This window comes from Cyprinus carpio, chromosome A23 (genome assembly GCF_018340385.1).
Source record: "Cyprinus carpio isolate SPL01 chromosome A23, ASM1834038v1, whole genome shotgun sequence".
Classification (NCBI taxonomy): Eukaryota; Metazoa; Chordata; class Actinopteri; order Cypriniformes; family Cyprinidae; genus Cyprinus; species Cyprinus carpio.
This window is the reverse complement of record NC_056594.1, coordinates 2,234,375-2,378,553: the sequence shown is the minus strand read 5'-3', so window position 1 is coordinate 2,378,553 and position 144,179 is coordinate 2,234,375. Positions and strand designations below refer to the sequence as shown.

General features: G+C 37.5%; 3 protein-coding genes and 1 non-coding gene across 5 annotated transcripts; 2 read left to right on the top strand and 2 right to left on the bottom strand.

Annotated features, from left to right (window-relative positions):
* The first annotated feature begins 35,390 nt into the window (after positions 1–35,390).
* Positions 35,391–39,172, top strand: LOC109083374 (beta-1,3-galactosyltransferase 2-like). Its single transcript, XM_019098162.2, has 2 exons — positions 35,391–35,445; positions 36,867–39,172. The coding sequence occupies exons 1-2, from the start codon at positions 35,420–35,422 to the stop codon at positions 37,942–37,944; spliced, it is 1,104 nt and encodes a 367-aa protein (XP_018953707.1). The 5' UTR covers positions 35,391–35,419; the 3' UTR covers positions 37,945–39,172.
* Positions 39,173–43,738: 4,566 nt separating this feature from the next.
* Positions 43,739–43,821, bottom strand: trnal-uaa. The gene has a single exon. It is a non-coding gene; the product is annotated as a tRNA-Leu (tRNA).
* Positions 43,822–53,848: 10,027 nt separating this feature from the next.
* LOC109059420 (protein sel-1 homolog 3-like) lies at positions 53,849–73,816 on the top strand. Its single transcript, XM_042712590.1, has 23 exons — positions 53,849–54,224; positions 56,679–57,207; positions 57,689–57,815; positions 58,830–58,951; positions 59,263–59,378; positions 60,486–60,550; positions 61,210–61,333; positions 61,457–61,586; positions 61,907–62,044; positions 62,120–62,343; positions 63,395–63,574; positions 64,328–64,450; positions 65,343–65,483; positions 65,682–65,744; positions 65,828–66,004; positions 67,728–67,855; positions 68,043–68,126; positions 69,453–69,534; positions 69,621–69,696; positions 70,104–70,198; positions 70,386–70,513; positions 71,700–71,875; positions 72,050–73,816. The coding sequence occupies exons 1-23, from the start codon at positions 54,177–54,179 to the stop codon at positions 72,286–72,288; spliced, it is 3,315 nt and encodes a 1,104-aa protein (XP_042568524.1). The 5' UTR covers positions 53,849–54,176; the 3' UTR covers positions 72,289–73,816.
* Positions 73,817–86,572: 12,756 nt separating this feature from the next.
* Positions 86,573–99,398, bottom strand: slc34a2b (solute carrier family 34 member 2b). 2 transcript variants are annotated; one of them, XM_042712588.1, is made up of 13 exons: positions 99,301–99,398; positions 97,905–97,956; positions 97,678–97,800; positions 97,468–97,596; positions 93,915–94,058; positions 93,186–93,297; positions 92,759–92,954; positions 92,112–92,207; positions 91,440–91,560; positions 90,050–90,217; positions 89,381–89,497; positions 88,218–88,342; positions 86,573–88,133 (listed from the first exon to the last, which is right to left on the bottom strand). In XM_042712588.1, exons 2-13 carry the CDS (start codon positions 97,951–97,953, stop codon positions 87,594–87,596), a joined length of 1,920 nt encoding a protein of 639 aa, XP_042568522.1. In that variant the 5' UTR covers positions 97,954–97,956; positions 99,301–99,398; the 3' UTR covers positions 86,573–87,593. The 2 variants fall into 2 exon arrangements, with proteins under 2 accessions (XP_042568522.1, XP_042568523.1); XM_042712589.1 differs by having other exon boundaries at positions 97,905–97,961; positions 99,301–99,351.
* Positions 99,399–144,179: the final 44,781 nt, after the last annotated feature.

The following is a 144,179-nucleotide window of genomic DNA, read 5'->3' as shown; positions in this document are numbered from 1 at the left end:
AACCTCAGAAAATTCATTCAGTGTCCACAAACTAGCAAGAAAAATAGAGGAGGAGAAGTTTACATTACATTTTATATATATATACTCTTAATTGCTATATATATATATATTATAAAAAATTGTCTAAAATATATATATATACTCTTAATTGCTCTTTTTTATTATAATTAATACAAATATATAATATAATATGCTTATATAATATAATATGTACAATATAAGTATAGATATAACATCATTATAAAAAATTGTCTAAAATGAATTTGTGTACAAATCAGTTGTTACTTTTAACCTTAACAATTGGGCTCCTTGTATAGTTTATTTTAGGAAAATTGAGAAATAATAAAGAAAATTACCACTCAAAAGCTTTTGAACAGTAAGATTTATAATGTTTGTTTTAAGAATTATCTTTTGCTCACCAAGCCTGCATTTATTTGATCCAAAATACAACAAAATGTAGTAATATTGTGAAATATTTTTACTATTTAAAATAACTGCATTTTATCTGAATAATAAAATCCAATTTATTCCTGTGATCAAAGCTGAATTTTCAGCATTATTACTCCAGTCTTCAGTGTCACATGATCCTTCAGAAATCATAATATGCTGATCTGCTTCTCAAGATCTTTTGTTCCAAAACAGTGGTTAATGAGATGAAGAAAGAGAAATACATTTCAGTAGACTAACATTTGATGTTCCGGTATGTATAGCTAATGTGGGGTAATGTGAAGTAATCAGCAATCGTAGGATTTATTCAAGCTTTTTTTATGCCAAGTTGGAGTTATTCACTGATTGTCTGTCGTGGTCTATGGGCCCCCTGAATTAGCCTTGGCCACCCCCTGGCCACCCTATCTATACAACTCTAGCTCTGCCACTGCATTGCATTAGTTTGTCTAGACATTTCACTAGTCATCTTCAGAAAGATCTTTCTTCATCTGCATATTGCATGACAACTGTGACCTGCTTAGAGTAACTTCTTTAAGGTTTCTCTTTAACCATCTCTGAACTTGGCACTATATGGGCAAGATCTCTATAACTGGTTCTGTAGGGTTGATTTCTGCTTTCCTGTCACAAACCTGTCTTCAGAAACAAAAGGACATTTTGAAAGACCTGATGGCACAGAAGAGCTGATTGTGATAAAGGGCTGGAGGCCAAATCTGTGTTCAGGGGTCTGCTAATTGTCATTTTGTGTGGTGAAGGAATGTACAGTTTTATACCATCATGCTGATAAATGTTTCTTTGACCTTCGGAAATCCTACAACCTGAACCACTGTAGGGAGAAACCACCCTTACAGTGCTCCCTTCCTGGCCTTACAACTCAAACACTCAACAACTAGTTATGTTTCTAAGGATTTATTTGATATTTTTTCTACAAATAATGTAAATAAGCTGTCTCTTAATAAGCAGTGAAATTATTCACCAACAGACAGTGGGAACTACAGCTTGATGGTTAAGGATACTTAAATCCTATGATTACTGAATAGAAATGGAAGTTATAACATGTAACCATGAGTTTTTATGTTAGTTACATATGAGCAAAAGGATGTTGTGCAAATGCAATCTAAGAGCGCTACAGTGGTTCAGCTTGCAGGATTGCAGAATGACTAAACGAACCTTGAAAAAAAAAGCTTGAGAAAACATTTACTTTAAGTGTAAACTCTATTCTTTATAACACAAATGATCTGAACTCCAACATTTGAATTTTACCATTTATTGGGTCTTGAATGTGAAGATCATCCACATACAGTGAATTCTGAGGCTCTTTGCTTCTCTGTATGTACTTGAGAAAACTGAAGTATATGCTATGATATATACACTAGGCAGCATCTTCTCACATTCTCATGAAGCTCTCATGGACAGATAAAAGATCTCACCCTCTCTCTCTCTTTCTCTTTCTTTCTTTCTCTCTCTCTCGCTCAGGTACAGTGTGTTTTCTCATACAAGTAAACGTATGTTGTATCATTTTCTTCATCTATTTTGTAACCAGTTCAAGTCTAACTATGACCAAATACTTTTGGTTTCACAACATGATGCTGATAAGGTTTGTTTAGACATTCTGCAATCCTGCAATCCTGTAGTAAAAGTGCTCTTAGCTCACATTTGCACAACATCCTTTCGTTCATTTGTAACTAATATAAAAACTCATGGATACGTTATAACTTCTATTTCTATTCAGTAATCATAGGATTTAAGTAGCCTTGACCATCAAGCTGTAGTTCCGCCACTGTCTGTTGGTGAATAATTTTACTGCTTATTAAGGCACAGATTATTTACATAATTTGCAGGGAAAAAAATCAAACCAATCCCTAGAAACATTACTGATTTTTGAGTGTTTGAGTTGTAAGGCCAGGAAGGGAGCACTGTAAGGGTGGTTTCTCCCTACAGTGGTTCAGGTTGTAGGATTGCCGAAGGTCATAGAAACATTGATCAGCATGATGGTATAAAACTGTACATTCCTTCACCACACAAAATGACAATTAGCAGACCCCTGAACACAGATTTGGCCTCCAGGCCTTTATCACAATCAGCCCTTCTGTGCCATCAGGTCTTCCAAAATGTCCTTTTGTTTCTGAAGATAGGTTTGGGACAGGAAAGCAGAAGTCAACCCTACAGCACCAGTTATAGAGATCTTGCCCATATAGGCCAAGGTCAGAGATGGTTAAAGAGAAACCTTAAAGAAGTTACTCTAAGCAGGTCACAGTTGTCATGCAATATGCAGATAAAGAAAGATCTTTCTGAAGATGACTAGTGAAATGTCTAGACAAACTAATGCAATGCAGTGGCAGAGCTAGAGTTGTATAGATGGGGTGGCCAGGGGGTGGCCAAGGCTAATTTATAGACCACGACAGATAATCAGTGAATAACTCCAACCTGGCATAAAAAAGCTTGAATAAATCCTACGATTGCTGATTACTTCACATTACCCCACATTAGCTATACATACCGGAACATCAAATGTTAGTCTACTGAAACTGATTTCTCTTTCTTCATCTCATTAACCACTGTTTTGGAACAAAAGATCTTGAGAAGCAGATCAGCATATTATGATTTCTGAAGGATCATGTGACACTGAAGACTGGAGTAATAATGCTGAAAATTCAGCTTTGATCACAGAAATAAATTAGATTTTATTATTCAGATTAAAAGCAGTTATTTTAAATAGTAAAAATATTTCACAATATTACTGCTTTTGATGTATTTTGGATCAAATAAATGCAGGCTAGTTTAGCAGAAGATAATTCTTAAAACAAACATTATAAATCTCACTGCTCAAAAGTTTTTGACTGGTAATGTTATTTATTATTTCTCAATTTTCCTAAACTAAACTATACAAGGAGCCCAATTGTTAAGGTTAAAAATAACAACTGATTTGTACAAAAGTTCATTTTAGACCATTTTTTATAATTAAGTTATATCTATACTTATATTGTATATATTATATTATACTATTATTACACTGAACAAAATTATAAATGCAACATTTTTGTTTTTGTCCCCATTTTTCATGAGCTGAACTCAAAGTTCTAAGACTTTTCTATGTACACAAAAGGCCTATTTCTCTCAAATATTATTCACAAATCTGTCTAAATCTGTGTTAGTGAGCTCTTCTCCTTTGCCGAGAGAATCCATCCACCTCACAGGTGTGGCATATCAAGATGCTGATTAAACAGCATGATTATTGCACAGGTGTGCCTTAGGCTGGCCACAATAAAAGGCCAGTCTAAAATGTGCAGTTTTACTGTATTGGGGAGTCCGGGTGGTCCGAAAACCAGTCAGTATCTGGTGTAACCACCATTTGCCTCACGTAGTGCAACACATCTCCTTCACATAGAGTTGGTCAGGTTGTTGATTGTGGCCTGTGGGATGTTGGTCCACTCCTCTTCAATGGCTGTGTGAAGTTGCTGGATATTGGCAAGAACTGGAATACGCTGTTGTATACGCCGATCCAGAGCATCCCAAATGTGCTGCAACATGAGGTGATGGTCGTGGATGAATGGCACAACAATGGGCCTCAGGATCTTGTCACGGTATCTCTGTGCATTCAAAATGCCATCAATAAAAAGCACCTGTGTTTGTTGTCCATAACATACACCTGCCCATACCATAACCCCACCGCCACCATGGGCCACTCGATCCACAACGCTGACGTCAGCACACCGCTCACCCACACGACACCATACACGCTGTCTGCCATCTGCCCTGTACAGTGAAACCCGGGATTTATCCGTGAAGAGAACACCCCTCCAAAGTGCCAGATACCATCGAATGTGAGTATTTGCCCACTCAAGGCAGTTACAACGACGAACTGCAGTCAGGTCAAGACCCCAATGAGGACGACGAGTTTGTAAATGAGCTTCCCTGAGACGGTTTCTGACAATTTGTGCAGAAACTCTTTGGTTATGCAAACCGATTGTTGCAGCAGCTGTCCGGGTGGCTGGTCTCAGACGATCTTGGAGGTGAAGATGCTGGATGTAGAGGTCCTGGGCTGGTGTGGTTACATGTGGTCTGCGGTTGTGAGGCCGGTTGGACATACTGCCAAATTCTCTGAAATGCCTTTGGAGACGGCTTACGGTAGAGAAATGAACATTCAATTCACAGGCAACAGCTCTGGTGGACATTCCTGCAGGCAGCATGCCAATTGCACAGACCCTCAAAACTTGCAACATCTGTGGCATTGTGCTGTGTGATAAAACTACACATTTTAGAGTGGCCTTTTATTGTGGCCAGCCTAAGGCACACCTGTGCAATAATCATGCTGTCTAATCAGCATCTTGATATGCACGGGCGGACTTATCCATTAGGCAAAGGTAGGTGACTGCCTTGGGCCCCCAAAAGCCAAGAGCCCCCTAAATTGCTTTTCATATACGAGATATGAAAAATGTGAAATACGGGAACAGTTGTTGTTTACGATGTTTATTACCATGACAACTGTCTGCGTGACCGAGTTCAACGTGCTTCTTGTGTATCCTGCTTGTAGCAAATGAAAATATTATGCATCTGAAGCTGACTGCTGCACGAGCGCAAGGTCTCTCTTTCCCAGCGCCCGCGCACACTTCTCTCTCTGCGTCTGCTCTGTTCAGCAAGCGGCTGAAAGGATCTGCGCTTTCAGTTAAAACACAGATGTGTTGCTTCTCTAATTTTACATGCAAGTATAGCCGAAATCACAGCATAGCTATTGTCTTTATCGTATTTGTAGCCTATTTGATTTTATCAGATGACAGCACGATTATAAATCTGGATTTTTGTGCAGATTAACATCTTGGAAGGGAGAGCTTGTTAGTCTTAATGGGTCGCGTTCCAGTCACTATTTCATATTAATCCAATGTCTGACAACAGAAACAGTCAAATATATCAATGAAAACAGTTTTGAGAATTTAGCTGCATCAAAATACAGTATGTGGCACAGAAATGTAAACGAATGTAATAATAAATAATAAATGTAAATTTTGCATGTTCAGAAGAAGTGAGCTACCCTGTCATGCGAAAATACAAACAGGTTTGTGTAAGTAAATTGCTAAGTGCAAAGAAAGAGAAGTAACAGGAACCTTGTTTTTCTATATATTTTTTTTTTATGTGTCTAAAGGCGGGCGTACACGGTGCGATTTTTGCTGTCGTACGAGTTCGCATGAGATTTTTTTCCATCGTGTGGAAATCGTGTATGCTCATATGGTCACGGCTCGTATCATGTGCGAGGAATTACGAGCCGAGCAGAGTGCCTTACGAGCACTTCCTGACCTCCCGATCATTTTTAAACATGTCTAAAAAGTTCATGAGCTATTGGTTTGAATTCGTGACGTGTGTGGTTGAACGAGCCGATTTGTTGATCTATCTGAAGTTGACCAATCACGAACTAGGAAAACCACAGAAGAAAGCCGAAGACGGCAGCGCCACAGCGAATGTGGACTATTGACCAAGAGGATAAACTCGCTGAACTCTGGCAGGAACAGCGAGCGCTGTATGATGTTTCTAGCAGCGTGTACCATGCTTCTGTGTGAAAGCAGACACGTCCCGGGATTGATTCCGGGATTGAACCCAGGTCGGGGACCTAGTAACATTGCCGGGTTCAGTCCCGGAACGAGCGCTGTGTGAACAAAAGCCAGAACTAATGCCGTGTCGTAGTGATGACGCTCGTTATTGCATGACTCTTTTAGCGTGTTTTGAAGGCAGATTACCAGTTGCAACGAAACAAATATGTGCAAACTGTAACGAAGCAGAGATCAGTTAGATCCTCACTCTCCGCGCTGAAGCTGAGATCGTTCGCCAATTTAAGTGAAAGTTAATGTGCCTAGCGTTTTCGACTCGTACATTACACAACACACCCTGATATCACGTGTCTTCACGGGACCTTTACGGGTTGTGTGTGAACGCACGCACATATTCCGGGTAATCACTGGCAGTGTGAAAGTGCAAAATCTAGCGACCCGGGTACAAATGCCGGGACACATTACCCGTGTATTTGATGGAATCGCAGTGTGAAAGGGGCTTATGACATCAAAATACCGCGAGAGCGATTCGAATGCATTGGATCCTTGTGCTCTCTTATCGCTCTCGCGGTACTTTGATGTCATACAGTGATCATTCTGTGCAGCGCTGCTTCAAGTTGAACGCGCCTATCAACTTCGTGCAAAAGCTTCGGAAATTGGCAGGTCGTAAAATCGTGTCATATACCACCTCATCCGTACGATTTTTAGATAAACTCACTCGTGACGTGTGCGTGGACATACGATCTTCCGACCATCCGAATTCACACCGTGTACGCCCGCCTTAATAGACATGAACAAGTTCTTTGATGACCTATGAAACATGTCTACTCTTCATGCTCTGTTAACTAGGTTTCACTAATAATTAACATATGTTCCATAAAGCATCCATATTTGTTCATGCCCATGTTGATTAAATTAAAAACTTGAAGACCCGGTTTCACAAACAGGGCTTAGCTTAAGCCAGGCCAAGCCTTAGTTAAATTAAGATATTTAAGCAACTTTTACAAAAATGCCTTAGAAAAAAATGCTACGTGTGCATCTTGACAAAGAACAATGTATTTTTAAGATTTGTCAGAGCAAGATATTTTGAGACAGCTCAAACATGCATTTTAGTCTGAGACTAGCTTAAGCCTTGTCTGTGAAACCATGGGGAAAAGTATTAATGTAAGGTACATTTAGAACAAATAAAAATGTGTGATTAAGTTGCGATTATTCACGAGTTAACTCATGACAATCATGCAATTAATCGCGATCATATATTTTAATTGATTGACAGCCCTAAGTTAAAATGACTAAAATAAAATGTAGCCTTATGCTAGTAACTCATCATTGGACTTTCCTCGTCAATATAGGCTATATATTTTTCACAATTTTCTCATTCTCACTAATTCAAGTTTTTATATGAATGAACCTCTGAAGGGAACAGATTGTCTTCAGAGAAGTTTCAGTCGCATTTTCATTTTACCCGATAAAGTATCATTTATGAGCTGATCTGATTTGTTTACAGCTATTACTGGGGAAACCACTATATTTCTGATGTTCCAAAAGCACCTCCTACTGGCAGAGAATGAATGTGCATTTTCAATAATCCAGTCTGCAGTTTTTGTTCAGACCAATGCGAAAATTCACCCACAAAAATCCGTTTTAAATAATATAATAATTTATACTTCTGAATCATCCCTTTTCTTAAAAAAAAAGGTTTAAAGGTTCAATTGTGAGGTTTATCATTTTATAATTTATTTTGTTCTTTTGTTAAAACTTGTATCTCAGTGGTAAATTAATTGCTATTTTGTGGTCTACAACATGAAACAATAAAAATGTCTGCTAAAGGAATAAATTTAAATGTAAAAGAATCCCATTTTAACGTACATAAAAAATGTAGAAAAATTAGACACAACATGGCACCATTGTGCAGCAGCAAGCATCATGACAAAAAAGGAACCTCACGGTTGATCTAGGTAAATGTGTGCAAATGTATAGGGCCCCATTCCTATATTTGCCTGGGGCCCCGAATTCACTAAATCGGCCCCTGGTGATATGCCACACTTGTGAGGTGGATGGATTATCTTGGCAAAGAAGAAGTGCTCACTAACACAGATTTAGACAGATTTGTGAACAGTATTTGAGAGAAATAGGCCTTTTGTGTACATAGAAAAAGTCTTAGATCTTTGATTTCAGCTCATGAAAAATGGGGGCAAAAACAAAAGTGTTGTGTTTATAATTTTGTTCAGTGTATATATATATATACACATGTAATGTTGCAAAATTCTCCTCTAGTGTAAAATTTTCTTGCTAGTTTGTGGACACTGAATGAATTTTCTGAGGTTATGTGACAGCGCTTTCAAGCTGCTGTCTTTCCGCGGTTGAAACACTCACTGAGTGAATACATGAGACACTATACATTCAGTAAGTTGTAGTGTATCTTTCAACATGGATCGGGTGTTCATTGTTTAGGTTATTTCATGCTAAATATAAAATACACTCCTGCTTCGCTTGAACTGAGGAAAAGCTGGAGTGCGCATGAACCGTCACGCCACTGAACAGAATTTTTATATATATATATATATATATATATATATATATATATATATATATATATACACTCATAAATGCTCTTTTTTATTATAATTAATACAAATATAATATAATATACTTATAATATAATATAAACAATATAAGTATAGATATTACATCATTATAAAACATGGTTCATAAAATGAACTTGTGTACAAATCAGTTGTTACTTTTAACCTTAACAATTGGGCTCCTTGTATAGTTTAGTTTAGGGAAACTGAGAAATAATAAAGAACATTACCACTCAAAAGCTTTTGAACAGTAAGATTTATAATGTTTGTTTTAAGAATTATCTTCTGCTCACCAAGCCTGCATTTATTTGATCCAAAATACAACAAAAGCAGTAATATTGTGAAACATTTTACTATTTAAAATAACTGCTTTTAATCTAAATAATAAAAACTAATTTATTCCTGTGATCAAAGCTGAATTTTCAGCATTATTACTCCAGTCTTCAGTGTCACATGATCCTTCAGAAATCATAATATGCTGATCTGCTTCTCAAGATCTTTTGTTCCAAAACAGTGGTTAATGAGATGAAGAAAGAGAAATACGTTTCAGTAGACTAACATTTGATGTTCCGGTATGTATAGCTAATGTGGGGTAATGTGAAGTAATCAGCAATCGTAGGATTTATTCAAGCTTTTTTTATGCCAAGTTGGAGTTATTCACTGATTGTCTGTCGTGGTCTCTAAATTAGCCTTGCATTAGTTTGTCTAGACATTTCACTAGTCATCTTCAGAAAGATCTTTCTTCATCTGCATATTGCATGATAACTGTGACCTGTTTAGAGTAACTTCTTTAAGGTTTCTCTTTAACCATCTTCAACGATTACTAGCAGCCCCACACACCCCTCACACCAGCTCTTCACCCTCCTGCCATCCGGAAGAAGGTACAGAAGCATTCGGGCCCTCACGGTCAGATTGCGGGACAGTTTCTTCCCTCGAGTCATCAGACTCCTCAACTCCATTTGAACTGACAACTACACTCACACATATACACCCCTACTATAATACCTGAATCACAAACACTTGAAACCCAACTTGTATACTTTGCACGTCCGCAAATTTGCATAAATCTACCTCCATATTGTGCCTTGTCTATTAATATTGTGACCTGTTCTATGTATAAAAATATGTATGGGACTACACATTATGTAGTCTGTACTTTGTTTTATGTTCAACTTTTTACTTTGACTTTCTTCTTCTTCTTCTTATTCTTTCAGTTTTAGTATTATGTTAGATTATATAAGATATATTAATTATGTATAGTCTTTTGCACAGTACAATTTGAGTTTTGTAGTTAATGTTATCTTGTGTAGCACCATGGAAAAAGCCTCTCTGACTCTGACTCTGACACTGATCTCTGACCTTGGCACTATATGGGCAAGATCTTTATAATTGGTGCTGTAGGGTTGACTTCTGCTTTCCTGTCCCAAACCTATCTTCAGAAACAAAAGGGCCTTTTGGAAGACCTGATGGCACAGAAGAGCTGATTGTGATAAAGGCCTGGAGGCCAAATCTGTGTTCAAGGGTCTGCTAATTGTCATTTTGTGTGGTGAAGGAATGTACAGTTTTATACCATCATGCTGATAAATGGTTCTTTGACCTTCGGAAATCCTACAACCTGAACCACTGTAGGGAGAAACCACCCTTACAGTGCTCCCTTCCTGGCCTTACAACTCAAACACTCAACAACTAGTTATGTTTCTAAGGATTTATAAATAAAAATAAGCTGTCTCTTAATAAGCAGTGAAATTATTCACCAACAGACAGTGGCGGAACTACAGCTTGATGGTTAAGGATACTTAAATCCTATGATTACTGAATAGAAATGGAAGTTATAACATGTAACCATGAGTTTTTATGTTAGTTACAAATGAATGAAAGGATGTTGTGCAAATGCAATCTAAGAGCGCTACAGTGGTTCAGCTTGCAGGATTGCAGAATGACTAAACGAACCTTGAAAAAAAGCTTGAGAAAACATTTACTTTAAGTATAAACTCTATTATTTATAACACAAATGATCTAAACTCCAACATTTGCCTTTTACCGTTTATTGGGTCTTGAATGTGAAGATCATCCACATACAGTGAATTCTGAGGCTCTTTGCTTCTCTGTATGTACTTGAGAAAACTGAAGTAGATTCTATGATATAGACACTAGGCAGCATCTTTTCACATTCTCATGAAGCTCTAAAACTATTTTCATGGACAAACAAAGATCTCACCCTCGTTATCGACCAAATACTTTTGGTTTCACGACATGATGCTGATAAGGTTTGTTTAGTCATTCTGCAATCCTGCAATCCTGTAGTAAAAGTGCTCTTAGCTCACATTTGCACAACATCCTTTCGTTCATTTGTAACTAACATAAAAACTCATGGTTACATGTTATAACTTCTATTTCTATTCAGTAATCAATTTAAGTAGCCTTGACCATCAAGCTGTAGTTCCGCCAATGTCTGTTGGTAAATAATTTCACTGCTTATTAAGGCACAACTTATTTACATAATTTGCAGAAAAAATATAAAACCAATCCTTAGAAACATTACTGATTTTTGAGTGTTTGAGTTGTAAGGCCAGGAAGGGAGCACTGTAAGGGTGGTTTCTCCCTACAGTGGTTCAGGTTGTAGGATTTCCGAAGGTCAAAGAAACATTTATCAGCATGATGGTATAAAACTGTACATTCCTTCACCACACAAAATGACAATTAGCAGACCCCTGAACACAGATTTGGCCTCCAGGCCTTTATCACAATCAGCTCTTCTGTGCCATCAGGTCTTCCAAAAGGCCCTTTTGTTTCTGAAGATAGGTTTGGGACAGGAAAGCAGAAGTCAACCCTACAGCAATTATAGAGATCTTGCCCATATAGTGCCAAAGTCAGAGAGGGTTAAAGAGAAACCTTAAAGAAGTTACTCTAAGCAGGTCACAGTTGTCATGCAATATGCAGATGAAGAAAGATCTTTCTGAAGATGACTAGTGAAATGTCTAGACAAACTAATGCAATGAAGTGGCAGAGCTAGAGTTGTATAGATGGGGTACTTCTTACTAGAACCAGGAAGTATGATATTAGGCTGGTCCTGTCAACACTGCACTGGCTCCCTATCAAACATCGTATGGATTTTAAAATCTTGCTTATTACTTATAAAGCCCTGAATGGTTTAGCACCTCAGTATTTGAACAAGCTCTTGGTACATTATAGTCCTCCACGTCCGCTGCGTTCTCAAAACTCTGGCAATTTGATAATACCTAGAATATCAAAGTCAACTGCGGGCAGCAGATCCTTCTCCTATTTAGTGCCCAAACTCTGGAATAACCTACCTAACATTGTTCGAGAGGCAGACACACTCTTGCAGTTTAAATCTATATTAAAGACCCATCTCTTTAACCTGGCTTACACATAACACACTAATACACTTCAAATATTCAAATCCGTTAAAGGATATTTAGGCTGCATTAATTAGGTAAACCGGAACCGGGAACACTTCCCATAACACACAATGTACTTGCTGCATCATTAGAAGAATGGCATCTACGCTAATATTAGTCTGTTTCTCTCTTATCCCGAGGTCACCGTAGCCACCAGATCCAGTCTGTATCCAAGTCAGAGGGTCAATGCAGTCACCCGGATCCAGTATGTATCCAGCCCAGATGGTGGATCAGCACCTAGAAAGGACCTCTACAGCCACTTCTTCTTTGCCGAGATAATCCATCCACCTCACAGGTGTGGCATACAGTGTTGGGTAAGTTACTTTCAAAAAGTAATTAATTACTATTTCTAATTACATCATCAATATTGTATTTAAATTACTTTACTAATTACTCTCTCTGAAAAGTAACTTAGTTACTCAATAAGTAACTTAATTATTCAAATCGCTAATTAGGCTACATCTTAAAAACCCTATAAACCTTAATATAAATTAAACTCTTTATTCTTTCAGTCTGAGTCAAACATAGAATAGTTTAGCCTTTTATCTTTAAAACAACTGTAATACTTAAACATTTTTATTTAAAGAATTTAACCACATTTGGTTAACAAATAGAAATAACATATCTGAATAACAAAAAAAGCTTAAGAAAAGTTAAACAATACATTTCAGTTTGGCAAGATGTTCAGGAAAACTCCAACTAGTAAAATCTGTACAGGTTTATGTAAAAATAACATGTTAACTAATGTAGGTAAGTATAAATTACATAAATTATCTTCTCTGCTGAATAAAGCCGTGTCAGATCGCGCTGTTCTTCTGAAGTAAATTCCTCATTGCTGGACTTCTTTTTTAAAAACGATGAAAATTAGACGAAATTTGATTTTTTTTTGTATCTAGATGAGGGTGTTTGCGTGCAGGTGACTGCATATAATGAGCTCAGATACGGGAAAGACTGCATATTGCTTTAGTTTCATACCAATTACATAATCAGAGAATATTTGTTTTTGATTTTCATTCGTTCAATTTAAAAGTAGACACTTCATGCTTTCAGATATGGGAAAGACTGTGCCTCGCTTTAGTTTCATACGGATTACATAATCAGATAATATTCGTTTTCGATTTGAATTCGTTCATTTAAAAGTAGACACAAGCTTTCTATAGACATATTTCTCATGTCTCTGTGCCAAATATTCGCTGAGTTAGTGACGTGTAGAAAGTTGCTCATGGAGACATAGATGGCAGAAATTGCACCGTTTGTTTTGTTTATTTTGTAAAAGCACAATGATTTGTTGTTATTGTCAGTGTACACAAATAAAAGTAGGCCCTTTTTAGATTCAATTGATTTTAGTCTTATCTGTACTAGCTGAGTATTTAAGGTTTCTCTGTGAATCAGGAAAAACTGAAAGTGAACGCACTGGCCTGCAGAGAGTTAAAGACGCTGTATTCAATTTTATCTTTAGACAGTACATTTAGATTTCAAATTCAATATTGCTTTTAGAACTGTTGAAATTATTTAATGTATGTAACGCAAATACTTTACAAGTAACTGTAATTAAATTACCTAAAAATGAGCAGTAATCCCTTACTTTAGTTTTCAGTGGATAAGTAATTTAAATACAGTACATAGTAGCGCGTTACACCCAACACTGGTGGCATATCAAGATGCTGATTAGACAGCATAAGACAGCTAAGGTGTGCCTTAGGCTGGCCACAATAAAAGGCCAGTCTAAAATATGCAGTTTTACTGTATTGGGGGGTTCGGGGGGCCCGAAAACTGGTCAGTATCTGCATAGGCGGAGTTTAGGGGGGGCTAGGGGGGGCATTGCCCCCCCAGACGAGAGCCAGTAATGATTTTGTCTGAGCTATGAATAAAATATAAAAATTAAATAATTAACATTTTCTCATTTTATTTGTATTATTTTATTATTTTAGTGGTTAGAATAAGTACATTTTGGGTTAAATGAATTATTTAAGTCCCATATCATCCCGAGTCGCGGATGGTTCTTAACTTGAGAGGACATGAGAGGACTCTCTTTTCGTTATTTTCCAGCTTTAGCAAGTTAACAAATATTCGTTGTTTTCTTTATAAACTCGCAAAAAAAAATGTGGTGGACTGAGTCATTTCTGGCTGAATTGGACAGGCGATTTGGAGCGCTGGCCTTGAGTGTGGCGCGTGATTCAGTATTTAGTTAAAGCACATACACAAGGCTTATTCACCCTTGGCTAGTGACAGCTGAAGTGGATCTTGTGAAATGTGCGATTGCATCGTCGATTACTCTTTAGAAACTTAAAGATGACTGTGCATACCATAAGCGCTCAGACTGACCTGAGATTTGCCCCGCAAACATTTCAGCAGTTATTATAGGCCCGTGTGTCCCGCATTTCTGTCGACTGAACCAGCCATGCCATTAATTATGAATTTATCAGTCTTTTGCATGCCAAAGTAAATTTCTGCATATACATATTACGCCAAATAGAAGCAGAAAACCGTGCTATATTTCATCATGAGATCGGATTAGCCCGCAACAATTAATTTGTTGGCTATTTTACAAATGGGAATACAAATAATTCATGACAATATTTAAAATTCAAGCTGCCCATAAAATTTATAGTGAAAAGTAATTTAAAAGCATCTGGAATGCAATAAAGTGTTTTTAAAGCTGTTTTTAAAGCATTTGCTGAATGGATAATAATTTTTTTTTTAAATAGGATAATAAATAATTCACATATCAGACAAAATTGTGTTGCAGCAAGTCCTTTAAATTTTAAGGTATTCAGAACAGAGCAACATAAAAATCAGAAGAAAATTTTTTTTTTTTATAATTTTCTATACAATTACAGGACAAAGTTTTACATATGCCATATGTATGTTTTTTTTTTTTATTGTACAGAATTATAAAATAAAATGCAAATTATAATCGGGCCTGTTTTAGGCGTTTTCCTTATTTTTAGATTTTAGACATCCATCAATTATGGTTATGAAAAAAATTACTCGCCATCTCATTGGATGTGCCTTTAGAGAGAAATGCACGGATTACACAATGAAAGAGTTTCTATTTTCAATTTGAATTATTTCATTTTAAAGAAGTAATTTAAAGCTTTCTTTATATATTTTTTTTTCTCATTTCTGTGAGGCAATTCACTGAGTTTAGGTTCATCATTGAACCTAAGAAAAAAAAAATCATTGTGAAGTACTCCTGTTCAAGACCGAGACGGCAGAAAGCGTTTGTTTTCTTTATTTTATAAAAGCACAACGTTTTGTTGATATTGTGAGTGCACACAAATAAAACTAGACCCTTTATAGTTTTAAAATGATGTATTACTCTTACCTTTATGAGCAAAAATGACTGCGTATTTTAAGTTGTTTCCACTGCTAGAAAAAAATACTATTGATCGTGCTGGCGCCTCCATGTCCTGCGGCTTTCACTCTCCACACAAACGACTGGATAAGCGTCTAACAGCACACATTTATCTAGGTTAAACATTTAAACTAACATTGTAATATGCTTGAACTGTTATAAATAGATTTATATATATAGATGTGATGATTTGAGAAGGCTAAATTGATTAAACATATAGGCTATGATCAATTCACTGTCTGCCGCTGGCCGCTTACATTTTAAGGAACAAAAAAAAATGCTCCAAACGTTTATCTAAATTAAATTTATAAAAACAACTAAACAAAATATATCTCACTTGTCCATTACATACAAAACTGAACTACTTTAATAGCTGAAAGAGTAGTATAATGGGGAAAAAAACTGGCTAAGGCCTATATTTGAGGACCCTGCAGGGCTCTAATCCACTTCATCCAATGCTGTTTTGTTCTCTGTTTTCATCTGTGAGCATGCTCTTGATATATGTATTTTACCATTTAGTTGAGTTTGAAACGTGTGGCACATTCGTTCTGCTCTCACTGATCATTTGGTCCTCCATAAAAAAATAAATAAAAAAAAAACTCTGTGCGTACCCTCGGGAAAAAAATGTTTTTTTTTTTTAAATTTATTTATTTATTTATTTATTATGTATTTTACTGTCGAATATATATTATATAAATATATGAAATATAGAACAAATTAAAAAAAAAAGTGTTCGTGGCTCGTCTGCCAGTGGGTGCCCCCCCAAGCATAAAAGTGAAACTCCGCCTATGAGTATCTGGTGTGACCACCATTTGCCTCACGCAGTGCAACACATCTCCTTCACATAGAGTTGATCAGGTTGATTGTGGTTTGTGGAATGTTGGTCCACTCCTCTTCAATGGCTGTGCGAAGTTGCTGGATATTGGCAGGAACTGGAACACACTGTCGTATACACAGATCCTGAGCATCCCAAACATGCTCAATGGGTGACATGTCCGGTGAGTATGCTGGCCATGCAAGAACTGGGATGTTTTCAGCTTCCGGGAATTGTGTACAGATCCTTGCAACATGGGGCCATGCATTATCATGCTGCAACATGAGGTGATGGTCATGGATGAATGGCACAACAATGGGCCTCAGGATCTCATCATGGTATCTCTGTGCGATCAAAATGGTATCAAAAAAATGCACCTGTGTTCATTGTCCATAACATACACATGCCCATATCATAACCCCACCGCCACCATGGGCCACTCGTTCCACAACGTTGACATCAGCAATCCGCTCAACCACACGATGCCATACACACTGTCTGCCATCTGCCCTGTACAGTGAAAACCGTGATTAATCTGTAACCGGGATTAACCGGGAGAACACCTCTCCAAAGTGCCACACGCCATCGAATGTGAGCATTTGCCCACTCAAGGCGGTTATGACGACTAACTGCAGTCAGGTCTAGACCCTGATGAGGACGACGAGCATGCAGATGAGCTTCCCTGAGACAGTTTCTGACAGTTTGTGCAGAAATTCTTTTGTTATGCAAACCGTTTGATGCAGCAGCTGTCCGGGTGGCTGGTCTCAGATGATCTTGGTGGTGAAGAATGCTGGATGTGGAAGTCCTGGGCTGGTGTGGTTAAACGTGGTCTGTAGTTGTGAGGGCCAATTGCATGCTACCTCAAAACTTGTGACATCTGTGGCATTGTGCTGTGTGATAAAACTGCACATTTTAGAATGGCCTTTTATTGTGACCAGCCTAAGGCACACCTGTGCAATAATCATGCTGACTAATCAGCATCTTGATATGCCACACCTTTGAGGTGGATTGATTATCTCGGCAAAGGAGAAGTGCTTACTAACACAGATTTAGACAGATTTGTGAACAGTATTTGAGAGAAATAGGCCTTTTGTGTACATAGAAAATGTCTTAGATCTTTGAATTCAGCTCATGAAAAATGGGGGCAAAAACAAAAGTGTTGCATTTATAATTTTGTTCAGTGTATTTGTTCTGTATATATATAAATGTAATGTTGCAAAATTCTCCTCTAGTGTAAATTTTTCTCGTAAGTTTATGGAAACTCAATGAATTTTCGAAGGTTATGTGATAGCACTGTCAAGCTACTGTCTTTCCGCAGTTGAAACACTCACTGAGTGAATACATGAGACACTATACATTCAGTAAGTTGTAGTGTATCTTTCAAAATGGATCGGGTGTTCATTGTCTAAGCTATTTCATGTTAATTATAGAATACACTCCTGCTTTGCTTGAACTGAGGCAAAGCTGGAGTGCGCATGAACCGTCACGCCACTAAAGAGCTCTGAAACTGTATCGTTTGAAATTCTTAATAAAACTAACAGAATTTGAATGATGAGACTTTGTTTTCGGTTATCAGAAGTGACCTGCTTTGTGGTGTCTGTCATGTCATGTTGTAACACTCCTCAGTTCCTGTGGCAGAGTAGTAGAGCATTGCGCTAGCAGCGCAAAAGGGCGTGGGTTTAATCCCCAGAGAACACACATACTGGGGAAAAAAAAAAATAAAGATGTATAATCTGAATGCACTGTAAGTCGCTTTGGATAAAAGTGTCTGCTAAATGCATAAATGTAGATGTAACACACCAATAAAAGTCAAGGGAGTAAAGGAAGAGACCAACAGGTTCCTGACTGGACGAGAATTTATTTGGGCATCAATAACCAAGGAGACTCAAGCATACAACCTTAATAAATACAAATATGGCTTTTATTTTTATACAATAATACAATTCATCTTAAAACCTCAAAAGGGCAAAGCAGCAGGTTAAGATGGGTGTCGCATATAGTTAGTGTATTTGACCAATCACAAGTTACCTAGAATAAGTAAGCAATCAACGAGCACAAAGGTATTCAGCAGAGGGTTTCAACACCTTAAAATTAGTTCATGTGTCGCCAATTATACACAATTTCATTACACAGCAAACACCAAAAGTATCCAAATTCATATGTGCATCAGTTAAATCACACACTTCAATACACACCAAAAGGCCACTCAATACGTGCAAAAACCCCTCTGGTCAACTACTTAGCCATCATCAATATAAAACAATTAGTGCAGTCAAATGATTAATCGTGATTAATCGCATCCAAAATAAAAGTTTTTGTTTACATACTATATGTATGTGTACTGTGTATATTTATTATGTATATATAAATACATACACATACAGTATATATTTTGAAAATATTTACATGTATATACATTTATATATTTATATTCTTATATTTTATATTATATATAAATATATTTAATATATAAACATAACATATTTTTCTTAAATGTATACATGCATGTGTTTGTAATTATATATACATAATAAATATACACAGCATACACGCATATATTATGTAAACAAAGACTTTTATTTTGGATGTGATTAATCGTTATTAATCATTTGACAGCACTAAAAACAATATGAAAAATGGCACATGAAAGATAATAACCTGCCCTAATATCCCCTATACACACACTCACAATCACAAACACATACAAACGCCAGGGGATCGGTAATAATTAGTCAATCACATTAAACCAGGACTCCCCTGCGAATAGGACACTATATATATATATATATATATATATATATATATGCCTACACACAATTTAATAAACAATAAAGGCAGATAATGGGCTGCCGGCCCTCTTACCCGCTACCGTACATGGGGTACAGCATTCGGGAAAACAACCGGCAGCCGCCGAACTTTAGTTAAGGAAACCCAAAACTACAAACTATCCTTCCCAATCGCTTCACACGTATCGTAGAGAAACATCCAACACACGTCCAAGCATGGTAGCCTCGGCAAGAAGCACAGCAGCACACATGCCAAATCCTCCCAAATAACAACAGACCTCATACCTTTATTGATTCCATTAGAAATGCAGCACATACAATAATACACATCCACTAATTAACCCAACCTCAGATACCACAGACGCAAGTACTGTCGCCCCTCCTCTTGCCTAAAGTGAAGGGCTTGCATCCATCACCCCTACTAAAAATGTGTCCACACATTCCCAAATACCTCACATCCTATAACGTAGAAGCAACAGGCCCTTTGTGGCCTGTGTAGACCACCTCAAATACTCAGTCTGTGAAACAGGTGGGCTAGCGGGACCTTCCCTTGATGCAGTCTGTAATGTCTCTTCAATAATGTCCATATGAGAGGTCGCTCCTCCATCCCTCTGTATGGGTGCCGATGGCCCTGTAAGACAGCCACCCACTCAAGGATACATACAGCAATTACAATTCACAGGATTGACGTTAGAATCAGAAGGTGAAACCTCAAGACATTTTTCCCTTCTAAGGGCAAGGCTATATGAAATTTACATGGTCTTAACATATTGCGATGCAACACCCTCTTCTCACCATCAACCCCTACCTTCTTTACAACATAAACGGGTATATCGAGATTAGGTTGTGACATGCCAACATACACATTCCATTCCCATTTATCATCCAATTTACCCCGTCCCCTGGCCCTCTTATTCAGGGACATGACTCTCTGCCCCGTCAACAAAGGCTCCCCCTTAACTTTACAATCAAAACCTTTCTTTTGATGAATTGAGCCTTTTGAACTTGTTTTCGAGCTTGATTAGCCACTAATCTTTTATGATGGTGATGCACCCAGCTGTCAACTGTCCCCAAAAATCCATCTCCCCGGCCCAGCATAACGTCAATGGGCAATTTTGCATGACGGCCAAACATTAAAAAATACGGGGTATAGCCTGTAGAAGGGTGAGGGGTGTTAATCCTCTTTCTGATCATCCTTTAAAGTGCCCAGCATACTCAACAGTGTCCAATTAAAAACTTTCACATTGTCCATTTCCTGATGGGTGATAGGGAGTCATATGAGACTGATATTATACAATGGATATTATACAATAGCTCTTTAATATCCCTTCATTCATAATTTGGGCCCTGGTCAGAGTGCAACTGATCAAACCCCCCAAATGACTGTATAAAATGTTTCCACAACACCCTTGCAGTAGTCAACGCCGTCTGGTCCGTAGTGGGCACTGCAACTGTCATACACAAGTCACCACATGAAACATTATAACATCATATTACATCCTCCTTTCTTAACAATATAGGACCGTTATTTACATCACCATATTACAACCATTAATCAAAATAATCACCAATATGAATCAAAATATACCATCACAAATATTGTCAAATTCAATAATAAAAACAACAACAACAACAACAACAACAATCCTTTCTCAAAATGACAATGAATGAGTGAATGACAATGAATATCAAACAAGTTAAAAATATTAAATTAATGGCAGTTTAGAAAATTAAATTCATCAGTGACACTAAGGTCACTTTTAGGATGAAATCTACGGAGAGTTTTAGAAATGAGACCCCTGGTCCCTCTGCAACGAAAAAATCACCATTACTACATGGATTTGATTCAGCAGCTACAGCTCTGAATACCTCTGGGTGAATCCTTCTCAAATGACTTCTTTATTTCTTCTGAAGATATGACCACTTGGTGACTGCACACTGTAAGAACACGGCTCCTCTCTCTCAGAGAGTACGGTTGCTGGTTTCCATCCTTCTTGCATTCTCATATGTACAGTGTCACCAACTCTGAGTCCTGGCAGACTTTTAGATTTGAAATCATAGTACCTGCACAAAAGATCTTTTGACGATCTGCACAAAAGATCTTGGTAGCAACATCTTGGTGGAACACGATATACAGTAGTACTGCAAAGAATTCATCCCAATAACATTTGTGATGGAGATATAGTTAATCCTGTAACTGGTGTATTCCATAGTGACAACAAAGCCAAATGTATATCCTCTCCAGAGCGCAAGGCTCTTTTCAGAACATGTTTCACAGTTTGTACTGTTCGTTCAGCAAGTCCATTTGATTGTGGATATCCTGGACTAGAAAACACAAGCTCAATTCCCCACATATTAGCAACTTTCTCATTTCTTGACATGCAAATGGTACATGATCAGAAGAGGTTCTCCTTGATTTTTGAAGTTGGAACTTTTGACGTGCTACATTTGCTTACCATGCACCATACCAGGCCTAAAAATAACTTGTCTTGATTGTGTAACACAGCAAACTTTAATTTCTCTGGAATGATGATCCTATCTCCCATCATTAGCACATCATTCTGCATACTGATGTTATGTCACATCTGAATATTTGGGTCGAACTGTTCTGGAACAGTGCTGTAAAAAAAACTTAACCACTGATTTCTAGTCATGTCCTCTTTTGGAAGGCCAAACAAAGTAGTTTCGCTTTCACAACGAAACACAGTGTCACTCACAGCGGGCTTGAGTGAGTGTGATGACCGCGGGCTGGACTCCGCTTTGTCCACCGTGAAAGCCGATCCGGCGATCCACAGCACAAAGTTGATGTATTTCCTCAGCGACCAGCACGGATCAGCTCTAGGCATGATAAAGTGAATATTGTCATCTTTTGGAAAACCAAACAAAGTTTTGCTTACACAATGAAACACACAATATGGTGCTGGCGGAAACAACAATACTACAGCGAGAATCAAAGTTGTGCCTTCTTTCTTTGCGTGAACATTTGGACAGTGTTATGCAAATCTGCCCACATCGTGACGTAGACATGTGGGAGCGTGTTAGAACGAGCCATTTTAGGGGGGCTTTGGTTGACTCTTAAATTTTATAAAGAATATCTCTTTGGATTTGAGACTTTAGTCTTTGCAACTTTACAGATCTTCTTTATGCACCAAGAGCTTGTAACACTCCAAAGAGAAAGGAAAAATTTAAACCGCATCATATGACCCCTTCAAAACAATAGTTCACCCGAAAATTCAGTTTTCATTTACTCATCCTCATGTTGTTTCCAACCTGTATGAACTTCTGTGGAAGACAAATAAAATTGTTTTGATGAATATCAGGTTGCTTGAATCCAATATAATGGAATTATGAAATGGAAAAATATATATATTTTTTTTAATTACACCACCAAAGAGTGTAAGCAAAAGCAACCATGTGGCTAAACAGTGAAACAAGGAAAATAGTTTTTGGTGAGCAAAAAAAATAAAACAATGGTAACACTTTATTTCGATAGTCCACTTTAGACATTCTACTAACAGTAAGTAACTTTGCAACTACATGTCAGCTAGCAGTTAGTAGAGTATTAGTAGACTGTCTGCTTAATATCTTCTAACACTTTCTTTGTCAACTTATTGTCAACTCATACTAACCCTAAACCTACCACTAACACTAACCCTAAACCTACTCTAACAGTCTACTCTGAGAGTTAGTAGACATGTAGTTACAAATTAATGAGAATTAGTTGACATGTAGTGGACATATAGTTACAAAGTTTCTTATAGTTTCTTATAGCGGGGAAGAGAGATTGATTATAAGGCATTTTAACAGGAGTCGATAAGTATGGTTTAGTATTTTTATTACAGTAGAATGTCTAAAGTGGACTATCGAAATAAAGTGTCAGATCTGGGCAAACACTATAATGCTGTCTGGGTACATGAAAAATATATACAATCCTGTTACTTATAATTGAAACTAATTGTTTTGTGTTTAATAAAAAAATGCTAAATTCAAATTAGCTTTAGCAACACAGTTGCTGAAAATATTGTCACAACTTCATTGTTTTCAGTACACTTAAATATGTAAAAAATGTTGATTAATTTGGGTTGGGACTACATCAATCATTTTGTTACATTAACTGAAACTGCATGGGTGGATTCTGCACTGCTACGACAACAACAATATAAAAAATATTGTGCTTTGCAAACATACATACAATTTATCAACTGTTTGGGGTACTTGCACAGACAGAGCCCAAAACAACCTACGAGAACAAAAGCTAAAGTATACAGTGAAACTGGTGTAGCGTCTGGACCTATCAGACACACCATTTGTCATTTGATTTAACAAATCAATTATTCATTAGATTAACAAATAATCACAGATTATTAAGAATCTTTAGTAATTTTGCATTAACACTCAATAGAGTTCCATATGCCAATGACCATGCTTTCAGACAAAGGGCCGTAAAACTCTTCATTAACTCCAACCTCCTGCTTGGAATTTCAGTCTTTCTCATTGGACAAGCCCATCCTGAGAGGTGTGAATCTTCTCAGACCTTAAAAGGCTCACGCAAGTTCCGCTCATTCCTCTGTACTTTCTTCTTCTGCTAAATCTTCTGTCTTCCAGATGAGGATGTGAGCTAGAATGCTTATAAGGACACCCTAAGTCCGTGCCAGGCTTTGCCCTTGACTTTCTATTCGTCAAAGATCCTAGGATCTCAGCTGATGTCTCTCTTAGCTCTTTTTCACTTTTCACTGGGAAGAAACTCCCAATCACCATCGAGTCAGAACATCTTTGGAATTCATCACTTTTCAAACCTGGAAGAAGGTGATCACGACTTCTACACCACCGAATCTCCAAACCATCAAGACTTTCATCCGAACTGCATCCTGACACTCATTACAGGTTAAGGCAATGCAAATATTGTACATTTAACTAAACGAAACAGAGGTTTAGTCTAAGCTATATAACCCAATACAAACTGCGCTTATTTCACTACACACATAAAAAACCTACTACATTCATAGCTTCATTCTCTGGTTTTCCTTATGGAATCATCCATTAAATCCTGTATGAGTGATTGTATGTATGTTTGTGTGTTTGTTAGACTAGTTTGTGTTAGTGTTTAGTTAATAAAACTCTTGTGCACAAATTACATGAGTTTCTGATTCTGCCTTGCAAATTAATGTCCCTTATGATTTTGATCCTCGCTACATGCTCTGATGTATTAATACTGTATGAAAGTATTTTCTGTGGCCAATTAGTGTTTGGATCTGCTGTTGGGAAAGCCCTTTTTGAGCTGCTGTGGTGGCTGTGCCTATTCTGAAGGAATGGCTAGAGAAATCATCGGCTGGGATACCGGAAAGGAGTAGAATGGACTTAACGTGTTTTTGGAACCAAAAACGGGAGACAGGGCAGTTAGAGTCATCTGTAAAAAGAGGGTCGGAAAGGGATTTGGATTGTGATTTCCTGAGCTAAAGGAAGGCTAGGAGGGCTTGGTATGGGAGTATGGGTGATTGTAGGTTGAAATTATAAATAAAGTGGCCTTTCATTGCCTGGTCTGTCTTACTTTGCTTTATAAGAAATGATATAGCTTCGTCATCCAGGACAGTTAGATCAGAAATGGTGGGGTGGATATTCGGTTTAAAGTTGGAAGTGGTAGTGAGCTCGGAGCATCTGAGAAACCCAAAGAAACCTAGGATAGACATAGCATCTACACTGTAAAAAAAAGTCTGTAGTTTTTACAAAATAATTTTGGCAGCTGTGGTTGCCAGAATACTTTTGTAAAAAATACAGAAAAACTGTAAACACAATTACGGCCAAAAACTGTAAATTTTACAGTACACTGTAAAAAAAAGTCTGTAGTTTTTACAAAATAATTTTGGCAGCTGTGGTTGCCAGAATACTTTTGTAAAAAATACAGAAAAACTGTAAACACAATTACGGCCAAAAACTGTAAATTTTACAGTATAAAACTGTTATTTACAAACAAGAAAATTTGAATGTAAACCAGTAAATTCAACAACGCACACTGCTATTAAAATCTGTTTTGTACCTTTAACATACTGACAACCACCATAATAATGCAGGTGGTAAAAGAGAAAGCCACATGAAGAATCGAAGTTCATCACAAGTAGCTTCGCCACAAGCAGAAGTTTATATTAATATATAGAAGGTGCACAAAGTCATTCATGCAAACACAAAACACCATCATGGTGACACACGATACTTAAACAATTCAATAAACTTTCATTAAACAGCAGAAGATGTAACATAAAGCCCAAATGTACAACTGATAACAAAAAACTATTAAAAAACATGATTATTTAAACAAAATACTTTCAAATGTGGAGCGTCACACAGGGAATTCTGGGAATATAAGTTTACAGTTTTTGACTGTAAATTATACATTGATTTGTTCTTTTTTTATTTCTAAAAACTGTAAAATTAACAGCATTTTACTGTAAAATTACATGAAATGTCTGAATAGATCTTTTACAGTTTTTCCCTGTATATAGTACAGGAACTTACTGTTAACCTATTAACACTTTTTTTTTGTAGCGTTTTTACGAAATTGTACAGTTAAAATGACACTTATTTTTACAGTGTACAATATGCTACAAACAAATAGCCTAAATTATAAAAACAATATTATTATAATTGTAGCCATATTTTTATATATATAGATGGGCAACCTCTCAGGTTCACAATTATTTTTATTTTTTTGTGGAAAAAAAATGTATTACCTCAATTTGCATCGTTTCATCAATCATGCTAAAATTAGTCTACAGCATAAACTTGTAAAGTGACATACATACTTTATTTGTATTTTTAAAAACAACAGACTAAAACTTTAGTTTTTACAATATTTGCATGTCAAATTAACAAAATTGTTTTGTTATGAGTATTACAGTATTTCTCTGTTTTTGATACCAATAATTTGTAATTTTAACAAATAATTTTGATTACAATCACATATTGTTATTGTAAATATAACAAAATTATTATGTTTAATAGTTTACAAAATTCCACTGTGAATTAAACAAAAAAAATATGTTTTGGGGTTTACAATACTTTTCTGTATGGATTTTACATAGTTTTTCTGTAAATTTCACGGTCATTTTTTACAGTGTAGCGTATGAGCGGTGTGGATGGAATGGTAACATCTGCGGAGTGTGGAAATGCATTTGGTCAAAATTTTTAAGGTTATGGGCTGCCTGGTGTCTGGACGCGTGGGATGTGGTCTTTTAATGCTCTTGATGAGAAGGGAGGTCTGTGAATTGGCTATTTGAGGTGAGGGTGAATCATATATATAACCATATATTTATGGAAAAATTCTGCTTAGATAGCTTTTAATGGAGCCGACTTGGAGTTTTTTGTTTATATTAAGGTGTGATATAAATGAAGTGATAGAGAGCAGGGAAAAATCGGGGAACGGCAGGTTATAGGCGGAATGGAATGCTTTAAAGCATTTCCAAGCTGTTAAATAAGATTGCAGGGTTCTGGGGGAAATGGCTTGAAGAATGGAATCGAGGTTAGCTTCGCGGAGAGGTCTCAGAGGATGATTCAGTGGAATATCAGCTCTGAATAAGGAAATATTGGGGTTGGGAGTGGTTCCTGAATTTCTGAAAGGCAAAACGAGAGAGAGAGTCAGCTATTTAGTTTTTGGCCCCCGGGAATGTGTTTTGCAGTTATGATGAACTGGTCGCAAGCTGAGATCCAAATTAGACGTCTTAGCAAAGGCATCAAGGCAGGTGAATGAGGACCGCCATTATTAATGCAGTGCACGGTAGCCTTGTTATCGTAGTGAATAACGATGCTGGTGGTGGACCACTCTTTTCCCCACAGAAAGGCTACCACGACTATAGGATATAGCTCAAAAAGTGCTGAGGATATTAGTGGCTGGCGTAAATCTACAGCTGGGAGGGCCATGTAGAAGCGAATCAGTGGTTTTAGTAAAATCCTCCAAAACCAACAGAGGGGGCGGCGTCTGTAAATAATTGGATGTCGATAGGAGAAGTAACCAAATCGCTGTAAAATAATGATAATCCGTTCCATTGTTTAAGGAAGGATATCCACAAACTGAGCTTGCCTTGGCATGAATTGGTTTTATATATATATATATATATATATTTGGTCCTCTAGCTCGTGAATGGAGGACGCAAGAGAGAGAAGGTGAGAGACGAAAGGGCGGCCTTGCGGAATGATCCGCATCGCAAAATTTAGATGAACGAGCATGGATAGTAGCTCACGGGGCAGTTTGGGTTTGCTAAGAGAGTGGAAGCCACCAGAATCGTTCTGTCAATTTTTTCCTTGGGTATAGAAGCTTGGAACTTTTGTGAATCTAGGTTGATTCCCAAAAATTCATTGAAAGTGGTTGGGCCTGAAGTTTTTCCCCGAGCGAGGGGAATCCCAAACTCTGCGAAAAACTTGCGTTGTCATAAGGTTCGCTGCTGGGATGGAGTCAGGGGAGATATAATAACAATAATTGTCTAAGAGATGAATTAGGTAGGGTACGGCGTAATTGTTGGAGAGGATCCAGCTAATTGCTTCTGACAACATGTCAAAAAAATTTAGGGCTGCTTCTGCAGCTGAATGTGAGGCGGACAGAAAAAAAAAAAAATATTTTTTTTTTTTTTGCGCCAGCAGATGTCGAATAAGTGCCAAAAAACTGGATGGATGGGCATCACCTTAAAAGCAGAGGTGATGTCAACTTTGTCCATCCAACCGCCGCAACCTGCGTCTTTGATCATAGTAATGGCTTGGTCGATGTCATGGTAATGAAGAGAAAATTCTTCGAGCGGGATGATGCTGTTAATGCTCGGGAGCGGGGAATTATGCGGGGAAGAGAGATTGATTATAAGGCATTTTAACAGGAGTCGATAAGTATGGTTTAGTATTTTTATTAGCATTGTTTTGGACAGGTCAAATCAAGCGGGCATGAGCGCCGCCACAATAATTGCAAATATGCATGAATCGGAAGCGTTGTCTTGAGCATCTGCCTGCACTGGTGCAGACCTCCCTGCCAGAGAAGGATGGGGGGCGGAGGTTGGTGGAATTGGGGAGGGAAGGGTTGGTTGGGGTGTTTGAGAATTGTGGTACCTAGCTGGTGGACTTGGGTTGAAATGGTTCGGGGCAGGGACGAATGGATGTGGGTTGACAAAAGGGCACATTGTGGTGGCGTGGGAGATGGATTGGCATACTGCACATATGATGTTACAGCAGCCTAAAAATACCCTAATGTGAAGTTCAGTGTCAAAAGCCCCCCAATAAAGACACTGATTCCACTCTGTACATTAGAAAATATTCATAAATTACAGTAAAAAAAAAAGTACAGCAGCATATATACACCTTGGTGAAAAACAAAAAACATACTATTAAATGTATTAAAAATGCACTTGAAATATCTATGTATATAGTATATTTGTATTACCACAAACATACTCAAGTACATTTTAATACATTATACAAAAAACATTATAATAAATGAAAAAAGACTGAAATGCTATGGCAGAGATATCAATTTGTAGAATATTTTTGTTATACCTGTATTACTAAAAAGTACAGAATTTTACATCAATGAATAAATAAAAATTACAATGCAATTTTCTGAAGAAAAAATAAAAATTTACTGGAACACAAAGTGCAGGAGTGAATAGGAGTGTGTGCAAAGACTGAAGATGGTAAAGTTGGAAGGGGGTTTTGGAGGTGGACGAGGAGATGGTATAGGAATCGTGAGAGGCAAAAGTGTGGGGATGATGGCAGGATGACAATGATGCCCTGGCAGCTTAGATGGTGTTTGGCACATGGCACAGACCCAGAGCATCCCAGTGCTGACAACACACGGCGGAATCAAGGAGCCAAGATGTAGATGGTGTGACTGCCAACATCTAGGGACCGACCGATGGCGACAGAGCTGGTGGATCCGAGGGCACAGACGGAGGGCCGATGGAGCTGAATGTCGTCGCAGGTTCCGGAGACCTGGGTACAGCTGCAGCGACGAGCATCATTGGTGGAGCCAGAGTACCCGAGGACTGGAGTGATGCCGGTGTGACCAAGGATCACGGTGTAACTGACGGGAAAACCCACTGCAGCCAAAGAGGTGGATGGTTGGAGCGCAGCAGACGGCCTGCAAGTCTATGGCAGAAGTAGAGCGATTACTGAGCAAGGGACCTGGCATTTTCTGCAACTAAGGGCTTGCAATTTAGACACTGTAGTATTTGAAAACTGCTTTATCACAGGATCTGTGAAAGGGAAAAATAATTGATATATAATTAGGCAATAACAATTTTGCATCCATAATTAAATATATATGTATTATAAATTGTACTGATATTCATTAAAATTTGGTTGACATCTCAGTTTACTGTTTGACAATATCCTCATCAGGCTTGACATATAAGTGTCCGTTCTTATCCTCTTGTCTGTCGTCACTGTACAGCACTCTATGAGTTATATTGAACATAAGATTAGAAGAAGCCCAACAAAAGCATTTACAGTGAGCAGAGTTCAAGTACAAAATCACTGATATAATTTGATAAATTATTTCAATAAAGCAACCTGTGAATATTACACGGTATGTTGATAATTGTGGTTTATTGTAATCTAGGGTATTTCGCATGATGTCTGCGATGGTAATGCTAACAAGTTGTCCTAGTTGTCCAAAAAAAAAAAAAAGAATATATATATATATATATATATATATATATATATATATATATATATATATATATATATATATATATATATATATATATATATATATATATATATATATATATATATATACATACATACAGTACAGGTCAAAAGTTTGGAAACATTACTATTTTTAATTTTTTTTGAAAGAAGTCTCTTCTGCTCATCAAGCCTGCATTTATTTGATCAAAAATACAGAAAAAACTGTAATATTGTGAAATATTATTACAACTTAAAAATAACAGTTTTCTATTTGAATATACTTTTTAAAAAAAAATAATTTATTCCTGTGATGCAAAGCTGAATTTTCAGCATCATTACTCCAGCCTTCAGTGTCACATGTAACATCCAGTCTATCACATGATCATTTAGAAATCATTCTAATATTCTGATTTATTATGAGTGTTGGAAACAGTTCTGCTGTCTAATATATTTGATGAATAAAAGGTTAGAAAGAACTGCATTTATTCAAAATAAAAATAAAAAATCTAATAATATATATTCTAATAATATATTTTCTTTACTATCACTTTTTATCAATTTAACACATCCTTGCTGAATAAAAGTATTGATTTTATTTAAAAAAAGAAAGAAAAAAAAATTACTGACCCCAAATTTCTGACCAGTAGTGTATATTATTACACAATATTTATATTTTAAAAACATAGCTTCTTTTTTTTTTTTTTTTTTTTTTTTTAATTTTTTATTCATCAAAGTATCCTAAAAAAGTATCACATGTTCTGAAAAAAATATATTAAGCAGCAGAACTGTTTCCAACTTTGATAATGAATCATCATATTAGAATGATTTCTAAAGGATCATGTGATAATGATCCTAAAAATTCAGCTTTGCATCACAGAAATAAATGATAATTTAAAGTATAATAAATTTAAAAACAATTATTTTAAATTGTAATAAATATATCACAATATTACATTTTTTTTCTGTATTTTTGATCAAATAAATGCAGGCTTGATGAGCAGAAGAAACTTCTTTCAAAAACATTAAAAATAGTAATGTTTCGAAAACTTTTGACCTGTACACTATATATATATATATATATATATATATATATATATATATATATATATATATATATATATATATATATATATATATATACTAAATAACAGATTTTTACATGAAAGACTGAAAGGAAGCACAAAGTAGCCAGCTGGAATGGACACATTGCTAACATTTTTCTTCCAAGATTGACGGAATCATCCTCCATTAGGCCTGATTCAAAAATCTCTATAAAAGAGGTGAAACAACATTAAAATATATTTACTATTCTTTTGCTTGTCTATTGTATGTTCATAAACATGGTTTTTCAAAGATCATTAAAGGGTTAGTCCACCAAAATATGAACTTTTGGTCATTAATCCCTCCCCCTATGTCGTTTCAAACCCTTAAGACCTTCGTTCATCTTCAGAACACAAATGAAGATATTTTTGATGGAATCTGAGAGCTGTCTGACCCTGCATAGACAGCAACACAACTGAAATGTCCAGAAACGTAGCAAGAAGATCTTTTGATTAATCCATGTGACATCAGTGGTTCATCCGCAATTATATGACGCTACGAGAATACTTTTTGTGTGCAAAAGAAAAAAACAACAGCTTTATTTAACAATTTGTCTCCTCTGCATCACCCTGGTGCCATTTTGGAGAATATCTCAGTTGTGTCAAGCCGATACGCTGTTTCCATTCAGCTCAAATCACAACAACGTAGGAAACAGTTCCGGCATGACGCAGCTGAGATATTCTTCAAAATGACACCAGGGTGATGCAAAGGTCTTACAGCTTTGAAACGACATGAGGGTGAGTAATTAATGACAGAATTTTCATATTTGGGTGAACTAACCCTTTAACCTCATTACAATGAAGCCAAATTGTTCAGGAAATCAGAAATTAATAAACAACTTCATTTTGCAAATAAAAGAATGTTAATGTTGTACATGTTATGACTATTTTTTTATTTTTTTTCGCCAATGCATGTGTCAAAAACAGGACTTGCACAGACAAATAACATGAATTAAATACAAATCTTACCTAAAGTTACAGTGAGGTTCCAAAAGCCAGACGCCATGCACGCTTGCAGAAGCTGGTAAAAATAAGAACATACCGCTATATTTTCTAATTAATTTTATAGTTCCCCCAAAACAATTTGAATTCTGTCATCACTCACCCTTAAGATGCTCCAAACCTTGACTTTCGTTCACCTTCGAAAGAAAAGCTGAGATATTTTTGTCCCTCCGATGAAAGACCATTTATCAAAGATGTTCACGTTTCAAAAAGTTTATCGCAAAAAAACAAACAAAAAAAAACTGCCAAAGTAATCCATATGAATTGCATGGTTTCCCCCCAAGTGCTCTAACGATACACGATCGCTTTATATAATATAACTGTTTAAATGTAGACTTATATTCACATTCAAGGGACATTTGCACGCACATCATATTTGATAACTGAAACCGTCTAAGGTTACGTACGTAACCCTGGTTCCTCGAAGGAACGAGACGCTGCGTTGGAGACGCTTTGGGGAACGCCTCCAGCGTGATGTCTCTGAATTATGTGTGTAATCAGTCCAATGGATGGGCGAGACTTCATAGGCGGATGACGTCAGAGAACAGGAAACATAAAAGCACGAGCGGTGAAGCCGGTATCCAGCCTCAAAGAATGAAGCAAGCGCCGGCCAGAGATGCCGGAAGTGAGGCACTGCGACGCAGCGTCTCGTTCCTTCGAGGAACCAGGGTCACATACGTTACCTTAGACGTTCCTCTTCAGGAACTCGAGCTGCGTCTGAGACACTTTGGGGAACGAGAATGCCCACGCCGCCAGACTTACAAATCTCTGCCTAGTGTGGGAAACTGCACAGCTATGGTGAGAGAACAGAAGAGCCTGGAGTGGCTCGCATGTCAAGGCAGTAAAACCTCACAAAGGTCAAGGGCGTGGACCAACCCGCAGCAGTACAGATGTCCCGCATAGAGACGTTTCCGGGCGGTAACTGAGAGTGGTGCTCACGGGAGACCACTGCGCCCTGTAACTCCGGCAGGGTTGGCAGACCGATCTCCTGAGGGCACTGAGGCGAGACGGACACCGTGTAATGCGGTGTGACCCTTTGCACCACAGAGGGGACTGCCCTCATAACCCCCATGCCAGTGGCGTCAGGGCTTATTGGCCAAGGACCTCTTAGTCTTAAGTATGGTCCGCAGATCCGGCTTAGACTTAGAAGCCCCCGACCCAGAGCGCCATCTGGACCCACGGCTCCGCCTAGCTGGGGGAGCACGTGAGGCGACGCTCTGTTTCTGTGCCTCCCTGTATGAGGAGCTGGTACTTGGTGGAGGCTGCCCCCGCCCGGCAGCCTCCAGATTTAGAGAGCGACGCGGGAGGAACCGCTGGAACACCGCCGCATGCTTACGAGCCTCCTGGTACCTGTCGACGTCAGAATTAACAGCGTCGCCGAACAGGCCCGAGGATACAAGCGGGGCATCCATGAGACAGACCCTGTCCTTTTCTCTCATGTCGGACAGGGTGAGCCACAAATGTCTCTCTGCTGCCACCATTGCTGCCATAGACCGCCCAATAACACGAGCGGTCTCCTTGGTAACGCGGAGAGACAAATCAGCAGTCCTCCTGAGCTCCGTGATAACCTCAGATCTCACATGCTCTTGCTCATCTAAATCTTTCAGCAGATCAGCTTGGTACGCCTGTAACTCCACCATGGTGTGAAGACATGCACCAGCCTGACCTGCTGCCGAGTACCCCTTGCCCACCAGCGCTGATGTTGTGCGCAGCGGCTTGGAGGGCAGCGCCGGAGCCTTTAATGACGATACCGCACTGGGAGACAGATAGCTCGCCAGCGTCTGTTCAACCCGGGGCATCGCCTTATAACCGCGCTCATTCATCCCCGCTACGTTGCTGTAGTGATCAGAAATGGGGATGAAGAGGCGGGCCGAGAATGGTTTTCCACACGATTTACACACCTCGGCGTGTAAATCGGGAAAAAAAGGCAGGCTTCGGTGCGGAGGTGGTGGCTTAGATCGCAGAAAACGCTCATCCAGTTTGCTTTTCTGTGGTTCAGCCTTTTTTTCAGCGGGCCAATCGATGTTTAACTTGGCCACGGCACGAGTAACCACCTCCAAAAGCTCCTCATACTGGGGCGATTGAGGGGGCGAATCCTCAGCGACGTTCACCACATCAACCTCCTTGGAGGAAGATAGATGAAGCGTTGAGCCCGCTCCCCGGGGAGAAGTAGTGCCGGAGCGCGCTTCCGATCCCTGAGAGCGGGCGCTGGATCTGGCAGGTGAGGAAGAAGATAGGGACACGCCCGTCTCAATTCCCTCTGCCAAATCCAACTGCGAACCCCCACGAGCGAGATCGCCGCTCCGCCTCGGCGGAAGCGGGACCAGCGCCGCGGGGAACGCTATCGAAGACTCCCTCTGTGAAGAGAGCAGGGCCCCCTCGAGAGCCGCATGCAGGGCAAGCCGCTCGCAATGCGGGCAGTCGGCCCCATCGAGAGCCAACTCTGCATGCTCCGCTCCCAGGCAAAAAACGCACAAACTGTGTGTATCCTCGCCTGAGATGTAGCGAGGACAGGGAGGAACACACAGTCTGAAACGCTGCTTGCCTTCGCCTGTTTTGTGTTTGGTCTTGGAGGGTGCTTTTGACATACTTTCTTAGGAAGACAAACAACACTAAATAAGACTCACAAACATAAATGTTTTGACAGTACACACACACAGAGCGCTTGCTGAAGAGAGAAGGCTGGATACCGGCTTCGCGCGCTTGTGCTTTTATGCTTCCTGGTCTCTGACGTCACCCGCCTATGTCGTCTCGCCCATCCATTGGACTGATTACACACATGATTCAGAGACGTCACACTGGAGGCATTCCACAAAGCGTCTCCGACGCAGCTCGAGTTCCTGAAGAGGAATCTCCGATGCGAGCTCATTATCATACAAAACAATCAGAGCCATTCAGTGGCTCTGGAACAAATCAGGTTTAGTCAGTGTGTTGTTTGAATTTAAACACAAGTAAACGCAAGTTCACAAGTAACATAAGTGTGTTTTCTGTAAATACACTAAAACGTCACTAAAAGTATGCTTAAGTTTAGTATATTCCTTAAAAGGGAAACTAAGAATATATTTATTAACATAGTATTTCTACTATACTTTTTAGGAATACAGTAGTCAACATTTGAAGTGGATCAAAAAAGTTAATCAAAGTTGTCCTAAGACAACATCGCATTTTGGTTTTAGGACAACTTTGATGAAAGGTTTTGATCCACTTGACTACTGTATATTAAAAGTATATACTGTATATACAAATGTTGACTACGGTGTATTAAAAGTATGCTTGTGTTAAGCATATTCCTTAAAACTGTAGCTAAGCATATAATTATTACCAAAGTATTTCTAGTATACTTTTTAGAAATACATTAAAAGTTTGCTTTTGTTTAGCATATTTCTTAGAAGTATAACTAAGCATGTATTTAATACAAAAGTACTTCTAGTATACTTTTTAAAAATATATTAAAATGCAATTCAATATATTTTAATGCACTTCAAATAAACATGTTGGGAATACAAATGTATTGTAAACATACTACTTGAATGTCAGGTATATTTTTAATACGCTTAATACTACGTCTTTTCCACCTGGGCATCAAACAAAAACAAACAACAAAAAAAATTGGTTTCCAGCTCCACCCCTAGTTAATACTTGCTAGGTATATGAGACAGATTTTTCAGCAGGGAATATGTGAAGCAGCAAGATCATAGCTGAACTCCCCAGAATGGCCACTAAAAACATTTGGCAAAGGTAAGCAATTTCTTCCTTCATTATTTTTTTCTTTATGTTATTTGTGTTATTTATGTACAAAATCTTATTACAATCTTAATAACTTGATGTGCTTTGAAGGTAATCTGACTGAAATCAAATTAGAACAATTAGCTGTGTTAATACTGAACATATCTGCTTTAATTAGAATGTGATCAGATGTAAATATATATATATATATATATATATATATATATATATATATATATATATATATATATATATATATACACTTCAATTTGTATTGTTCAGTGTCTTTCAGTTTGTAATAGAAAAGGGAAACTGAAAGAAAATGTAAGATGATACAAAAGAAGAAAAAAATTATGATTAAAGCAGGGAACAAAGTTACACATTGGGACTTGAGACTTCATAACAAAACTGGCAGTCCTGGCAGTCAAATTGTAACTCATTTTAGATTTAAAAATTACAATAATTATTTTATTTATTTATTTATTTTTATTCAGAAATGTACATACAACAGTGTATGGTGTAAGTTGCACTTTTTATAATTGTAAGAAATGCATTTTAATTGTATATTAAATATATTTCAAGTTGGCTGGTTTTCCAGGAAATTAAAAATAAATTATAACTGCACACTCGCTTAAGTAAGGACTTTTCTTTTATTATCCAGGAAATTAAACACGTATGCAAGACACCTGCAAACATAGTCTAGATAACATCTTGATTCAAGTTCCCTTGTTAAACATTGTTCCACATTGTTCCACTTACAGAGAAATAGCACTTACAGTGTTCAAAATGTCTTTCTGTCAAAAAATGTACTGCATTTGATGAAGAACTTGTTTCCCGACCATAATTCATGTATGTAATGTAATTCATAAATGTAATATAATTTTGACATTTATAAATTTATAATAATAGACATTTTGACACACAGCCTACAAAGCCAAATGCTTTCTCCTGCCATTAACAAATATGACGACTAGCCTAGCGTCACCTAATAGCCTAACATGTTTATCAGATGCCTACTTCAGAATGGTGACAAAACAGGCCATATGGGAATTTGTAGACTAAAATCTACAGACAAACGACTCTTATCATCCATTTTTTTTTTATAACTTTTAAAAAGACTCAAGTGATACTTTTGCGTTTTCTCGACCGAATACTCGAACGAAAACTTCAGTAATTAACTCTCTGAATCAGTCAAAGCGCATACATCTGACTTACTGAACTGAGCTGTAAGCCATCTTTAATTGATGTCTATGAAAACTTAAGCACATGTAGGCCTAGCAAAATCACAAAAAACAAAAAAATAATAGTTTATAAAAAACAACACTACTAAAAAAAAAAACTACAACGTTTTTTTTTTTTTTTTTTCACTATGAAATTGAATTTTTTTTTTTTCACTATGAAATTTTTGATCCGTTTCTCTTTTTTCTCTGCAGATTGGCTCAAGATAGTGGTCTATTTATGCGTCACATTAAAAAGACATTTATTCTGCTGCTCACATTAGCATTTTTATTGTCTGCTGTTGCTTATGTCTCTGGTTTCTCTTTTGACACAATTGCATTCTCTCAAACCTGGTTGACTAAAATCATGAATCAGACTCATTATAAGGTAATTAAAAGCACTTCGGCTGATCGTACTCAAAAGGAGTTATTAGCACCTTTGCCCAATCAACAAATCCAACAAAGAGGTACAACTATCTATCATCATGTGGCTCATCCAAGCAACTATCATTTCATCTTGGATGAACCTGATAAATGTAAGGAGGATCCGTTCCTTGTCTTTATGGTCCCTGTGGCCCCCCATGAGCTGGAGGCCCGTAACGCCATCCGGAGCACATGGGGGAATGAGAGCTCAGTCCAGGGAAAAGCAGTGCTGACTCTGTTCTTGGTGGGTTTGACTGGAGGAGCTGAAGCTCAACAGCAGCTGGAGGAAGAGAGCCGACAACACAGAGATTTACTGCAGAGCAACTTTGTGGACTCCTACTTCAATCTGACCATAAAGACCATGGTGATCATGGACTGGCTGGCCACTCATTGCCCTCAAGCAAGTTTTAGTATGAAGGTTGATTCTGACATGTACATAAACGTGGAGAACCTGATGACCCTCCTGTTGTCACCCAACACACCCAGACAGAACTACATCACAGGGTATTTGATGTGGGACCGGCCTGTTATCAGAGACAAAAACTCTAAATGGTACGTGGCAGAGGAATTGTACCCTGAACCGAAATACCCCACGTACCTGTTGGGAATGGGATATGTTTTCTCCAATGACCTGCCAGAAAAATTAGTTGAGGTTTCCAAGGAAGTAAAGGCCTTTAACATAGAAGACGCATATGTGGGCACTTGTCTGAAACAGATGGGCGTGGCACCCTCATCTCCCCCAGACCCTGCACAGTTTACAGCATATCTGGACCAATATAATCGAGAAGATTTTCTCAGAGTTATCACGACAATCCTGGGATCCCCAAAGCAGCTAATAGACATTTGGAAGGACGTAAAGAGGCCCATATAAAAGTACTGGAGCACAAAAAAAAAAAGTTTTAAAAGAGAAGTCTATTTAAGGCCTCAGTCAATGAACATTTTTTAAATGTCTGAAGCTGAGACTGGTACTATGACATACGCATGTGGACATGCTGACTCTATTTAGAAGGGGGCAGGGGATCATCTGAGGAGCCACCCACGCAAAATGCACTCCTGTGGAAGAACTTCTTGAGACACATTTTTAAATTTTAACTTCTTTTAGTTTTTCCTAAATCAATGTTCAGTGAAAATTCAACTCAAATGTGCCTGCCCAGTCTTAAAAGAGTAGGCCTATTTAGTGAGCTTGCAGATTCGTAAAAAAAAAAAAAAAAAAAAATTATCTATTTTTGTTTGTGAACTGTGGGTTTCATTTTACTTTTAAGGTTCATATTCTTAAACAATGATCTCAGCCTTGCATTTGTTTTTGCTTTGGATAGAACTGTGCTAGATTTTTATAAGGAAATTTTGAGATGCACTATTCTCAATTGTAGCCTCTCACACAGGATATTATGCAAATCAGGATACACCCAGTTTTGACAATGCTACAACTTATATGAGTTAGATTACCTTTACAAGTTACCCAGCTGGTAATATGAACACATGGTTCTAGATTTCTAAGCAGTAACTAATAATTTTGGGCAGAAAAACTTCCTGTTTGAGTGGGCAGCAGGTCAACTCATCACCCTTTTTCCCTCCAAAAAAAAGCTAAAGCATTTCTCCATTGGCTTTGGGATTACTCCAGGAAATAAACTTTAAAGTTTATGATTCTTAGACATTTTATCAAAATAATATTTACAAATCAACACAACCTTTATGAATTTTGAAGCCTAAAATATAATCACTAGCCACTTTATTTGCATTCCTGCAGCACCTGAAGGCTTTCTAAGTAATGATCCCTTTCTGAAGATACATAGCTCCATCAAGTGGTCACACAGTAACACAACGTCCTATGGGCCTCTTTTATGACACACCAGCATAAATTAATTATGTTTTTTTGCATAGGGATGTGTCCTGCATACCCATGAAATGTATGAAAAAATGTTGATATCCTACAAGGAAACGATCACCGATGGTTAGAATTTTACTTTTTCGTTTTGTCAGAAAAAGCAATGTCTTTAGACATTTATGTTTAAATGCTGGTGACTGTTATGAATTACTGTTCGGTCAGTAAATCAAGACGAGCTGTTTACATAATAAATTAAATTATGAGCCACAATAAAGCACTGATCTTTTGAAGCTTTTAATAGGTTTAACTGAACCCAGATAGCACACGTATGTCTGCAAGATGTTTGTTAAAGATTACTTGATCTGGAAAGCATCTGCTGTGTACAAGCATCTGACAGACGTCTGTAAGATGTCAGTTTTGCATATATTCTAAACTATAAACATCTTAAAGACATCTAAACGTCTATTTGACTTTTGATAGGGACGTCCTATAGATGTATTGCAGATGAGCAAACACTCTAAAAATACGTCATGCAGACGTCAAATAAACATCTCAGTAATGTACATTCGCTATCAGGGATTTTTTTTTTTTTTTTTTTTTCATGTCAAGTTGGTGCATGTTGTATACAGTAGTTACTTGAATGGAAAAGACCAAAAACTCAGAAGCTGTATGTCAAGATTTAAATTACCAATAAAATCTATCATGTGCAAAAATAAATAAATTAAATAAATAAAAAAAATAAATAAATAAATAAATAAATTATGATTACTACAACCACCATAGTGATCATGGATCTTTTTTTTCACATTTCTGGGTTTCTCAGCAGCATTAGTCATCATAGTTGGGTTAACTTCGAGAGCAGTGAAATAGCAAAAGAAATACTCCATGATGGTGTTTTCGTTTTCACATACACACTTCATCAAAAACAAAAACAAATAATCGATGATCAAGAATCACAAAAAAACTAAAAAAAAAAGGAAAAAAAACCAGTCTTAAGTCACACGGTGATATTTGTAGCAATAGCCAACAATACATTTTCTTTTTATGCCAAAAATCATTAGGATATTAAGTAAACATCATGTTCCATGAAGATATTTTGTAAATTTCCCACTGTAAATATATCAAAAATTAACTTGTGATTAGTATTATGCATTGCTAAGAACTTCATTTGGACAACTTTAAAGGCAATTTTCTCAATATTTAGATTTTTCGAGATTTCTCGGCCAAATATTGATCTATCTTAAGAAACCATACATTAATGGAAAGCTAATTTATTCAGCTTTCAGATGATGTATAAATCTCAGTTTCAACAAACTGACCCTAACGACTTTTTTTTTTTTTTTTTGATTTACACTGCAACAAAAATACCCTCCACATCATTAACACATCAAAAATAAATACAATACAAATTATATCTGAATAAAAATATATAACAACACAAAGCATATGACAGCTGTTTGCATATCTTCTCAGTGAACTACGGCTCTGTGTAGTAAATGCTAGGGATGGCTCACGCGAAACAGACGTTCTGAAGCTTTGCGAGATCCCGAAGCGCAGATGTTTCAAACACTGATCCGAAGTGTGATTCAAGACACCCATGTGACTACGGCTAAATGAAGCCTCGAAGTGTTTCACAAGTGTTTCGACAGGTGGCATGGTCCGCCGAATCAGCGTTTGATTGACACGGTCGGGTACAGACCACACAATCACACATCTGTATAAAAGTGAAGTCAACACATCTTGACCTCGTGGGTTTTTGTGATAGGAGTTTGATTTTGAGATAGTGGATATTTGGTGATATAGTGACATTTATAGTGTGATTTGTTTAGTTATATTTAGGCTTACATTTAAACTTTACACACTGACTGATAGGCTAGAGACAGACAGAGTATACATATAGTGACACATTAATAGATGCATAGAAATATATATATAGACAGATAGATTAATAGATAGATACATATATAGATTAATAGATAGATAGATAGATACATATATAGATATATAGATAGATAGATTAAAATAGATAGATCAATAAAAATGGAGGGTCCTCAGAAGAGATGCCATACATCTGTGGTGTGGGAGCATTTCCATTTATTGTATTTTTTTCAATGTATTTGTCTGAAAGTATGTTTTCTCTTCTCTTTTAAAAGGCAGACAGAGGGAATTGGATGAGGCTCTTCTAAACATGGTGGTGAAGGATCTGCAGCCCGTCACCATCATGGAGGATGAGGGATTCAGGGCCTTTGTGAACAAGCTTGATCCAAGTAACTTGCCATTACATAACACCAGAGGCAAAAATGGCAACTGTTGTACTGGGTGTAAGGAGGTTTTACCAAACCCACACAGCCCAGCATCTCATGGAGGCTAAAGCCTTGCTAATGGCTGAGTGGGGAATAACCTCCAAAGCTCAGTGCTTGGTGACTGACATTGCATCCAACATGATCCTAAGCGCCCAGCTACTCCACCTTCGCCATGTCCCATGTTTTGCTCAACTTAAATTTGATTGTGAAAAAGGCCCTAGATCAAACCCCAGTCAATAAATGAAATACGCCAGAAGGCCAGAAAGATAGTGGGGTTGCTCAGATCCAGCTGCAAAGCAAAGGACAAGCTTGTGTAGATGCAGGGCTTGATGGGCAGAACCAACTCTGAAACTGATACAGGAGGTTGAGACGAGATGGAACAGCACATTCAACATGCTACAATGTTTGTATGACCAACTTGAGCCAGTTGGTGCTGCACTTTCCAATATAAACAATGATACTGCTCCCCTGACAAGTCTTGAGTAGACATTATTCAACAAACATTGTCACTACTGCAACCATTCAAACTCAACAACAGAGATGTCAGAGGAACAGAGAGTGTCTGCTTCAAAGCTTATACCACTGTACAGGATGTTGCAGCACAAGCTTGCACAGAAAAAAAGGAAATGCAATGCAGGAATCAACTGTACAGTTAGGTAGGCCACAATGACCATACTACCCATGTAATTGGCCATAACTGTCATATCATTGTCATTATTATAAATAATATGATTTTCTCCTGTTTTGGCTCATAGGCTCACATCGCAGTTTCAGTCTATGTTATGTTATGTAATCTGATTCATATAATATATACTTCATATATGCAGTCAGTGTAGGATTTGTTACTAATTGCTGTTTTCATTTTTATTCAGAGCCACAAATGTCAACATCAGGCCCATCATCATCATCATCATCAACATCAACACCAGTAGAAACACAGGACAGTTTATAGGAACTTTTTGATAATCATATCCATGAAACCCAGATGATACACAATGCTAGCTGATGCCACAATGGAAGTGAGAAAATACCTCCATGATGCGTTTTTGCCCAGAACTCATGCTCCCCTCATTTACTGGAAAGAGAGAACAGTAATCTTTCCTCATTTGTATGTCCTTGCTAAAAAAAATATCTTTGCATGCCAGCAACAAGTTTCCCCTGTGAGAGGATTTTTTTCAAAGGCTGGAGAAATTATCTGTAAAAAAAGAAGTAGGCTAAGTCCTTCCACAACAGAGAAATGAATATTTTTGGAATAAAAATCTCTCTCTAAAAAAAGTGAAACATTGTGGCTTGATTTCTTTTATTAATATTATTTTTTCATGACCAAAAAACATTATGCACAGTTAGAAGCCTACAGGTTACAAGCTTCACATATTAGAAAAATACAATAATAATAAAAACAACAATGGCTCGTTGTCAAGGTTGTTTCAGATCAACAACTGCAAGTGACCACTAGGTGTCACCAAAGTATTGGACTGTTTTAGTGCCTAAAACACAACTGAATACAATTATTTTCTACTTAACTGTAAATTAGATATTTGTGAATAAGGTCAAGTAATGCTGAGTGACTATAACAATTTGTGTATTATTCCCCACCTCTGGGTATTTTAATAAAGGGGCTCACTATAGCTTTACTACTTCTCCATCACTGCATACTCGTTGATGAGACATGCAGATAGTGATAAGGATTGGTTAAGAAAGAAAGAAAGAAAGAAAGAAAGAAAGAAAGAAAGAAAGAAAGAAAGAAAGAAAAAAGACCGTAAGTCAACGGCACATAAATGCCAGAATGTAAAAATGTAAAATGAGTTATTTTATGCAGTTAAATGGTTTCATTTTCGTACATATATATATATAAACTTATATTGTTTTCCAGTATAAGTGCACTGTGTTCATATTTGCTTGTGCGTTAAATAAAAAAAAAAAAAAACGAGAGACATTCTTTAATGTGATGCTATACATGAATCACTAATCGCCTTTTTGGTAATTTCATGACTTAACTGACGACAGAACTACATTGTATGCTCATAGTTTCTTGCACGCATTATTTATGAAGAAGCGTTAAAGAGCATGCGCCTTATATTCGCGTAAAGGTGAAGAGTGTGCGCCGTAAGCGCGCTAAAACAGCTGTCAGGACAGGAAAGTCTGTTTTACTGACATAGACTAACAACACATCACATGTTCCTTCCGCCTGGCGCCGAGGCTAAGTTGAAGTACGCTTCTGAAAAGTCTCCCGTTTGGTCATAAAGAGACACGGTGCTCCCGCTCATTAATAAATGCATTTCTGCAGTTTTGAGTGGGGTGGCCAGGACAGACCCCTGGCTCTGCCCCTGTCTGGTGGGAGGTGAAACTCAGATGAAATGAGCAAACAATTGGGCGAGTATGTTTTTGTTTAGCCTACTCTAAGTATTGCACGCAACGAGCAGCGTGCTAATCTCTCCGTGCATCTGTAGATTTTCTCATTTGACGTGATGTGCGCTGTGGTTGTACACGTTTATCTTCGACGCAATTATGATGCATCTAAAAATAAAAACATGTATTACCAGGAGTGGGGTTCGAACCCACGCGGACATATGTCCATTGGATCTTAAGTCCAACGCCTTAACCACTCGGCCATCCTGGTGAACATACGACTCGTAGCAGCCTGAAAACAATATATATCAACGACACGTTACAGTAAATATGACAGTATTGTTGACTAGTGTTGTTGTATTTCATCTCTGTAGATGTGTCTGTTTATGGTCGTTTGGGCCGCCTTCCGTAGTTTCATTTCATATTCAGAGCTGCACAGCACTCGGTGCAGCTGCAGAGACCCACTGTTAGCATGCTAGCTGACTCACTTCCGAAAACAAAAACTTATTATTTGGTTGATAACTATCTTAAAAGATGATCAAATTATAAGAATTGTAACGTTTGCATTACTGCTTGCAGTTTTATAAAGAATATTTTTTTTTTGCATTATCGTGATTATAGTAGTAGGATTGTTAGCCGTTTGGTTAACAGTTAGCAAGCTAAGAACCGGCTAGTGAACACACTCAAGCTCCTGGCCACTCCATCACAACAGTTTCAGTATTTGCGTTGAAGTTATAAACTATTTTTGAAAGTGAAAATATTTAAATTAAAACCTTTAATAATAATAATAATCACTTTGCTAACGTCGGTACCACATACTGTTGTCCAAATCTAATCCTAAAACTCCCGAGGATGAAACTGATTTCAGATATTGCAGTAGACTATTGCTCTGTCAGTGGGACAGTTTGCTTGTTGTTGGTAAATCAGCTTGATAGTGTAGCTATGTTGGGGACTAGGGAAAACCGGCATAAAAATCATTTAAAAAAAAAAAAAAAAATACACTACTGTATACTACATTATGTTAAACCTGCTGATGAAAACAGCTAAAACCAGCCTAAGCTGGTTGGCTGGTCTGAAAGTAGCTGGTTTTAACTGGTCTCCCAGTCTGACCAGCTAAGGAAGTGGCCAAAACCCCCTCTAAAACCAGCCTGCTGACCAGCTAAGACCAGCCAAACAGCTAAAATCAGCTAAAACCTTTTTTCAGCAGGGTTTTGAGCATTTTCAGAAAGAAGAAAAATACCGCTTTACAGCGGTCATTCAAACAAAGTCACCAGCTCAACCAGATTGGCTGGTCTAGGCTTTGTTCATCAAGAAAATCACTCTATACAATAACCTGAAAAGTGAAAACAAAACAAACTTATATTATAAGAATACACTGAAATAAACCATGAATCAATGTATTTCTAACTTTCTCCTATTCTCCATATTATTTCCAGCTGAAAATTGCAGGTTCTGTTCGAAACCTTTCAACATAAAATAAATAAATAAATAACTAGCATCTCTGTCATCTCATTCACATCATGTGATCGACATCTCAATTTCTCATGAAATTGGGTTAGCATTGTTATTATTCTTTAATGATTTGTAACAGTGTTCTGACATACAACACATTTTAATACTTTTTTTAAAATTGAATTATGCCACTAGACATTAAAAATACTGATTTACTCACCCATTGTAATACGGGTGCATTCCTCAGGATGGAAGCGTGTCGATGATTCTAGAACTCATTTAATTCTATAAACGTCATTTCACTCAAGATTACACTGATTGGCATCTTTATTAACACTGTGTAACAGCCCAGGTACATTTACATGAGCTACAAAAAATGCAAAAGCATTCCAGATGTTACCAGTGTAAGCTACATTACTTTGGGGAATTATTTTGAGAAGCAAACATGTACTGACCTGATCTTCTGGTTGTCTGAATTTCTCCTATTCACTGTTGTTTTCTATCAATTTTTCCTTGAGTTGTTGACTGTGGTGTGCAGTGCCAACACAGGTTTCATGTGAGTGTAAACGCCCTCCTACACTGCTATTATGACAGCAGATCTCTCGAGATACCACGCCTTCAAACACATGCTGTACATGTGTACATTCTGTCAGAACAGCAGATGCTAAAATAAATTGCTTTTAGTGAACCAACCATACAAGGACATTTCCAAACACTAATGTTATTAGTCAAAAACCACATTTGTAATGACTTTGCAAATTTACTATAAGTGCACACCTACCGATATAAGGTCAAACAACTGAAAATTCATATCAGTGAAAAAAAAAAAGAGAAAAAAACATTAGGCAGAGCTTGGAGAGGCACAGATCTGGTGGAAGACTTCACAAGAGTACTCCATAATTGGTCTCCTTAATTCTTAAATGGAAGAAGTTTGGAAAAACCAGGAACATATAGGAACATCTAGGATTCTGCCTGGACAACTAACTGAGCAACCGGAAGAATGGGGCCTTTTTTAGTGAGGTGACCAAGAAGCTGATAGTCACTCTGGTTGAGCTCCAGAAATCAATTGTAAAAATGGGAGAAGCTTACAAAAGGAAAAACGTCACTGCAACATTCCACCAATCTGAAGATACAAATTACCTAAATAAACAGTGCTTGTGTTACTGTGTTAAGAGGTAACGGTCTGTGTTTACTTGGATATTCATCAAGACAGCCATTCTGACATAATGTTGAATGTTTTTTTCTTAAGAAGACGTGAAATAACTTGTTACTTGTGTGCTGTTTTCTGTGTGCGTGTGTGCGGTACTGGGGAACACTATGAAAGTAATCCAGTCAAACAAAACAAAACAACAAAAATGCATCTTAATAGGTGTAAAAAGGGGCCTGGGAGTGACCCAACCAGAGAGCAGACTTGAATCCAATCAAACATCTCTGGAGCGACCTTAAACAGTCCCCGTCCAACCTGAACAGAGCTTGAGAAGATCTGCAGAGAAGAATGGTAGAAAATCCCAGAGTGCAAAGCTTGTTTCATCAAACCCAAAAGACCACAGGCTCAGGCTGTAAGCACTGTTAAAGGTGCTTCAACTAAGTACTGACTTAAGGGTCTGAATACTTATGTCAATGTGATCTTTCAGTTTTTCCTTTTTGAGAAATTTAATAAGTTATCAAATCTGGTTTTTGCTTTGTCATTATTGGGAAGGTATGGAGTGTAGATTGATGTGGGAAAAAACTGAAAACATTTTAGCATAAGGCTGTCTCTCTTCCACAGAAACATTTATTCACTTATGTATATAGGCTATTACAAATAACTCATGCATTCAAGCTGTATTCTATCAGTATGTATGTCTCTCATTAATCAGACCCATGAATCAGACATTGCTACTATGTTCTGCCAGTTGTGCTTCTAGAAACACAAGTTGATATATAGTATAAAAGAAGTGTCAATGATACTTTCGAGTGTTATGTATAAATGAAAGTCATACAGGTAAATCAGTTACAGACACACCTCTGCATCATGATGAGATAAATGTCCATGTTTACATGACATTACAGATGGAGGAATTGTAAGAATTACCAAGAAGCTTAATTATGTTGATAAATATCAGTTTTTACATTCCATTGTTGAACTAAGATTATCATTTAATAAGAAACTACACATATGAAACCCCTAATTTTTAGCTTACATGTATGATTTTGCCTTTTCCTAGGATGCAAAGTAATGAAGGAAATGAAATGTTAACTTTTAAAGCAAAATACTAGTTATTGGGGATTAATAAAACAATGCACAGATGAGTGTGGCACTGAGATTTTTCCTGCACACATTAAATACAGCAATCCCTTCTGTTTCCTGTAGGGGTCATTACAATGTTGTAAGAGCCTTTGACTGCTGGCACAAAGATCAAATACACACTTGATATTGCATGCTCTTTTTTAATACAGCACGTATTCCCATGATCAGATGTGGTGAAGAATACATTACAGCACAGGTTTTAAGTTATAGAAAGACAGAGGTTTTTTTTAATATATATTTTTTCTTTTATTACACATCAGTATCTGATTTAGTAACCTAAAAGTGCCACATCCGTATTGTTATCTGTTTTAAAATAATTTTTATTTGTTATTTTCTGACATTTAAGAGGGATATGTCTGAATTACCATGACTGTATACAAAAAAGAGAGGAATACACTGTAAAAAAAATGTCATCAATATGTTATCTATTACAATAATCAATCAGTTGTACTGATTTATAAATTAACTTTTTATTCTTCATTATTGATTTAATTAAAAGTGACCAGAAATGGGTCAATTGTAACTTATAAAGTATTGTATACTCAAAAATGAAAATTCTGAATAATTTATTTAATTCCAAACCCATGTGTGCGTGCGCGTTTTAGACATTCAGCAATGACAAAAAGCACTATAAACATATTCCATACAACTCATGCTAAACATCTCCCAATTTTCTTCCCCAGAAAAAGAAAAATGATTAAATTTATTTCTTGGCTGCACTATTTAAGAAATCTCATTAATTATTTTAATAAATTATTAGTGTTTCTCTTTGCATCTGTTTCTTTTTGTTTTCACTATTAAAAGATCCTTTCAAAATCGATGTATTTTTTAAAAATCCGCCTCTTATGTTTCTCCTTGAACTATTTCTCCGAGTGAACTATTTCTCCTTGAACTATGTTTCTCCTTGAACTATTTCTCTGTAGGTGGCGCGGTACACGGCCTCCCTGTACGCTCATTCCCCAGTAAACACTGCTGTCCAGGATCGCGTATTCATAGGGAGACCCCGAGCCCACAAAGAACAGCTCCCCCTGCAGACGCAGCCCGTCACTGCACACATAAATAACCATATTTATGGCCGCATATTCTCCAACGACTTCTGACGACTTGTTGAGTAGAAGCAGCTATGAATGCTTGAGACGCTGCGGCAACACTTGCTGCTGATTAGCTGCTTAAATCGCTGGCTGTGGTTTGATTGGTTGGAGTATTTGCATATTTCTCTGTAATTGGCTTCTCGACTTTTTCGTCGTCCCCATCCCACCCACACAGCGAGGCTGTGACGCACAGCTCCCGTACCTTTGAATAGGTGCAGCATGTGGGACAGCAGTTTGGCAGCGCCCCCTGTTGACAACCTGCGGTGGTGTCGAAGCTGGTACAACCTGAGCTCCTGAGCCAGGATGCGCTTCCAGAGCGCAGGTACAGTACCTCGATGTCCCAGAGGTGGTGCCGACCAGGTGAGAGTGGATGGGTAAGACCTTCGGGGTCCCGAGCAGCTGGAACGCGTGTCGGCTGCGGGGATCACTCCTCCATGGAACGCGTTTATATATACAATAAATTGTAACTGTCAGTTATTACAGTGTATGACATAAACTGCAAAAACATGTCATAAATGAGCTGTGAAATTTTTCAGGCCATTTTTTTTTTTTCACACATTTTTTTTTTCTTTCAACAGGCCTATAGCATTCCTACAGGTGGGTCAGTTTGTTGGTTAAGAAGTCCTGGATTACTTCAGAATTGGATTCCACTCGCATCCCTGGTGTTTATATCTTCTTGTGGTGGTGATTGGCTGTTGAAACCAAAATCAAACATACCAAGCCTCTTCTCCAGACCACCACTGTCTTGATCCAGACTTTACTCTTATAGAAAACCAAAAGCAATGAGTACCATAGATTAAAATATACAACTCTCCATCCACTTGATGTCTCAAAGTTCAGTCTTAAACCACTAGTATCAGAAGCTCAGTAGCTACAGCTGTAAAAGTTCAGGGGCCCCTTATATAAGCACCATTCCCTGATTGACTCCACCAGAAACACATGAAAATGGTGACCAAAGTAAGACTTACAACCCAAGCATGGCGATACAGGCCATGAAATTTCATTTTCAAAGCACAGCATGTTTTGTGTTGTTGTGCTGTATAATAACCAATTCCTTATACAAAAAATAAATAAATAAATAAATAAAAAAAATACCTTATATAATGATATGCTACAAATGGGGCTAAAGGGGTTTTAACATAATTGATTATAGTGAAAAAAATCAATTGTTAACTAATAATAATAATAATTATTATTATTATTTTTTAAAAAGCATAATGCACTATATTAAAAAATTTCACATAAAAAAGATCAAAAGTGTATAATGTTAAAAAAAAAAAAAAAAAAAATAATAAAAAAAAAAAAAAAAACAGTACAGACATTATAATTTTACATTAAACTATACAGTATTACTGTATCTTTCATCAAATAAATGCAGCCTTAATAAGTTAAGAAACTTATTTCAAAAACATCACAGAATATGTGTCAATTAAACAAACAACAATTCGAAAATATAATAATAATTAATACAGTAATAAAAAAAACATTACTAATGATGAAATACATTATTATTAATAGTAGTATCATTAGGGCCCGAGCCAATGGGCGCAGGGCCCTCTTGTTTTACTAAAAACTACTACTATTATTATTATTATTATTTTTTTTTTTTTTTTCTTTTAACCTTTCGGGGTGTTTTGGAGGCCTTAACATACTCAAAAACTCTTGAAAATTGGCCCACACATTGGAACCTGCGGCCATCAGGACGCCGCAGAGGCTGGGACCCGGGCGTGGCACAGGGGCTCTACGGCGCCCCCTGGAACACAGTCAGAAATCTTGAACCATAGCTCACACATACTTGCACGTATTCATATGAAACTCGGTACACTTATAGATCTCATTGAGCCGAACAACTTTCCTATGTCAAAGACTCCGCCCAACAGGAAGTCAGCTATTCAGGGCTGTTTATAAAAAGCATGCTCTGGAATTTGATATACTCCTCTGAGGACTTTCAACCGTTTGCCTCAAAACCCGGTGAACATGATCTCAAGACATTGGGGATGAAAAATTGCCAGGGGATTTTTGATATCTCGAACGGTTTGGCCGTGATGATGCGTTGAAATTAGGGCAAAAAATGAGAAACAGGAAATGTCTAATAACATCCACATACACTACCTGAGTTTGATCAAACTTCATTGGTTTGTTCGATGTATGATGCCGATCGCATAGATGTAACTATTTGGAGTGAAAGTTATAGCGCCACCAACTGGCAGCAGAAAGTGTGTCATTTTCAAAATGCTTTGAATTCAGCATCTTATTTTCACTCGATTTGCTTCAAACTTCATCAGAATAATGACAAAACACGGCCGATGTAAATCTCTTGTGGGGATATTGATATCTAATAAAGTGTTTCCATGGCAACGCTTCAAACTTGAATATTCTGTTCTGCTGATTTTGAGGCAGATAACATGCTCAGAATTACATGAAACGCAAAACACATATCAGTCCTAATGATATATAGACAATGGCAAAAGCTCATAAAAAGGCGTGGAGGAGGCACTCTATAGCGCCACCTTTTGTCAAAAGTGGGGGGTTAGTTTTAGCTACAGACACCAAACTCGGTACATAAATTATTCTTATCAAGACGGACAACTTTCTAATTTACAGTCATTAGCTACGACCAACAGGAAGTCGGCTATTTTGGTTTAAATGTGGATTTTTGGAAAAATATTGCTGTGAATTAATGCATACTACTCAGAGGAAAATTACACTATACTCACCAACCTTTGTCTACATGATGACAAAACATTGAGGAACCTAAATTGCGAATGGATTTTGGATAGCTTGAATGGTTTTGCCGTGGTGATTTTTTGAAATAACAGTAAAAAGGGAAACTTTTACTTGTCTTGTATTTTTAAATTGCAGCTTACAAACACTTCAAAACCATTTTTCATACAGAGTAGAAGTCATTCTGAGGAAATATGCATAGTTTCACGACTTTGAAACACTGTATGGATAACAGAAAATTAAAAAACTGTCAGACATCTGATCTCACTCTGAGGCCACTCTCTCTGTGTGAGGGAAGGGGGGGGGTTCTGGCTGACAGAGAGAGAGAGAGAGAGAGAGAGTTAACATCTCTTTAATCACCAGAAAAAAAGGAAAAATTGTGTGTTGTTGTTTTTTTTTTTTTTTAATCATTACAGCTTAAGAAATCTTTTAGGCCTTATCCTTTTCTGTCAGTTTTAGGGACAAAAAAAAAAACTAGTACAATTTGTAGGGCACAGACAACATGATTTTATATGATTTTAATAATTAGGTTAAGAATTATGTTAATTGCAACATAAAAAGATTTAAAAAAAAAAAAACGTAGACTTAGCTGTAATGCAGGCAAAAATATTTTACAAATGCTTATAGATCAATAAAATCATTAAAAATGCTTTTTCCTTGAGTGCATAATAATTAGTCACATTGATAGTCTGATTATATTTTTTTTCCAAGCACATTTTGCCAATTCCAAATCACATCAATCTTAATAAATACTATACATTTGTTATTTAATCATTTATGAGTGATATATAATTGTCATTGAAGGCTGGAAGTGAAAAACTCCTTATATTCAGGAGTGCTGAATTATTAGGCATGTTTTCTTGTCATGCATTGGTCATAGAGCTTATTGTAGCGGTGTCTCAGGTGTTGAAATAGATTTGTTATACATTATACAGGTTTACACGTACTCCGTTTGCAGTGCGTATACAGTATGTGTATGCGGTGCAGAAGCAGCAGCGAGAGCGCGTTATTGTAACGCGAAAGCACATTAAAATAATGCGCGAGCGCGAATCTATCGGCGCGCAAGCAGATTTCCTTTGCTTTGTCACAAAACCAGACACGCGTGCTCAGATAAATGCTGCTCTCGCTCGGAGAGAATGCGCACACTTAAAACGTGTCTCCTCTCGCTCAAACTGTGTCCTGCTCACTCACAACTCTCTCTATGCTCAGGCGCTAGATATTCATTCTTTTCGCATCTTTCTATTTCTAACCTTTTCTGTTCACATCTTTTACCGTGTGCAGTGTGAACGCTCTGAACCATTAACATGGGCTCGGAAAAAATACGCATTACAGATAGAGTGTGTGAATCTGGAGTTATGAAGGCATATGCCCAGTCTGTTCTTTTCTCGCGCTCCTTTTAGGCGCCCTTCATTCTGACTGGTTCAGACAGCTACACCAAACGTGCAGTGTGTAATACCAATCATGGTCACCAATAGATGGCGCTATAGGATTACTTTTAAATAATTGTTGTAGAAACGTGTATAGACCGTTTAAATTATTTATAAAAATCTTTCAAAGAAAAATATGTATTTTAAAAAGCTAATGAATTTTACTGTTAATATATTTTTATATAATAATTTAACAAATGTTTATAGAACTAAAAAAGGATTTTTAAAAATTGTTTATAGATCATGAAAAGTGTTGGCAACAATAAGCTCTTTTTGGTTTACATTAGTTAATGCTTTAACTAACATGAAGTAACAATGAACATTCTATTTTTCAGATAATTTATTAATCTTTTTTTATGTTAGTTAATCCTATCATTAAAAATATTAATGTTCATGTTATTTCACAGTACATAAACTATCTTAAAATAAAACTGTAAATAAAAAATGTATTAGTAAATAATGTATTAAAATATTTTAACTAAGCTTTAATTAACATTAATATATATATATATAAATAAACAAATATATAAAAATATAAAAATATATATATATATATATATATGTGTGTGTGTGTGTATGTTAAATAATATAGTTAAATAATGTAGTCTTTAACATTAGTACAAGCTAAGTATGAACAACATTTTTACTGCATTTGTGTTAGTAAAAAAATTAATATGTTAATTCATGGTAGAGTAACTGATGTACATTAACTATACATTTTAATTAATAATGTAGTAATCCATTTTGAACATAATATTAAAAAGAGACTCACATTAATAAATGTCATACAGTTGTTGTTAATGTAATTTAATATAATTAATGTTAATAACTGAAACATTATTGGAAGTGTTACTCAAGTTTTATATATTATGTTGTGTGTGTGTCTCTTGATGGTTTGGATTAACCCTTTCATTGCTGTATCCCTTAATTCCAAACTGCTAAATCAGGTGTGCCCAATCCTGTTCCTGGCGATTGACTGTCCTGCAAAGTTCAGCTCCAAATATATTCAGTTACACATACCTTTAATTTTCAAGTGATCCTGAAGACCTTAATTAGTTGCTTCAGGTGTGTTTGATTAGGGTTGGAGCTAAACTTTGCAGGACAGTTGATCGCCATTAACAGGGTTGGACACCCCTGTGCTAGAGGGTAACTGTTTATGTGCCCGCTGGGTACAGTTTTCCTGATGGCACCGGGGTGACGTTTGCGCTGACGGCTCGGGCCCGCCATCGCTGCTTGCAGCTATATTTATCATTATTATATTTTCGAATTGCTGTTTATTAGCGACGTTTCATTATACAAATAGCAGGGGTTCTTTGGACTTGAAATGGGAATGTTTCCTGGGATGGAAGAAGAACACTTGCTGAAGCTTAACCTTCTGTCACTCAACATTGCTTGAAGAAGGGAAAGCGATGACGCTCAGCGTTCTGAACTGTCAGTAGCGTTGTAGTCGCGTCGCGTCGCTGCTAGTGCAGATTGTGGCGTATTCAGTGACACACACACAAACACACCTGTCATTCTCACACGCGGAAGAGCAGAGAAACGTGTCGTGACAGTAAACACCTGGGGTTATCTTAATACAGACTGTCAATGGCGCGTCTGAAAGCTTCATGACATCGCGCGTCGCGTTCTTCAGACAGCGAAGATGAGAGTTGTGTGGAGTTTCATCTTCGCAGCTCTCATGCTCTCACCGGTAAGACACTTTCAACTTTATTTTCACTTCTAGGTAGCTTTCATAGTCGCTCAAGTTTAAATTTCAGCTTTCAAAAATTTTCACTTTAATAGCTATCATGAATCATTTCCAGCTGTATTTTTGCGTGTTATTGCTGTTATAAAGAAATAAGAGATTAACAGCCTATTTGTATGTACACTTACAGAAAGTATAGGCTATTTTGACGTGGATGCTAACAATTAATCGTCGATCAATTAATGGTCGATAAGAAATATAATCGATTTAAGCTAGCCTATTTATGGTAGATCAAGCTATAGTTTTGGGGTGCGTGCGGCTCATGCGCTAAACACACAAATAATTTTCACACAATTACGAATTCTGCCAACAATACCAAGCCAAGGGCCACTGATTACAAATGTTGCTTTTGTTAAAATAATCAAAAAAAAAAAAAAAAAATCAAAAAAAAAATTGGTCACAAGATAAATATTCAGATTTTCCCCCAGTAGTGTGTTTTATTCAAACAATCATGACATTTTTTGCATTTAGATACAGAAGAACTTTGCCTTTTAAATATAAAAACCAATGAACAAACAAAAAATCTGATCTCCATGTCTGCCATGCAAATCAACCTCACCTCCACACCTCAACACTGGACCCCCCCACTTTCCGTAATTGCAGATTCAATTATTAGATATGTCAGCATTAATATTTTTATACTTAGATTTTTTTGGGGGATCAAACTGTAACACTGTGTGTCCCAACCAGACGTGACGTGACGCGACGCGATAAAAAGTATCTTTTCCATGTAGTTTTTGTCCTAACCACCCGCGACAGCGACACGTCACAATAAGCGAAACGGAATTCTGTTTTAGAATCACTCACTGCGAACCAACATCCATAACAAAGATGGTATCACTCACTCACTCACTCACTCAAAACTGTTCAGTCCATTCACATTTGAATCATCTATTTTCAGGGTCCACTTTTCTTTACTTCACACTTGCCATGTTTTTGCTGTCACATGGTAGGATATCTACACTGGACGCTACAAAGCATTGCAAATCATTTGAACGTTGTTTCAGCACGCCATGAATGGTTTTCTGTCGGGGATGTTGTTGCGCCGCGCTGCTCCGCATCCAGTGTAGACAGCATCACTGATTATAAGTTCTGCTTTATTTTGTTGTGCCGCTCGAGTCCGGTATCTAAACAGTGTAAGTTAATGTCGCTTTCTGATGCTGCGTTTGAATTGTCATGCCACATTATTTGAAATTAGCAAGGGCCAAACATTTTCTCTCGCGGGCCCCTATTGATGAACCCTGCTTTAGCCTATATGTCATATATATGGATATTTATCTTGTGACCATCTTTTTTTTAACAAATGATACAATAATATTATCATTGTAGTAATAATAATAATAATAATAATAATAATAGGTCAGTGGCCCTTGGCTTGGTATTGTTGGCAGAGTTCGGCCTTTGGCGAAAACTAATTGAGGAACCCTGGGCTACAGCCTGTGCGTGACGGTGACGGCTGGATCTTTTGCACAAATAATTCACACAATGTAAGAATTACGCTTTTAATGTGATCCAAAATGTAAAAGTACATTAAAATAGAAACAATACAAAGGCCTTCAATATGAAAAGCAATATAAATTTGGCAGCTAAGTCAAGTTTATTGTGTCATCATATAGGCTATTGGTCTTGTCTTGTCATTATATACTGGGCTCTCATATCTTCATGTTTTCTCAATATTCCAAAGCAAATGACACTGTAAATGGTAAGAAAAGCAAATTATATCTTCAGCACAAGCGACACATTGGATGTAGAGCTGCCGGGAAAGCGAAAGTGAATACCGGTGCATGTGACCTGCTGAAAATAAATAAATTAATTAATAATAGAATAATTCATTCCTGCAACTTGCTAATTTGTTCCTATGACTTATTAATTTGTGGCCACAGTCAATGTTTCATAAATTTGTTCTGTAATTAACTCATGATTTAACTAAAACCAGGGAATTAATAAATAACTCATATAAAAACAAATTTTTAATTCTTGGCCACGAAATCTTTTACTGACATTCCTAAGTGGCATGGAAAATAGCGTGTTTTCTTGGATATATGTACCATGGTAATACTACGGTATTCTCTGAAGTACCCTGGAGTGTAAATAATATTATACATGAATGGTGCACATAAACTTGTAGCCAAATACAAAGACAATAAATAATTTTTTTGTTTAAAGATAATGATGGCTGTTTTAGTAACTACAAAGACTTTCTTCAATTGCATTATATACACTATATATATTATTAAGTTGGGAGTGAATGATTCCAGCTTTTGAATCAAGCATCAAGCCAATGTGTGATCTGGATTATTTCATATTTGTGGTCTAAATGTATAAAAAACACAACATTCAGCAATAGCATATTTTCTAATCTTTCATACTGGAGATTGAAGTGTGGGTCTATCTCTCTGGGTTTGGTGTGAGTCTCCTGATGCTGATAGGACTCCCCATGGAGACTTTGTGCGGTTTGGACATGTTCCTGACAGAGTGATGGACAAATGTAGTGTACAGGTGCAGTATAACTGCTCCACTGCCTGTCAAATCGGGGTCGAAATTGTCATTTCTACCCCAAGAAAGACAGGGGTGATAGTCTACAGAAGGACCTGGACTAACCATAAGAGATTTGGAAAACCCAGATCCAGAACGGTTCCTCTGGTGTTTCCTCCAGCTGTGCTGTACCGTAGACACTTTTTTGTCAAGCAGCCACTAGAGACATGTGATGTGGTGCTGAGGGCCTGGATGATTCATCTTGTGGAAGAGGAATTTGGTGTCAGCCGTGCTAAAGGATATGAACGATCTCTTGTGAGAACTTCTACGTCTTTGAGGACACTACCACTCTCTGAACGTACAGCATGTCCACAGACAAGATCGGTCTCATGGGGCGCATGGCTGATGTGGCAGTTGACCAAAGATACTGTGAGAAAGTGTCCACATGAGTCAGGTGGGTACCTACCTGACCGAAAGAAAATAGTTAACAAATAATATAATGATTTACTCACCCTCATGTCATATATGCTGTTTTTTTCCTTCACATGGAACACAAAAAGTCAAAACTCACTGAAAGTCTAATTCACAATCATGTTTAGATTCCAAAATGCCTCCTCACACCAGGTTTATCACCACTGATGCCAAATCACCATAGGTTCTCATGCATGTTGTAACCAAACATGATATACCAGTTTAAATAAACAAGATGAAGAACACGATTTGAGCAACAGTGGAGGGATATATATATATGTATATGTTTAATGTTTCACTAAAGAAAAAAAAACGGACAAACAAACATATGACATGATGTTGAGCATAAATTAGAAAACTGGTTTAGGTTGTTTGAAGATACTGTTCTGTCTTGATTTACCAGGTGTATCAATTTGCAGATTATACTTCTAAACTCTTTTATTTGGTCATTTGTGCCCTTCCAGACATTGTGGATATCCTGAATTTTCCATTTGCAAGCACCGGTGAGACGTTTGGTATCATACATAAGTTTTCTTCCTTCAGAAATAGAGATCTAGAGAGGAGACGCACCCTTGCTCTCAAACAGCCAAGGTCAGACTTGCTGTCAAGAAGCTTCATTCAAATTTCTCAGTGCTACTCTATAACAATAACAATGCTGTTTGAAAAAAGTTAAGTTATATATTCATTAAATACATATAAAGCACATACAAAGGGTGATCTAGATGGTTGCTATGGTATTTCTGAAACGTAACTTTAGAACATCTAGAAAAGTGCCTATTAACAGCCTTGCAACCACTCTGAAAACTCTCGTGGCCACTCAGAACATCTTGGCAACACCCTACTCATCACCCAAAATACATTAGCAACACTCTTGCAATGCTCCAGAAACCACTATGAACACCAAAACAAAACACCAACAACCAATAAGAAAACAAGAAAACAACACCAAAAGTCACTCAGAAAACCTAAGCACCAACATAGTTGTCACTCGCAATACATTAGCAACACCCTAGACGTCACTCAGAAAACATTAGCAACAACTTATTTGTCATTCACAATACATTAACAACACCCTAGTCATCACTCAGAATACATTAGCAACACCCTATTCATCACTCGCAATACATTAACATCACCTAGCTGTCACTCAGAATACATTAGCAACACCCTAACAATGCTATAGAAACAACTCTGGCAACACCCTTACAATCACACAGAATATCCAACTAACTCTTGTCAGGCTGTAGTTAAGAGTTAGTTGGATATTCTGTGTGATTGTAAGGGTGTTGCCAGAGTTGTTTCTATATCATTGTTAGGGTGTTGCTAATGTATTCTGAGTGACGACTACTGTGGGCCCTATCAACCATAATGCCTAGCAACACCCTAGAAACCTCTCAGAACACCTTAATAATACTGGGCTAGTTGTACAACCTCTACATTATATCTAACACTGTGTTTTATGGAAATGTCAGATGCAATATGAGATAACTAACATTACTGTGCTCACTATAAGCACTTCATTTGTGCTTGCTGTCCTGATGATGTGATGTGTAAAGAGGGTGTTGGCCCATCATGTTTGAAGCTCCCATTATCTGCTCTCTGCAGTGTGACCCTGTCAGTGTGGCTGTACTTGCTGAGCTGGTGCAGTCAGTCTGTGTGTGGAATAATCAGGCATGTCAATGAACACAGGAACTATGAAAGTCCTCTCATTATGCTGTCTGACACAGGTAAACCAGTCAGGGCGCATTCCATCATATGATCTCACTTCAAGAAAAAACTCGAGCATATATAAAAGAATAGTTCAGCCACGTCAAGAACATCCTAAAATAATAATAAAAACCTATGTTGCTCAAACCATTATCTTTTTGCTGTGGAACATAATTTTTTTTTTTTAGAAGAATGTTTGTGTCATGCAGTGAAAGTACATGTTATGAACTATATTTCAAGCCAGACAATAGCTATGTATGAGAAACAGACTGAAATATAATTTGTTAGTTACTAAAATATATATAACATGTCAATATGTCTTGGTCCTCAGGCGATATAGTGTTGCAGGTGCAATTGGTTGATGGAGAGGATCAGGCACTTACAGCATACGCAGCTTTACCCCTCCATACCTGGATCCGTCTGGACATCTTCTTTCAGGTTTCAGAGGTACGTCAGCTATATTTATATGCAGTCATGTGCACTTTTCATACTAGGGGTGTAACGGTACACAGAAGTCACGGTTCAATGCGTACCTCAGTTTTAGGGTCATGGTTCGGTTCAACAGGAAAAAGCAACAAAGACAGAAGTGCTACATAATGTAGCATGAGCGGTTGTTTTTGATTTGAATTAGATAATTATGTAATTTCAAGATTTAAAGCAAAAACAGAATGGTTTGACTTGATTTGTGAAATTATGGTACATAAGACACCTGCACTAAACAAAAACATCAGAGGGGCTGAATGAGACAGCAGCTGGCGCTAAAGGAATAGCAGATACAGCGTTTCCTTGGTTACCGCTGTAATCAAAGCAGTGCTGTGCTTATAAACACTACTTTAATATGCATTATATGCAGTTAAGTGGAAAGAAAATGTCTTCGAAAATTTTCTGAAGATGGTTCCCGTCAGAGATATATTCATATAACCCACCACCCCCAATTCAATATTTATGTTTTTCCTTCAATATTTTGCGCATCGAAAACAGTGAGCTTGATCTGCCTGGATCGGTATTGTGTCAGTATTAAGCATCTCTGTCTTCTGTTAGCATCCCGTTTGCAGACTTATAACAGTTCCACAAAAATTTTGGGAAATAATTGCTATGCAATCTGTGTGCAATTCTGGAATAGAGATCGGCCAAAATAAAGCTAGAAAACAAATTTTTCAGAATTATAGCTGGTCGACCAGTGCATCTCTGGAACCCCGAAAATTTCCCACACTTCTGATTTAAAACAAGCAGGCGGTTCTTCAAACTTTTGTGTGCCATCTGAACTCGTTCTTGTTTTCTGTTGGTGTGTTAGATCGTCTCTTCTTCTGCTCTATCCTGCTGTGATGGTTAGCGTTGCATCACCACATGTGCCCTCTTCTGAATTGATCGCCTATGACTGACTTTCTTAATCGTCTGACTGTATGAACCGAACCTTGAGGTCCGTACCGTGACCGTTTGAGACAAATACTTGTACCGTTACACCCCTAATACGTACAGAGGCACAACTGATGAAACAACATTTATGTGTGAGTGTAGAAGACACTGAACTCTTGGCTGTTTTTCTCATGTCAGGCAAAACTCACAATTACAGAGATCTTACCCGCAGGAAAGACTTTGGAGAGCCCTCATTTTTTTGAGTAAGTCTTAACATCTCACCTACACAAAAAGTAAATGAAATAAAATAAGTAAATAAATAAATAAATATTAACAATAATAATTATTATTATTAGGCTATTATTATAATTATTTCCAGTAGCTCGAACAGTATGTCGATAGCAACACCAAGCTCTTGGGTTTGATTCCCACGGAAAGCAAGAACTGATAAAATGTAAATATGTACCTTGAATGCAACATACTGTGAGTCACTTCAGATAAAAGCGTCTGCCAAATGCATTTTATCATTTTATGCAAATTATCATTTTGTAGGGTGAACTATTCCAAAGTCTTTGTATTGTTTCCAGTAAAATATAAATAAATAAAATATCTTTAAATTAATATTAATTTAACCAAGAAATAAATTGAATAAAATGTTTTTTTTTTCTAATTAATAATTCTAATTAATTTAAGTATATTGTCTTGTTCCAATGACCTTTTTTTCTTTAGTTTTAGGTAAACGTCCAACTAAATTTATGTACGTATTTAGTGTTAAAAAAAAAACTTTCTACAGCCATTTTTTATAGTGTAGTCCATGTTTAAACTTTCTTTCTTTCTTTCTTTCTTTCTTTCTTTCTTTCTTTCTTTCTTTCTTTCTTTCTTTCTTTCTTTCTTTCTTTCTTTCTTTCTTTCTTTCTTTCAGTTTTGATCAGCCAGTTCAATTCAATGACACATCAGGATATTTTGTGATTGGTGGATGCATCTACATGCAAGGGATTCATGGCTATATTGGACCAATCAAATACTATCGGTTAGGGTCAGAAAATGTGAGTCCTCTCTTATCAATAAATGAATGCATATAAAAAAATATTCCGCAAATAATAATCACATGAAGCAGCATACATTCAGACATTCTTATGCGATAATATCTTATATCATTTCTATTCAAGGTGACAAACCCCCTGTCCCCTGTTAGGACACTAAAAGAGCTGGACAGACTCCACAGACACTGTGAGGAAATGAGACAGGTTACTGAAGACTATCTGCAAGCACTGAGACAAAGCCGAGACATCTCTAGAGGTCAGTTACCATGAACGTGACCATAATATACCAAATGATTTGGTATAATCACCTACCATAACATGACAAATTTTGTTTTTGCGATTCATTTTCATCCGCTGAGGAGCATGAACTTTAGTATGTAGGAAAAAAAAGAGCTTTGTTATTAAGCTCTTATTAAAGAGTTTGTTATTAATGGCAACAAACCTGGTATGCTGGAGTACCAGCTTGAATGACATTTGAGAGTGTTGGCTCTTCAAAATGTAGAAATAATGTAAACAATGACAACATTTTCATTTTGGGTGAACAGTTCCTAAAGATTTTGTGGTTTTGGTCATCAGATGTTTGTGAGTCTTTTTATGGAGACCTTAAGAGGAAGTTTGATCGTAGGGAATGCACACAAACTTGGTCGTGGGACCAGCAAAGAAGATTCAACCTCACCCTGAGGCTTCTAGAAGAACATCAGGAGCTCATAACAGGTAGCAGTGGTTTAATGTGGTCATTTATAATGTGAACTATGATGATTTTGATGGAAAAGTTCCTTTGTTCCTCAGGTCTGGGCAACAGCAACAGACATTTGCTACGTGTCAGCCGAGTGGTTTACCAGGATGCGGTAAAGACAATAGCTAAAGCAGAAGAATCTGACAGCGGTCTGGATCTCCTGTCCACTGTAATTCAGCAGCTTCAGGTGTCCTCCTGCTGGGGTCACCAGCACTCCTCTCTTCTGCTGGCTACCCTGCACCTGTCCGGCCTGGGTGTCCCGGTGGACCTGGAGCAGGTGGGAACCACAACACCTGAGCATTCAACAGCCATTATAAAAGAGCCACACAGCGGAAGCGTAATTCATCTTGAAGTCAACCTGAAAAACTGAACCTATTTACTTTCTTAAAGGGATATTTGAATTCTGTCAGTATTGTTCATCTTCCGAACACGAATGAAGCTATTTTTAATGAAACCTGAGACATTTCTGTCACTTCACTGACAGTTCATGCAACTACAGCTTTGATGATTCAAAAAGTTCATAAAGTGATCATTAAACGAATCCATATGAATAGTGCTTTAGTCCAAATTTTCTGAAGAGACTCGATTGCTTTACATTGATTGACCATCAAATTTCATGTGTTTTGTTTAAATACTTTTGACCCCGTCCACCTTCCATAGTTTTTGCGTGTCAAGCAAGTATTATTGAGCTTCTGTTTGTTCACTGATCGATGTTTATATATTTAATTTTAAAAGATTAATTTTAAGATCTCTTTATGAATTTTTTAAAAGCTTCAGAATGGTAGTTGCATGAACTGTCAATGGAGTGACAGAAATCTCTCCGATTTCATTAAAAATATCTCTATTTGTGTTCTGAAGATGAACAAAAGTCTTACAGGTTTGGAACGACATGGAGGTATGTAAATGATGACAGAATTTTCATTGCTTTTTAATATATTCTTGGTCTTACTTTGACTCATACATCAGTGCACAATTTTTCTAACAGAAAAATGTTTTAACTAACTTACACAGGACTGCTTAACTAACTAATAACTGCCTCTAAAAACATATTTTTCTCACCTAGGCTTATCGATAGGCTAGCATTTTAATGGTAACCATTAGCCAAATAGCTATATTTTTAGGCTATTATTGTAGCTTTTCTTTTGTTTTATGTTGACTTGAGTAGTAATTTGATAAAAAGCTACAAATACAGAGACACTGTTGTAGAAGTGAGAACAAGAGCTAAAGGAGAAACACAGACACAGGGGCACCAGATACACATTTTGATTGATACAGCAATAACAGCGTCAAAGTTTGATCTTGAACTGTTGATAACATCTTTTTCTCAGGGTCATGTCTATAGTTTGATAGGCGGTGTCTCTGATGACCGTCTTGCTCTGATGCATTTGGGATACAAGCACATGCAGGGTCTGGACGGTTTCCCCAAAGACCAGAACACAGCTTACGGGTACTACTCCAACATTGGCACACAGACCAGCATCGACTGCAATAAAGTGCAAGACTCTTCGGTGAGTTACACATTTATGTACAGAGATTAGCAATGCATGTAAATGTTAATATAAATGATTTTATAGGTATAATACAGCAGTTATATTTAAACCAGCTCTGTTTGTTAGTGTTTATCTTGAGGATTCAATTGGGCAATATCTCAGCATTTGCAGAGAAATGAAGATAATTCAAACATATTACATTATTGTGGCAGACAAAAAAAAAAAAAAAAAAAAAAACACGTAACAAAAACGTTTTATTACATGGCAAGCTTAACTAATGTATGCCATATAGAAACATCTCAAGAAAAATTTTATTAGTTACAACATCTGACGATGAAATAAAAAATTATGTTATAAAATGTTTTTCAAAACATATAAAACAATTACATTTCTACCAGAAAGACCATATCAATTTAGAATGCTGTTTAGTGAAAAATACTAAATTCTTCATAATTCCATTAATTCAGTTTAACAAACATGCTTGTCTTAATTAGGCACTTAATTCAATTTGATTTTGGTCATGAAAACGCAATTAATTTGAACACAGAACGTAAAGGTTTTGAATTTGCAAATGCTCATTTGCTAATAAAATGGTGCTTTAGTATCAGGTGGATCTCTTGTTTATCAGTGAGCACAGTCAAATAGTTATATAAAGGACACTACTGAAGTGTGTTAAGTTGGTTGTTAATGAAATATTGGAACTGTGTGTTGATTAGCAGCAGATTGTTTTGATGTGAAGTAATCTTGTCTAAATGTGTCTCTTCTCTGCAGCAAACTCTCACAGAACATGTTCATTTAAACAATGACGACGAGCTCCACACTCAAACAGGCGAGCTGGGCGACATTGTGCAGTATTTGAAACACCAGGCTGACAGAGGAGATGTAGAAGCTCAGGTGTTCACTTTTTGTCCTCACTTTCTCACGATCTCTCTTTGTCTTTGGGTATCTCTCAAGTTAAACTTGAAATTTTGACTTCAGTTCTTCTGGTTTTGGAAATGTAGTGAGGGTTTGTTGAAGTGGATGAAGATCTGGGGCCAGATTCAAAAAAAGTCTTCTAAACTGTTGTCTTCTTATTTTCTAATTTCTAAAAATATTAAGAATATATTGTATTTACAAGAGAATTACAGTTTTAAGAATTACATTTTTTGAAAAGAATGTTCGGAAAAGTCATTGTACGTAAATAATTTCTTTAAGTTAGGATAAACTCCAATTTGTTTAAAATTCTCAAAGGTGACGTCTGTAATTTTATTATTGAGAAAAAAAGAAATAAATAAACATATAGGGCCTTAAATATTTGACAACTTTCAAAAAGTGCATGTAGGAGCTTTCTTAAGAATGTCATATAAATTATTTTAAATAACTTTCTTTTCTTATTTATTTATTTATTTATTTATTTGTCCTTTTTTAAATGAAAACCAGAACTGGGGCCCAGGGTCTAGGACAAATATTTAAATTTCTTTGGAAACTTTATTTCCAATTTATTTTCAGTTTAAGATGAATGAATGAATGAATAGATATATTTTCGTGACTTTGTGTCCCCACTTTGTGTTTGTGCAATAATTCTAAACAAAACTACAAAGGTTATGTAAAAATATGACAGGATGAAAAGCTACTCTTTATACTAATAATTTTCAAAACCGAAGATGACAACGACAACCTGGGTTTTCTGGAATATAGTAACACAATTTCCCCATAATGTTACAGATAATTGTCAGCAAAGGGACCTTTTGTTTCTTCATTTGAGATCCTCAGCTGTTGTAACTCAGTTGTGGCTGGTGTCTTGTAGAAAACTCTGGCCGGGATGCTTCTTTGGGGCAGTAATGGGGTTGAGAAAGACATTCCAGCAGCAGTCATGTGGTACACCAGAAGCGCCCTGCAGATGGTCGATCCCTCTGCTATGTACGACTATGCCATTCTCCTTCTGAAGGTGATCCACAGGTTACATGGAAATCTCTTGAGCCGTATCTTTTAGCCTTTGCATTGTAAAAAAGGCAGACATGCTTGTTTTGTATAAGTAGAAACTTCTGACACAAGATTAGGAAAATAAATGTAAAACATTGTATCTATAGATACTTTCAAGACTGCCCGGCATGTAGAAACAACTGCTTGCTTTGTGCTTGAACAGGGCACAGGAGTGAAAAAGAACCGAACGCTTGGCCTTGAGCTTCTGGAGAAAGCTGCCAACATGGTGAGCGCACGAGTATCAGCGTGTATATGGAAGTGTATGGAAGTGTTGTGATTTCTATAATGGGCCATGTGTGTTTTTCTCAGGGTTCTGTAGAAGCTCTGAATGGTCTCGGATGGTACTACAGTAACATAGTAAAGGAGGAAAGAAAGGCTTATCGATACTTTGAGTTGGCGGCTCAGAATGGCAGTCGTGATGGGCTCTTCAATGTGGGAGTCTACCAGTTAAATGGTGACAATCCTGACAAACCAGACAGGAATGAGGTCAGGGGTCTCACATTTAAGGGAATAGCTGACCCAGAAATGAAAATTTGCTGTTAATTTATTCACCCTCAGGGCATCCAACATGTAGGCGACTTTTTCGACAGTAAAACAGAAAAGAAGATTTTTAGCTGAAACCTGGTGATTCATATAATGCAAGCCAGCGGCTGCCCACTTTTGATCATTAAAAAAGCATATCAAGTAAACACTAAATTAATACCTTTGGCTCATGACGATATATTGAGGTCTTATGATATAATTTGGCTCATGTCAGAAAGTGAGTTTTGATTGAGTAACTTGTAGATCTGTGCAGCTCGAGCCGAGAACTGTTTCAGATGCTTCAGTCCGATTTGGTGAACTGGGTAAAATTTTTCACCAAAAAGAACCGTTTTAAAAAAATTATTCATTCACAAACTGAACATCACTCCCGACCGTTTGCCTGAGGCTTTAAAGGGGTCATATGATGCTTTTATTAAAGATCATTATTTTGTGTATTTGGAGTAACAGAATATGTTGACATGCTTTAATGTTCAAAAAACACATTATTTTTCAAATACTGTACATTATTGTAGGTTCTCTGTGCCCCGCCTCTCTCAAATGCGTCGTTTTGTACAAAGTCCCTCCTTCTGACAAGCGCAGTGTGCTCTGATTGGCCAACTGACCCAGTGCATTCTGATTGGCCGAACACCGCAAGCACTTGTCGGAAATGTAACGCCCCTTTCCATAATCGTGAGCTTCATCTTTTAAAATAAATGTAAAGACAGTTAATAATGTCCTTATTTTTACCATCAGTTCAAGCTCGAATGGGGAACAGAGTTGCGTGACAGACACAGTGACTCCACTGTGTGACCGTCTCTCTCTCTCTCTCTCTCTCTCTCTCTCTCTCTCTCTCTCATACACACACACACACACACACACACACACTTACACGATGCGCAAAATTCCACATTTAAACAGTCAATAGCAAATACTTAAACTAAACATTTGGGTGGCATAAAGCAAATAATTCAGAAGCGCCAGGTTGTCGTAGCAAATAATTACCTCCTCTCCTAGGTTGCTGTTCTGTTGTAAGTAATCTTAAAGATTCATAAATGCATCTACTTTCAGAAGGCCAAATAAAGTGCTTTCGCCTAGATACACACAGCATCTCCCTGACATGGCTGTTTCAACACTAACTGTGGTTACTGAAACCATGCCCTCTTTCTTTGTGTGAACATTTGGGAGGCATTACGCAAATATTTCCACATAGTGATGCAGACATGTGGGGTCATGTTAAAAGGAGTCATTTTAGGAGGGCGTGGCAGAGTCTTAACTTTGATAAAGAATATCTCTTTGGATTTGAGACTTTAGTCTTTGCAACTTTACAGATCTTCTTTATGCACCAAGAGCTTGTAACACTCCAAAGAGAAAGGAAAAATTTATATGACCCCTTTAAATTATAGGTAATAATGTTGTAAATAATATTCATTTTCTTGCACAGACCGATCGTTTCGCTTCATAAGACCTCAATATATCGTCAGGAGCCACAGGTATTAATTTTGTGTTCCTTGATATGCTTTTTTTAATGATCAAAAATGTAATCTACATCTTGGATGGCCTGAGGGTGAGTAAACTAACAACAAGTTTTAATTTTGGGGAGAACTATGCCTTTAACCTTAGATGGATAGTTACAGTTTAACATTTTATGACTTGAGTTTCCAGTGTATTGATCACTGTGCTTTTTCAGACTGCTGCATTCCACTACTTTTTGCATGCAGCTCAGTTGGGTCACGTGGACGGCGCTGTGCAGTCGGCATTTTTTCTCTCCACTGGATCCATACAAGGAGTGCCAAGAGATCAAGACAAAGCTGTGCTGTATGTCAGTCTCATATATCCTTCTACCTGAACACGTCTCTCAAAAATCCTTTAATGTCTGCCACCACACATGGACTGATCATTTACTGGAAAAAACACAAAATGCATATGTCAGTATCTGATGGATAGATCAGTATTTAATATGCTTGGTTATTTGATGTTTCTCTCTTTTGTTGGGTTTCTTCAGGCTGTTGAAGCGAGTCAGTGAGATGAATGGACATCTGGGTTTCATGGTTAAAGACGCACTTCAAACTTATCAAAGAGGATCATGGTGAGATATCCATCCATCCATCCATGCATCCATTCCTTCATCCATCCATCCATCCATCCCTTCATCCATCCATCCATGCTTCATCTCTTCATCCATCCATCCATCCATCCCTTCATCCATCCATCCAACCAACCAACCATCCATTCACCTGTCCCTTCATACATTCATCCATCCATTCCTTCATTCATTCATCCACCCATCCATCCATCCATCCACCCCCATCCACATACACACAACCAAGCATCATCTCTTCATCCATCCATCCATCCATCCATCCACCCACAGTGTTGGATATTTGATAATTGATTACATGTAATCTGGATTACGTAACCAGATTCCAGAAAATAAATACCTGTAATTAGATTTTATAACATTTTAAAAATAGTCATAATCAGACTACAGTTACTTTTTAGTAATTAAATGACTACTTATTATTCACAAAATAGCAGAAAATTATTCATAATTCATTGATTCACTCTAATTCTTTTTTTTTTGTATCTTTTGTCTTTTCCTATTTGATTATATATATTCGTCTTCCGCTTTTGTGGAAATGCACACACAGATTGACCACTAGTCAGACGGCTATAATTATTTATATTATTTATTTATTTTAATTTAACATTTTTAAGATTTAATTAATTATAAGCTTTTCATCAATTTACAAACCCCCTGCAATTATTTCGAAAACCTCTGGAAACCCAGATGTAATGTAATGTTTAATGTGCTTCCTGACAAAAAATGGAATACATTTTTTTCTCTTTGTATTTTAAGATTAGTATGGTACAAGAATATACTATATAAATCAATGTGAAGTAATCTAAAAGTAATCAAATAGTAGTCAGAATATACTGTGTTACCTAAAATGTGTTAATGTAATGGATTACATTACTAACTACAATTTTCATCTTGTAATTTGTATTCAGTAAGTAATCTACTCGGCACTGTCCATCCATCCATCCATTCATCCATCCCTATATGCATCCATCCATTTATTCATTTCCTGGATAAAACCCTTGAGATCTTGTTTTCGAGGGAGTCACACCCTACCCATAACCCTATCGTTAAACATAACTTCACCCTTTAGGCCCACAGAAGTGGAACTGGACTAGATCAGACTTCATCCATTACGTCCAGAGAGGGAGAGCTGGATGTCATTTGGCCCTGCAGCGAGAACTACTTGCTCTTTTATGATACTTATTTTTTTGCCCATAATTATTTTAAAGGAATTAAGAACCAGCACATTATTGAAAATATCTTTTCTTTGTGTTGCACAGAAGAAAATGTAATATTTCTGAATGTTTGTGTGACTTTTTGTTGTCTGTTCAAGCATGAAGCGTTGGTGAAATATGCCATGCTAGCAGAAACTGGTCTCGGTGTGGCACAGCACAATGCTGCCCATCTGTGTGAGGTGAACAGTGTCTCCAAATCTGCCAGTACAACCATCTCAAGCCTATCATTTCCTGATAATATCATTTGTTTCATGTGTGTTTCTAGGTGTTAGGTCACAGTTCTGCCTGTCAGTGGAGGTATCACAACTACTCCACCTACAATCACATCCCTCAGGAAGTTGGTGAGTCAGAAACACAGCAGTGGCACTGTTACATAACAGCTACTTCACTTTTATGGCTTTGCCTCAATTCATTCACATTTTATTATATTATCTGGCATTTATTATTATTATATGTGAACAAATGTAATTTCTACAACATCTCAAATTTCATTCTAAAGTGTAAATGATGGTTGTGGAATAAAAAGTTCGTATCTAGCATTTTGTGCATCCAAAATACACACAGTTCAAAATATTTACAAATTACCGCCTGATTTGAAATGATGCACAATAAAAAAAATTGTGCCCCAGTGATATTTACGTTACATCCATGATCATTTTCTTGATCCACCACCCTCTCTCTCTCTCTCTCTCTCTCTCTCTCTCTCTCTTTCTGCCTTTATCTACTCCTGTTTCTCTGCCTTCTGCAGGTTTGTTGCGGATGGGTGATTATTACAGTGAACTAGCTGATGTGGCGAAGGCCATAGACATGTACAGTACAGCAGCAGTGCATGGCAGTGCTCAGGTACACACACACACACACACACACACACACACACACACACAAATGAGTCTGTCCAAAGCAGATTCTAGATTTTGGAATCTTACAAAAATTTAAATGCATCAAACATCAAATCAAATGTCTTCTTTAGAATATATATTTTTAAATTCAGTGTATGCATGTGCTGATAATTGTTTGTGTGAACGCTCAGGGCCTCTTTAATCTGGCCATGTTAATTGAAGATGGCTATGACGTTCCTGACATCATTATGCATCAGATGGGACTCTCAGCAGCACACAGTGTGAGACGGAGCGCTGTGGTGGCACATCTATTATCCAGGTTGGTGTGCTTTATGCTGTCTGAGATTTGCTTGTTGGTTTCTCATGTGTTTACTGAAGAAAGCTCTTGAGCTCTGCGGTTGTTTTGAATTATGCAAAACATGGTGCAAAACAAGTGTGTTGTGCATTGCTTTGCACATTATTATTCATGTAGCATTGGTATTTGTTACAGTATGGTGTGTGTCCGTACATAATTATTCAACTATAATTTTAGTAGAGTAACCTACTGTATAGTATACAGGCCAAATTTATGAAAATGTCCTTATAAATATAGAAAAATCTCTAAAACTAGAAAAAAAAAAACTTCATATAGGGACTATAGGGACTGACATACAAATTTGAAGAACCTTGATTACGAATAAAATTAAAAGACATTCACATCACATTTGTCTTCTGTGTGTGACAATAGAAACAATTATAATATAAAAGCTTTGTGTTTGAAATAAACGCTGTTCCTTTGAAATTTCTAATCATCAAAGAATCCTGGGAAAAAAAGTATCACGGTTCCACAAAAATATGAACATTTATAATAATCAGAAATGTTTCTTGAGCAGTAAATCAGCATATTAGAATGATTTCTGAAGATCATGTGACACTGAAGACTGGAGTAATGATGCTGAAATTTCAGCTTTGATCACAGAAATAAATTAAATTTTAAAATAAAGTGAAATACAAAAGAGTTATTTAAAATTGCAATAATATTTACAATTTTTTCTGTGTTTTTAATGTATTTTATCAAATAAATTCAGCCTTAAACATTAAACACTTCAAAAATTCTAAAGACCCCAAACTTTTGATGGGTAATGTATGTCACACATTTATGAGACTTGAGAGTATTTAGTATGGTTTTGTTTTTGGAATGTGGATGCTAGGCTATCATATTATAAGTTAATTAAAATGTTTAATGTTTTTTGTTTTTACATTGAAAAATAGTTTAAGTGGCACAGAAAGTTTAATTTTATGTAACCAGTTTTTTCTTGTAATATAATGCGCCAGTAAATGATTCACAAAAAGACAGAACAATAGTAATGTGCACTAAAAAAGTAAATATGGTCCATTCTCAATTCATGTTGACTTTAAGAACAATACAAGTCAAGTGAAGTCAAGTACAAGCGAACACACCTGCTTGTGTGTGCACAGTTGCATGAATCTGCTCTCTCACGCTCAGGATCCTCTTCCTCCTGCAGGTGCAGGCAGTTTGAGGATGGGGACGTGACTCCATGTTCATTAGTCCTGTGGAGGATGGAGCTGATGCGAGCGTGGAGAGACTTCACACACAGCTCTGTTCAGCGTATTCTGGCCGGCGGGGTTTTTGCCTCACTCACAGTTTTTGTATTTGCTGTGCTGTTCCGAACTCTTATGGGTAAAACATCCACCACTAAAACAGAGATTTTTCATGATCATTTACACCCTCTCACTCCAAAAATGATCACAGTGGTCCATATGACTATAGACATGTCCGCTGATAAATGATTAATCAGTCAATTGATTTAGAAGTTATTTTATTTTCTTACACTTTAATTTGTTTTACCATCAGCATGTTACTCTGCACTGTACCTGTCAACCAGCCTTTCATCAGAGAGACACGGTGAACTTGGCGGGCAAGAAATCGGCGACGGTCCAGTGGAAACCAGAAGAGAGAATCAACAGCAAAGTTACCAGCCTACAGTTTCACACAATCCCCTTTCAATGCAGGAAACATCAGATTTAGTCGTAACAGTGACTGGAGTGTGTGTGTGTCTCATCTTTATGATGTTCATTTCCCATCTGTTTTGAAAAGAACATAAGACTGTGCTTCAAGAAGTTACACATCAACCGTCACTATCAATCAACACACTTCAACTCAGGTTACTGCAACTGAACCAGTATAAATCGCTTTGGATAAAAGCATGAACAAAATGGCCAGTCAATTTTTCTCTGAAGAAGAAGAAATGGCTCAATATACATATTTAATAACAGTCTTTTACAATATAGGGTTATGAGAAGCAACATAACAAAATCCTATTTTTATTAACTCATATAAATGTGTCTGTCCTCCTTTCATAAGATTTCACACCTATTGAGTTTAACTCTGGTTTAAGGGCTTCTCTGACTCTCTCTTTACGTGTGAAAGTAGGCAAGTCTGTTATGAACCACGAGAGGGTGCCACAGCTCAGGATGAGCTACCTGAGCTCGAGTCATATTTGTTTTTTGTCTTGAGATTAGGCTTCTATTCTCCATTCTCAAATCGCAAGAGATTATTTTGGGATACTTCTGCATCCTTGAAAGGAGGGTCACGATTCACTGCCATTATATGAACCTATATTTCTCCTTTTGTGTTCCAAAAAACAAAGTCAATCAGATTTGAGCACCAGAAAGAACTGTTGTATAAATATATATAATTGATTATTTATAATGCCAATAATGAATGAGTCCTATAAATGGGTTCGAACAAAGTGTACCTTATTACTTATTGCCATTATAAATTGTAAATGGATGAAAATGAGGCTGTGAGGGATAGATTTACAGTGTTTATAAAGGTACTAGTTACTGAAAGTAAGAATCATAATTTAAGTAACTGACAACTTTCAAAAATGTTTTTGTATAGCCTTCTATGCATTTATTTGAAAGACGTTTTGTCTGCTGAACAACTGGCATGCTGTTAAACCACAGTACAACCCACTGAACGCACTGTACTTCTGTCTCTGCAGCCTCATTTTCATTCCTGTCAAAAATAAAATATAGTGCTACCCCGACTAAGGTCTATATCTTAATAAATTAATTAACAGCATATTGCATTTACTGGCAGTGTTTGGCAACTTGTGGGAAGACGGATTTTTAGAGAATTTATGATGCTTATTTTATAGTATGGTTGTATTAGGCATGTCAAGTATGACATGATATTTGTCCTTTTGACATGTTTTTGTGATTTTTTTTTTCTTTTAATTTGGGGTGATGTCAAAAGATGTATAGCCTACCTATCTGATATATAACTCTCATGAATTATATCAGTTATTTGATAGTGTTCATCCTCTCACTTTTTGGGTGATCAATAATCTTTTGAATCATCCCTGCACCCCTGTTTGTTTCCCATTTCCATGCCCACTTCTAACAATAGGAGGCCCTGTGAGCAGGCAAATGGATTGGATTTCACTTTTTTAATGTGTAATCTATTAGCTGCTGTAGACTGTTCCCTGTAAAAGGTGCTGATAGTGAACAAAAGAGACGGAACAAAAGTTCTGTCTTGACGTCAAAATCACTAGAGAAAAGTTCCACAGCTTCATGATAACATACAGGATTGCTTTCTCAACTGACCAGATTATTTCACAGTAAGATATTAGTCATTAACAAATAAAAAAAAATCTTGATGAATAATTCAAAATTTCCTCGGACCTCCCCCACCACACACACGGACAGAGAGCCCCATCCCCCAGAGCTCCTCTGAAACATTACAAGGGTTGTTTGTCTCATAGACCAGCTGGAGTTCAATATATAATGAAGACCCCCATCTTGGAGTCCCAGCCATGGCTCTGGAAGATCACAGGAGCTTCTGAACTTCCATTGTTGTTGCATGATCATGCATGGATCAAAAGGAGGTGCCACCTTCAGAAAACCATGCAAAAGAGGACTCCATCTTTTCATGACTAACCCCAACCAAATGCAATGGAGGGGCCCATCCCCCCTGCACAGGGGCCTATTAAAATTCATTTCTGTTACAGTTTTTTAGAATCGCCATTGCAGTTTTTTCAATACATTTAACAATTTACCTAAACTGTTACCAAAGTTAGCACAACATCCATATGTATAGGCTATACAATTTACACATTTCTAGTTACTTTGACACAAAATGCATCCAGTTAACACAAATTTAAAATGCTTGAACTTCTGTTACACACAAGCTCAACCAAGACCAAAACAGTGGAGTTTTGCTGCCAACTTTACAAATGCTTTCACACTGTATGTCAGAAAAGATAACATCATGTTCTAAATCTAACTTATAGGCTAAAGTCAAAGTGAGCTTTAAATATTGTGAATTGAAACACAAATATATCACTTGTATTTTATGCCATTGTTTATGAGGAACAGCTGATTGAAGTAATGCAAATATATAAATTACAGCTAGGAAACACACTCAGCTATTGAGGTTCTTTCAATTGCATGACCATAATGGTATACAGAAAAAAAACAACTACTTTGGGCTGTAAAAGTACACTTCTGCATAAATGTGAGATTGGCCCCTACAACACTGAATGCCTTCTCCTGTTTTTAGAAGACCTACATGAAAGACTGGTGCCAGAGGTAGAAATTGGACAGGTGGGAGACCACTTGCCAATATATGTGATCACATGGGACAATGTGGCATTCCATCATCCCCATGCAGTCACAGCCTCGTTTGACCCACATCTGAGGATGATGTCATTTTTCTTTGCCCCTTACTCCCGTTTTCTCAACCCCATTGAGGAGTTTTTCTCAGCCTAGAGAAGGTAGGTTTTGACCATCGTCCACAGCACCAAATGTCCTTCCTGGAAGCAATGGATGCTGCATGCCAAGACATCGCAGGTGAACACTGCAGGGGTGGATAAGGCATGCAAAAAGATTCTTCCCAAGATGCCTTGCCAGAGAATATATCAGGTATCAAGTGGATGAGAACATGTGGCCAAATACAGAAGACCGGGCAGATTAGAAGTTTACTATATTTTTATTCATTTATTTTATTTGTCCTATATATATATATATATATATATATATATATATATATATATATATATATATATATATATATATATATATATATATATATATACTACAGTTTTTTTCTATTGCTAACATCCCTTTTTCCAATCTGTAGTCACATTTTCAAAACACTATACACAATTAGCACATCAGTCTGTTGTGAACATACCTTTAACACAATTCATGTTGTTTTCATACAATATTTAGTAAATTAACACATTTCTAAAAATTATAGATCTTTCTTGTTTTTTTTTTTTTTTTTTTTTTTTACAAATTCTTAAACACAGCATGACAGAAATGAAGACCTAATGTTCCAAACTTTAAATATAGTGTAAAGCCTCTACTTCTGCAACAACAGCAACTCAAATGTATTGGAAAAAAACATCTCTATATAAAATATTGTAACAACTGATGAGCATTTTTAAGTAACAAATCACTAAAATATTTAGAAATAGCTCATTCCAGTCTCAGTTGGAGGAATAGTCAGGTGTTGATGTTTTTCCATTACATCAACATAGAGTAAAAAAGACCTCTTTGAATTGGTTTTGTGGATGCACAACAACACAAAGAATCAGAGAAAGAAAAAATAACGCCTGGGAGAGGGAGAGGAGTAGTTGGATCAGAAAAATGGAGAACAATAGGTAACGGAGGGGTAAGAATGTGATGGACTGTGCATTTTTATGTTTGTTTGTTTGTTTGTTTTTCCCTCTTACACATGTGGAACTTATGAAAGCTTATTTCTGCCATGGAATATAAAGGTTAAAGGGTAAATGTGACTTTTTTTTCATCTCACAGTTCTGACTTTTATTTCTTGCAATTGTGAATTTATCTCACAATTCTGATAAAGTCTGAATTGCAAGATGTAAACTCGCAATTCCAAGAATAGAAGTCCAAATTGTGAGATAAGACAAAATGCATTAGTGTTTTGGAATGATTATTTGATTTTAAGACATGTTTGCAGTGTTTTGGTAGTCTTGGTGTATTGTGTTAATGTATTATTGTATTTTGAAAATTAGTGTTGGGGTTTTGCTTACAATGTGTGATTCTGAGCATGAAATGAACGGTTTTGACAATTGTGTGTTGTAGGTGTGTTGGTGTGTTAGGAGTTTAGGAAAGTTGTTAAAAACATTGAAAATTGTCATAGCAATCGTAAAAAAACTGTAACATCACAGTTAACCTTTGAAGGACCAAACCAATAAACAAAAGTTAAATGAAATCACAGAAAAAAGAGTTCTCTGCACTGTCCTCCTGGTCAGTGATTTCACTAGTCATCACTATGAGTAAAGGCATTCCACTCCATCTCTGCATAGCTGAGCACACAAGCCTTTCAAAGTATATTCTACTGACCGTGAGCATGGATGGAAGCGTCCAGTGTGTGCACACTACACACTACTTTCCTAAGTGCTTAGACACTGTGCAGAGATATAAGCTGACTGTACTGTTGATTAAAATAACGTCATACTAACTAAAAAGGAAAGTACAAACCCAATTCCAAATAAGTTGGGACACTGTACAAATTGTGAGTAAAAAAGGAATGGAATAATTTACAAATCTCATAAACTTATATTTTATTAACAATAGAATATAGATAACATATCAAATGTTGAAAGTGAGACATTTTGCAATGTCATGCCAAATATTGGCTCATTTTGGATTTCATGAGAGCTACACATTCCAAAAAAGTTGGGACAGGTAGCAATAAGAGGCCGGAAAAGTTAAATGTACATATAAGGAACAGCTGGAGGACCAATTTGTAACTTATTAGGTCAATTGGCAACATGATTGGGTATAAAAAGAGCCTCTCAGAGTGGCAGTGTCTCTCAGAAGTCAAGATGGGCAGAGGATCAGCAATTCCCCCATTGCTGCGGCAAAAAATAGTGGAGCAATATCAGAAAGGAGTTTCTCAGAGAAAAATTCCAAAGAGTTTGAAGTTATCATCATCTACAGTGCATAATATCATCCAAAGATTCTGAGAATCTGGAACAATCTCTGTGCGGATCAAGGCCGGAAAACCATACTGGAGGCCCGTGATCTTCGGGCCCTTTAGATGGCACTGCATCACATACAGGAATGCTACTGTAATGGAAATCACAACATGGGCTCAGGAATACTTCCAGAAAACATTGTTGGTGAACACAATCCACCGTGCCATTCGCTGTTGCCGGCTAAAACTCTATAGGTAAAAAAGAAGCTATATCTAAACATGATCCAGAAGTGCAGGCGTTTTCTCTGGGCCAAGGCTCATTTAAAATGGACTGTGGCAAAGTGGAAAACTGTTCTGTGGTCAGACGAATCAAAATTTGAAGTTCTTTTTAGAAAACTGGGATGCCATGTCATCCGGACTAAAGAGGAAAAGGACAACCCAAGTTGTTATCAGCGCTCAGTTCAGAAGCCTGCATCTCTGATGGTATGGGGTTGCATGAGTGCGTGTGGCATGGAAAGTTTACACATCTGGAAAGGCACCATCAATGCTGAAAGGTATATCCAAGTTCTAGAACAACATATGCTCCCATCCAGATGTTGTCTCTTTCAGGGAAGACCTTGCATTTTCCAACATGACAATGCCAGACCACATACTGCATCAATTACAACATCATGGCTGCATAGAAGAAGGATCCGGTTACTGAAATGGCCAGCCTGCAGTCCAGGCCTTTCACCCACAGAAAACATTTAGCACATCATAAAGAGGAAGATGCGGCAAAGAAGACCTAAGACAGTTGAGCAACTAGAAGCCTGTATTAGACAAGAATGGGACAACATTCCTATTCCTAAACTTGAGCAACTTGTCTCCTCAGTCCCCAGATGTTTGCAGACTGTTATAAAAAGAGGGGATGCCACACAGTGGTAAACATGGCTTTGTCCCAACTTTTTTAAGATGTGTTGATGCCATGAAATTTAAAATCAACTTATTTTTCCCTTAAAATGATACATTTTCCCAGTTTAAACATTTGATATGTCATCTATGTTGTATTCTGAATACAGTATTGAAATTTGAAACTTCCACATCATTGCATTCTGTTTTTATTCACAATTTGTACAGTGTCCCAACTTTTTTGGAATCGGGTTTGTATACTGGCCCTGTCCCAAGTGAAACCCTAAAGACTATGACACACCAAGCCAATGTCGGGCCATCGAGTGTCTGTCAGCATTGGACTAGTCAGATCCCATCTACAAGTTCTTTAATTTCAGTTTTGTGTGTCATGACCTTAACACTCTTTGTCTTTCTTCAAGTCTACACTTTCAACACGTAATGCTGCTTTGACTGTTAGGTAGAAGTGAGTTGCAGAGCTTACCTCTGGCAAGAGGAGTTCCGCATTGTCTTGCACACAGTTGAGCATGCAAGCCTTTCAAAGTATACTACTGTGAGTGTGGTTGGATGCACTTGGTTAGTGAACTATTCTTTTCAAGCTCTCAAATCACTTGCACATACACTGTTGTAGCTGGACAAGTCTACATGGACAAACACTGGTCTGCACACAGACATTGTGTAAGAACCTCAGCAGAACAAAGGAATTACTATTTCGGCTGAAGGCCCAAGTGTAATTCATTTTCCACAGTCCACTCCATTTAGCGCACCTTCAAAGAATACTCTAACACAAAGCTACAAATGTCCCAGGCCTGGTCCTCTCTTTCCCTCAACTCTCATCGCTCCTCCTTATATCCTTCCGGACCTATGTGATGCACAGGTGTTTCACATAAGTATCCGCTCCACCAGCTGAGAGGGCTACACTCGTGATGCCACACGGCGGTACTGGACAACCCTCGGTGGACGGCTTCACTTCTCCGCCTCACCTGTGGACAGCAACAGCTCCTCCAACTCCGGGGACCCCGCAGCAAGCCCCCTGTTCCTGAGCTCTCTCTGCTCCTCCTCATTATGGTGAATGGAAGCAGGCCCTGCCTTCTGGCAAATGGCAGTGACTCCTCCGGCAGACAGCAGTGAGCATATCAGTCCCTCTCGGAAAGTCGCTCCGGCACCACCGCAACGAGCAACCACAGGTGACACTCTTCTTCAGCCCGTCCTCCTGGGAACCACAGCGAGGGCTTTTTGACAGGGCGTATCTCCTTCTTCCTGAGTTTTGGCATCAATGTAATATAGTTTGTTGCTTGGGGAAGAAACAGGTGGGTACCAGCTCAACATAAATTTAGACTATTATTTCACAACTGTAAATTTGTATTTAAAATGGTAAGCAAGTGTTTCCTTGTTTATGGTTGGTATATCCGCAGTCCTAGTTTTGGTTTCCTTTTTTAAACGACGAATACAGACTCCTTGACTGGAGCTCCTTATACTGTAGAATTAAATATAGAATAGAAATGTGCATGAATGTAAAAAAAAAAAAAAAATGTGCATGAATGTATACTGTAGTCTTAAATATTAAGATACACAGGAATGTACAAGAGGCGAATATGCAAACATGTTGCGACACTGTCAGTATGTCAATATGAGGTAGAGAACAATGAATATCTTACTGATTAAGTAATTATTAAGTGGAGTCATGTAGATGTTAAGAGGCTGGTTTTGAGTTTAGGAGCCTGATGGCCTGGGGGAAGAAACTCCTCCTAAGTCTCTCAGTTTTTGCCATCAAGCTACGGAAGCGCTTACCAGATGGCAGCAAAGTGAAAAGACCATTACTAGGGTTGTTTGAGTACTTGATGATTTTAACAGCTCTGCTTTTGCAGCGTTTGATGTAGATGTCCTTCAGCAAGGGGAGAGAAGACCCTGAGATGCGCTCTGCTAAGCGCACAACTCTCTGCAGGGCTTTGCAGTCTTGACTGGAGCTGTTCCCATACCACACTGATATACACTGAGTCAATATACTTTCTATGGCCCCTAAATAGAAAGTTTTCAGGATTGCTGGCGAAACCCTGAATTTCCTCAGCTGTCGCAGATGGTACAGTCTTTGCCTGGCTTTATTAACCTGTGTTTGAATGTGGGTAGACCAAGTCAGGTCCTTGGAGATGTTTACACCAAGGTACTTGAAGCTGCTCACCCTCTCCACGGGGGTTCCACTGATCGTAAGAGGAGTGTAGGGCCACTGCTACCTCTTCCCGAAGTCCACAATCAGTTCTTTAGTTTTACTCACATTCAGAGAGAGACAATTGTCACCATGATTTGAGTTTCTCTACCTCATCCAAGTATGCACCTTCATTATTGTTGGAAATGAGGCCCAGAACCACAGTATCATCAGCAAAATTGATAATAGATGTGGAGCTTTAGGAAGACATGCAGTTATGTGTGTAAAGAGAGTAGAGCAGGGGACTCAGGACACAGCCCTGTGGAGCTTCCACGTTCAGGGTGATGATATCAATCTTTTGCATGCCAAAGTAAATTTCTGCACAGAAATATTAAGCTAAATAGAAGCAGAAAATCGTGCTGTACACACTTTCATAAGATCGGGTTAGCCTACAACAATTAATTTGTTTGCTATTTTACAAGTGGGAATACAACGAATTCATGACATGGGTAAAAAAAAAAAAGAGGCTAATAAATAATTCAATAAATAAATAAATAATTGCATTGCAGAAAATGCTTTACATGTTAAGGTATTCAGAACAGAGCAACATAAAAATCTGAAAAAGCAGCTATACAATTATAGGACAAAGTTAATTTGTGTTTTATTTTTTAATTGTACGGAATTATAAAATAAATGCAAATTATAATCGGGCCTGTTTTAGGCTTTGCCTTATTTTTATATTTTAGATATCCATCAATATCCATCAATTCGATTTGAATTAAAGTAGGCTAGTAATTTAAAGATTTCTATATATATATATATATATATTTTTTTATCATGTCTGTGAAGCAATTCGCTGAGTTTAGGTTCATCATTGTGAAGCGCTCCTGTTCAAACCCCAGATGGCAGAAAGCATTTCTTTTCTTTATTTTATAAAAGCACAACGTTTTGTTGATATTGTGAGTACACACAAATAAAAGTAGCCCCTTTACAGTTTAGAATGAAACTGAGGTACTCTTACCTTTATGAACAAAAATGACTGTGTATTAATTTGTTTCCACTGTTACTGTGCGTTCACACCAGATGCGACTTGCGCAAATAAATCGAGCTATTCGCGCGTAGTTGGACGCTTGAACATTTTGAGTTTATTCGTTCATTCGAGCGTGAAATTAACTTCACAACAGATGCGAATTCGCGTCATGGGAGGGGCTTCTGGCAGTTGAGTTCACGCAGCATTTCAACCACCATTTATTCGGATAATTTTCAAAATATTACTGTTATCGTGTCATGAAATGTAGTTTTAAAAGTATTTCAGGCGAGAATGTAGTTGTTTTAAACTCAAATATGCGGTTTATTTATAAAGACAGCGCCTATTTAAAAATGTGTTTCACCGATTTCGGAGACGATCAGCTCCACGCGATCAGCGGGAGCTCAGTTCTCATTTTACCGATGAGAGCACTCTCAACTCAGCTAGTCCTTCTGACATTTGCCACTGGCTCTGATGTCTCAGTGGTTAAACATAAAATATAATTCGTTTTGGGTAAATCTAACAGTTAATCTTTGGTCTTTATTCAATTAATCTATTAATATGTTAAAATTAAAATAAAAAGATGCAATACTGTTTGATATAATATTTTGTTTCATTGTAATGCAAGCTATACAGTATGCCTACACATTTCCCTGATCTACAGGAAATTTAATGTTTTAATGAAAAATAAAGGAGGCAGTGGTGTTTTTTGTTCAAATTTAGATTGTTATAGTTTTCAAATGATAAATGGAGCCACTGTTTCTATAAAAGTATGAAGATGTGTCGTACAGCTCTGGGTATCCACATACAGCGACGATGATTTTGTCCTCCATTGTTGTTTCGGTTTTCTGCCTGCTCGCTACATCATAATCACGTCACTACTAGAGCAAGCTCCTGATTGGTTAATGTGGTGCGAATTTTCGTCCAAAGTTCAGATTTTTCAACTTGCGCGTTACGCACATCAAAATGCCCAAAATGCTCAATTCGCGCCGCGTCTTTCGCGCCGCCTCATTCGTGTCTTTGCATTGACTTAACATGTAAATCACTCGCGCTTAATGCTTCATTCACGTCTGGTGTGAACGCACCTTTAGAAAAAAATGCAACTGATCATGTCGGTGCCATTACAAAAAAACAAACAAACAAACAAAAAACTTACATTTAACGAACAAAAAAATGCTCCAAACATTTTTCTAAATTGACTTTATAAAAAAAATGAAACAAAATGTAATCATTTTTACATTACATACAAAACTGACCTATTTTAATAGCTGAAACAGTAGTATAAGCTTTTTTTGGGAAAACGGGAAAAAGACAGGCTAGGGCCTATATTTGAGGCACGTGCAGCGCTCTAATCCACTTAATCCAACGCTGTTTTGTTCTCATCTGTGAGCATGCTCTTGATATAGGTTGATCTAAGAAAATGTGTGAAAATGTATAGGGCCCCATTCCTATATTTTGCCTGGGGCCCCCAATTCACTAAATATGCCCTTGCGTGAGGGCAACTGGACGATAGTCAACCACTCTTGCCTGAATATTGTTCTTAGGCACAGGGATGATGACAGGGTTTTTAAAAGAGGTGGGAACCACCAAGGTAGCAAGGGACTCATTAAAAATAGATGCAAACAAACCAGCGAGCTGATCAGCACAGGACCTCAGAACACGGCCAGAAATCCCATCAGGACCTGCTGCTTTCCTGACGTTCACTCGCTTTAGAGCCCTCTGAACCTCGTCCTCCGACACGGTGAATACATGATTATCACTGTTCTGACTGCTGCTTCCTGACACGCTGATCGGCAGACTTGCGCTGCCTCAGTTGCATTCAAAGTGGCTGTAGAAAGAGTTTAACTCGTCAGCCAGCGACAGGTCTGCTCTCACAGCTGCAGAGTATTTGTTACCAAAGCCACAGATGGTTCTTAGTCCTTGCCATATGCGTCGGGAGTCATTTAGTTGGAAATGGGACTCTGTGCATTCCCTGTATCTGTGTTTTGCGGCTTTTACTGGCTGTCGGAGATCATAACACAATGTTTTGTACTTGCTTATGTTCACCAACGAGAGGCTGGCGTTGTATGCTGCAGCACGGATTGTTCTGTCCACCCACGGTTTCTGATTTGAGAAGGTCCTTATAGTTATTGTATCTGTAGCTTGTTCGGTTAACGTATTTACAAAGCTTAATGCTACATCCGTGAACTCGCTGACGTCAGAGGAACTCGCTCCCTGTCCCAGTCTACATCCTCAAGAGCCGCCTGTAGCATGGCTTCAGAGTGGATGGACCAGCGCGTCACTACTCTCTGCACTTGGGGTTCTTGAATGAGCCTTTGTTTATATTCCGGTGTGAGAAAAATGGCGGCATGGTCCGATTTGCCAAAAGCCGGTAGTGAGCGAGTTTTGTAGGCATTCTTAAAGAGCAGGTCAGATGGGTTTTTGAAAAATCTCTCTTTTGCAGTTTATCAAAAAAGTGCATGATAAATAAAGATATTGTCTCTCAAAAGAGAGAGTCGGTTCTGAATCGCCGTAACGAGTCGTTATATTTTCGACTCTTTTGCCTGTTACCGTGTACATCACTGGGTAACACATTTGCATAATCCCTGCCTGCCCGCGAAATCCGAACAGAGTCTGACCTGCCCACACACACTCTTGCTATTAGTGCATTTACATCATGTTGAGAAGACGCGGTGTTCAAGGATACCACAGAAATACAATTCGAGCCTTTTGTTGTGTGCTTGTCATTTTATCAAGAACTGCTTTTCTAATCTGGGCTTTTATCTTTGTTGGCTTCTAATCTTCTTAATTTGGACTAACAAGCTCTCTGAACCACGACCTGTAAGTAGTACGATTGATACGTTAGGTGTACATTTTCAATTGAGTGCTCAAAATATAATTTTTTTGTGCCAATATGTGATGAATAATATTGGGACACTTTAAAATACCATCTGACCTGCTCTTTTAACTGAGAGTAGCAATTATCCAGTGTTTTCAGTCCTCTGGTTGGACAGGATAGATGTTGATAAAAGATAGGCATAACCTGCCTGAGGTTGCCTTTGTTAAAATCCCCCGCGATGATAGAAGCAGCATCAGGATGTTTGTTAATGTAACAGCTGAGCACATTGTGAAGCTTAGACAAAGCCAAGCTTGTGTCTGCCTGTGGTGGAATGCAGACAGCAGTAACGATGTTCGATGAAAACTCCCGATAGAATGGGCAGCAAATAATGGATAAATGTTCCAGATGAGGCGAGCAGGAGCGTGACAGAGTGGAGATATTCCTGGGGTCACACCATTTCCTGTTGATCATGAAACACACTCCTCCACCTTTGGATTTACCAGCCTCTACTGTCCTGTCCATCCGTAAAACAGAGAAGTTATCAGACAGCGTTACAGCAGTGTCCGGGACCGAGGTCGTGAGCCATGTTTCAGACAAACAAAGGATGGTACAGTCCCTAATGTCCCATTGGAAACTTAATCTGGCTCTAAGATCGTCCGTCTTATTCTCCAGAGATTGGACATTGGCAAGCAGAATGCTCGGCAGAGGAGGGCTATGTGCTCTTTTCCTCAGTCTGTTGCGAATCCCAGCGCATTTCCCGCAGTGTTTCTTGATCCGTTGCCGCGGTGGGTTACTCAAAGTGTCCAATGTTCATCTCGGCGTACCGGAGAATCTCAGATGGCACCGATGGGTTGGAGGATAAAGTGTCCTGAAACAGGTTAGTGAAGCGGTGTCCAATGTCCAAAAGTGTTCCTTTGTCGTAAGTGATCAGTGCAGACGATATGTGTGTAGAAAGAGAGAGCAAAAGAAAGTACAAAAGTAAATAAAAACAAAATCTAAGTGGAGCGACCTGGATGGCAGCCGAACTCAGCGGCACCATCTTGGATGAAAGTTTCTTGGCTGTCATTTGGCAACATGAAGTTTCAGCTCCCTCCACATATTTTCTATAGGATTGAGGTCTGGAGACTGGCTAGGCCCCTCCATGACCTTAATGTGCTTCTTCTTGAGCCACTCCTTTGTTGCCTTGGCAGTATGTTTCAGGTCACTGTCATGCTGGAATACCCATCCATGACCCATCTACTGTGTTCTGGCTGAGGGAAGGAGGTTCTCATCCAAGATTTTACAGTACAAGGCACCGTCCATTCACCCCTCAATGCGATGAAGTTGTCCTGTACCCTTAGCAGAAAAACAGCATAATGTTTCCACCTCCGTGCTTGACTGTAGGGATGGTGTTCTTGGGATCTCCCTCCAAACACGGCGAGTCAAGTTAATGCCAAAGTGCTAAATTTTGGTCTCATCTGACCACACACTTTCTCTCAAGCCTTCTCTGAATCATTTAGATGTTCTTTGGCAAACTTTAAATGGGCTTGTACCTGTGTACCTTGTACCTGTGTGTACCTTCTTGAGCAGGGGGACTTTACAGGCGCTGCAGGGTTTCAGTCCATTGCGGAGTAGTGTGTTACCAATGGTTTGCTTGGTGACTGTGGTCCCAACTGCCTTAAGATCATTAACAAGCTCCTCCCATGTAGTTTGGGGCTGATCCCTCACCTTTCTCATTATTATCCTTACTCCATGAGGCAAGATCTTGCACGGAGCTCCAGACCGAGGGTGATTGATGGTTATTTTGTATTTCTTCCATTTCTGAATAATTGCACCAACAGTTGTCTCCTTCACACCAAGCTTCTTGCTGATGGCCTTGTAGCCCATTCAAGCTTTGTGCAGATCTACAATCTTGTCTCTGACAGCTCTTTGGTCTTGCCCATGGTGGTGGGAGAGGTTGGAATGGAAGATGCATATTGTGTGGACAGGTGTCTTATACAACTAACAAGCTGACATTAGGAGTAACTTCTTAAAGTGACAGAACTGATCTGTGTTCCACATGGGCACATAAACAGTCTGTGGGAGCCAGAATTCTTGTTGGTTGGTAGTGGATCAAATACTCAAATACCACTGAAATGCAAATCAATTTTTAACCTTTATATAATGTTTTTTTTTTTTTTTTTATGGAATTTTTTGGTTGATATTCTGTCTCTATCCATTGAAATAAACCTACCATAAAAATTACAGACCCTTTATTTCTTTGTAAGTGGGCAAACTTACAAAATCAGCAGTGGATCAAATAAATATTTTCCCCACATGCTATTTGACTGTTTATTGTAGTCTTTGCAGTGTTGTCTTCAGTTTAGTTGGTAAGTTTTAGGTCCACACACAGGCGACGGGGGACAACAACATAATTGGTTTTCATCACAGCTAGTTTTATCAGTTTGCCTTGTGGGTCGACAGAATCACTTTTTGAGAATTAATAACTGCAAGTTTGTCAAATTAATACCATAAAATATTTGATTATTCAGAGTTTTGCTTTGAGCCACTTAGTAGTAAATACACACGATATCCATGAGCACAACTGTACTTTCATCTGTATTTTCAGATTTTTGTCTGTGAAGTAGTCTTAACTTAATGCTTCTGCTGTGTAGTACATAGGGTAAGTAATGTGATAACAACCAGAAACTCTATGATAACATCAACATCATTTCAGAACTCACCCACACAAGCTGATAAGTAGATGCAATAACAACTCAAACAAAACAATAAGACACTGGAGCATGTTTGACTCATAAAACAATAAAGGGATAAGAAGTCATAAATTAATTAAGAGTTTAGTGGTCTGAAGTAGGTATTGAAGTAAACATCAGGTTTTAAATGGCACAGTGTTTTTTCAAAGATACAAAATCAGATCCAATGTCCTTATGTTATCTTAAATATTTAAAGACAATATTTTACATCTGAGTAGAGACATATTTTAAGCTTAATCTTGAAAACGTACAAAATGCAACAGTACAACCAGAAAAAAACAAACAAAAAAAAAAAAACTAAAATTGAGTTTACAAATATTTAAAAACCTATACAAATGCATCTTTACATAGTTCCACATAATGTGCAAAATTACTGCCAAGAGTGTGCATTTTTCATTGGCCTGCTTACTATTTTCAGACATAAATACTGAACAATTATGCAAACACAAACTTTTATGATAGCCCTGACTCTTTCCACTGGTACATCATGTACAAAGAACAACAATAACATCTTCATCAACAGTTAGAGATTGATTTTAACCTCTGCACTGTGATTCCATTTTATTGTGGTCAATGTACCTAATGCATTTTCTTTGTCCTTAAAGACCTCATGAAATTGACTGACAAGTACAATACTCTTTCCTGTACAGACGTATAAGTTGAGGGGGACATACTGATTTCACGGGGGCTTCAACTGAAGTCTATTCTTTTGCAAAGATTTAAATGTAATGTAGCGATTAAATATTTTGCAGTCATCAACAACAAAGTCGCATATGGACCCAGTTTGCTGTTTTCTGTGCATTACCAGAAAAAAATACATTTTGTTATAAATTATAACATTATAAATGCGTTGCTGTCACTTTGGCCTCATCCTCTATAGTGAGCGCTGGGTTGTCATACATCTCTAAACTCTTATCCTTGGTTTTCATGTCATCCTTCTCTTCATCCCTCTCTTTTTCTTTGCAGCACTTGCAGCAGCAGCAGCAGCGAGTCCTGCAGAAGGTCATGCTGGCGGTCACCACTTTGTCCCAGGGTTTGAAGGAGTGCAGCGGTTTGGGCAGGAAGTTCCAGCTGCGGAGGAATGATGGCAGGAAACGCGGGCAGCGTTTCTGCGTAATGTTCACTATGATCACAAAGATCACAAAGACCAACACGGGCACTCCGACCCCCACCAAGACCTGCCAACCCGCGATGGAGAGGCCCAGGACTAACAGCGGGAAGAGGAGGAAGCACAGGATGAGATACAATGCCGCAAACCAGCGGTATTTGGCTGTGCGGTTGCCCAGAGCTTTGGCTAATCGGATAGGGATGCGTGTGAAGGGGATGGGATACCACAGCAGGATACCACTGATGTTGAAGAAGAAGTGACAGAGAGAAATCTGGAAGAAAACACAAATGATAGTCTTTAATCTACACCCACAGTAATAAAATCAATTCAAAGGAAAATAAGTGCAGTAACAAACCTGTAGAGAGTTCGCCAGTGTCTCTCCAGGACTGGCGAGGGCAGCTAGAAGAGCAGTAGTGGTTGTGCCAATGTTGGAGCCCAGAGTGAGTGGATACGCCCTCTCAAGGCTAATGACACCAATACCTGAAGAGAATGAAAAACACTGCAATAAGCATAATATACAGCATGCAAATATCAGATAAGACCGTTTTTAATTAGACTGAACAACTTAAAGCGGTGGACAGACTGATTGGTGGGATGCACAGATTTGCTGGCTGTGGTGTCACATCATGAATATTAATTTGGTTATACATATGATCTTTTAATGTTTTTTTTTTTCTTTCTTTTTTTAAATAGTCTGTGAAGATGAGTTGGAAGTCAATCATCAAATACATCAATGTAATCAATAACTTGATGAATATAAATTATCTAAATTACTAGTACAATCGCACACAGTGTATTTTTTTCTTATTGAATACACTACTGTTCAAAAGTTAGAGAGTGGGATTTATTTATGTTTTTCAAAGAAGTCTCTTTTGCTCACCAAGACTGCATTTATTTAATAAGAAATACAGTAAAAACTGTAATATTGCAAAATAGTATTACAGTTTAAAATGACCGATTTCTATTCAAACACATTTTAAAACAATTTATTTCTGTGATCAAAGCTGAATTTTCAGTCTTCAGTGTCACATGATCCATCAGAAATCATTCTAATATGCTGATTTGCTGCTCAATATACTTTTTTGTTATCAATGTATTATCAGCATTTTGTTCAAAAGCCGTTTAAAGCATTTATATAAATAATATAAATAAGTGTAAACTTTTATTCAGCAAGGATGCATTAAAACTTATTTCTAAAAAAAAAAAAAAAAAAAAAAAAACCTTGCAGACCCCAAACTTTTGAACAGTAGTGGTGTATTTACAAAGTGATTTAAAGGAACAATCATTCTTACTGACCTATTTAAATGCCCAAATCAGCTTATTTCATCCCTACATATTCCACTGTCTGTCCTGGGATTCTGTAGGACATTCTGGGATTGCCTTTTCCAAGAGGGATACATGCAATACCTTGTATACTACATAAAATGTCTAGGTAGGCTTTTTTATTGGGTTACCATAATATGTTTTAACCTTCAGCAATTTAGCAACCACTCCAATCAATCAGGTTTCTATACTGACCGACTAGTGGAGTGATGGCTGAGGTGAAGACAGAGCTGCTCTGTACAATGAAGGTCATTCCGGCTCCAACAAGGATGGCGATATATCCAGTGACCCAGGCGAAGGGGAAAGGGAAATCTGGCAACAGTTAAAGCCATATTAGAAAGGTCATGAACAATGTTTAGTACATTTATTTATTCCTGTTATTAAGTGATGGTTGCATTAAAACTCCCCACAAAGCATTGGCTAAAATGTAAGTACAGTATGTGAGGAGTTATGAGCATGTACCTGAGTGCAGTCTGAAACCAACAGCACATGCACACACACACACACCTGTGGCACTCAGACACACTCAGGCTCATATCATGTTCCTGTTCAGCTCATCAGACAGCAGGACTGGATCACCTGTGCCGACTATCATATGACAGGATACATGCTAACACACTTCCAGTAAGCGCTACGCCTACAAGAATGAGATAAGATTGAACTCTGGGAAGGGTGGTGCCACGTTGCCACATGTATGTTTTTAGTTCAAGGTCAAATATTTTCTACATGTGTCTTTGTCTTCAACTTCCAACTTAAAAGTTTAGTGATGCTGCACATTGTCAAAAAGAGTGTGTATCAGAGGTTAATGTTAGCGATTAGCAGCAGAGCTTATCAGCAGAGGATTCATCTCCGATGTTGACTCACCTGTGTTGAGCACCTTTTTGATGACTACTGCCACCTGACCCTTCAACATGGAGTTCAGCAGCTTGACGATCAGAATCAGGCAGGTACAGAGGGCCAGCAGTGACAGAGCCAACAAAATCAAGCCCACCGCTAGGTCAGGTAGATTAGCGTACACAAACATGTGAGTGCCTGAAGAGAGAGAGAGATGAGGACGACTCTGTCAGAACTTACATAAAATATATATCAACGCTCACAAAACTTCTAGAAATTTAGTGACCAGTTTCTCTGCTGGTGGTCAGAGTGGACAATCGGAGTTATATGAAATAATGTCCAGGCTAATCCATGCTTTATAATGGGAGTTGATGGTAGCCCAAAATTTGAAGAACAGAAGATAAGCCAAGAGGACACTGGTTTTCCTTTGCTGTAAACAAAACTTGGTTCTCGCGAGACTAGAACATTCTCACCGGTGCTTATGCTACGCCTACATCCTACCTCATCACCTGGACTCCACTCTCCCGTGAACGAGCATACAACCCTTTAATAAGAGGCTACTAAGTAAAAAGATGCCATTAAACACATATATAAAATATGCCACCTTTATGTTGTTTCAACATTAATTTGGAGATTCAGTGTGAAATTGACAAATACATTATATTAATATGCAATTAATCGTGATTAATTACAGAAAAATGTGTGAATATTATTCTTTTCTTTTTTTTATTGATTGACAGCACTAGTATTTTTATCAGATTACTAACAAAGCTTTATGCAAATAGCTGATTCTGGTTAAAAATCCCAATTTAAATGGAACAAATAATATTGCAAATCTTAAAAGATACAGAGGGCTGTTTTCAGATATTAAGTACACCTTGGGGTCCTTGGCATTAAAGACTGAAAAACCTGCGACATAATATATCAACAATGATCTTCAAATTCTCATTTGAGGAGCATCTTGAAAGAGCATACTCTTTCACAGTTGAAGGACCACAGAATGATTACATACTCAAATCCACTGAACCAAGTCGAGGCTGGAATTTCAACATGCAATCTAACTACTTGCATTGATTTAAATCACCCGAATTCATACCGAGAGCAAAAGCCCTGCTGCCAAACTGGCAGAGGCTCTTTGTTCAGGTGCACTGGCCTCAGGTGCCCGAGGCTGTCATGAAGAATAGCCCTATTGAAAAGGTAGAGTAGATGGATGGGGTGGGGGGAAAGGTGAAGCTCAGCATTTAAGAGAAGCCATTGTACTCATGGAGGTTAGAGCGAATGGCAATAGATGGCTTAAGAGTTGAAATAAGTCAGCTATGTAAGACGGGAAATGGATTGATACTAGGCTTCAGCTTCTGTTGATCCTGGAAGTTCGTGCACTGGTTGCTACAAGAGCCACAAAGAAAGCAGAGGCACTTACATTTGTTCAAATTGATCGTTTCTGTTTGGTTCTTTTGAGTCCAGATCTGGCCGTCCTCCTCCCAGCAGAGGGCGTCAGGTGTGCAGTTTACGAATCCAGGGACTGTGATATTCACGAGGTTCTGAAACGGACAAAAATACATCTTCAGACCTAAACCTTACATAACAGAGAGAATATGAAGCTTTTGTCCTGGCTATCACTGAATAAATACGATAATCTAACAGAAATATACACAATATATAATAGCGCAGAAATAAACTAACAATTCATATCAAGTAATTGGTGTTAAATTGTTAGCTTAGCATCATGCTAACACCACAAGCAATTGGTATTCGAATCTCTGTGTGTATGATGTTGTATGTTACACAGAGCTGACATTCCTATGAAAAGTGTTTTAAACACGAGGTTTAATTTCAGTTAAAACGTTGCCTTTAAAGAAAGCTGTCTACGTAGACAGCAAGGCAATGCGCTAGGTTTAGAACAGAGCAACAGAGCTATGCTCAGAGCTAGGTTTGTCTGGAATTTAGATAAAAGACTTGCATAACAGTGTTTATCATCTGAATTCCCATCAGTGTGACAAATCCCATTTCCTCATGTTTTAACAGCCAAATCTAGTGACTATAAGAAATGGTGGGTGTGCTGCACTGAATTAACCCACTTTCAGATTCTCACCGTGACTTTTTTTGTTTTACACCAGATCTTAATCAGACTTTTGTTTCGGGCTGCAGGGTCTCCAGTGGCGATGTCACGGATCACAGAGGTGTCCAGCTGGAAAAACAAGGAAAAAGATTCTCAATGAAAATACATATGTTACAGCAGAGAGCAAAGCAGGTGCTTAAAGATCGCAAAATTCCTCTAGTTTAAGTGTCTTATTACATTTCGCAAAAAAAAAGGAATTTTTAACTCTAATTCTGCAAAATAAAAAATGTGCATCAGTGTGTTTTGTGCTTCAGTTTTTATGTATGAAAGTGCTGTAAAATGAATTGTTGTACATTGTAATTGAAAATGCACAATACTGTCATATTTAAGTCAATTCAGTACTCGTCCAGATAAACACACACTACTATGTCGAAATTCCTATCTTAGCGAGTGCCCTCGTAAACAGTTGGTTTGAGAGAAATAAAAAATGGATGTGTGTCAGTATATTTGATCTGTACATTAGGTCTTAAAGTGACAGCAGCCTAATAAACCTGCTGCTGTTAAATGTTTATTTATAGGACAATATCAAGGACACAGTGGAGCTTATGCGATCAGCTGCCTGATACAGTTGCATACGGATACTGTTGAATGGTAAAACCTAATAGATCCACTGATCTCACCTCAATGATGTTTTTGGTGAGGGGTTCGGTGATGACCTTTAACAGGTCTGGAGCGTCTGCACCCGTCTGGATGTTAAAGGAATCAATTATAAGTTTAGTGAGTCTGTAGAGGTATCCTGAAGCCACCTCCAGAGGCAACAGCACCAGGACAGACAGCCAGTTAAAGAAGTCATGGACCGTAGCTCCAGCAAATGCCCTGAGGTACACAGAATCAATGACAAAACCCATTTCTCAGATGTTCAACTCGAGTTCTTTCATCAGCAAGTAAATTCAAATTTACTGAAAAAATGCTAGATCAACTTTTTCACCATTCTGAGTTATGTAAAGCCTGTTTTTGCATACAAAAAAAATGATGCTATTGAGACCCAATGGTTCAATGTTTTCCATGACTGCATAGATACAAAACTAACTCCTTAGTTGGGTTTACCTGCGAAACTCGTTGCGGTCTCCCGCTTGCATCACAGCCACGATGGTGTTTGTCACAGAAGTGCCGATATTAGCACCCATGATGATTGGCACTGCAGACTTCACCTCCAACACTGCAATTTACAATGAAAAATAATATATAGATACACAAGTTTTTAAGTTTAAAAAAAAAAAAAGTTTTGTCTGTTATCCAGAGGTGCATTTATTTGGTCAAAAATAGTCAAAAATGTTATGTAATGCATTCCTGTGATCAAATCTGAATTTTCAGCATCATTACTCCAGTCTTTAGTTTCACACGATCCTTCAGGAATCATTCTAATATACTGAATTGATGCTTTATTTAAAACTGAAATCCTTTGTAACATTATAAATGTCTTTACCATCACATTTGTTCAAATGAATGTATTCTTGCTGAAAAAAAGAAACGGAACCCAAACTTTTGAACTGTAGTGAGTGAACAATATATGCCAATACATTTCAAATAGAAAAATAAGACAGAATCAATCTGAATGTGGTAGAATACACACACACACAGTCATTTTCAAGGGTGATGTCAGGTAGAAGTGCCTTAAGGTAACAACAATTTTACAGCACATTTTACAGTGGATATTGATTTTTCACTCAGTTACAATTTGTGCTACTGTTCTTACATGTAAGTGCTTATCATGAGGGAGGAGATATCTGTATGAGCATGAGTCACACACACACACACACACACAGAAAAACTCACATCCAGAGGACACCATGCTGACCACAATGGAGGACGAGGTGCTTGAGCTTTGAACCAGAACAGTGACCAGGACTCCAATCACCAGACCAGCCACGGGGTTCGACAGAACCGCATTGTCCTGGAAGATATCGCCAGCTGCCTTCCCTGAGCACAAGGACAAAACCAGCAAACCATGCCATTTGTGACCCTGGACCACAAAAGTGTCAATTTTTAGAAATTGAAAATTAAATATCATAAGAAATAAGCTTTCCATTGGTGTATGGTTTATTAGGATTGGACAATATTTGGCTGAGATGCAACTATTTGAAAATCTGGAATCAGAGGCTGCAAAAAAAAAATCTAAATACTGAGAAAATCACCTTTGAATTTACCCAAAATAATAATTATCAATGCATATTACTAATCAAAAATTAAATTTTGATATATTTACGGTAGGAAATTTACAAAATATCTTCATGGAACATGATCTTTACTTAATATCCTAATGATTTTTGGCATAAAAGAAAAATCGATAATTTTTACCCATACAATGTTTTTTTTGGCTATTGCTAAAAATATAACCCAGCGACTTAAGACTGGTTTTGTGCTCCAGGTCACATTTGTGTCCACAGCACATCCATTTCTGCTCAGAGACAACCACCCTCCATTATACATTAACCACGTTAAACCGATTTGCTATGATAAGGCACCGTTTGTTTAAAGTACATGATCACTGGTGTCCTACAAAAGCAGTGGTCTCAAACTCAATTCCTGGAGGGCCACGGCTCTGCAGAGTTTAGCTCCAACCAGCTCCAAATCACACCTGCTTGGAAGCTTCTAGTAATCGTGAAGACTTTGATTAGCTGGATCAGGTGTGTTTGAAAATTGAGGAAAAAACAAAAAACAAAAAAACTCAGCACTTTCAAGCAAAGGGCCTTAAAAGTTTAAATTCAATGGAATATTCAAATAAATTATTATCAGTAGATTAAAATACACTCCAATCTAAATACAAAAAATACAAAAATGCATAAAATCAGGCTGTAAACTGAAATCATATTTATTTTTCCCCTCTCAATAACAGTTTTAACTGAACATAGCTTTTGAAACCACTGGAATCACAAATTTTTTCATGGCTAATTTAATATATCAATATATAAATATCTACTCCCAGTTTGTTAATAATAATAATGATAATATAAAGCTTTTTAAATTTTTTACAGGATCCCTTTTTTCCAGCATGAGACAGGTTGATACTGATAAAGTGAGACAGTATATCAAATTATGAATTTATTATTAACTTACATAGCAATAACAACTAATAAATCATGAACTGAGAAATCAAAATTCCCTTGATATTTTGACATATAATTTGACATAAAAAAACATCCTGTAAGTTTCAGAACTCAAAACCTTCTTGTTAGTCCAAAAACATCTTGAAGCCAAATTGCCAAAACGACAGCTTTTGGAATGTGCCACTTAATGAAGTTATAGAGCGTCTAAACCCCGCCTCCACAGAAGATCACTGCCTGCTTCTACAGCGCTGCCTGTTTAGCCCCGCCCACCAATTCTACATCAATACCTGTTTAGCCCCGCCCACTGATTCACACATGTAGTGTAAATAATGAGAGAGGCAAACAGGTCTATGCAGAAATCAAATCATAAAGATGCTCCACAGATAACAAGACGCTGTTCAGTGCCAAGTTTTGGAAAAACACAGGGTGTGTCTCAATCAGCTCTCGAGCTCGTGAATCAGCCTATCGTGTACACAAACACGTATCATCAGGGGGGTATTCCAGAAAGCAGGTTATCTGACATACCCGGGTATGTTTAAGAGTAAGTAAGTGGATAACCTCAACTTTCGGTTCCAAAAAACGGAGGTAACTTTCAGGGCATGTTAGTAGTCATAGCAACTCACTCTCTGAACTTAACCTGCTCCGGAGCAGCTTCTGTTCCAAGGTTAGTTCACTTCAGCGAGCCTTCAGTGGGCATGACAGACAGCGCACAACATTATATAATATTACAATATGTAATATAGCCTATCATATATATATATATATATATATATATATATATATATATATATATATATATATATATATATATATATATATATATATATATATATATAGCCTATATTTGATATGTTAATGAGGAAGCGCTAATATAAATAATAAATAAGGTAATATATTATTCTAATATGATTATTTATTTTATTGGCATATATAAGAGTTATCTGTATACATTATAAAACACTATGACAAAGTAATGTTTAAGTTATATATTTATTTTATTTATTACATGTTATATTATCTCACACATGGAGCGGCATTTTCTATATTCTCTAAATTCTAAAATCAAAATACATATCTGATATGACTTAATATATAATTAGCATAAAACAAACAATATAATTCACATTCTTCTCAGGGATTAAAGATTAAATGGAAAAAAATTTAAATGATTGCACAGCCATCAATTAGGTTGCGATATGCACTAAGCATGTAAACAACAAATGAACAAAAGAAGAAGAAAGAAACAGCTTGGCACGCTTTTTCTTAGCGTCCGTTTCCATAGTGACTCGTCGATTCGTCGCTCTTTTGAGAATGTCTTGAGTTTTAACCGGGAACATACTCTGAGTTGAATGAACTTACTCCCGGATGCGTTTTTGGAACCACATACCTCGAGTAAGCAAGGTTTGGGGTTAATCAACCGAGAGTTCAGGGTTTAGTTCACGGTAAGTTAACCCTGCTTTCTGGAATACACCCCAGGTTGAATCCAGTTGTTTATTAGTCAGTTATTTCTTATTTGAGCCAATGCAGATTTACTAAGTTATCGAGACCGCCCTGATTGTAAAGCAAAACATGATTGGCTATAGTGAGAACATACTATGATTGGTCAGCGAAGTGTGGCTGTTATCTGATTGGCTCGAGCAGACGGTGGGTGGAGTCACGCGTTTGTGAATTGCCAGAATCTTGATGGTAAAAAAGTTTTAAAATCCACAAATGCACACAGCGATCCACAAACACATGCCTTCAATGCCAGACAAAGCTGTGTTTTTGACATAAAAATATATTTGTAAATAGGTTTTTTATTTGCAAATCTCATTTTATTTATTTGTGAATTTAATGTTTGTGAAACTCAAAGATTTATTTGCGGATCTCATTCTATTTATTTGTCAATATGTTTAATTTTTTTGTTAATCTCTTTACATTTATTAGTGGATAATAATTAATTTATTTGGAATTATGCAACAGTTCTACCTCCATAGAAGAGGGCCTCATGTTTCAATGTCTTCCTGGTATTTATTTATTTTTATTTTTTTTCCCATAAAGGCATAGCCTACTATTAGGTTACAGTACTTTGGATTCTTATTAAAAGTGCATAAATAAGTACAATTTCCAAAAGCCACCGACTATACCAAAAGGTCTATTTATTTTATAGTGTAGTGCAATGCACTGTTTCATTGTATAGTTTAGCACAGTCCTAGAGTTCTAAAAGAGGAACAACAACAAAACCATTTTTCATTAAAAAAAAGTTGTAAGGTTCAAAGGAAGCTCAAGAAAGTTTACTGCACCTCCTACAAGCTGGAAAGCGGAGCTCAGGATGTCCAGAGAGCAGACGAACACGTAGAGCAAACCCAGCAGAAGAATAAACTTCACGATAGACTTGAGAACGCGCAGAACTTTCCCCTTCGTGTCGAGATCTGCAGAGCAAACACAGACAAAGAGCGTGACGCGCAGGAGTGTAGCTCGCGCCCGCGCTTCATTCGCACTGTTACACTTACCTGACCATTTCACCCCGGTGTCCCGGAGCTCGGGCAGGTCCCACGGGTCCACCTCCTCCTCCGGCTCCGATTCATCTGTCGGCGGTTCGGGATCCGTCGCATCTTTGCGCGCGCGGTGTGCGTCTGTGAGAGAAAAGACACGCGTCTGAAGACGGACAGAAACCAGGAACAGAGGGCAGGACGGAAGTGCGACTCTGTGTGGACGTGGTTTGTTACGGGACACTTACCGAGTTCCGCTGACGGCGTGGCGGGATGAGTCTCAGGCAGCGGAGGCATCGTCTTCACTCACATAAACATATAAATAATAACATGTTACGATGTAACATTTTCTCAACATTCACTTTTGCACCACATAAATGCTTTGCTTTATTTGTGTCCCAAAAGTTTGGTAACATCTGGCTAAAACAAAAAAACTTGAAAGCAAAGTCAAACATCTTTTTTTTCTTTCTTTCTTTGAATTACACGGTGTTTCAAAACAATGAACACTAAAGTAAAATAAATAAATAAAAAAATAATAAAAAAATACAAATACAAGTAAAAAGATGTTTCTCATTGTTTTTCATTCTTATTGTGATATGATTAAAAACAATAAACAATTTAAAGTAAACAAATGTAAACGTAAACAGGGAAAGTAAAAAAAATAATAATTATTTGTTTCTCATTTAAGCATTGATTAAAAGCAATAATCAGTATCATTTAAAAACCGAAAACATTAAAAAAAAAAAAAAAAAAAAAAAAGTATAGTCTCCTTTTCTTAGAAACCGTTGTTTAAAACAATGGACAGTTTAATGTAAAATAGTAAGCGTAGAAGTACAAGTAAAAAGTTCTTTCTTTCTCATTAAGAAAACAGTAATAAACAAACAAACATACAAACAAAAGTATAAAGTAAAACCCGGATCGTAAAGGGAAAAAAAAGTATAAGTCTTTCTTTCTTAGAAAAATTTCTTGTTTATAAAAATGAACAGTTTAATGTAAAAAAAAAAAAAAAAAAAAAACTAGTGAATGTAACTGTAAAAAAGAGTATAGTAAAACAAATACAAAAGTATTTCTTATTTAGAAAGCAGTGATTAAAAACAATAACATTTAAAGTAAAACATTTCTTTCTTTCTTTTTCTTTCTTTCTTTCTTTTTCTTTCTTTCTTTCTTTCTTTCTTTCTTTCTTTCTTTCTTTCTTTCTTTCTTTCTTTCTTTCTTTTTTTCTTTGTCTGATCGTTGGCTCACCTGTCGTGATTGTGTTGAATTGCCCATGTGTTAATATCTCACAAATGCTCACAGATTCTTTGTGTTCGCTTATAGAAACAACGATCAGTCTGTCAGCAGATATACGCCAGTATTTATCAGTTTCCACCACACCGTTAAGCAACAGTTTGATGACAGATATAAAGCACTCCCTGACACTCATGATTCAGACTCATCGACAGTGATCACATCCTTACTTAGATACACCCAGACCACTAAAGACAGAAACACTGCACTGCCTACAAGAACTTGTAGCTCAAGATCCTAAAATCTTTGTCTTAGAGATATACAAAAGCACATATTAATTTGTTTTTAAAGTTATCAGGTAATACCAAGCATGCTTTCCAAGCACTGAGCAGCATTATTTTAGTGTGGTTGTCCTACCTGTCCTGTGCGGTGTGTGTGTGTGTGCTGCTAGTCCAGTGGATGTACCTGTCGAGGAGGCGCAGGTGTCTTATATACACCTGCAGCAGGAAAGTCCTGCTCGTGTCACTGATCTAAAGTCCAGAGCGGGTGGTACTTCACAGCGCATGCATGCAGCCTCAAATAAAGGCCAATTATCAGCTCAAACAGACCGACAGAACCTCTAAACAACTCACAATCCTGCTGCCATGCAGACCATGCATGCACATACGTTGCATGCATATACGTAAAATGTTTAAAATTCTATTCTATTCTATTCTATTCTAGCATGTAAACCATGACATTTTATTAAACCATAACATATCAGCATATAGTTTTCATCTGTCACTATCAGAGTCTGCCCTCTATTGAAAAAAAGGGCATATTACAGCTGGGGTCTGAAAGCCAAGCTCAACTTCAAGATGAGCCTAAATGTGTCACACACTTCCCTAAATCACAACAGTACTTTGGACAATCTGCAACAGCATGTAAAGGTAGTTCTGTTATATACTGACCCTGAAAATAATAAACTAACAGAGGGGACTTGAAATAGTATTCATATTTTTACTCAAATTAGTATGACTATATGGTATTTTATTTTAAATTTTAGTATACAGTATTTAAAAAGTGTCCAGTATTTATGTCTATATAATACATGTAGATAGTTGGACAGCTTAATCATTTCACAGTAAATAGCTAATAGATATTTGATACATCAATATCAAACAAAAAAGCTACTTAGCCAAATTTTAAAAATGCATATAATGTGCACACAATAATAATGTATTTAAACAAAACTGAAATATGCAAAATACTTACAAAATACAAAATGTAAGCGTAAAAATGTCATTGTAACGAAAGCCATGAAGATACAATTATTATTTTTGTTTGGAAATTTGAATGAGAAAGAAAACAATTTCATTTTTTTTTTCTAAATATGTATTTCCTCTAAAATCCATGGATGGAAAAAATTTTTTAATTGTTTTTTATTTATTTAAGTTTTTATTCACTAGTAATTTTTTTTATATATATAGATTAAGTGTTAATTTGAAAAGAAAATAAATTGTTATTATTATTTATTATTATTTATTATATCCTTTATTTAAACAGGAAAATATACTGTTGAGAGACAACAGCTCTTCTTTCAGGGAATCCTGGCTCAAAAAGGCAGCAATAACAAATAGTTTACAATCACACTAAATAATAAAAATGAAAAATAATGATTTAAAACAACCACAACTCTACTTTAAAAGTTTCCAATAAAGAATCAAAATAAATCATTATTTAGAAAGAAAAAAAATATCTGAAAAAGAAAAGAAAACAACAAAGAAAAACAAACAGTGAAATAAAAAGCAATGAAAGAAAAACAATGAAATATTTTCTTTTTGTAATTTTTTATTGTAAATTCGGTGAAACAGTGAAAATAAAATTATAGGCACAGTAAACATCACACAAACATAATTGTATTGTCTTAATAATATTATCTTAATCTATAAAATACTAAACTCTAAACATAACATACTACACATAAAATATTAAATATTTAAGATATATTTTAAGCATGTTGACGGAGCATTTGAATTTGAATATTAAATGAATAGTTACAACAAATTATTACGATACACATTTGAAAACAAAAAGTATAATGTCATGCAACTGTTTTTTTTGGTGTTGTTGTAGGTTTATTATGAATTCTCTACTCTCTCTGCTGCAGTGCTTATTTTATCTTTATGAAATCAGATAAAAATGTCATAAGAAAGTTAAAGGCATGTATTATACTACTCTGACTAGCTAAATATTAAATGTAATAAACACCGTTTGTTGTTTTCACGTCGACAGTAAAATAATTCAGATAAAAGCTTAATTAGCTTATCGTCAGGTTCACTGAGTTTGTGCGGTTCAACTCCTGAAACTAAAGAGAGCAGATGATATAATATATCACAGTCTTACTTGAACAAGGTGAAAGGCTGATGCAAACATAACTTAAAGCTCTGAATGCTTGGAAAACTCCCCACCCGTCTGAGCAGTTCATTTTTTCTTCACTATTCAGATGTTTTGTTTGTCATATTTTTGGCATGCAGGCACTCTAAATATAAATATGCTTTTTTCCCATTTTATAAAAACAGCAATCTTAAAAAAAAAAAAAATTTCATAGACACATATTAAAATCACATACCAGATTTAGTGGTATTTGCTACTCACTACAGTACACTATACTACTACTACTACAAAAAATAAAATAAAATAAAGAAAGAAAAAAAAATAAACTGACCTGTTTCTTTAGTTTCTTATGTTGGCGAGTATTTCTTAAAAAAAAAAAAAAAAAAAAAAAAAAACAACAACAACAAAAAAACAATGCAATGCAATGCAAAATAAAAAATATTATAAGAACATGGAAAAAATGTACTAAAATGTCCTCTATTTAATAATGTGTCTACAGATTGCCAGCCTTGCAGATGCTTGACACTGAACTAATTTGCATGGAAAATTGAGTAAACAAAATCTTTCTCAAAGAAAACCCTTGACCTGTGAAACAAAATATCTCTGCCCACACAGTCATAAAAAGATAACTGCATGGAATGCAGAATTCAGCACATATGATTGCCAGCTGCTCACTGCTGGCACCTTATGTCACTAATTCTTGAAAATAAAAGTCGTTCTGGATCCAAATGATTTATTTCATTAGCACTGAGTGTGTGTGTAGTGTGTGTCACTTGTAAACAGCAGGGTCCTGCTGTGACACGCAGATCATCCAGAGGTGTGTTCATGAACTATCATCGTGTTCACGGAACAAAACACTTAACCTCAGTTATTCCAGGGAGTTTACGTGAAATAAGTGTAGTAGTCACATGGGGTAAAGTGTCTGTTAACTGACTACTTATCAGTCTATATTAGTGTAAGAATAAATATTTAAAATGGTTTATAAAAGGTTTGTTGGTCATTCCTGTTCTGCCGAACCCACCAAACCCTGTATATTTAAAAAATGAATAGTGTTGTCCTAATTTAAGGTCATATTTCTATGAAAGAATATACCTACTCTTGTGGAAAAGAAGAGCAAAAAAAAAAAAAAAAAAAAAAAAAAAAAATGCATTAAAAAAAAAAAAAAAAAAAAAAAAAAAAAAAAAACACTGTACTTACAGATAATCTAATATTGATTAAATAAAAGGCCACTTAGGTGATCTTAAAGAGAGACATTTTGATGACCTTTTTTTCTCACTGCACTTTTAAATAGTGCACTTTGTAATGCCAAGATAAAAGTTTTACTTTAAAGTACATTTAAACATTTTTAATCACACTTTAACTTTATTTATTTTGACTAACATACTAAGCACATTGTGCTTGTGTCATATATATTTTAAATATACTAAAATGCAACTTCATTACAAATATATTTCAATACATGACATACAAATTTCAACAGAAATGACATTAAAGTATATTTTAGTTTACCATAAATGCTTGTCAGTGCATTTAGCAGTGCACTTTAACCAATTTCTCAAAGAAAATTCTGAAATGACATCTAAAGTTAGTCAGGCTCAGACACCTGCTAACTGATACAATGGCAAGAAAAAGAACTGGATGGAAATTGTTTGACATCACTATCGTGGCAGGGTTATATGAGGGTATCAGTCTGAAGAGGTTATCATGAAAAGCAGCCATTAAAAGGCAGTTAAAGAGCCTGGTCTCAACTGTCATCATTGTTTCTGAATAATCATTAATTTGAAAAAGATGAGGTAAAATTACAAATAATAATAATAATAATAATAATAAATTAATTAAAAAAAAAATTGACAGATGCCTTAAATACTGCAATTGAACCCAAGTTATCTGAATTACACTATAGAGAGGAAATTGATGAACTTTATTCTAGCTGATATTTCTCTTGAGGGGATGTCATAATAGCACAAGACTGTAATATCAGATATCAGAACAGTTAAAATAATTATTTAATTGCATGATAAAAACACTAGCAATAACATCCCATGCCACTCTTAAGAAGAATGGTTCTAAAAGGTACCAGGAAAGGGTTCTAATAAGACACTCCCTGCCTGTTGGTTCACACCAATTTCATTTGTTTTATTTTATTTGAGTTATTTTGAACGTTTAAAAGAGTTTACAGAAATATGTTCAACAGCTGTTGACAGGGAAACGAGGAGAAGACAAAGGCTAAAAAAGAGTGCATGGCCACGGAAACAAGGAGGTGGGACCAGAGGAACACATGGCAGACACAAACAAAGACAAAGCAATGTATTCAGGCACAAGACAAACAAAGAGACATTAAACACAGACAACACAGACAAAGCTGTCATGGCAGAACCCTGACACTGATGCCTTTAGGTCCATCATTATGTGTGCATTTTAGTGTATTAGAGCAGTAGTTTCTCTCAACAGAATGTGATGAGGTTGTGGGACATGATGCAAAATGTGATGTTAAAAAAAGTTTATGAAAGCCAAAAGTAGCAAAAGTGGACAGAATGTGAGCCCTTCACAAAGTCAAAAGGAAAAAAGTGATATAAAGTTATGAGATCATAGATTTTTTTGTGACTGAAATCTTATATTTATTGTGGTGAGTATCCCGAGGGTGGAGCAGTGTTGCCCTGGAGATGCCGCTCCTTCACTAATCACTATTAATAACATTATAGATCATAAATTCAACATCTCTGTTTCTTAGTGTAGAAGAGGAGAGAGGTATCCTCAGCTTAACAAAGCTGCTTACGCTTAAATGTTCTGTTAAACTAAAAAGAGAAAAAGACATGAATGCAAATGAATTGAAAGCGTAAATGTATAGACATTTTAAGAAAGAAAGTCACCTGTTGAGAGTGTGTTGATAGTCTGTGTTGGATGGCTGAGCTCCAGAAAATCAGTAATGAGGTGCTTTGACAGTTACAGATGTGAAAAACAAAAAGGCGAGAAGAAAGAACCATAAACTTGAACACAAAAAACCATTTCAGCCAGAAAAGGTTCTTCAGGACGATATGGTTAATAGAACCGCAATAGTGCTCTTTGTTACTCTGCTCACTATTCAGCATTCACAGATCACTTTCTATTTTCCAGATAGAGAGAGGAAGCAACATATTGAAATGTTTCTGGGGGAAATGCTATTATTTTATTTGATTTTAGAAGGTAATCAATAGTGTTTCAAAGTCAATGTCACCATATTGCTGATTGGTGGTTAATGGCTTTGTAAAAGTTGATCTGAATTTAGTTTATTTGGAGTATGTTTTACAAGAAAATAATTTTTAGTTTTTTATTACTTAAAAAAATCACATTTAATTCAGTGTGTTACTTGTAATTTCTTTGTAATAGTTTGTGAAATTTACTAACACTTTTTGAGTGAAAACTGACCTTTTTTTTTCAGTGAAGGTGTGCAACTATTACAAGACTCTTAACCTCAGGTCACTGCAGGTTGCAGTAACAAATTCCACAGAGTATAGTCATGTTTTTACATTTTTGAAGAAAATATTAACTCATCACCACAATGTAAGGGAGTTACATTAAAAGCTTCATACTTAGTAGCAAAGTTGGTTCAAAAACACTTTTAAAAGCAAAGGTTCCAAACCATTTGGTAACACTTTCTATGAAACCTGTATTTATAATATATTATAAGGGTATTCTTAAGGCATTATAATTAATTAATAATGCATTATAAAAAACGTATTTGTTTAATATGTTTAATATCATCTCATAAATAATCACAAGAACAGTTTAATGTATTATAATACTTATTTGTGGTTATAGCTTTTAAGAGTATGACTATTTATAACACACAATGAACGTATCCACTTAAGTTACAATGAATTATATTTCCCATAGTTATAATGTATTATAAGTCTCATAACTTGCTAGTGTTTAAGATCTGCACAGTAACTTAGTAGGCCTACATCTTTTTAGTTTTTTTCTGTAAAATGACAAACAAAAAGTCTTCATGAAAACAACCAAAAGAGGCTTTATAATGTGGTTTTATTATTTAAAAGTGGTCTTTGTCTGCTTTAAAGTAACTTCACTTTACTTAAAGCAAAAAAGACCACTTATAAATAATAAAAATAATAATAATGGTATATTTTTTTTCCCTCAAAGAGCCATAAGATCCGATATCAGATCAGATGAATGTGTACACGTTTGCTTTGAACAATTTTTATTGTTATATTAGTATGGTTATTATGATGCTACTCTTTAGACAACTGTTGATAAGTAACTTTGCAACTACATTTAAACTATTAGCAACTTTGCAAGTACAGTACGTCAACTTATTCTACCAAACCTAACCTTAACCTAAGTCTACAAATACTCTATTGAGAGTTATTTGGCATGTAGTTTCAAAGTTTCTTACAGTCAGTAGACTACGGGGACAATAAAATAAAAATAAAAATAATAATAATTTTTTCATTTGAAAGTATAAAAATACTTATCTTAAACTAACTAACAGCAAAATTAACATTAACCTCCCAGAAAACACTCAGTCACTCCTAAACACACACAAGATGTAGTAAGATACAGTGCAGATCTTAAATAAACAATGTCATGATATGAGGATATGTGGATTTACTATGGTATTAATTGTGTGTTATAAATAACCTTACTCATAAAAGGTATAATCACAAACGAGTAAGTATTACAATGTATTATAAGTCTTGTTATTATTAATTTATGAGATGATACAACATATTATGTTTTTTTTTCTTTTTTACAATGCATTATGCATTCATTATAATGCCTTAAGAATACCCTTATAATATATTATAAATACAAGCTTCATAGATAGTGTTACCAACCATTTCTTCTTAGTGTAATAAACATTGTAATATTCTGAAGACCATTTTTTCCCACAAGATTCCATGACTATTAAAGGTTCCTCATGCAACAATTATTATCAAAAATAAATAAATAAATAATAATAATAATAATAATAATAATAATAATATATATATATATATATATATATATATATATATATATATATATATATATATATATGATAATAATTGTTGCAAAGTATTCAGACCCCCTTAAATTTTTCACTCTTTGTTATATTGCAGCCCATTTGCTAAAATCATTTAAGTTATTTTTTTTTCCTCATTAATGTACACACAGCACCCCATATTGACAGAAAAACACAGAATTGTTGACATTTTTGCAGATTTATTAAAAAAGAAAAACTGAAATATCACATGGTCCTAAGTATTCAGACCCTTTGCTGTGACACTCATACATTAAACTCAGGTGCTGTCCATTTCTTCTGATCATCCTTGAGATGGTTCTACACCTTCATTTGAGTCCAGCTGTGTTTGATTATTCTGATTGGACTTGATTAGGAAAGCCACACACCTGTTTCTATAAGACCTTACAGCTCACAGTGCATGTCAGAGAAAATGAGAATCATGAGGTCAAAGGAACTGCCTGAAGAGCTCAGAGACAGAATTGTGGCAAGGCACAGATCTGGCCAAAGTTACAAAAAAATTTCTGCTGCACTTAAGTTTCCTAAGAGCACAGTGGCCATAATCCTTAAATGGAAGACGTTTGGGACGACCAGAACCCTTCCTTGAGCTGGCCGTCCGGCCAAACTGAGCTATCAGGGGAGAAGAGCCTTGGTGAGAGAGGTAAAGAATAACCCAAAGATCACTGTGGCTGAGCTCCAGAGATGCAGTCGGGAGATGGGAGAAAGTTGCAGAAAGTCAACCATCACTGCAGCCCTCCACCAGTCGGGGCTTTATGGCAGAGTGGCCCGACGGAAGCCTCTCCTCAGTGCAAGACACATGAAAAAACACCTGAAGGACTACAAGATGGTGAGAAATAAGATTCTCTGGTCTGATGAGCCTAAGATAGAACTTTTTGGCCTTAATTCTAAGCGGTATGTGTGGAGAAAACCAGGCACTGCTCATCACCTGTCCAATACAGTCCCAACAGTGAAGCATGGTGGGGGGCTGTGGGGGTGTTTTTCAGCTGCAGGGACAGGACGACTGGTTGCAATCGAGGGAAAGATGAATGCGGCCAAGTACAGGGATATCCTGGATGAAAACCTTCTCCAGAGTGCTCAGGACCTCAGACTGGGCCGAAGGTTCACCTTCCAACAAGACAATGACCCTAAGCACACAGCTAAAATAACGAAGAAGTGGCTTCACAACAACTCCGTGACTGTTCTTGAATGGCCCAGCCAGACCCCTGACTTAAACCCAATTGAGCATCTCTGGAGAGACCTGAAAATGGCTCTCCACCAATGTTTACCATCCAACCTGACAGAACTGAAGAGGATCTGCAAGGAGGAATGGCAGAAAATCCAGGTGTGAAAAACTTGTTGCATCTTTCCCAAAAAGACTCATGGCTGTATTAGATCAAAAGGGTGCTTCTACTAAATACTGAGAAAGGGGTCTGAATACTTAGCACCATGTGATATTTCAGTTTTTCTTTTTTAATAAACGTGCAAAAATGTCAACAATTCTGTGTTTTCTGTCAATATGGGGTGCTGTGTGTACATCAATGAGGGGAAAAAAAAGAACTTAAATGATTTTAGCAAATGGCTGCAACATAACAAAGAGTGAAACATGTAAGGGGGTCTGAATACTTTCCGTACCCACTGTGTGTATATATATATATATATATACACACACACACACATATATATATATATATATATATATATATATATATATATATATATATATATTATTTTTAAGAGTGTACTTAAGCATTAGAACATTTGCAACAGCACTAGCTAATAATAATAATAATTAAAAATAATAAATCAAGCAAAAACAGTAGTACCAATATCAGAAAATTGTGATATCTATGGAACAGTAGCTGGTGATGTCTGGCCCAATATGGGGCACATTTATGAGGAACCAGTCATCTGTACATCATTGTGCTGCACCAATGTGAGTGGAGCTTGCCTTCTTCTGAGTTGTCATTCCACATGATTACAACACATTATATTCATTTTTAATAAACACAACCAATGACATTTTTGTTGTTGCTTGCTTCTGACATAACTTCACCAAAAACATACCAAAGAAAATTCTCCAAGAACATTCCTCCAAATATTTGATATTACACAGTCAAAGCACTGACAAAATACTACTGGAATAAATCTGTGATGAATATCAAAGCTGAAAGGATTACAATTGGCACTTTGACACAAAATAAATGCCAGAGATAAATACAGATAACAAAATGTACCTCAAGTTATGACATATTTTATATATTACACATAAGAACAAGTTCAAAGTGTTCCCAAGCAACTATTTCTCAGGCATCTTACTAGTGTGTTTGTACACTGCAAAATTTACATAAAAGAGTTATAAAACTCTTTACAGCATATGAGGCTTTAAACTGCAGTTAAGCTATCAAGTTGAGTTACTAATTAACTGATAAGCAAATGCACTTCTAATGGCACAATTTTCCACAAAGTCCAACACGTAAGGATGTTTCTTGTAGCCATACCACCTCTGACCTTTGAAACCCTGAGATGTGACGACTGCACAGAGCGTGATGAGCATCTGCGCAAGCACACACACGACTGACTGCACGTGAACAGTTTATTACAATACAGGAACAGACTTGATCACAATCATTTTCAATACAATCGCTGCATTATGGGCTCAAATACTGTGTATAAAGACACTAAACTACACATATGCTAGCTATAGGCGTGGTCAGAACTGAATTGTTGGTACCCTTAGTAAATATGACCCAAAAAAAAAAAAAAAAAAAAAAGGATGTGAAAACAAATCTACATTGTTAATCCTACTGATCTTTTATTTAAAAAATGTTCCAAAATCTAACCTTTCACTGAAGAAAAAGTAAAAATAATAATAATAATAATAATCTGTAGTTTTTACAAAATCATTTTGGCAGCTGTGGTTACCAGAATAATTTTTTCAAAAAAAAAAAAAAAAAATAAATAAATAAAAAAATAACTTGTAAAACTCAAGACAAATCTCTACAAACAACAATTGTGTGAACTGTTAAATTCAACAATGCACTAAAAACACTCAAATCTGCTACTAAAATCTGTTTTGTATCTTTAACATAAACTGACAACCACCATAATAATTCAGATGGTAAAAGAGACAGCAATATGAAGAATCAGTTTATCACAAGTAGCTTTTCCACAAATTGAAGTATATACTAATATACTGAAGGTGCACAGAGTCATTCACGCAAATACTAAACACCATCAAGGTAACACGCGGCAATTAAATAATGCAATAAACATTCATGTAGATGCATCATAAACCCACATGGCTAATTTTTTTTTTTTTTATTTTACCAACGGAGGCACGAGAGCTCAGCTCTGCCCCGGCTTCTCCCTCCCCTTCTCTATCACCTAGCAGTTGTAATTACATCAGCAGATTTGGCACATTTGTGATAGAAATGCAGCGCTTTCCAACTTCATTATTATTTTATTGTATTTCAACTGTGAAATTACAAACAAAAAATACACATTCTGAGATATGAACTGAAATTAATTGTGGTGAACATAAAGCTTCCCAACACTGGACATGGCACACACCTGCTGGAGCCCATCACAACCAGATTGGCTATATACTGGTCCAAAACCATTTCCGATTTGGCATCAACAGAGCAAAAACAAGGACAATACCAGGGGCTGATTTTGGGAGTGACCACGATCTGGTGATAATTAACTTTTGAATGAGGTTGAAGAAAATAATTAAGCCAAAGAACACCAGGATCAAGTTCAACTTTAAACTCACATCTGTGAGTTCTTTCGAGCCACAATTGGAGGAAAATTTGCACCACTCTTAATGATTGATGAAGATGTTGAAGCTATGACAACTACCTTCAATACAGTCATGAGAGAAACTGCCAAAGACATCATTGGCCTCCATCGCTCAAAGAATAAATCTTAGGTTATAGAAGAGATTCTCGAAATGCGTGACACCTGGAGAGATCTCAAAAACTGTAGGCACACAACTGGGGCAGCAGAATATCATGAAATCAATAAAAATATCAGAAAAAACATGGATAAGGCTAAAGAAGACAGGATAGGACAGCAGTGCACAGAAATAGAGAATAGTTTGAAAAAGAACAACAGCAGAAAAGCATTCCAAATTGTGAAAGACCTTAACAAACAAAAACAATCAAAAGTCAGCACCATACTAGGTAAAGGTGCGAAATGCCTCACAGAAGCAAGTGACATTACAGGCAGATGGACTGAGTACTGTCAAGAACTCATCAGACACAAAACACTCCAGACACCTATTTACACGCTATTTGGGATTGCACCTCAGTTAAAAAATTCTGGGAAAATGTTACTAACTCACTATCCAAATTTATGGGATGTCACATCCCGCTGTCCCCCTCCCTTTGTATATTAGGTGACATATCCATAATCAATCTAAACAGTACAAACAGTCAATTACTCCTAGTAGCTCTAACTATCGCCAAGAAAACTATCCTCATGAACTGGAAATCAAGGAACACCATACACATTACAACTTGGAAAAATTTATTAATAGAGTACATATCCATGGAAAACTTGTCTACCTCCACTCAAAATAGTATACTAGAACTACACCCTTCTTGGTTATCTCTCCTTATCTCCTAACAGTCATGAATCCACTGACCTTCTTTGTCTGGAGCCATCTTCAATAAAAAAAAAAAAAAAAAAAAAAGAACTCATCAGACCAAAGGAGACCCAGAAGTGCTAGAGGCAACAGAGTCCTCAAATGATGACAACTTCCCCATTCTCAAGGAAGAGGTTGAGGCATCAGTAAGATAGCTGAAAAGTGGGAAGGCAGCTGGAAGACAAAATCCCAGCTGAACTCATAAAGAATGGAGGGGATCCAGTGACAAAAATCTGCAACAAGATCTGGCAGACAGGTGAATGTCCAAAAATATAGACGCAATCACTAATTATAACCCTTCCCAAGAAAGGTAATCTTCAGCTGTGCCAGAATTACAAAACAATCAGTCTGGTCAGCCACTCCAGTAAAGTGATGTTTCAGATCATCTTGACCAAACTAAAGCCTCAAACAGCTTTAGTTTACATTTACATTTATGCATTTAGTAGACGATTTTATCCAAAGCAACTTACAGTGCATTCAGGCTAACATTTTTTACCTAACATGTGTTCCCTGGGAATCAAACCCACAACCTTTTGCACTGCTAATGCAATGCTCTACCACTGAGCCACAGGAACACTTTAACATATACTTATATGCGCATCATGAGCAAGGACCTAGAGAACCACTGTGCCATATTCCATATTTCCCCTCTGCCGCAGCAGTCCCTGCTCCCGCAGGAGCTCTTCCATATTTCCCCACTGCCGCAGCAGTCCCTGCTCCCGCAGGAGCTCTTCCATATTTCCCCACTGCCGCAGCAGTCCCTGCTCCTGCAGGAGCCTTACCTATATTCCCACACAGCTGTAGCAGTGCAACCTCCTGCAGAAGCTTTTCCATATTTCCCCACTGTCACAGCAGTCCCTGCTCCCACAGGAGCCTCTTTCCGTATGTCCCCACTGCCACAGCAGTCCCTGCTCCCGCAGGAGCTTTTCCATATTTCACCATTGCCGCAGCAGTGCCTGCTCCCACAGGAGCTTTTCCATATTTCCCCACTGCCACAGCAGTCCCTGCTCCCGCAGGAGCCTCTTTCCGTATGTCCCCACTGCCGCAGCAGTCCCTGCTCCCGCAGGAGCTTTTCCATATTTCACCATTGCCGCAGCAGTCCCTGCTCCCGCAGGAGCTTTTCCATATTTCCCCATTGCCGCAGCAGTCCCTGCTCCCGCAGGAGCTTTTCCATATTTCCCCATTGCCGCAGCAGTCCCTGCTCCCGCAGGAGCCTCTTTCCGTATGTCCCCACTGCCACAGCAGTCCCTGCTCCCGCAGGAGCTTTTCCATATTTCACCATTGCCGCAGCAGTGCCCGCTCCCACAGGAGCTTTTCCATATTTCCCCACTGCCGCAGCAGTCCCTGCTCCCGCAGGAGCCTCTTTCCGTATGTCCCCACTGCCACAGCAGTCCCTGCTCCCGCAGGAGCTTTTCCATATTTCACCATTGCCGCAGCAGTGCCCGCTCCCACAGGAGCTTTTCCATATTTCCCCACTGCCACAGCAGTCCCTGCTCCTGCAGGAGCCTTACCTATATTCCCACACAGCTGTAGCAGTGCAACCTCCCAAAGGAGCTCTTCCATATCTCCCCACTGCTGCAGCAGTCCCTGCTCCCGCAGGAGTTTTTCCATATTTCCCCATTGCCGCAACAGTGCCCGCTCCCACAGGAGCTTTTCCATATTTTCCCACTGCCGCAGCAGTCCCTGCTCATGCAGGAGCTTTTCTATATTTCCCCACTGCCGCAGCCATTCCCGCTCCTGCAGGATCCATTGTTTGTATTTTCCACTGCTGCAGCAGTGAACACTTCCGAAGAAGCCATTTTCTCTTTTCAGATGCCGTAGCAGTTCCCACTCCCACAGGAGTTTTCTTTTCAGATACCGCAGCAGTGCCCGCTTCCACAGAAGCCTCTAGTTCTCTCTTCTAAAGCCTTAACAGTGCTGCTACTACAAGCGAGATCCAGCACCCCACCAATCTTAAGCTTTGCAAATTTTGGGAGGTTATCATCGCTCCTCTCTGGCTGCTGTCCCGTACTAATTGCATCTTTGGGGGAGCGCTCTGGATCCGGGCTAAAAAAACGCTCGGAGCCCTCTCCCCGGACAGCATGCCAAATAAATATAACCTTTGCTCAGTTTACAATATGTAAGTGTGAACTTGTGAATTCTCCTATATTGAAAGTGTCACTATATTTTTCATTGTCTGCTGGTTTAATTTGATCAGTATTCAAAATAAAAGTCGTCTGGATTGCACAGTTAAAGTATGCTCAAAAATTATTGGCCTTCTTTTCAGGGCTTTTTAAGTAAACAGCAAATGAACAACAAATGCTGAGGTTGGCTGGCAGGATCTTACAAGACCCTTCACTTGTCCTACTTTTTGTTTTTGAGTGGCTCCTCTCAGGGCAATGGCTTTGCTATCCAGTCTGCAGAACACAAAGGAGAAAGGCAACCTTTGTCCCTAAAGTGGTGCAGCTTTTAAATTTCCAACCAACTCATCCCATTGTTTACCACATAGTGTTTGAAACTGAAAAAAAAGAAGAAAAAAAAAATATAATATATATCAGCTTTTTTGCTTGCTCAATGGATTTGATTTACATGGTTGCATGTGGATTAAATGAATTCAGAAGACATAAATGCATCCATGTGATACTGACCGTTTGCATGACTGTTGACAGTAACTGTTAGTGTGTTGTAATCTGGGGCATGATGGTGTTTAATACTAAACCTCAGCTGCTGGCCTTGACCCGACCCCTACAGATGATATCACTATGGAGGAGCACATCATGTGACAGACAGTTTGACGGTTATGTAAGCAGAAAAAAATCTTACAAGTAAATCAAAGTTACTTGAAATGTTTCATACTTAAATAGATTCTGATTTCACTTGCTGCATAATAAACATTCCAACATTTACAACATTATAAAGTATTATGGCAGTACAGTATAATATCAGATGCCATCACATATACAACGTTACTGTATGTACCATATTTCTCTCACTAAACTTTACCAAAAAAATTAAAAAAAAAAAAAAAAAAAAAAAAAAATTATCAAATAAAGTCACATGTCTTCTTCAGGACAGGAAAGATGTAATGTTGATGTTTAAGAACATAGTTATGGTACTTCTGATGTATGAATCATAATCATAGTGAAATCATAATGATACAGTACTATTTATAGTCTTTATCTTGGGTGTGTTTTCTATCTCCACTGCCTATAGCTTAGATAGCCTGCATTAATCAAAGCTGGATAAAATTCATTATGGGGTTGCACTTTATTTTACAGTTTGTGAACTAACCTGTACTTACGTAAGAAAGTACTAGTAGTACATGGTAACAACATGGATTAAGTTAGGTTTAGGGGTAGGTTCAGGGTTAGTATCTGGTTATTATCCAGTTATTGTAATAAATATAATAAGTAAATATGATGTACATGCGAAATAACCATTAACTGTGATTAACTGTCACAATTATGTTTTTGCTTTTATAATTCAAGCAGGCTACTGCTAATGTGCATTTATGGTAAACTAAAACATACTTTAATATCATTTCTATTTAAACTTGTATGTCATGTATTTATTTATAATTGCACACATTTGCAATGATGAAGTTACAGTTTAGTATATTTATAATATATTTACTTTAATTGTTATATTGAATAACTCTATACATGTGCTTTAGTATGTTAGTCAACAAGTCAAAATAGTTGTTTAAAACATGACAAAAGATTATTAAACATAATGATTTAAAAGGTACTTGAAAATGTAACTTTTTTGTCATCAATTACTCTCCCTCATGGTGTTCATTCTTTCCTCTGTTGAACACAAAAGAAGATATTTTGAAGAATGTTGGTAACCAAACAGTTGCTGCTAGCCTTTGACTTTCACAGTATTTTCCCCATTTACTAAGAAAGTCAATGGCTGTTTGGTTACTAACATTCTTCATTAAGAGTATTAAGATATTATATATAAGTGTATATAAATCTATATTTATAAAGACAGCACAGGCTTCTAAATCTTGTATATAAACACTATGTTTCACGAAAAACCTCAAAGACTGAGAGCATAAAGTGTTTATCACAAATCTACCTTAAACGTTTGGACATTATGGATGCAATTATGTCTTCTTTAGGGCAGCTCTGTCTGACCACTAGAGGGCACTCTATGACAGACACAACAGTCTTGCAGGAGCTCTTAAAGAAATAGTTCACCCAAACATTCTGTCATTATTTGCTCCACTCATGGTGTTTCAAACATGAATGACTTTCATTCTTCTGTAGAACACAAAATAAAATATTAGGTAGAATTACAGACCATTCACTTTTATTTAAGATTTTGTGCTCAACAGAAGAAAGTTAAACAGGTTTCAGATGATATTAGCATGAGTAAATGAAAACAGCATTATTAATTATTGAATGAACTATACCTATAAGCATATTAAATGAAAAGTAAAGCTAGTCACTTATAAGTAAACCATTTGAAGTGTGATTCCTCCCTAATAGTATAAATACTGTGATGCTTTAAGTACATTCTTATATGTAATTTCCTTTCAATTAATTACACTCGCTTCTGCTGTTTCTGAAATATGGTTAAAATGTAACGCCGAATGTACTGACAAACATTTATGGTAAACATTCCTATTGAAATTTGTTGAAATACATTGTGTCATTTATTTAAATATATTTATTTTTACATTTATATTTGTATTGTTGAGTTTATACATTTCAAAATATATTAACTTTAAATGTTTAATGTAATGTTGAATAACACAGTTGAAGTTAATAATCTTTAGTATGCTAATAAAATGTAGTAAATGTGATGTGATAGTGATATGTGATATATGTGATAGTAAATGTGATGGGATGTGATAGTTTTCCTCACATGACATTTACTGCTCAGGTGACTGGGCCAGAAAACCTGTGTCTGGAAGTGAATACCCATGAACAAATATGTTGCACTCTAGCTGTCTTTAAAACAAATAAAAATGTTTATCTCCATCTATTATAGACCTCCATGATCACAACCACCCAGATAGCAGAGAACGTTCTCAGAAATTTTGCTAATTTTCTTGTAAGATTCTCTCAAATGTTCTTTCAATAATGTTAATAGAATGCAAGTTCACAGTTATCAGGTCTCTACTGATGGTCTCAAAACAGTAGCACAAAAATGTTATTTACATATCGTTCATGTTAAACATTTTAGTTGGATGATCATCTAACGTTAGTGCTTGTTTCAGAACATTCAGAGAACTTTCAAAAGTAATGTGAGGGGAGAGTTCAAGAAACCTGTTTAAAAACAGTAAGCATGAGTATGATATCTATGCTATGCTAATGCCTTGTCCAAATACCCACACTTACAGTCTTTGCACTTGATCACTTGACTACTTATATGGTGTATTTCCTGTATTTGGCCCAAGTGTTCAAGTGAGGATGAAGACCACAAGTGTGTTTACAACTTTTCATTACCTGATGGGACACACTTTATTTTCTGGTGCTTCTAATTAAGTGATAAATAGCAGTTGCAAATGATGTACAAAATAAATATAGACTACTCACCTTTGCACCAACAAAACATGTAGCACTTGGCAAAAAGTCTCGCGATTTATTTCCACAACATGATGCATGATGAGATACACTAAGCCTTGAATACTGCTCTGATTTGTAAGATCTGTACAGTCTTGCACACTTACTTCCTGTCACGCGCATGCACTCTCAAGTGGCCAAGACTGCAAGTGTGTGTATTTGGACAAGGCATAACTCTGCACATGAGTTCACTAATGTGAGTGGGTTTGAATTCCCAGCTGAAGACACATAGCAGGACTGTGCTCTAAACTCAAGAATTCCCAACTTGGGACCAGACGAGCTCCTTATAAATCAAACCAAAGCACACATATCCTGCACAAACACCAAACACAAAGACCCTTCAACACATATTAGCAAACATCAGCCGAGGTCGGTGCGGTTCACAGTCAGTGGTCTGAGATGTGTTTTTAGAGGAAACTTGAATAGATTGATCCTGTTTGTTGTGTGAAGAAAGCGTCTCTCCCATGAGCCACACTAACACTTAACCCTGCGCGCGCACACACACACACACACACACACACACACACACACATACTGAGCGGCTGTCTCTCCTCTGGTTTAAGGGAGGTTTCCAGGGCTCCGTTGCTTCCACAAACACAGTTCCTAACACACAGACACTCCACGGTTCGGCCACGGTGGAAAACTGTTTTGACAGTAATCTCCTCACACACATCAGCCGTCTCACACACACACACACACACACACACACTTGTCATCTCAAGGCAGTGCAAAAACCAAATAAATGTAGAGAGAGTGGGGGACGCTGAGAATTCATATTTTTCCATGTCAGGACTTAATTTGATCTCGCCTTGGTGTTGAGTTAGTGGTAGCAATTTCCAGTCGAAGATACCCATCAACATTCATTTATCAGCTCGTGCTGGTTTACCCCAGCGCTCTATCTTTTTATATTTTCACTGCTCACAAACATACACACACACACACGCACACACACACACACACACACACACACTCACACACACACACACACACACACACACACACACACACAAACACACACACACAGATTTAGGTTTTGGAAGTACAAGTCATCGCTGTGATTAATCAGAGGGGGCTCATTATTCAATTTCTTCTGGTTGGGAGTCTATGGCAGCCCACAGAGCCATGTGGTAAAATGTTGTGATAATTGTTTCACTGACTGGGAAGTCTCTTCCATATAATAGTAAATTAATCTAGAAACACAAACCTTTTTTTTCTCTTTCTCCAAAGGTTGTATCTTGGAAACGTTTTGGCAGATTAAAATTAAAATTGGTAAACTCCCTCAATTTTGTTGAGAAAACTTTGGTTTGGTTAAAAGTTATATATTAAGATTAAATCTGCTCATAAAGTTTTGAATAAAACAGTTCCACTGTTCCTTAGATCTTTGGGTCAAATTTAATGAGTTGTACATGATGTTGTTAATGTGCATGGGCTTTTATTTGCTGCAACTATTTTGAATCACTTTAGTACTATTTTCACAATTAATGAAAGTTACACATTAAAAAAACCACAATACCATCAAAAAAAAATATCAAAAAAAAAAAACCTTTTGTGTGTAAAAATGTGTAAGCATCTATTCGTTCATCTTCAGTCTGGAATAGACATGACTTTTGCTCAAATTTTTGCAGTCTAGATTTTCTGGTTGAACATAAATCTGAAAGTTTGCGCAAGTCTGCAGATTTTGGGCAGTCGGAGTTGACAGATTTCACAGAAAATCACATGATGTTTACAGACTGATTGTTTTTGTTGTTTTTTTGAATTTATGAATTCATCAAGTTGGACGGTTTCATATATGTTTAATATTTTGAGCTGATTTTAGAACACATTATTTTAAAGTCGGGTAGTGTGCAATCCTTAGTCGTTTAATGTTAACCATTTACAAAGTCAGCAAGTATATGATGCCTAGTGTTTTACATTTTTATTTTTTTTATTTTTTTTATCTATCTTATTTAAGTGGATTTGACTAGCATTTTACACTTTTATATGTGTTTTTAAGGGATAAACATATCAATTATGCATTTAAATGTCATAACCAAACCTAATTAATTCTCAATAAAATAATGCATTTCAATCAGGTCATTTCCATCTCCTGCCATGTTTATGTCCACATTCTGTTGTCTTATCATGTTTTTTCAAGTGCAAAAACACACACACACACACACACACACACACACACACACACACACACACACACACACACACACATACAACATTTTCATTTAAAAATTATATATATATATATATATATATATATATATATATATATATATATATATATATATATATATATATATATAATATCCACATAAAAGCTACTTCCATACAAGAAAACTGCTACATTTAAAACAAGGTTCCCATTCCTTTAGCAAGAAGACCTCACAACTGGACTCCTATCCAGAACATCCAGCATGAGCTCAAGTGTTCATATAGCATAGACTCTCAGTACACACTTGTTCGAAAATGAATGCAAGCTGTTGGGCCAGGACTTTATTACTGGATTGCCAGCTGAAGCTGACAATTTATCTTCTATATTCTCTTCAGATGATCATGACCTGAGGGGCACAGAGAAACTGCTGTTACAAATTGCAGGACAATAGAATAGAGAGTAATGAAACTGAATAGTTTTTGCTCATTCTGCACCGCCAAAAGTAAATAAATAAGCACATATGTGCTGTATCAACACAAACTGTCTGATAAACTCTCACCTGAATTCCCAGATGGACAAGAAAGCAGGCACTCAGTAGTGTGCTGTTCCCTTTCAAGGGAACTTCGAACTGCGTCCTCTAGGGGTCGCTATGGGGAACACCTCGTCGTGACCCGTGTCTGAAGCATACAAATGAAAAAACACCAACGAGTTGGCCTGGCGACAGCCTCTGCCGTCACTACCGGTGCGACTATAAAACAGGCATCGGGAAAACACGTCATTCTCTTCTTCGTCTTCACTGACTGTTTTGTTTGAAGCGTGCATCTGAAAGAACCGGTAAGAGCGCTCTTTCTCTGTCTATCATGGCGACTACTAGCAAGCGTTTAGACAATGTATGCATCCGTGTCGGCGTTATTTGACACCTGATGACACACACGATCTTTACGTGATTTGTTTGGGTAAAGAGCACGCACGCGATGTCTTTGAGGAGGCAATCTGCATGCATTGCGAGCATTTTATCAAGAAAAAAGCTCCGCTCTCGTTCGTCTCTCTTTCCGAAAAAAAAAAAAAAAAAAGGCAGCCATCTGCTTCCCGCGGTTCAGGACCCGCCGTTGCTGAGGCACGGAGGAGAATGAGCTCGTGAGAATTTCAGGTGGATCTGTCTGAATGGTTTAAAGAGGGACTTTCCCTTTCGCGCTCAAAATGGCGGCGGACGAGAGAGAGCCTCGGGAGGATGATGTTATATCTTTAACACTTTCTGATACTGAGGTTAGTGCTCTGCTGGGTTTTTACCCAGGAAAAGCAGAAGATATCTGAGGATGGTGAAGAAGCTGAGGCTGAGCCTTCTCAATTCTCCTGCCCTGCGTATGTAGAGCTGTTGGAGTTTATGGATCGCACCTCGATGAGCGTTATCTTTCCGACCATAGCCCTCCAGCTCAGGTGAGCCTTCCATTTCTGCCTGATCTCCATACAGAGATCGAAAGGAAATGAAAGAGGCCGCTTTTCTTCTCGCATCCATCGGTTTCAGCATAAGAGTTTTGCCGACATCGAGGCCATGCGCGAAAACGGCTATGAGAGGATGCCCCCTGCAGAAAGAGCTTTCATTCTGCGGGGGAGACATCCTCTCTTAATCTCCCTCCTTGCCATCTAAGCCCCTTCAAGCAATGCATCTTGCATAAATGGCAAGGCATACGCAGCAGCAGGCTCAGGATGTGGCTTTATTACAAAATAAATGCTTCAAGCATATCAGACTGATCTGCTGAGAGACCTGGATAGAGGCGAAGGCCTTTTTCCTGATCAGGTAGCCGAGCTGCGCCGCACCACAGGCCTCTCTCCGGGCTACCAAGCAGGCCGCCTCTGCCAAGCGCAGGACTATGGCGGCCATGGTGGTGGCGGAGAGACATCTGTGGATAAACCTGGCAGACATCGGGAGGAAAGAAAAGGCTTTCTTCTCGATGCTCAGGTTTCGCCTTCTGAACTTTTCGGTATTTCCGTTGAGACGGTGATCGAGAAGTTCGGGGAGACGAAGGCGCACTCCGCTACTTTCAGATCCTTCGTTCCACGAAGGTCCAGGTCTGAGCCCGAACAACATAGGGGTCCTGGCCTGTCTCGATCTGAGGATCAAAGACGGGCACAGAAGGCTAGTGTCGCGACTCACGCTCCTCCCCCACCTGCAGGCAGGGTTAAGAGGAATTGTGGGTCACAAGGGGGTAAGCAGAACCTAAGGGATGTGATCCAGACGAGGCAGCGTTCTCGTCTGAGTCAGAGTGAGTACTGAGGTATCTACTCGTTCCCTTTAGGGATTTTTAACTTCTGCTTTTATCCTCCCCTTCCTAATTCCCCTGTAACCACCAGCTCTCCACCTGATCGAGGTTAGGTGGAAACCTCTAACGCATAACAGTCTCCTATGCTGGACCTATAATGTTTTTGGCTGGTTCTATGTTCATAGCAACCACCTTACTGATGGTCCGGACTAAAAGGAGGCGCCCCTTGAGCGGGGCTCCAGTGCAGGAGGGTGGGAGTATAAAAATAACCCTTTCTGTATATACTTATGTGTAAATTGCTGGTGGTTATGTGTCTACTAATAAACTCTGTGAGTTTCCTTTGCAGTGCTCAGTTACAGTGTTTACTAAACACTCGTCAGCACCAGCCATCCGGCTTCATGTTCCGGTATTAGGCGGCTGAGATCACAGGTTTCTGCGGGAGCCTCCTTGATCATCAGGCCTGGCACAGCACTGCAGGGAATTTCATGGATGTCCGGCCAGGTCACCCTGAGGGGTCTCCTGGCCGCTTAGGTGCTTGTCGCATCCAGCGGGAAGTGAAGGTGGCAGTTACAGAAGTCTTCTTGTATATGCTGCCTCAGGTGATGCTCCCCTCGCTAGAGGTTTATAAAATTCGAGCTTGCCTCTCCCATGCGGTTCAGCGCCTCTGCGATGCTTAGGAACCTTTAGGTACACACGCTAAGCTCTGTGTACTTTCTGAAAGCCACATGGTGGTCAGTGTGCACGTGAACACTTTGCGCACTTTCTAAAAATCCACGTATTGGTAAGTGTGCACGCAAGACTCTGCGCACTTTCTGAAATCCTGTATGGTAAGGGTTACGCGCTCCGCCTCGTTCCCTTTCTTGAGATGATTAGACCTTGGTTCCTTGGGCTCCATTCAGCCAGTGTGTATTTGTTTATACACCTCAAGCATCGCTTCCCTCAACATGAGGGGCTATTCGGGCGATTCTCGTGGTAGTTTAGCAGCGCTCCCCCTTTTCCAAGAAGGGTCGCCTATGAGCGTGCTTCTCTGTATTCAGGAGTTCTCCTCTCATATGAGACTGAGTTCACTGTTTTTCCCAGAGCGCTCCAGCATTATTTCCACAGATCGAGTTGATGACTCTCAAACATACTTTTTTGAGATGCACCATTCCATCTATGAGCTGCTCTATCAGAGTGCCACGAGAGCCCTTCCTTAGAACAGTATTTGAAAATCCATGATATGGTAAGTGTGCACGTGAAGTCTTTGCACACTTTCTGAAATCCACACTGTGGTAAGTTCGCACGCTAGTACTCTGCATTCTTTATAAAATCCTATATGGTGAGGGCTTCGCGCGGTTGCTTCGTGCCCTTTCTTGAGCTGGTAAAAGCCCCGTTCATCTTGGGCGCCACTCCACCCATGTATCCTCGGATACCTATCTAAACAGGGTGTTGCTACTGGAGATCTGTTGAGACAGCTCCTTCAGCAAGCTTTTGCGGAAGCAAGCTGTAGCCCCTGTGTGACAGGCTAGACTTAGTATAAAATGCTAGGTTCCTAGCTGTATCCCTTTAAAGGAATCTTTCCTGATTCCAAGCCTTTAGCTCTACCACCGGGCTGAGGCCCTAACAATTAAGTTGGGTATGTAGCTTAGGCCTTTGGCCGTAAGGGGTATTGTCACAGACAGCCGTCAAAACGTCCCGGGGGCAACTCCCATTGAAATGGTAGAGTTGGTACTTAGTGTTCGCCATGATTCTGGCCTGCACTCCCCTCAGCATGGCGGCGTGGGTATACTGTTCCCCATAGCGACCCCTAGAGGACGCAGTTCGAAGTTCCCTTGAAAGGGAACGTCTCAGGTTACGAATGTAACCATGGTTCCCTGAGTAGGGAACGAGACACTGCGTCCTCTAGCTCCCTGCCATGCTTCGGACGCAAGCTTCAGACGAAGAAGTGAATGACGTGTTTTTCCCGATGCCTGTTTTATAGTCGCACCGGTAGTGACGTCAGAGGCTGTCGCCGGCCAACTCGTTGGTGTTTTTTTCATTTGTATGCTTCAGACACGGGTCACGACGAGGTGTTCCCCATAGCGACCCCTAGAGGACGCAGTGTCTCGTTCCCTACTCAGGGAACCATGGTTACATTCGTAACCTGAGACGTTTGTTTTGACCAACAGGCCCCTATTACGACTTCAAGTTGTGTTATTTCATCTTTTTCTCATTTTACTATCACTGGATAGTTTTGCTATTGAAAACTGGACCACAGTGAACAACAGTGAATATTCATATTAGATGATACCGCATGACTTATAGTGGTCAAGCGAGATTACAGGTGATGGTGATGATGATGAAGGTGGTTGAGCCAGCTGTGTACTGTGTGGTTTGGCCTTCTTTACATTCATCAATTGGTTGCTGAAGGGCTGAACAATTTACACACATACATGCATGTGTGGGTACACACTTACTGTAAATCCTGCCAGACCACAAGGTGCACATTACAAACACACATTAAAAACATGATATCATAGGGTGAAACTTTTCCAAAGCTATTTCAGAAAACTTCATAATTACATTCTGTGATGACTTTTCATAATGTGTCTTACCATATGTTCAGTGTGTGTGTGTGTGTGTGTGTGATTTACAGCTGAAATAAAGTTTCAAATACTGTAATAATCTTTTTTTTTTTTTTTTTTTTTTTTTTAAAGGTTTTAAAATCTGATGCCATAGCAGATTTTAAATTTAACAAAAAAAAAAAAAAAATATTTTGTTTTCTAATACTCACATTCCTCCTGTTAGAGTGTTTTATTTTTTTTTATTATAAATTAAATATTAGAAATATACAAATGATTATATTTCTGACAGATTTTCCCCCTCCTCTTTGATGTAGCTAAAATCTGGTTTGGTTCAGTTTGCTTAATGATTATTTTACAAACCAGATTTCTGACTCCCTAATATAAACCATATAGAAAACCATCTATTTACCTTGAATCAAAAGTTAAAGGGATAGTTCACCCAAAAATTATAATTCTGTCATTAATTACTCACCCTCATGTTGTTTCAAACCTGTAAGACCTTCATTCCTATGTGGAACACAAATTAGGTTTTTTTGATGAAATCCGAGAGCTGTAGAGACATTAGCAGAGAAGGAAGAGAGGAGTGACTGATACACAATAAGGCCTTTCTGACCCTCCATAGACAATATTTCTTCTCTACCGTTATTTTTGATGTGCATTAACTTGCTACATGTACTGCGATAAGCTAACTGAGACTTGTTATAGCACTTGCATATCATTGCTCTCTTGCTGATTTTGATTGCTTCCATTGTCCCCATTTTTAAGTTGCTTTGGATAAATGTTTCTGCTAAATGACTAAATGTAAATGTAATGTAAATGTAATTACAAAATAACATTCTATAGTTCGTACTGCTTCAGTTTGAGAGAAACGTCAGTGGTTTTTCTCTCACAATGTCAATAGTTTAGAAGTGAATCATTGTAATAATGGCCCATTAAATAATAAAAATGAATGAAATCTTGTGATTGGTGCTTATGAATAGTACCTGAGCTGAATGTTGAATCAATAATAAGTGTAATTTAGGAACAGGACAGACTGTTCCTTCTAAGAAAGTTAAAGAAAGGTAGAAAAAAAAAGTAGAGTGAGTGGCGGATGCAGTTGTTATGATCCATTTATCGTAGCGCCGTGCGCTGACTCTCAGCGGTATGACCGCATCCCTGAACACTGTCTGGCTCAAACTCAAGAGCAACAATCCTGCAACAGCATTCCTCCATTACTTCTGCTAAAGCCGGAGAATCTTTACGCCCTTCCTCCTTCCCCTCTCTGCTCTGCTCTAGTGTTATCTTGTCCTCTGAGGCCGAATTATGATCCTCCCGAGAAACCAGTGTGTTCTCATAAATCGCTTTGCTAAAGAGCCATGGCAAATCGCTGTTTGGCTGAGGGGCTACACAGCTCTGTTTGTTTTTCTACTGTGTTAGCCTCATTCTCCACGGCAGATAATTTGTGAACTGATTTATGCAGCGGACATGTGCGATGGGGTTGTATGAGTACGTTTTGGTGATTTTCTCACAGGATGTTCCTCTGTCTATTCTCAGAGTAGAAACTGTTACTCTAAGAAATATCCCACCAGGTGTCCCATCAGTACTTTTCCAAAGCTACCGTTCCTAACAAGTGTATGTATGTTTAAGATATTAGCACACAAGCTGAACTGTGAAAAACTACAAAAGTTCTTCATCCATAACTCATATAAATTCATTGGATAGCTTTGTGTGAGTAACAGACCAAAATTACATTTAGTGTTGAAGATGGAATTTCTCATGATCTATACTGAATTTTTGCTAGAGAAAGTTTTGAGCTATGACAGAAAATATGATTAAATTAATTTTGCATTTAAACCTGAAGTGACGCATCTTCATTTATATTTTTAGCATGCAAATGAGATTTTGGAGCTGCAGCAGAAGGCAAACAGTGTAAATAATGATTACAATTTTAGATTGCAATTTACACAACTTTATGAGCAATTTTAACAGAGTAACAGAGGCCCAAAAGAAACATGGTGATGGAAAAGATATGTGAAGGAAGGAAAAATATATTTCAATCCTTTTGAATTCGCTCATCATTTTTTTTTTTTTTTTTTTGTGCTTCCCAGACAAACTTTGCATCTGCTTGCAAAGGCATTAAAATATAGTTTTTCCTTCCACCTCAAATTATTTCCATCACCATTTGTGCATTTTGTGAGTGCAACTGGGAGGGATGGGAGAGATTTCAAAAGTTTTGCAAGTGAATGCTAGGTTTGATTGGGGAACGCAAAAGTTTTTCGAGGAAATTCAAAAGCACGAGATATAACTTTCTCTCCCATCTATACTTCCCCATCACCATGTCCCTTTAAGGGGCTGCATAGATTTCAGAGATGCAAGGAATGATTTTAAACAACATCAAAATGTACTTTTTTTCTTCTGATGTGTGAATGCGTCCAATTACAAAACTAAGTTTGTAGATTGTACGAAGATTTTTTAGCAAAAAATAATAAAAATTTGGATCTGCTACTTACAAAGCTGGAAGTCTTTTTAACCACAAGTCACATAGACCGCTTTTATGGTGGTGTTGTTTGAGGCCTGAAAGCTGTATTTACTTTAATTGTATTGAAAAGGTCTTCATTTTGTGTTCGACATGAGAAAGTAAGTCATGCAGGTTGGAAAAACATGAGGGTGAATAAATGATGGCAATTTTCTTTGTTGGGTGAGCTATTATTTTTAATGCATTTTTAATGTACGTCTTTCTTACAAAAAGAAACACACTGGTTAAGTTTTCTACATCAACCACAGATGCTCGTCTTAAAAAGGAAAAGCAAACCTAAAACATGTCAACACCAGCAAACCATCCATCCATAACCTCCAGACATTTTCTATTTTCCACCCTCAGGTGACCCTCAGCAGCACTTAGTAAATCTCCTTTTCCAAGAAGAACAGTGCTGAGCTTTTCTGTCAGAGACTGGACTCTCAGACAGACACATTTCCTGTCCTTTAAGCTGTCCAGAGAGCTGAATGTGTCTGTTCCAGCTCTCAACGATGGCGGGAATCCCGTAGAGTCAGCCTAGCTATAACCACACTGTAAAAACTTTCAAAACTTTTGGTTTCTTTTTACCAAAATAAATATTTCTTTAAAACTCTATTTTGTTTAATCAATAATTGTTTCCATTCATTTCAGTTGCTATCAGAGCTGTTTTTGGGGAGATAATATGAGTGCAGGTCAGTATTTGTTAAGCCATTTCAAGGTAATCTGGGTTCTAGAGTGTAGTTAAGTGGGGTCTATGTTATTTGCAACCCAGGCTCATTGGAAATAGTGCTTGTGGTGACGTTTCTGCAACACCGATATTATGTACCTTATTGCACATTTCGTGGCAGTTTCAAAGTGAAATGTATCACTTGAGCTACTAAGAAAACTGCATTAGAAAACACACATACTGTATGAAGCTGTATATGCTGTATATATACATTTAAAAGCATCAGTTTTTAAATCTCACAGCATGTTAAAATTGTTTTTGAAGTCATAACATAATATTGAACAAGGAATTGTGTGGAAAAAAAAGCTTTCTTAATCGAATCTTTGGCCCTGTAAATCAAACTTTGTGTGAAAAGGAATAAAACTTGTCAGTATTTTACTGGCCCTAGTGTTCATTTCAGCTTGAAACTGCAGCGATACGTGTGTTAAGTTAAAGAAACAAATGCATTTGATAAAGTGCACAATGATTGGAATAGACTAAAAGATTTTAGCTAAAGAAGCAAATTCCATTGTTTTTGCATTTTATTTATGATTTGATATTATTGACATTGGAATCTTGAAAATAAGTTTAGCAAAACAATTTTTTTTTTCTCGGATTTAGATGGATGTTGAATGAACTGATTTACTTTAAAAGGAGGCCCAGCCCTTTCCCTGTCTTCTCTCTATCTCACCTCTGTCTGTGTGTTTGCAACTTCATCCTCTTCATCATGAGTGTAATTATATTCAGCTCATGAGTTCTGGCACCTGAAATACAGCAGAAGGAGGGAGAGAGCTTCATTTTGACAGCATGTCTCAGTGTGTGTTTGGTCTCATTTTGGTGGACTGTGAATCAAGCACTCTTGGCTCTTGCCAGCAGCCGTCTCTCTGAGTTTGAACTCTCAACATCATTCTGTGTTTAAATGAGAGTCAGGGTGGGAAAATCAGGATCAGTCCATGCAGATCAACATCCTGAGACAAGCTCTCAGCCGGTCTGGAGCCTGGAAGTTATTACCAATGATTACTGCTCCAGATGTTGGACACATCTGTCAATAAGTTTATCAAATGGCTTTGAGGAAATCCCTGCAGAATGATAAGCCAGTAATCATGAAATGAAGACATTCACAACAGGTTATGATGACTATCCATTTGTCCATCTGTTCATCTTTCTGTCTATCTGTCTGTCTGTCCGTCCATCCATCCATCCATTAAAGGGGTCATGAACTGCCTTTGTTTTTTTTGTGCTGTTTTCTGAGGTCCACTTATAATGTTATCAAGATTTTACATCAAAATATGTCATAATTTAGAAGTAATAGGCTATTTTCCATCCTGTTGTGACTCATTCTCATCGGAACGATCTGTTTGAATAGGTGTGGCGGATTGTAGACTCGGAAGTAAATGCCCACTGCTATGATTGGTGTATAGCTGTTAATGTTTGACATCCTTCATAGATGGACGCTGCTGTGATTTAGGATAAAAATGCATAAATCATAAAAATGCACAAACCAAGTTCTTACTGAAGATGTCTGGAAAATAAAGTACATCCACTCTTTTCTAATGTTGTGATCAGAAGGCAAAGCAAAGACTGTGTTTTTCTACAACTTGGCTCTGCAAAGCATTTTTTTTTTTTTTGTCTTCAAAGCATCTTTATCATTTGAAATCTCTGTGTAGACCTGCTTTTACCTATTATTTACAATACATGTGTGAATCGGTGGGCGGAGCTAAACAGGCAGTGATGTAGAATTGATGGAGGGGTTAAACAGGCAGTGATGTAGAATCGATGGGGGGGCTAAACAGGCAGTGATGTAGAATTGATGGAGGGGTTAAACAAGCAGTGATGTAGAATCGATGTGGGGGCTAAACAGGCAGTGAAGTAGAATTGGTGGGCGGGGCTAAAACAAGCTGTTTTTAGAATACAGAGAAAGTTTTGAGTTCTGAAACTTACAGGATGTTTTTATAGTACGATGACCTCTTATATGTCAAAACATCAAGGGAATTTTTGTTTTATCAATGAATGACCCCTTTAAAACATCCATCCACTTTGCCATGCATTCATGGATTGAAATATTCATCCATCTGTACATTCAGTCATCCACCCATACATCCATTCATCCATCTGTTCATTTAAACATTAACATTAATTAATTTTTTACACATCCATATTCATCCATCAGTTTATCTATTCATTCATCCATCCAAACATTCATCCACACATCTGTTAATTTTTTATCTATCCATCCAACAATTTGTTCATCCATCCATCCATTCATCCATCCAAATGTCCTTTCAGAACAATTTAAATTTTCATGAAAGTTTTTGGTGCTTAACGTAAGATGACATTATAATAAAGCTGTTTTAATTCTTGACAGGTGGGTTGGTCTTTTGTGAACAGAGAATTGTAGGATGAAATGTGAAAAGAGAGAGACCAGACCCAGGCAATCCAGAAGAACATGTAATAGAAGCATTACTTTATCTGGTCCTTTGACCCCCACCCCCCAAATCCAAACAGACCCCTCAGAACCAGACCAAAGGTCACCACAGTCCCCCCTGGTGAGCCATGGCACTGGCGCTAATGCAAATTCTAGTAAAATCACTTTATCTGGCTTGCCTATGTTTTCATCCACATTGTAATTGGAGCAGAGTGTGTTTGGCTATCATGTGTCTCTTTCTGATTGGACGCCTGTGGTGAGGTCACTGCTGCTGATCTCTCTGTAAATATGAACCTGAGAAGAGAGTGAGATGGAGAAACTGAGACTCAAAGAGCTGTCCATCACTGCTGTCTGAGTGCAGGAAATGAGGAAGAAACCAAAAAAGGATGAATTCATAACATGGGCTTCATCCCCTCGTAGGCTAATTGGCGGCACTACGTACATGAAGGAGATTTCAGTCCAAATAAACACAGTGTCCCCAACACTGTGTCACAGTCATAGTTTTGATGATCTGGAATAGACGATTTCATAATGATATTTGTTGGTTTGGGAAGTGCCATCATTGTTCCTGGAACGTTTCAGGTTAGTAGTCAAACAACAACGGCAGGAGGTGCTTCATATAGTGACTCACAGCAGTAACATTAATACAGAGGCCTGCACATAACATATGCCTGAGAAAAAAAAAACTGATTAAAATTAAGAATTTGCTCTCACAAGTTAATAATTTGAATTAAAAGGTTTTGCAAACAAATTCTTACTTCATGGCCATGATATCTTATGATTTCCTTCACTGGCTAGATGCTCCCTGAATGCCTGAATTGGATGCAAAAATTGTCATACTAAAAGTGATAACAGCTTCATCAATAATCATTGTTGATCTTGTGTAGACATACACAGTGTCTACAAGATAATTTTACTTAATCTTAATAAGTCACTTTGGTAACGTTTAATGTTTCGTCTTTGAGAAAAATTATTTCTCTATTTAAAGGCAGGGTAGGTGATTTGGTTAAAAACTTTTTTTGTTATGCTGGTTGAAAGTCTCTTTACATTCCAACAGCAATCACTAAGTTAAGTGGTCTAAATGTATTTATATGTATTAATTAGTGGTGGCACGGTTTGTGAAAATTTTTTTTAACTGTTCGGTTCTCCACACACAGTTCTGCATGCGCTAGGACCACGGTTTAACTTAAATCTGACAACAGATCTGTAATATGGTTTCTTATAAATAGCACGTAAAAAAAACAGGGTTTGGGTAATGTATGTTTCTGTTGATGGATACGCATTCTGGCTTCCACTGAAAATCACTGTTTATTTTATTTGTATCTTTATTCTTTTGTATTTATTTGTGCTGTTGCTTGTAGTTAGATAGAATATTCTTATTTTCTTAATTTTATTCGAAAGTATAGTTTTTCCATAAACACAGCACATACCGAACCATACCGAAACCCTGACTCTAAAACCGTGATACAAACCAAACCATGAAAAAGTTGAATTGTTCCATCCCTAGTGTTAATATTGTCTGTGGAAGGTGTTGGACCAAACGTCCATCCAATCATATCCCTCGGTCCAAGAGCTACGATAGGCTGTCCTGATTGCCTGTCAATGTATGTATTCGCATATCTCTGCACACCATGTTTGCGCAGACATGATACATCATCAGTGCATACCATTACTCTGTTGCAGACTGAGCGAAAAAGGAAGGTGTCATTATTGTAATATTAGGGTTAGGGTTAGTACCTCATACAGTCGTTGTAAGGTGAGAAGAACAGTGATCTGCTGACTTTTGATTTTGTGCAGTGTGTTCTCGGCAATACTAGTTATTGGATGACAAATCGATCAGTCAGCCATTGTGACCTAATTGAAACTCATGACTCGTGTATTTAGACTACTGTTGTCTTTTTTCTGTGTGTGTGTGTGTGTGTGTGTGGAATCCTTTTTGCAGACTCTGAGTAGATAAGCAAACAAATTTTACCAAAATAACACCTGTTTACTGATTTAGTGATGTAACGCAGTGTTTCCCAGCCCTGTTCCTGGAGGCACACCAACAACACACATTTTGGATGTCTTGCTTATCTGACCCATTTATTTCAGACCTGTGTCCGAATATGCATATTTCCCTAATATACAGTACAGTGCAGATCTTGGAGTCTCTACTAATGAGCTGATGAGTTGAATAATTTTTTTTTTGATTAGGAAAAGTTTGGATATGTGTACTGTTCATGAGCCTTCAGTAACAGGGTTGGGAAACATTGCTGTAACCTACAGAAAGATTCATTAAGCAAATCTTGTTTTTTTTTTTTTTGTGAACAGATTCAGAAGTGTCACTGGTTTGAATCAAGTCTATTACTTTTCTCCACAAGAAACATGAACCATTCCTTCTGTCTTTGATTCTGTTTCCCATCTCAACATATCTCCATAATTATGTCTTTCCATTTTAATCTTTCACTCTCTCTCTCTACATCTGTTTCAGCCTTTCTCTCTTCGTTTCTTACGATCTGTCTTTGACACTCATTCTCACCCCTTTGCTCAATCTAAATCGGCAGCTTTGTGGGATAATTGGCGCCATTTGGTCACCTTGAAACTCCTGTGGTGTCACATTGAGGCTTAATTCATGACTACCCCTCAATACCCCCTCTTTTCCTTTCCTTTTTCTTCAAAGACACCCCCCATCATCCCATCCTGCTGGTCTGCGATTCTTCATGTCCCACAGTGTCCTAACCAAAACCGTGTTGGACAAATTAAATAGGTTTTCTCTGCTTCTCTGGCTTACATCACTGAACTATAAACATGAAATGCTTTGGTCATTTAAGAACTGAATCCCTGCAAACCCACTGCTGATTATTTCTGCTTTTTAAACTCATATATCAGACTTACATTCACTCTCCAAGGACAAACAAGAACTTCAAAATGTCACTTTTAACTTTAAAATGCGTGTGTCAGAGTCTAGGGGAGAAAATGAAGAGCGCTCACACAGAAGATCTCTTCAAACCTTTCACAAAGGACAGACATTGTAAGTTTTCTTGCTCTCTCGTGTATGTTAGCATCTTTTTCTTTACATTTTGATATATAAGATAAAATTATACTTTTTTAACCTTGGAGGTAGATTTAGGTACCATAGAAGTCAGATTAATAAAGACAGACATAGGAATAGAACTGTAAATAAAATTGAATTTGTAAGCTCTTCATCTGGTAGTGTATGGTGCTAGCAGTGCTGGGTATATTACTTACAAATTGTAGTCAATTACTGATTACAAATTACACAATGGAAATTGTATTTAGTAACAATCTGTTAGATTACACATATTAGGTAATATTCTGAGTACTTTTTGATCATCTTTAGATTACTTTTGAACTAACTTACTTTTGAATTAAAGAAAATACTTTAATTTTTTATTATCAACATCAAAAAGTGCATCAAACATTACATTACACCAAGGTTTCTCAAAATGGGGTTTGTGAGGTGATGAAAAGCTAATAATTAGTTAAATAATAAAATGTCAAATTAAACAAATTGTGTGGCCTTTCCATTTTCTGTGTAATTACAGTCACCTGACTTGTGGCTAGTGTGTGCAGTTCCATAAAAATGGAAGACTTTCAAAATGTATAAGCAGTAAGGGTGTAACTGTAGATGTATTTGTCCTGAATGGTCACGATACAGACATCACGGTTCTGTTCATGCAGTCCGACGATGAATACAGTCAGTAATAGGCGATCGATTCAGAAGCAAATTGTAATGCAATGTTAACCATCACAACAGGAAAGAGCAGACGAAAAGACGAACTAACGTTACACACCAACCCAAAACAAGAACGCCAAGTTCAGATGGCACACAAAAGCTTGAAGAACCGCCTGCTTGTTTTAAAGTTTCAGGTTCTAGAGATGCACTGGTTGACTGGCTATAATTCTGAAAAATTTGGTTTTTAGTTTTATTTTGGTTGATCTCTATTCCAGAATTGCTCACAAACGGCATTACAGTAATTTCCCAAAATATAATTTGGTTGGAATTTTTAAAGATGATAAAATACTGTACCTGTATCTTGAAATTATTTTTCTTGAAATTAAATCTTGACACATTTACAGTTGTACCGATCTCATATCAAACCGTGACCCCAAACCAAGGTACAAACTGAACCGTGACTTCTGTGTGCCGTTGAGCCCAGTCTCATGAAAATGCATATAAATAGTGTGCCAAATAAAAACGAAAACTTGTATTGATATGCAAAAATGGACTTTGGCGTGCATATAATGCAGTTTTTGTGTGCATATGATACGCAGGTTTCGCGTACATATGATACGCATCTACCCCACAACCCCTAAACCTACCATTTTTGAAAAAAAATATTTATACACACTTTCATGAGATCGGGTTAGTGCTGTTACGCCCCTAATAAACAGTAGGATTTTTTAGAAAGGAAATTTAAGACAGAAAATAGAAGTATTAAGGCTGTTACATGCTCGCCCTTTCTTAGTCCAGGGGTAAGGGCATAGCAGTAACAAGTTTTAGAGAGAGAGAGAGAGAGAAAGAGAGAGAGCAGGAACTTTTCTCCAGCCCCAGCAACACACATCCAGAACAAATAAGCTTAAAAAGATATTTATTGAATGAAAAGAAAAAGATGGAGGGGAAACAAACTTCAGGAGGGGGCAAAGGCCAACACAACAAACAAACAGTTTCTAACTTGGTTAGAAGCCTTGGTTATGAAGGCTGACGAATTTCGAAAGCGACTTCAAATGCACCCTTCATTTCCCATGAAAATGAAGTGTACATCTTATGGACACTTCGCACCCTACCATATCCCAGAATCACTTGTGTGCATATGACGAAGGTGTTTATATTCAGAGGCAGGTAAGAGTTCTGTGGAGGACTTCACATTGAAATGCAAGTATTGAGTTTTCATTTATTCAAATATCTAGCGAAAGTGTTTAAAGCGTGTTTTTTTTTTAACATAAAGCCCACAAACAATAAGACAGCCACTATATAAGGCAATGGTCTTGCCCTTTGTTGTGTTTTTGAAGTGCTGTCATGCAAGAGATGTCTACAAATGTTTTAACCAAACTTCAGGATTTTGTATGCATTTCCTGCTGTCATATTTTCTAATGTTAAGATTGCAAACCTGTCTTTTTTTGTTTCCATTTTCTTTTGTTTTAATACTATTCTGGAGAAAGTGAGCATGTGTTTTTGTTGTTAACAGGCATGGTTTATTAGTGAAGTGTCCTGAGACAGGTGAGGGATCGAGTGGACAGGGAAGACATCAAACAAATACATTCTTCATTAGCCAAGAGAAAACAGTGGAAAAAAAAAATTAGTACATTACAGTTTTTCCAATATATTTTTTAAATGTCTTATTGTCAATGAAACAACCTAATTTCTGTAGTTTATTTTTGTGATGCAAGTTAAAAATGAAATACATAAATTGTATACATTATTCATATTTTGTGTGTAATTTATTCGTAAATAAGCCTGAGTACTTTCTGTACATTTTGTATTTTTGTTTTGCATATTTACACGTGTAAATAAACAAAAAGTGCTTATGTACATTGTTATTTTTTTTAAATGTAGCTTATAATTTTTTTCACAAAACATTCTTTTACACGTTTATTTGTTTGTCCTGTAAATACTTTTTTACACGTTAAAACAAATTGTTCTATACATAATAGAAAGTACTTTTTACAACCATTTACAACATAGCTTAGGTTTAACATCAGAAAAACAACATCAGTTTGAGCCCGGCCCTGCCTCCGTGTGTTCTGGCGTCATCAGGAGGTCAAACTCTTGGTGAATGGCCAGCACCTCCTCAGAGACTCGGAGGACAATGCGGTGACAGTGGAACGAGGCACATGTCAAACACTCTGGATACCACCTGTATGATGTACTGCTGGCAGACAGAAGAGAAAAACCAGGGTCTGGATCGTGGCACACCATCCATGTTCCCGTTCACTTCCCAGTAGATCCAGCAGCACTGTCAGGGTCTCCCTGCTCAGAACAAAACCATTAAACACCTGTCCAGTGCTGGCACATTCAGCTTTATCTTGCAGTACAGGGGTCTGCTCTGATTTAGGGAAAGAAGGAAAAGAGAAATTGTTTAGAGCTATGACAACATAATTAGTACAAGAAATATTGGCATACTTTAGTAAACTACTTTTTAGTAACTACCAATACCATATTGGGGAAAAACTACTACTCATATTTAAAACCTTAGCTGAAGGGATAGTTCACACAATTTTCATTTTTGGCTGAACTATCCTTTGAGTAAAAGTATTATCTTGCATACTCCAATATACTTAAGGTATTGAGAGTAAAAGTAAAGGTATGTGCAGTATTGTCTTGAAAAAAAAAAGAATTTGTCAGGATGGTTTTACATTAATAATACTGGTGCACTTCTGTGTATGCTGCAGTTTACTTCTAAATATGTTCAAGGTTATTAAATTTAAAGTTGGACATTAAGTTGTACTATGCTCTAGTTTTTTAAATACAGTTTTATTTTTATGGTTAACTGCCTAAAAAAATACGGGTTGCAAACCTGTCTACATACAGTCAAGACAATAAACTACATAAAATTGCACCTCTGTAAGATATCAGTCAGCATGTTGAAACGCTATGTGTGTATTTTGTAGTTTTTCATATGTATCATTACATTATTCAAGTAAGCTCCAAGCCAAGTACCTGCATTTAAAGTTGTAATCCGACAAAGATCGCAGCAAACCAGTGTAACTTACCTGGCCTCGGTCTTGGCTAAGCCTGAGGTTCATCACAGTCTCCTCCATTATGAGAAAATCATAAAAACAAGAACGAGCAATTCTGGCTCCACCAATCCTGGCAGGACTGTCCTCTCGTCAGCGCTCTTCTCGCACTGTTGCTATGCAACAGAGCGCTAATCGGAAACACCCGGTGACGGAATTAGGAAATCCTGTGAAGGCGGAGCATCTCACGCACTTCAGAGGACCCTTCGTGCACTTCGGAGGCCTGGTCTTCAAAGTCTGTGGCCTTCGAAGTGTGCACACTCAACTTTGGGACACAGCTATGGACAAAAACAGAACACCACAAAGCACATAGAATAAATCACAGATAAAATAAGTCTATACCCCCACCATTAAATTTTACAACCCATGGATTGTAAAACAACTTCTAAAACTCCAATAGTAGTGCAACACCAATATTTCTGTTTTAACCAACCCACTTAAGTCTCCACATCTGCGGTCCTAGAGAGCGCATCCACCACCACCTTGTCTTTACCACGGATGTGCTGGAGATTGAGGTTATTCTCCTGGACAATTAGTGCCCAGCGCATCAAGCGTTGATTTGAGTTGGACATATAGGAGAGAAAAATCAATAGGTTATGGTAAACCTTGAAATGCTAAAGAGATAACAGCAAGGCGAGGGCCTCCTTCTCGATCGTACTGTAGTGTTGTTGGCATTTCGAGAACTTCTTAGAGTAGAAGCAGATGGGGTGGTCAATTCCACGGGAGTCTTCCTGCAGCAAGACTGCTCCAGCACCGGTAGCACTGGCATCTACTTGGAGTTTAAAAGGCAAATCAAAATTAGGGGCAGACAACACTGGGGCATGGCAAAGGAGATCTTTTGCAGCCTTAAAGGCATTATCACACTCAGTGCTCCACTTGAAACTCTTAGAAGTACTGAGAAGGTCAGTAAGAGGAGACAATAGTGGAGAAGTTACAACAGAATCCCTGGTAGTACCCACTCAAACCTAAAAACTGGCGTAAATCACGTTTATTCCGAGGTGTAGGAAATTTAAGTATGGCAGCAACCTTAGCCTCAACTGGCTTAAAACCCTGCCCAACTTGCTTCCCCAGATACGTAACCACAGCTTTACCGATCTCACATTTAGCAAGATTCAAGGTTAAAGAGGCAGCAGCTAGGCGACTGAATACTAACTCCAAAGCCTTTACATGCTCTTCCTAGATTTTTGAATAGATGATTACATCATCCAAGCATCACAGTTTGGGACACCGGACAAAACCACCTGCATAAGGCGCTGGAAGGTGGCAGGTGCACTTCTCATGCCAAAAGCTAGAACCTCATATTGTAGGAAATGTTTAAATAGGGACAAATGCGGAGATCTCAGTTGCATTGTTCAATTCCAAGATAATGCTCGTTCTGATAAAGCAGTATAGCATGAAAAGCTGAAGTAAAATATATCTTTTGACAAAGGCATCCATCCAATGCATAGATGTAAATGTTATTGCAAAATAAACCTGACAGTTTGAAGTAAGCATGAAATATTGATTTGGGTTCAAATTGTTATGTGAGAAAGAGACCTGGAGCCACTAATCATTTTAGCTTTAAATCTCTATGTGTCATTGACCTGATAAACAATCTAATTTTAAAAACAAACCGACTCATTTTTGGAAATCTGACAAAGCGTTTCCATTGCCAGTCATATTAAAAAACATTAGAAGGAGAAATATTAAGATGACTTCAGATGCTTTGGATGAATTTCAATTTCAACATGAGGTTTGAGTCATAGTGTGTCCAAAGATCAGATCAAGATAAATCTCTTATCTAAGCCCTTTTCAATAATAATAATAATGATAAAATTATTTAATCTCCTTTTGGTTCTTTACAAAATGTATCAATCTCATCCATCAGGCTTGGGTCACCCACATATAAGCAGTATTGCTCAACATGAAGCACGAACTCCAGGCTACACTTTTAACCTGTCTTGATGTTTTGTCATGGTTATCTGTTCACCCTTCTCTCATGGCAATCATGATGTTGCTCATTGTAATTCAAGCTGAAAACCAGTTAGATGAGTGCGAGCTGTAAATGATTGTCTCACTGCATGTCGATATGCTAGAATGTATCTATTTTTATTTATTTTTTTCGAATGGATGGTTGTTATGTTTAAAACCATACAAGAATAGAAAAGTTTAAAACTTGTTTTAGCAAAATGATTGCGTGTTGGTTGAGTAAGTTAACTTTTGCAGCTTTAAATATCCATTTTAGGTGTTCAAGATGAGTATAGTTATACAGCTGCAGAGTTTAAACTCTGAATATAGTTTGGTGTGATGCTGGACTGTTTTGAATTTAACATGGGCCTGTGTGCAGCTGCTCAGGGCACCTGGCTCATGTAAAGTTAAATTGAAACAAACAGGCTTATCATATGGCGGTCCTGGCTTCAAAACCGAAACCTGGTAATAAGCCTAAATGCTAACTCGCTAATAGCTAATTACCAACCCATTTAACTGTCAGGGTTAAGCTCAGAGTTAAGATCTGAGGTTTGAAAAGAAACCTCCCAAATGAACAGACTGGGATTTCATATGACCGGAGGAGCATGGAGTTTTTTTTTTTTTTTTAATGGAGTAGGAGAAAATAGCTCCTGGAAAGAAAGTTGCCATAGAAATATATAGATTTGAAAAGAGGAAAATACATAACAATAAATTTTTACTCTTTACACGATAAAAGGTTCTGCCTGTACAAATCTCATCACCATGATGTTGTGGGTGGTTGCCTGGAAGGTGCTTAATTATTGCTAAGTTGTTCTTTTGATTTTTTTTTTTTTTTAAACAGTGCTGGTTAGTTATTGATTACATGTAATCTTTATTACATAATCAGATCCCCAAAAATAAATACTTGTAGTTGGATTGCACATTGCATTTTAAAGTATTTATTCACCCAAATTCTTTTCTCTCTCTCAAAAAATTTTCTTACAAATTAGGTCAAAATAATCTAAAAGTACTCAAAAAATACTAAATTTCCCTTATGTGAAATGTAATTATTATTGGACTCCAATTTGTAATTAATCTACCCAGCACATTTTTTTATTTTTTTTTTTTTTTTACGTGTTGCTATAGTTGCTACTTTGTTTTGGGTGGCTAACTTTGAGGTTACTGAGGTGTTCTAATTGTTTTTTTTTTGTTTTTTTGCACGCTAGTATTTTTCAGTTGGCTTTCTATGTAAGGGATTTACTTTGGATTGCTAGGCTGTTTTTAGTGTGGGGTTTTTAGCATGTTGCTAGAAGGTTTACATGGCCAAGTCTAAGATTCCACCCCAAACTTCATAAGATATGAATACTTCAATAAGGTTTTTTCACCTTTTTTTATTGTCCACCAGGTCCTGTTGATCATATTACACAGAAAAATAATAGCTCATGTCTCCTTAAAAACTATATGGTTTTGGTATCGTTTGTTAGTACCACAAAATATATATATAACAAAACTAACTACTTAGTATTTAAGGAATTTTCAGACCTCTTAAGAAAAAACTAAACTTTTTATGTGTTTTGGCTGTTCATTTACACAACAACAGCATTTCGGAAGGGTGCAAATCCAAACTTTTGAAAATCAGTTTCAAAGTGGAAGTGTATTATGTGTACAGTGTATAGGAGTGCATACTGTATGTGCACAGGTTTGTAATGTTTTTTTGCAAAATGAAATCGCCGACTTCTGGCCTGGAATACGTACTGTAATTTTTGCAGATGAATGTGAACGGTAAACATTTCAAAAACACAAGGAAAATTTTTTTCAATTTTTGTAATACAATTGTTGTTGCGTAAACGTACCATAACAAAGGAAATATAAGGGAAAATTAACACGCATGAATGAGAACCCAGTGGTCTTCCCTCTTTCCCTTTTCTTAATGCAATGGAGGCCTTATTGAGAAATATGGCTTTGATAAAAGTGAGACAGATACAGATCCCTCCATCTCGGTAGTAGACGAGAAAGGGCCGTCTCGTATAGCTGGCCATGATGCTGTGATAGAAAGACTCTTTTTGATGTAAACCATATATAAACTGTGGTCCTGTTTTCAAAGGAATTGCATACGGAATGCCACAGTAGTCATCAGCATTGTAGGACACTTCAGACATGATGTACTAGCTTTGCTCACCAAGGCCATTGCCTCTCTCCTCTATCTACCCATCTATCCTTCCCACAATCCATCTTTATCTGTCCTTCCATCCATTTGTCTCTTCAAACGAGAGCACAGTCTCAGGGTTCCTGCTGGTTGATCCTTGAGTTTGATTTATAACTGCTCAGTTGCTGAGATGTTCTCAGAAAGCCATATTTCATCTTGTCACTGTCTTTCTTCATTCTTCCCATCTGATAGGTGTTTAAATGGATCACTAACCAACTTACACAAATCTTCTTTCTTACTGGTTTATCAGTTAAAAATCCACAAAAAAGTGCACAGTTTTTGTACATTTTCGACTTGGGAAATGACTTTAACACTATGTTGTTTTCTAATTAAAACCTATATAAACTTAGCATATTAGAATGATTTCTGAAGGATCATGTGACACTGAAGACTGGAGTAATGATGCTGAAAATTCAGGTTTGATCACAGGAATAAATTACACTTTAACATATATTCAAATAGAAAGCAGATACATTTAAGATTGTGATAATATTTATGACCCTGGAGCACAAAACCAGTCTTAAGTCACTGGGGTATATTTGTAGCAATAGCCAAAAAAAAAAAAACAACCTTGTATTGGTCAAAATTATCGATTATATTATTATTCCAAAAATCATTATATTAAGTAAAGATATGATCCATAAAGATATTTTGTAAATTTCCTACCATAAATATATCAAAACTTAATATTTGATTAGTAATATGCATTGGTAAGAATTCATTTGGACAACTTCAAAGGCGATTTTCTCAGTATTTTGATTTATTTATTTATTTTTTTATTTTTTTTGGCACCCTCAGATTCCAGATTTTCAAATGGTTGTATCTCGGCCAAATATTGTCTGATCCAAATAAACCATACCTCAATGGAAAGCTTAATGGATCAATGGAAAAAAATGACACTTAATACTGGTTTTGTGGTCCAGGGTCACATTTCACAATATTACTGTTTTGATGTGGTCTGACAACTGAGAATTACATGGCAAACACTGCGTGACTAAACTTTTAACACAAACAATTGTACTTTTCACATTTTTATTGAATACACTGAGTAATGATTCAGAGTGCAGGGTGGAGTAAGTAAGTGAACGCTTGTATTAGGAACTTGAAGATCATCCAAACATTTCCCGTAGCTGCTTATAACACTTCATTCTCCACAAATCACTTTATCAGTATTTCTGGACTGTCTTGATAGTACAGTTCCTGGAGAGCTCTAAACACACCAGATCCAGCTAATCAAGGTCTTCAGGATTACATGACAACTTTAAAAACTACAGGAAAAAAATCAGAATTGCAATTTTTTTTCTCAGAATTGTGTTTATATCTTGCCATTCTGAGTTTTTCTTCTTCTTCACAATTGTGAGTGTATATCTCTTAATTCTGACATTATTTTTAGAATTTTGACTTTATTTCTCAGAATACGAGTTTAAATCCCACAATTCTGACTTTTTTTTTACATCTTGCATTTCTGACTTTATAACTTGCAATTGGGAGTTTATATCACACAATTCTGTCAGAACTGTGAGATAAAAAAATCACATTTTTTAGGTTTTTATTCAGTGTTGGAAATGGGCTTCGCCATTTTGATGAATAAGGTGAAAAAATATGAGGCTATTCTAAGACTAGTTGTAATTATTGGTTACTGCACATATTAAAGCAAAAAGTTTAATTAATGCCTGCAATGCTGTAATATGCCTTTCAAAGCATATGACTAATACTCTAGCTGTATTGGCATTATGTTATTGTATAGGATTTTTATTACAACTCAAGGTACGTCACTTTAGCTACCTGCTTAGATAGAGGTCATAAACACAGTGCGCCTCATACATAAAAAAGCAGAACAAATATCTGTGTAAATCATGTCTTATGTCATTTGTTGCACACAGTTGAATGAAGTGGTTTGCCCAAAAATGGTATTACGAACGATTTTCACACAGATTTGTTCTACTCGTGTTTTATGATTGAGGCCGAGTATATAGTTTGTTGTTGTTGAGTAGCTTTGGTAAGAGAGTGTCAAGATCATAATGCAAATGCAGATGTGTGTGTGTTTTTTTACCATCACTGCAGTCTCTGTCACCCAAACCCAGCCAACAAAAACTCACTCTAAATATTTGGAAAGCAAAATGCAGTTGTTATTAATGTGTGTGGAGAATCTGTATTTAGTAAATTAACACCTGACCAAACATGGCCTTGGCCAGCTATGTGTGGGATTGTGGGTAATAATGTCAGTTTGCGCAGGTAACGCCATATTTTGGTTCTGTGTGTGAGTGAAATTCAAAAACGTGTGAAAACTTTTTTCTGTCAAGCTCAGAGCACATGGTCCTAATTATTACTGCATTTCTGCATTGTTACTGTGAATATGAGTGTGTTCACTGTATGTGTGTGTCAAATAGTTTGTTTATAACTTTCATTAGTTTATTTTAAGTGTAAAATGCTATACTATACATGCGTGTGTGTGTGTGTGTGAGCGTCTGCTCAGGATGTTTGTCCCTTCGGCTGCATGTGTTCATTTTATAATGGGACCATTGAGCCCCTCCATGCATCTCACCTCACACTTTCCTCTGACACCTGCAACACCCTGCAAATTGGCAAGCGAGACAGATTTAATAAACTGCAGCAGGAGGACAGTGTAAATCACTCTCTCACGGCACTAACACCACCACATTATGCTCCCAGAGCGCAGAGGGCAGCCCGCTTCCCCTCACGTCCATGACTCATGTAATCACTTCACCAGAGACCCAAACACTTGCTACCAATGCTTCAGCACTGGAAAACTTTCAAAGCAAACACGTACAGTGGTCCCAGCTAGAATTCGGATAAGTCACAAATATCTGAAAATCATTAGATTAGATAACAAAATAGCAAAGCAAGTAGCATATTTTTGTTATATTTAAGATTTCATTTATATAACTGTTTGAAATAAAATGATGCCGACCTGCAAAGTCATTATTGGATGTATATAAAGCATTGAATTATATTTATGCGTTTACGGAAGTATATTGTGTCATAATAACTCAATATTCATAATTCTTTTGTTTTAAATTATTATTTCACTGTCTATTATCTTTAATATTAGTGTTATTTTTCATTTTATTATCTTAATCTATATGTATGTCTGCTCTATGTCTGAATTTTTTTCTCCACTGGAAGCTCCTGTCAACAAAATAAATTCCTTGTGTGATAAAGCACTTGGCCATAAAGCTCTTTCTGATTCAAGGGTTGTCAATTTTTGACGTTGTCCTTGCAAATGTCACTTAATTAGAATTTTTTTTTTTTTTTTTTTTTTTTTTGTGTGTGTGTGTGTCAATGACATTTATGCATTTCTGAGTGTGGCTTGAGTGTCCAATTATTTTAAGTGGTCACTGTACATGCCACAGATTCTTTTGAGAGGGTTTGCTGGGATAGTTCACCCAAAACTGAACGTTCTGCCATCATTTACTTGAGAAATTAATTTATTTCTTCTTTGAAACATAATATTGGGACTGGGGCTTTTAAACTCAGAATAATGAGGTAACTAAGGAGATACACCTGGGATTAAATCAACAATCAAATGGAAGACAAAACTGGGTCACAGGGGCAAAAGACACACACAGACCAGTCCATAATCCTGACATAATGCCCCCTCCTGAAAGGTGCGTCCACCATAGTAACAACAGAGGGAGGCATGGTTGGGAACTGGAACTGGCATGGGTTCCGGTGACAGAGACCATGGAGGGAGGAGCCAGGGAGGAGACAGAAGGAGCTTGGAGCAGGAGGAGCAGGATCCAGGCCACAGCCATTACAACGGTCCAAGGCGGAGCTGATGGTGGGAGGAGCTATGGAGGAGGAATGGCCGCCGACTCCAGGGGGCCGACCAACAGTGGCGGAGAAGGTGGAGAAGGAGCCAGAGGTGGAGACGGAGAGCCAACGAGTAAGGGGGATGGTGAGGATCTAGGGGGCCAAGGTGGAGCCGAGGGCTCTGGCGACCGAGGCGGAGATCCAGAGATCCGTGGTGGAGCCAGAGCGACTGAGGTCCAAGGTGGAGCTGGCTGGAGGAAGGAGCCCAATGGAGCTGGTGGGATGGAGCGACTAGGCGCAGCCAGTGGAGAGGAGTCCAGAGGCGATGGCGGGTCGATGCCCGACCAAGGCGGAGCTGGAGGGACGAGGGAGCCTGGTGGAGCTGATGTATTGATGGTTGACGGTGGAGGCAAGGGAGCTAGGAGCCAAGGTGGAGCCGCTGGGACTATGGGCCGAGGCGGAGTCCGGGCCTCGGAGGCTGGAGGCAGAGGTAACGGAAACTCCGACCCCT

What these genes read in the sequence shown, in the direction of transcription:
- LOC109083374 (XM_019098162.2), top strand. Translation starts at nt 35,420, where the DNA reads ATGGCCACTAAAAACATTTGGCAAAG. An exon ending in ACTAAAAACATTTGGCAAAG is followed by an intron (nt 35,446 to 36,866) that starts GTAAGCAATTTC and finishes TTTTCTCTGCAG; the next exon opens with ATTGGCTCAAGATAGTGGTC.
- LOC109059420 (XM_042712590.1), top strand. Translation starts at nt 54,177, where the DNA reads ATGAGAGTTGTGTGGAGTTTCATCTTCGCAGCTCTCATGCTCTCACCG. An exon ending in CATTATGCTGTCTGACACAG is followed by an intron (nt 58,952 to 59,262) that starts GTAAACCAGTCA and finishes CTTGGTCCTCAG; the next exon opens with GCGATATAGTGTTGCAGGTG. An exon ending in ATCGGTTAGGGTCAGAAAAT is followed by an intron (nt 61,334 to 61,456) that starts GTGAGTCCTCTC and finishes TTTCTATTCAAG; the next exon opens with GTGACAAACCCCCTGTCCCC.
- slc34a2b (XM_042712588.1), bottom strand. Translation starts at nt 97,953, where the DNA reads ATGCCTCCGCTGCCTGAGACTCATCCCGCCACGCCGTCAGCGGAACTC. An exon ending in CGCTTTCCAGCTTGTAGGAG is followed by an intron (nt 94,059 to 97,467) that starts GTGCAGTAAACT and finishes CCTTGTGCTCAG; the next exon opens with GGAAGGCAGCTGGCGATATC. An exon ending in CACTGGCGAACTCTCTACAG is followed by an intron (nt 88,134 to 88,217) that starts GTTTGTTACTGC and finishes GTTTTCTTCCAG; the next exon opens with ATTTCTCTCTGTCACTTCTT.